Source organism: Heteronotia binoei, chromosome 13 (genome assembly GCF_032191835.1).
Source record: "Heteronotia binoei isolate CCM8104 ecotype False Entrance Well chromosome 13, APGP_CSIRO_Hbin_v1, whole genome shotgun sequence".
Lineage (NCBI taxonomy): Eukaryota > Metazoa > Chordata > Lepidosauria > Squamata > Gekkonidae > Heteronotia > Heteronotia binoei.
The window spans coordinates 16,965-138,860 of record NC_083235.1 but is presented as its reverse complement, the minus strand read 5'-3'; the positions used below and the strand labels follow the sequence as shown (position 1 = coordinate 138,860).

At 49.6% G+C, this 121,896-nt stretch overlaps 3 protein-coding genes across 4 annotated transcripts; 2 read left to right on the top strand and 1 right to left on the bottom strand.

The window, feature by feature from the left end:
• The first annotated feature begins 1,354 nt into the window (after nucleotides 1-1,354).
• On the top strand, nucleotides 1,355-52,752 carry LOC132581239 (ultra-long-chain fatty acid omega-hydroxylase). Of its 2 annotated transcripts, none has more exons than XM_060252400.1 (13): nucleotides 1,355-1,422; nucleotides 21,135-21,357; nucleotides 23,318-23,462; nucleotides 27,520-27,573; nucleotides 29,466-29,593; nucleotides 32,040-32,161; nucleotides 35,650-35,917; nucleotides 38,836-38,902; nucleotides 40,464-40,593; nucleotides 43,874-44,007; nucleotides 51,107-51,171; nucleotides 52,101-52,183; nucleotides 52,458-52,752. In XM_060252400.1, exons 2-13 carry the CDS (start codon nucleotides 21,136-21,138, stop codon nucleotides 52,633-52,635), a joined length of 1,596 nt encoding a protein of 531 aa, XP_060108383.1. In that variant the 5' UTR covers nucleotides 1,355-1,422; nucleotide 21,135; the 3' UTR covers nucleotides 52,636-52,752. The 2 variants fall into 2 exon arrangements, with proteins under 2 accessions (XP_060108383.1, XP_060108382.1); XM_060252399.1 differs by having other exon boundaries at nucleotides 21,067-21,357.
• Nucleotides 52,753-56,925: 4,173 nt separating this feature from the next.
• On the top strand, nucleotides 56,926-82,530 carry MCOLN1 (mucolipin TRP cation channel 1). Its single transcript, XM_060252397.1, has 13 exons — nucleotides 56,926-57,141; nucleotides 61,941-62,108; nucleotides 62,215-62,371; nucleotides 63,939-64,053; nucleotides 69,907-70,003; nucleotides 70,169-70,268; nucleotides 71,339-71,445; nucleotides 78,064-78,213; nucleotides 79,677-79,778; nucleotides 80,082-80,204; nucleotides 81,434-81,640; nucleotides 81,995-82,128; nucleotides 82,469-82,530. Exons 1-13 carry the CDS (start codon nucleotides 57,052-57,054, stop codon nucleotides 82,503-82,505), a joined length of 1,587 nt encoding a protein of 528 aa, XP_060108380.1. The 5' UTR covers nucleotides 56,926-57,051; the 3' UTR covers nucleotides 82,506-82,530.
• A 15,194-nt stretch (nucleotides 82,531-97,724) lies between these two features.
• TEX52 (testis expressed 52) lies at nucleotides 97,725-98,263 on the bottom strand. Its single transcript, XM_060252995.1, has one exon. It carries the CDS (start codon nucleotides 98,244-98,246, stop codon nucleotides 97,725-97,727), a length of 522 nt encoding a protein of 173 aa, XP_060108978.1. The 5' UTR covers nucleotides 98,247-98,263.
• Nucleotides 98,264-121,896: the final 23,633 nt, after the last annotated feature.

The following is a 121,896-nucleotide window of genomic DNA, read 5'->3' as shown; positions in this document are numbered from 1 at the left end:
GTCAGCGTTAATGATGCAACTAACAAGAATTTGAGCAGATTTCGGAGGATGGTGGAAGACAGGAGGGCCTGGCGTGACTTTGTCCATGGGGTCACAGAGAGTCGGACTCGACTGTGTGACTGAACAACAAAAGCTAGGACATTTCCTTTGGTTACTTGTTAGTCTGTAAGAAGGCATTAGCATTCTCTGAGCATATTCAGAGTTCAGGCCCCATTGTTGTAACTGTCACATGACTTTCATGACTCAAAGGCCTCTGACCACGGGAGCTGGGAGGACTCACGAAAACCTACTGTGGAGACACACCTTGGGCTTCACACTCCCCCCCCCCCCATTTAGTTATAAAGGTTTTTCGTCCTCCTAGCAAAAGACAGGTGAGAAGGGAGAAGTCAAATTGCTCCCGGCATCAGCATCAGCCCCAAAAGCTTTGGCCAAGCAAATGGCCATTCTGGCTGGAGAAAATGGAGTGGGCTGGAGGCCCCAGATGGGGGCTTGGGGTTGTGAGGGGGGGCTGGGCTGCCTTTCCCTGGGGGTTTCGGAAGTCATCAGGCAGGGAGGGGGGCATGCCGTCCTGGGGAGGGAGGAGGAGGAGGGGGTGTCCCTTGCTGCCAGCCCTCTCTTTGGGCTGGTGGCCAGGGCAGGGGGAGGGGGCAGGCCATTGGCCCCTAGGACTCTTCCTGGGTCCCTGAATGGCAGACCTACGCTTGATCTTCTGCCAGGAGCCTCACAAAAGAAGGGAGACAAGATTTCAGGTTTCTCATTGGAAGACAAGGACCACCCCCCCCCCTCCCGTGCCAAGGCCATGTACTCTCTTTTATTCTTTTTCACTGAGGCCAGCCACAGAACACAAGATGGCGTGGGAGCCTCCAGCTGCTCTTCAGCGGCTGGGGTTCAGAAAGGGGGGGGGCACATCTTGCAGGCCTGATCCGAAGTCCTGTGGGGCACCAGCAGCCTCCCTCTTGACGGATTGCAGTGGGGGTGGGAGGGGCTGGCAGGAGGCGGGGGGGGGGGGTGAGGGGAGCCCTGCAAGCCCTGGCAACTTCCCCGCTTGTAAACTCCTAGTTTGCCATTCCAAGTAACAGAAATTTGCATCCAATACACACATTAAGAAAAAAGCTAACAGAGTCGAAGGTCTGCAGTGTTGATGAAGCTGTGAGGAAGCCTCAGCGCGCACGAGGCTCCCTGTAGTCCTTCCGAGGTGGCTGCCTGCCTGCCTGCCTGCCGCCCCAGGCGGGGAGAGGGGAGGCGGCCCATTTGCAGCTAGCTCCGCGCCGGGGGGGGGGGGGGGGCGGCCAGCAGGGGGCAGACGCCTGCCACCTTTGCCCGCCAGGGGGCGTCCTCCGGGCCCGGCAGAGGCGCCAGGTGCTTCTGAGCTGGGAGGCAGCAGCCGCCAGCAGCGGAGCGCCAGCGGGCACGTCCGGGCAGGTAAGAAGACGGTGCCTGCCTGCCGGGTCTGGCGAAGGCTGCTGGCTCGGGCTCTGCGGCAGGACCTGAGGCCAGCAGCGCCCCCCACCCAACTCTGGCCTGGGGAGGGGAGGGGAGGGGAGAGAGCCGCTGGGCGGGGGGGGGGGCAGCAGCAGCGCCGGGCAGAAGACGTTGGGGGGCTCCAGCCGCCGCCTCCTCTTGGCGACCAGCCGCGGGGGGGGGGGCTGAGGGGCGCTCCTGGCCAAAGGGGAAATGCTCCCCCCAGCCCCGCGCGCCTTTCCGCAGCGCCACCGAAGTCAGCGAAGACCCCCCCCCCCGCCGCCGCCGCCGCCGCCGCGCCCGGGAAGGCACTTTGGCCCCTGCGCCCTTCATTCCGGGACCTGGGCTCGCCTCCTGGGACAGCTGCCTGCACGTGCCGGAAGCACCCGAAGGCTCGGCCTGGGGAGGGCGGAAATCTTGCGGGCTGCTCAACTCCTCCTGCTGGTTTCTGCTGCCCTCCGGTTCTTCTGGAATCATTTCTGCTCAAAGTCTCATCCTGCCTGAAGACCGAGCAGGCGCTGTTCTCTCTGGCACGAGGTGCGGCGCTCCCTTCCAGACTTCTGCAGGAGGTGTGCCAAGAGCCAGCAGAAAGCAGCTCCGGCCTCATTAGTATGTTCAGTTTGCGCAAGGAAAGAGCAAGACGCGTCATTAATATGCAAGCCGGGCTGTCTAGCAGGAGGGGCCCCAGCGGACTGTCTGTTGCATTTGCTCTATTGCTTTCTACTCCTCTAATTCCATGCTCTGCTTTCTTTGGCTTGTCAGGTCTGATAGGATCTGCACTCTTTCTTCTCAAGGAGTTCCAGGCCAGAACTCCATGGGAAGTACTTCTTCACCCAAAGGGTGATGAACACATGGAATTCACTGCCCCAGGAGGATTGGATAAACATCTGGAGCAGAGGTCCATCAGTGGCTTGGAACTCTGTCTGGGGCAGTGATGCTCTGTCTTCTTGGTGCTGGGGGGGCAACAGTGGGAGGGCTTCTAGCGTCCTGGCCCCACTGATGGACCTCCTGGTTTTTTTGGCCACTGTGCCACACAGAGTGTTGGACTGGAGAGGCCATTGGCCTGATCCAACATGGCTTCTCTTATGTGACACAGAGTGTTGGACTGGATGGGCCACTGGCCTGATCCAACATGGCTTCTCTTATGTTCTTATGTGACACAGAGTGTTGGACTGGATGGGCCACTGGCCTGATCCAACAGGGCTTCTCTTATGTTCTTCTGTGACACAGAGTGTTGGACTGGATGGGCCACTGGCCTGATCCAACAGGGCTTCTCTTATGTTCTTCTGTGACACAGAGTGTTGGACTGGATGGGGCATTGGCCTGACCCAGCATGGCTTCTCTTATGTTCTTATGGGCTGTCAGGGCAGGAGTTGCACACAAGTAACCAGACTATTGTGATTATTTTTTTAAAAAGTTTTATGAATTTTATTTCAGATTCAGTTAAATGATTCTGTGGCCAACACATTACGCAGTAAGAAAACAAGGAAGGCTAGTGAACACTCTTGGGGCTGCCTTTCTAGAGCAGCGTTTCCAGAGTCAAAGGCCCAAGCAGAGGTGTTCTCTGTGCTGCTGACACTTGCAATCCAAGCAAGCCATAGTTGAGGCCTTCAGTCAGCCAGTCAGTCAGTCTCTCTTCTCCTGGGCCTGGGCTGGATCATCATGTTTGGCCAGTCAGAACAGGTTCTCTGGAGAGAACTCCCTCACCATCTCTGGCTGCCTCCCTCCCATCACACAATCAAAGGCTCTCATGAGAAGTTGGCTGCCTTGGCCGGGAAGCTAAGAGCTTGGAGGACCAGGCCCATCAGCCTTCCCACTAACCCTGCAGAGGAGGCCAGGGGTGCTTTGCCTCACATTCCTGACCTGCAGTTCCAGGCCTGTGAGACGGCCGGTTAGACCTCCTCGTGCTCTTTGAAGGCAACGCTTCACCCCCTGCGGCCCCCCTGAGCCTTGGGGAGAGAGGAGCCAGCAGCACCACAGAACCGCAGGAATGCCCTGCCACCCCATCCTGCTGGCGCTTCCTGAAAAATGTAGGGGAATCAAAATGCAGCGATGAGTAATTTGAGCAGGCAGCCTTTCACACACAGGGGCCACCTTGGTGATTCTGGGGCCCAGAACCCCTGCGGGAGTATTGCCACCCCCGCCCCCCACACAAGCACACACACAGCTGTGCTTTGCTGCCTGGCTGAAGCTCTGCCCAAGGGCTGCCCTCTTCCCAGCAGCTGCTTCTTCCTGGCAGAGTTCCGGGCCTCAAAAGGATGTCCTGCAAAGCTTTTAGTTTGGGGCTACAATAGCATCTCCTCAGCACCCAGAGCTCAAGCGGTGCAGCTCTCCTTTGCCTTCTTTAGGAACTTTGTATTTCCTGCTTGGGGGTGGGCTGAAGAAAGGTTGCCCCCTCTGGGCTGGGAAGTACCTGGACGTTCAGCAGGTAGAATGCCCCAAAGCCTACTTTCTCCAGGGGAGCAGATCTCTGTAGTAATTCTTGGAGGCCTCCAGGCTTCACCTGGAGGTTGACAGCCCTCAGATGGAGGCGGCTCTGCTTGGTGGGGTGGTCAGAGACTGAGGGGGGGGGGAGAGGAAGCAGCAGGTCTTTCAGTCTGGAATCAAGCCAACTCTCACTCCTGCTGGAAGCACCAACGATATGGCGGACTGAGAGTTGTTTTGTGTTCAGGCTTGGTGGACTAATTATAAACACAGGATGATGATACAGATTTAGTGAATCACTGAAATGAGGGGGGTACCTGCTTGAAATCTATTCACCCCTCCCCCAAGTGCTCTCTGCTTGAATTGAAAAGCCAAGAAGCCTTCGTTTAAATTGTAAAAAAGGCCCGATGGGGCTCTTGCTTTTATTCCACTGGTAAGCCCCTCAGTTTGGGCCTCGTTTTATATCCAGCTGAATGAAATGGTGGCCTTTTGTATTATGTGCAGTCAATATATGTGAAGGTTTGCAGAACACAGAAGGTAAGTCCCTGCCCCAAAGAGCTTGCAATCTAAAATCTGAAAAAAGGCAGATGGCACACAGAGGCAACACGGGCAAATGCAAAAGAATGGATGCTAGAGCCAAAAATCCTAAATATAAGTATGCGTTGATGGGGTCTGACCAGGAGAGAGGAGTTGTGCTAGAGAACTCCCTGGTGTGACGGTGGTTCTTTAAAAGGCAAGTTCTATTCTGGGGATTCAAAACAAAGCAGCCAGTATCATATTGCCCCTTTATAAACTGATGGTGCGATCTGTGCTATACAACAGGGGTGGCCAACAGTAGCTCTCCAGATGTTTTTGCCTACAACTCCCATCAGCCCCAGCCAGCATGGTCAATGACTAGGGCTGATGGGAGTTGTAGGCAAAAACATCTGGAGAGTTACCGTTGGCCACCCCTGCTATACAATGTCCAAAATCCATATGTAGGGATGACCACAAGGTCTATTAGAACATGCATCTGTGAACATTAAAAGCTTCATTAGACTGCAGAAAAAGCAGACTGTGCTTGAAGCACCCAGATAAGTCCACAATTGTCAGATTTGCAGCTGCACTGTTTACTGAAGAGGAGAGAGACTTTCTGGATGGAGACATTAAGCACCCTGTTGCCATTCAGCCTGAACAAGGAGAAGATAGATGGTCTTGCACTTTCTGAGGTAATAGCTGAGTCATTTCCATTCACTGTAAGATGCTCTTTGCCTCCTATCCTAAGAGGCTGCGGGTGATGCAACTTCAGTCCAGGTATAGTAACCACCTGATGCTGGGGACGGCCTCCTCTTCCCCCGCCTTCTTTGTAGCTGACAGCATAAATAGGGACAAGATTGGTGGCTGCTGGATGCATTTGGCTGCCTGTGTGTGGCTGGACACACCACTGGGTGGAGCCGGACCCTTGCCTGGCTTATAGAGGTAAAAATAATATTCCTTTTGTAAATGTAATTGGCTCATTAATATTTTCAGAATTATGAACAGTAATTTTCTTTTATATGTTAGAAGACCACTAACACCCAACCCTCAGGATAGTTAACTTTGATGGTCCTAATTAACAGTGAAGGGAGATAGTCCTTGTAACAAATTATAAATCTGGATTATCTGAGGAATTTCAATTAGTTTAATTAATAATCTTTTGGGGGGGATTTTTGCATTTTGTGTGTGTGTGTGTGCTCCTGGAAGTCATGGTGAGCTCTGATGCCTGACCCCTCCTGGGAGCCTGGAGGATATTCAGGGAGGTGGCTGAGTAAAGCCTGCCCTGCCCTCCCAACTGCTGGTATTCCCTGGCTGGAGGTCTCCCCTCCAAGTTTTTGCCAGAGTCAGCCCTGCTGAGCTTCCGAGATCTGATGAGATCACTGCCTTGCAGCTGGGCCATCCAGGTCAGGGCAATATTCTTAATAACCAGGCCGGCAGCCACATAAAGAGGGTTTAAAAGGGGACTGCATATTTTTAAAAAGCTATCATGAAGGTAGAATGCCAGCAGAGGGGTGGGGGCTTTCCAGTGTTTTACATTGAGTGTCACATGTATGACTTTCTGCCCACAGGACAGAAGTCTTGGGTGTGTGCTCGATGCAAGGAGCTCCTGGTCCTCAGGGAACGAGTTCGTACCCTTGAGGCCGAGGTGACTGCCCTGGAGAAGCAGAGACAGTCAGTTAGGCACTCGGAGAAGACTCTCAGGGGTGTATTAGATGAGCCCCGCTCTGAACGTGGCAGCCCCGCTGCTGCCAGGGAGCGTGAGGGTCGAGAGGGAACAGGGCACCGAGCTGAGGATAAGGGGAATGCGCCCTCAGAAGGGACCTCTTCTTCGGTTGGTGAGCGGGTATCCTTTCACGCCAAGGAACCATCCCTGGGCGGGGAGAGAGGGAGGGTCTTGGTAGCTGGTGATTCAATCCTTAGGCAAGTAGACAGCTGGGTGGCAAAACCGCGTACTGATCGTATGGTGACTTGCCTGCTTGGTGCGAAGGTAGCGGCCATTATGCGTGTTGTAGATAGGCTGATAGACAGTGCTGGGGAGGAGCTAGTGGTCGTGGTGCATGTTGGCACCAATGATGTGGGGAAATGCAGTCGTGAGGTCCTGGAGAAAAATTTAGGCTGCTAGGCGGGAGACTTAAGGCCAGGACCTCCAAGATAGCCTTCTCAGAAGTGCTACCTGTTCCACGTGCAGGGCTGGAGAGACAGGCACAAATTAGAAGTCTCAATGTGTGGATGAGACGATGGTGCAATGAGGAAGGGTTTAAGTTTGTTAGGCACTGGGATGCTTTCTGGAACAAGCGGGAGCTGTACAAAAAAGATGGTCTCCACTTGTCCCCAGATGAAACCAGGCTGCTGGCACTTAAAATCAAAAAGGTGGCAGAGCAGTTTTTAAGCTAAATCTAGGGGGAAAGCCGGCAGGAGATGAAATGTCTCTGGTTCGGGAAGACTCATCTCAAAGAGATGAAGGGTTACCTGATACTTTTCTACCGGGTAATGGAATAGAGTTGTCCACTGAGATGGTGACGAACAGAATGGACTGCCTGCCAGAGTCTCGAGGCGGCAGGAGGAAGGGGGCGGGCCTAGCTTGCCTGGGAAATTATAGATGTTTGTACGCAAATGCTAGAAGTCTTCGAAGTAAAATTGGTGAGTTGGAATGTTTAGTGTTGGGGGAAAACATAGACATTGTGGGAATTTCAGAAACTTGGTGGAATGAGGAGAATCAGTGGGACACGGTGATTCCTGGATATAAGTTATACCGGAAAGATAGGGAGGGAAGGGTTGGAGGTGGGGTGGCTCTGTATGTCAGAGAGGGCATACGGTCCAGTAAGACTGAGGTCAGAGAATTGGACTCCCTTATAGAAATGCTTTGGGTTGAAGAGGACCCAAAAGGCAATTTAATAATGGGAGTTTGTTATCGCCCACCAAATCAAAAGACAGAGGACGACTATAATATGATGGAAGGCTTAAAGTTGGTGGCTAGATGAAAAAACTGTGTCGTCATAGGTGATTTTAACTACCCGCAGATTGATTGGGTCAATATGTGTTCTGGTCGAGAGAAAGAGACTGAGTTTCTAGATGCTTAGTGCAGAATGCTGCAGCACGGCTGTTAATGAGGCTGCCACGATGGGAGCACATTCAGCCAGTGCTGAGAGAGCTGCACTGGTTGCCTGTTGTGTTCCGAGTTCACTTCAAGGTGTTAGTATTAAACTTTAAAGCCCTTTATGGTCAGGGACCTGTCTATCTGCGGGACCGCCTTTCCCCATATATCCCCCAGAGAGCACTGCAATCAGGGACAAAAATTTGCTGTCCGCCCCTGGGCCAAAAGAAGCCAGGTTGTGTGTAACAAGATCCAGGGCTTTCTCGGTGGCAGCACCAGAACTTTGGAACACCCTCCCAGAAGCCATAAGGGCCCTGCGGGATTTGTCTGTGTTCCGCAGGGCCTGTAAGACCGAATTGTTTCAGCAGGCTTTAATTGAAAAAGGGCTGCCACCGGACATCATATAGAATTCTGGTGATCACAGTCGAGAATTCAATACCGCTTATATTGTGCTGAAGCAGCGCCAGAGAATGGTTTTAAAATTGAAATAAGTAAATTATGGCTTTATATGTTTTACTGGAATTGATTGTATCATATAATGTTGTGAGCCGCCCTGAGTCCGCTTGCGGAGAGGGCAGGATATAAATTGAACGTAATAAATAAATAATACATAAATAGATGCTCTCAATGACTGTGCTATGGAGCAGATGGTCACAGAACCTACCAGGGGTGGGGCGATCCTGGATTTGGTCCTAAGGAATGCCCAAGACCTGGTGAGAGATGTAAAAGTGATCGCACCACTTGGGAGCAGTGACCATAACGTTATTGATTTCACTATTTGTATAAATAGGGAGTTGCCCCAAAAGACCGGCACAACCACGTTTAACTTTAAAAGGGGTAAATTCTCTGAGATGCGGAGGCATATGAAGAGGAAACTGAAAGGAAAGGTAAATACGGTCAAAACCCTTGGGGAAGCTTGGAGGCTATTTAAAACTACAATCTTAGAAGCACAGATAAAATATATACCACAAGTTAGGAAAGGTACAAACAGGTATAAGAGAAGGCCTGCATGGTTAACAAACAAAGTAATGGAAGCTGTAAAAGGTAAGAAGGACTCCTTTAAGCAGTGGAAAGCTAGTCCAAGTGAGATTAATAAAAGGGAACACAGGCAATGGCAAATCAAATGTAAGACTGTGATCAGGCAGGCAAAAAGGGACTACGAGGAGCATATTGCAAAAAACATAAAGACCAACAATAAAAATTTCTTCAAATATATTAGAAGCAGGAAACCAGCCAGGGAGGCAGTGGGGCCCTTGGATGACTAAAGTGTCAAAGGATTACTGAAGGAGGATAGGGAAATGGCTGAGAAGCTAAATGAATTTTTTGCCTCCGTCTTCACTGTGGAAGATGAGAAGTGTTTACCTGCTCTGGAACCACTTCTATTGGAAGGGGTGTTGAAAAACCTGAGCCAGATTGAGGTGACAAGAGAGGAGGTTCTACGATTGATGGATGAATTAAAAACTAATAAGTCACCAGGTCCGGATGGCATACATCCAAGAGTTCTGAAAGAACTCAAAGTTCGATGAAATTGCTGAGCAGAAAGGTTAAAACAGATAAAAGGAAGTACTTCTTCACCCAAAGGGTGATTAACATGTGGAATTCACTGCCACAGGAGGTGGTGGCGGCCACAAGTATAGCCACCTTCAAGAGGGGTTTAGATAAAAATATGGAGCACAGGTCCATCAGTGGCTATTAGCCACAGTGTATGTGTGTATATAAATTTTTTTGCCACTGTGTGACACAGAGTGTTGGACTTGATGGGCCGTTGGCCTGATCCAACATGGCTTCTCTTAAGTTCTTATGTTCTTATGTTTAAAGTTGAACTTGTGGATCTTCTGACAAAAATATGTAATCTTTCATTGACATCTGCCTCTGTTCCTGAGGACTGGAAGGTAGCAAATGTCACCCCCATCTTTGAAAGGGGTTCCAGAGGAGATCCAGATAACTACAGGCCAGTCAGCCTGACTTCAATACCGGGAAAGTTGGTAGAAACCATTATCAAGGACAGAATAAGTAGGCACATCGATGAACACGAGTTATTGAGGAAGACTCAGCTTGGGTACTGTAAGGGAAGATGAGGTTCAATGTGGTCAAGTGCAAAGTAATGCACATTGGGGCCAAGAATCCCAGCAACAAATACAAGTTGATGGGGTGTGAACTGGCAGAGACTGACCAAGAGAGAGATCTTGGGGTTGTGGTAGATAACTAACTGAAAATGTCAAGACAGTGTGCGACTGCAATAAAAAAATGCCAACGCCATGCTGGGTATTATTAGGAAGGGGATTGAAAACAAATCAGCCAGTATCATAATGCCCGTATAAATCGATGGTGCGGTCTCATTTGGAATACTGTGTGCAATTCTGGTCACCGCACCTCAAAAATGATATTATAGCGTTGGAAAAAGTGCAGATGGAACACTTTCCCTATGAAGAAAGGTTAAAACGCTTGGGGCTCTTTAGCTTGGAGAAAAGTTGACTGCGGGTGACATGATAGAGGTTTACAAGATTATGCATGGGATGGAGAAGATAGAGAAAGAAGTACTTTTCTCCCTTTCTCACAATGCAAGAACTCGTGGGCATTCAATGAAATTGCTGAGCAGTCGGGTTAGAATGGATAAAAGGAGGTACTTCTTCACCCAAAGGGTGATTAACATGTGGAATTCACTGCCACAGGAGGTGGTGGCGGCTACAAGCATAGCCAACTTCAAGAGGGGGTTAGATAAAAATATGGAGCAGAGGTCCATCAGTGGCTATTAACCACAGTGTGTGTGTGTGTGTAAATATATATATATACTCTGTATCACACTCTGTATCACACAGTGGCCAATTATATATATATATATATATATATATATATATATATATATATATATATATATATATATATATATATATATATATATATATATTATTGGCCACTGTGTGATACAGAGTGTTGTACAGAATGGGCCGTTGGCCTGATTGAGAGGGCAGTGGCGAGGCAGTTGCAGACTTTCCTGGAGGACGCTTCCATCCTTGACCCACTTCAGTCCGGCTTCCGCCCGGGTCATGGGACGGAGACCGTGTTGGTTGCCCTGGTGGATGACCTTCATAGGCATCTGGATCGGGGTGGCTCGGCGGTACTGATGTTGTTGGACCTATCGGCGGCGTTCGATACGGTCGACCATCGGTTGCTGACTTGCCGCCTCGCCGACGCGGGGATTCAGGGGCTAGCCTTGCAGTGGCTTTCCTCTTTCCTTGAAGGTCGGGGACATAGGGTCGCGGTTGGGGGGGAGCTGTCCCAGAGGCGCTCACTTAATTGTGGGGTGCCCCAGGGAGCGGTTCTCTCCCCGATGTTATTTAACATCTACATGCGACCACTTGCCCAGATTGCCCGGAGGTATGGGCTGGGGTGCCACCAGTATGCTGATGACACCCAGCTCTATCTACTTATGGACGGCCGACCGGTCTGCGCCCCAGAGAACCTAGATCAGGCATTACAGGCCGTGGCTGAGTGGCTCAGACTGAGTGGACTGACACTGAATCCGGCGAAGACTGAGGTCCTTTGTTTGGGCCGTCGGGTGTCAGAACTTGAAGAACTTCAAACGAGGCCCATGACTCTGGTTAAAGTCTAAGCATTTATTGAGAACAGTACAGGTAGAAGGCAAGTTGATTCTGATGACGAGCTCAGCAGCAGTTACATTCTTTAAGTTATTCTAGTTGCAATAACAAACTGGTTCCCACCCCTCAAGAGGCCCTGCTTGGTTTCCAAGGCTTCTTATCGATGAGAGAGGAGAGGGGGAGGCAGCTTCAAAGGTTACTGGCAGATGTTTCCCAAGGACTCCCCGTCACCCTCCAGTTGGCTTGGAATGCGAAGCATTTGTGCACACTACTAGATACAAGGCTAGCTATTTCCTAACAGTTACAATATAGATTCAGCTAAGCTAAGCAGGCATTACAATCATAGAGTTCAATAATTACAAGTTCTGACATACTGCCCCCCCTAGGCTCCCCGCCCGGGGCTTGTGCGGGTATAGTTGGTGGAATCTCTTAAGCAGTTGTGGGGCAGACACGTCACCGGCTTTGACCCACTCATCGCAGCTCGGGGGGAAGTGTTTCCACCGTATCAGATAGTGCAACACTCCACGTTGGACCCTGGAGTCTAGGATTTCCTGCACCTCATGGTGGCTCTGGCCCCTCACGCGAGTAGGGGGCGGTTCGGGGGGGCGCGGGTGCCAGGGCGTGGCCCCCGGGTCTTTACGAAGAAGGCTACAGTGAAACACCGGGTGGATCTTACTAAACATTTTGGGCAATTCTAGTTCCACGGTGACCTTATTGATCACGCGTTTTATTTTGAAGGGACCAAGGTATTTGTAAGTCAGTTTCCGACACTTTTGGGAAAGGGGAAGGTTCTTGGTGGAGAGAAATACTGAGTCCCCTTCCTTGAATTCCCACTGGGGGGAGTGCTTCCGGTCGAAATGCTTTTTATAATCTTCCTTAGCTCTCTCCAGGTTCTCCTGTATCACCTTCCAGCCCTTCTGGATCCCCTCCCACCATTGTTGACAAGAGGTGGGCTCAGTGGCGTTTTCGGTCGGGGAAAGGAGAGGGACGGGCTTTCCTTCGTAGACATTGACGACCTGGAAGGGGGAAGTTTTGGTGGAACTGTGTAAGCTGTTGTTGTACCCGTATTCTGCAAAAGGCAATAGCTCCACCCAATTGGTCTGCTGGTAGTTGATGTAGCACCTAAGGTACTGTTCCAGCAGGCCGTTCACCCTCTCCGTCTGTCCGTCTGTCTGGGGGTGGTAGGCAGAGCTTAGCCCCTGCTCTATGCCTGTGAGTTTGCAAAACTCCCGCCAGAAGTTGGCAACGAACTGCGGCCCGCGGTCGCTAATTACCTTATCTGGGAATGAGTGGAGGCGGACCACGTGATTAAAGAAAAGGTGCGCCAATTTCTTAGCAGTGGGGAGCTGCTTGCATGGGATGAAATGGGCTTGTTTGGAAAAAGTATCTACCACCACCAGTATCACCGTTTTCCCTTGAGAGGGGGGTAGCTCGACTATGAAATCCATCGAGACCACCGCCCATGGTCGCGAGGCGGTCGGTAGGGGAATAAGGTGGCCCGGTGGTTTCCCCCCCCTCCGTTTCGCCATGATGCATGTGGGGCATGAACTCACGAATTCTGACACATCTCTTTTCAATTTGGGCCACCAGAACTGTCTCGTGACTAGGTTCAGGGTTTTCACGTAACCAAAATGCCCTGCTAGCCTGCCTGAGTGGCAGTTTTCCAGTACTTCTTTTCGCAGGGTTCTGGGCACGTAGATCTTCCCATTGTAATACCAAAGCCCCCCTTCTCCCTTTTCTACCCGTTTGGGCCGATCCCCTCCCTCTGCTTCCGTCTCGGCCACGAACCGGTCTTTCCCCTTCAGTTCCGGGACTCCGGTTGTTTTCCCTGATCGAGTGGTGACTCCTCCCGCTACGTGGTCTGGGGGGATCAGGGAATCTATCACCTCCTCTCTTTGACTGTCGTGCTGGGGCATACGCGAGAGCGCGTCGGCCAAAAAGTTTTTGGTGCCGGGAATATGCTTTAGCACGAAGTCGAATTTAGCAAAGAATCCCACCCACCGGATTTGTTTTGCAGTCAGCTTGTGACGGCCGGTGAGGGCCTCTAGGTTTTTGTGATCGGTCCAAATTTCGAAAGGGACTCGGGCTCCCTCCAACCAGGATCTCCATGTTTTCAGAGCAAACATCACTGCAAAAGCCTCCTTGTCCCAGACCGACCAGTTCCTTTGTTCGTTTGAAAATTTGTGAGAGATGTAGGCGCAGGGACGAAGTTCCCCTTCCTCGTTCCTCTGCATCAATATGGCTCCTACGGCGACATCGGAGGCGTCGCATTGCACCACGAAGGGCTTTAATTCATTGGGGTGAGCCAATATTGGTTCAGAGGTGAAGAGTTGTTTGAGCTCTTTGAAAGCTCTGTGGCACTCCGGCGTCCACGTTAGGCGCGCGCCGGGTTTTTTCGCCTCATCCCCTTTTCCCTTAGTTTTGAGGAGTTCCGTGAGGGGGAGCATTACCCGGGCGAACCCCTTAATGAACCCGCGGTAAAAATTTGCGAACCTGAGAAATGATTGTAGCTGCTGTCGGGTTCGGGGTGGTTCCCAATCTAGAACCGCTTGAATTTTGGCGGGGTCCATTGCTAGTCCCTCCCCCGACACTCGGAATCCCAGGTAGTCTAGTTCCGTCTTGTGGAACTCACATTTAGACAGTTTAGCATACAGTTTGTTCTTGCACAAGGTAGACAACACTTTTCTCACCAGGGGTACATGCGATTCAAGATCTTTCGAATAGATAATGATGTCATCAAGGTACACCACCACCCCCTTATACAAGAATTCCCTCAGCACTTCATTTATAAAGTTCATGAAAACCCCTGGCGCCCCTTGAAGCCCGAAGGGCATCACCAAATATTCAAATTGTCCCATGGGTGTATTGAACGCCGTTTTCCACTCGTCTCCTTCTTTAATCCGCACGCGGAAGTACGCGTCTCGGAGATCGAGCTTGGTGAAGATTTTTCCCTCGGCCACAGTGTTCAATAAGTCTCTTATCAGCGGGATCGGATAAGCATTGGACATGGAGATCCCGTTTATCCCGCGAAAATCTGTGCAAAGTCTAAGCCCCCCGTCCTTTTTCTTGCGGAATAGAACAGGGGCTGCATGGGGGGCCGTGGCTGGCCGAATGAAACCCCGCTTCAAATTTTTGTCAATGAATTTTCTCAGTTCCGCTTTTTCTGCCCACCCCATGGAATACAGTTTCGCCTTCGGTAATGTCTGCCCTGGGATTAGTTCGATAGCACAGTCCGTAGGGCGGTGGGGAGGGAGCTCGTCAGCCTCCCGCTCACTGAAGGCTTTCCTTAAGTCCCTGTATTCTTTGGGGATCGACCCTATTTCCTCAAGGGTGAGGCAGAGTCTCTCGTTCTGAGGAGGGGCCTTCGGACCCCACTCGGTGTTCCAATGGTGGTGCTCACACCGCCAGTTCAGGAATCGTACGATTTGTTCGGCCCACCGAATGTCCGGTTGGTGTCTAGCCAGCCACCCTGCTCCCACCACTACATCAAAAGAGGAGGATGGGGCTATGACGAAAGTCTCTATTCCCCAGTGCTCCTCCGTCCCCACGGGGGTAGCTTGGGTTTCTAGGGTGCAAGGTTCCCCTCTCATGGTTGACCCGTCCATCTGTTCGAATTGGATGGGATGGGGGAGGGGGGACGTGGCTAGTCCCAGCGCTTCCACTAGGCGCGGGGTGATAATGTCTCGGGTGCACCCGGAATTGATTAGGGCGCGGGCGTGCATAAACCGCTTGAGGTTGGGGTTCAGGAGGGTGACCGCCATGAACAATAACCCCCCGGTAACTCTCACCGTCAGTAGTGCCGGCGTTTTCTGGACCTGCTTTGCGGCACCGATTAAAGCAGGTCGCTGTCGTTTCCCGCCGGCTCCTGGTCCCAGGACTCCTCTATGGTGGTAACATCCTCGTCAATCGCCAAGGATGTGGCGACGGCGCCCCGGCTGGGCTCCTTGGAGCGGCTGCCATTCTTCTTCTGCACGGTGGGTGCCGGTTTGGGCTGAGTAGGGGTCGGCGTTTGCCTCGCCGGGCAGTTGGCGGCTAGGTGATTCGGGTCCCCACACTTGAAGCACTTGCGAGCCGCGGTGGTGGGGGTCGAGGTCGCGGGGGCCCGCTTCCCTTCGGGCTTGCCGGATGCGGGACTCTGCTTCCCCCCCTTCTTGCCTTGCTGCCGACGCCGCATCTCCACATGTTGGAGGTCGGTTTCCACCTCCCCCGCCAGCTGAATCCAACCCACCAAGGTATCGGGCCTCCCTTGGTGGTAGCACCGATCTAGAATGTCCGCGTTCAGGCCGTTCTTGAACGCGGTATACTTCATCACTTCGTTCCAACCCCTGGCCGCCGCACAGTGGTCCATGAACTCGGTAGCGTACTCACGCGTTGTACGGTTCCCTTGCTCTATTCTTTGTAGAGCCGCGATGGCCTTCTCCTCCCGCAGGGGATCTCCGTACTGTCGGAGCATCGCCTGCAGGAACTCTGCCACGGTGGCCAGTTCGGGCTTCCGTCCCGTGTAAAGCCCCACGTACCATTTCTGAGCCGGTCCCCTCAGTCGGGAGGCGATGTGGGCTACGCGGCTTGCTTCCGTGGGGTAGCCCGCTCCCCAGTGTGTGAAAAACGTGTTGCACTGGATCGTAAAGTATTCCACCGCTTCCCCGTCTCCGTTGAAGGTAATCTTCAGCTCCCGGTGTCCTCCCCTGTCCCCTCCAGCCAGGGCGACCGGCACTACTGGTGGCGGTCCCGCGGGGGCTGGGGCTGCTGGGGCGACCGGCACCGCGGGGGGCCCCGGTGCTGCGGGGCCGGCGGGTGGTGGCGGCGCCGGCGGGGGTAGCGGGGCCGGCGCGCCCCGTGGTCCCTCTCGGGCTCCGGTCTGCCTCCGGATCGCGTCCAGCTGTTCCCGGATTTCTCGGGTGATCTGGACATGGCTGGCCTGGATCTCTTCCATCAGGGCCCAGAGATCCGCCTCCATGGGTCTGTTGGTGGGCTCTCCGTTATCTGGTGCCCTTTTAGCCATCTAGCCAAGGTTCCCAGTTCGGATAAGCTCAAAAATAGGATCAGAATCAAAATGTCAGAACTTGAAGAACTTCAAACGAGGCCCATGACTCTGGTTAAAGTCTAAGCATTTATTGAGAACAGTACAGGTAGAAGGCAAGTTGATTCTGATGACGAGCTCAGCAGCAGTTACATTCTTTAAGTTATTCTAGTTGCAATAACAAACTGGTTCCCACCCCTCAAGAGGCCCTGCTTGGTTTCCAAGGCTTCTTATCGATGAGAGAGGAGAGGGGGAGGCAGCTTCAAAGGTTACTGGCAGATGTTTCCCAAGGACTCCCCGTCACCCTCCAGTTGGCTTGGAATGCGAAGCATTTGTGCACACTACTAGATACAAGGCTAGCTATTTCCTAACAGTTACAATATAGATTCAGCTAAGCTAAGCAGGCATTACAATCATAGAGTTCAATAATTACAAGTTCTGACAGTCGGGGCCCGGAGGGGGAAATCCCCCTGCCAACTTTTGGCGGTGTACCGCTGAGGCCGGCGGACAGGGTCAAAAGTCTGGGGGTGCTATTGGAGCCGTCCTTAAAGATGGAGGCTCAGATAGCGGCCACTGCCAAGTCCGCGTTTTTTCACCTTAGGCGGGCAAGGCAGTTGGCCCCCTTCCTGGACCCCGACGACCTAGCAACAGTGATCCATGCTACGGTCACCTCGAGGTTGGATTACTGCAATGCCCTCTACATGGGGCTGCCCCTGTGCCGGACCCGGAAATTGCAGCTGGTGCAGAATGCCGCGGCCCGGCTGTTATTGGGCCTCCCAAGATGGGGGCACATTCGGCCGGGTCTTCGGGCTCTGCACTGGCTTCCAATAACATACCGGGTCCGGTACAAGGTGCTGGTCATTACCTTTAAAGCCCTATATGGCCTGGGACCTGCCTACCTGAGGGACCGTCTCTCCCCACATGTCCCCCAGAGAGTACTGAGGTCTGGGACCCAAAATCTCCTTAACATCCCCGGGCCCAAGGAAGTGCATCTCAAGACAACTCGAGACAGGGCCTTTTCTACAATGGCCCCTATGTGGTGGAACCAGCTACCGGAGGAGGTGAGGGCCCTGCGGGATCTTACTCAGTTCCGCAGGGCCTGTAAGACGACCCTCTTCCGGTTAGCCTACGCCTGACTGGACAAATGTAGCTCTCTAGATATCTGTGATACTGTATAGTTAATATTAATTTTAGGTTTTTAGGTTTTTAAATGTCGATTTTAAATGTAACTAATTTATTCCGATTTTACTGTTTTATTGTTTGTTGTGAGCCGCCCTGAGCCACCCGTGGGAAGGGCGGGATATAAATCCCGGAATAAATAAATAAATAAATAAATAAATCCAACATGGCTTCTCTTATGTTCTTATGTTTCCTCCCTTCCAGCCTCCCTCCCTCCCTCCCTTCCTCCCTCCCTCCCTGCCTTCCTTCCTTCCTTCCATTTCTTCCTCCCTCCCTCCCTTCCTCCATCCATCCCTCCCTTCCTGCCTTCCTTCCTCCCTCCCTCCCTCCTTCCTTCCTTCCTTCCTTCCTTCCTTCCTTCCTTCCTTCCTTCCTTCCTTCCTTCCTTCCTTCCTTCCTTCCTTCCCTCCCTTCCTCCCTCCCTCCCTCCCTCCCCTCCTCCCTGCCTTCCTCCCTCCTTTCCTCCCTCCCTTCCCCCCACCCTCCCTGCCTTCCTCCCTCCATCCCTCCCTTCCTGTCTTCCTCTCTCCCTCCCTTCCTGCCTTCCACCCTCCCTTCCTCCCTGCCCCCTTCCACCCTCCCTCGTTCCCTTCCTCCCTCTCTTCCTGCCTCCCTCCCTTCCTGCCTTCCTCCTTTCCTCCCTTCCTTCCTGCCTCCCTCCCTCCCTTCTTTCCTCCCTCCCTCCATTCATTCCACCCTCCCTCCCCTCCTTCCTGCCTCCCTCCCTTCCCCCCACCCTCCTTCCCATCCTTCCTCCCTTCCTTCCTCCCTGCCTCCCTCCCTCCCTCCTTCCTTCCCTTCCTCCCTGCCTGCCTTCCTCCTTTCCTCCCTTCCTCCCTCCCTTCCTGTCTTCCTCTCTCCCTCCCTCCCCTCCCTCCCTTCCTGCCTTCCTCCTTTCCTCCCTTCCTTCCTGCCTTCCTCTCTCCCTCCCTCCCTTCCCCCCTCCTTCCCTCCCTCCCTTCCTGCCTCCCTCCCTTCTTTCCTCACTCCCTCCATTCCTCCCACCCTCCCTCACTTCCTTCCTTCCTGCCTCCCTCCCTCCTTCCCTTCCTTCCCCCTCCCTTCCTGCCTTCCACCCTCCCTCCCTGCCTTCCTCCTTTCCTCCGTCCCTTCCTGCCTTCCCCCTTCCTCCCTACTTCCCTCCCTCCCTTCCTTCCTTCTTACCTCCCTCCATCCCATTCTTTCCGCCTCCCTCCCTCCCATCCTTCCTCCCTCCTTCCCTCCCTCCCTTCCTGCTTTCCTCCTTTCCTCCCTCTCTTTCTTCCTGCCTTCCTCTCTCTCTCCCTCCCTTCATCCCTCCCTCCCTGCCTTCCTCCCTCCTTCCCTCCCTCCCTTCCTGCCTTCTTCTCTCTCTCCCTCCCTGCCTTCCTCCCTCCCTCTCTCCCTTCTTTCCTGCCTTCCTTCCTTCCTCCCTCCCTGCCTTCCTCCCTCCCTGCCCTCCTCCCTTCCTTCCTCCTTCCCTCCCTCTCTCCCTTCCTTCCTTCCTTCGGTTGTGTATACGGACTAAGGTGAAGACTATTTGTGGGTGTTCCTGCCTGGTTCATTGGAGCCATATGGACTGAGCTTGGGAACAATGGACCACAGGATCCAAATACCTGTTGCCCTGCTCCAATCATGAGCCTCTGGCTGGTTTGAATGATCCAATGGCATGCTAGCGCAGTGACCCTGGTTCAAGCCATAAAACACATGCTCAAAAGTTTTACTAGCTGGTTCAGATCTTCATTTAGCCTTGCTCAACTTGAAGAACATGCCTGATCCAGGTCTTGAGGATACCCCTGCACAGCTGCTTACGGGAAGGCTTCAATAATAATAATAACAACTTTTTATTTATATCCCGCCCTCCCCGCCAAGGCAGGCTCAGGGCGGCTCACAACACATAAATACAATACACAGTAAAACCATAATACACAATAATTACAATTAGATAAAACCATCATTTAAATCAACTTATATTAAATTAACATTATGGTGCTATAACTCAGTTCTTCTATAAAATTCAGTGGCTAAAAACATCTTCAGCAAATCTATCTTGGCTCAGCATTAAGTGAAGGCCATTTTAAAAAGAAAGGTCTTGCAGGCCCTGCGGAATTGGCCCAAACACCGCAGGGCCCGCACTTCCTCCGGGAGCTGGTTCCACAGTAGTGGAGCTGCAATAGAGAAGGCCTGTTCCCGAGTAGTCTTCAATTTGGCCTCCCTCGGCCCAGGGATATTCAGCTGGTTCTTTCCAGCTGACCTCAGCGCTCTCTGGGGTTCATATGGGGAGAGACGGTCCCTCAAGTAGGCAGGTCCTCGGCCATATAGGGCTTTAAAGGTAATAACCAGCACACAGCACCTGGCCTGCCATCTGCAGTCGAAGGCCCTTCAGTGTGGACAACAGTGTAGACAAACGGGCCATGATCCTTCCACCCTTGCAAGATGGGGAGATGGTGTGGATACGGACACACAGGGGATGGGTACCAGCATTGGTCACAGGCAAGAGGACTGAAACATATTCCTCTACTGTTGAAACACTGAATGGGGAACATCATGCATACGAGGAAGAGGAGGCATTTGAGGAAAGTGGCTTCCTCTGCTGTGCCTGACCAGGCTGTCTCAGAACAGCTGTCCCAGCGGATGTTCTCGGCCTTCCCGGAGAAGAGGATCAGGGCTGTCCAGATGTGCTCCCAGCACCTGATGACCCCCCCCCCTGCAGCTGAAGGGGGCACCTCACATTTTTGTAGTGTTTGTAGTATCTGTACCGACCACACCAAAGTAAAAAAGAGGGGTGAGGTATCTTTATTGTATATAAGTATATACGTAATGGAACAGTCTGCTTCCCATCCCCCTGCCCCAATACCTGTGGGATTTAGTTTGCTTCTATGGGGTGGGGCTCTTGTTTCTGTTTCCAGTTTTGTATGTTACCTGCAGTAGTTGTTGTTGGTGATGGGAGGTAACCCCTTGCAAATAAACGGTTGATATTTTGAGCTAGCTTGTCTTTGCTGAATGGACTTGAAGACAGGTGCCTGGAAAAGCGTTAAATAGTGATTCCAGACAGCTCTCACTGCAACACAACTTGTTCATTAGCAAGAACAGACACAAGCAAAACAGGCAACACAATGAACTACGTATACACATTTTTGGGAGAGGGAAAACCATGTCCCACGGGCAGGCCCTGTCCTATCTTGTGCTGCTTTCCAGGATCCTTCATTTGCACGACTCTGTTACAAGCCTAGCGTCCCAATTGCCTGGTTCTAATAGAGCGTCCAATTGGGATGCAGCCTTCAGGATGCTGGGCTGCAATGAAGGCCCGCCTCAACAGAACAGAACCAGTAACAGCAACACGTAACACTCCGTCCGTACTCTTACCTTGGAACTCCCAGCTGAAGGGTGGCGTTATTGTAACTTCTCTCAAATGAGGGGGTTTGCAAAGAAGAAACTAAAAGGAAAGGAAAGTAATATCAAATCCCTTCAGGCAGCTTGGAGACTATTTAAAACTGCAGTCCTAGAACCTCAGATGAAACGTATACCACAGTTAGGAAAGGGTCAAGTAGGTATTTTAAAAAGGTCTGTATGGTTAATGAACAAAGTAATGGAAGCAGGAAAAGGTAAGAAGGAGCCCTTTAAGTGGTGGAAAGCTAGATTGAGTGAGGCAAATAAAGGGAGCCCAGGCTGTGGGTGGGGGGCGGGTATTCCAACTCAGATAATTTGCGAGGGGGGCCCCAGGATTTCAATAATAATAATAAGCTTTTATTTATATCCCGCCCTCCCCGCCAAAAATTTTGACTGCCTCCTAGGGGCCTCCACGGGGTTTAATCTGACACTGCTCAAGGATCGTGCTTCTCTGCGGGGCCCCTCCTTGCAGGATGAGGCTCCTCACAGACTGGATGCCGGAGATGCTGGTGCTGGACAAGGCGCTCCTGGGGCCCACGGCTTCTTCCCTCCTACTGCTGTCCCTTCTGGGCCTGTCCGTCCACTTCCTCCTGAAAGTCTGGGGCTTCTTCCGCCGCTATCACATCCACTGCCAGAGACTGCGCTGCTTCCCTGAGCCCCCCCGTTACAACTGGCTCCTGGGGCACCTGGGCATGGTAAGCGACACCCCCACAGGGCAGGGCAGGGCTGGGGAGGGCAGGAGGGAGGGGGGAGTCTCTCCCATCTTGCTCAGGGAGGGGAAGGGGACGGAGGCCAGAGGAGCAGCAGCCGTCCTTTCCACAGACCACCTGCCCAGTGCAAGGCAAGAGCTGATAGTACGGATCTGAGCCCTTGCACCTCTGCAGGTCTCAAGTGCATCCTGCTAGAATCAGAGAATCCTAGAGTTGGAAGGGACCTCCAGGGTCATCTACTCCAACCCCTCACAACACCTCCCCCAAAATTCACAGGATCTTCATTGCTGTCAGAGAGAGCCAGTTTGGTGTAGTGGTTAAGTGTGCGGACTCTTATCTGGGAGAACCAAGTTTGATTCCCCACTCCTCCACTTGCACCTGCTAGCATGGCCTTGGGTCAGCCATAGTGGTGAAGTGAGCAGACTCTTATCTGGGAGAACCAGGTTGGATTCCCCACTCCTCCACTTGCACCTGCTAGCATGGCCTTGGGTCAGCCATAGCTCTGGCAGAGGTTGTCCTTGAAAGGGCAGCTGCTGTGAGAGCCCTCTCCAGCCCCACCCACCTCACAGGGTGTCTGTTGTGGGGGAGGAAGGTAAAGGAGATTGTGAGCCGCTCTGAGACTCTTCGGAGTGGAGGGCGGGATAGAAATCCAATATCTTCTTCTTCTGTCAGATGGCCATTTAGCCTCTGTTGAAAAACCTCCAAGGAAGGAGAGCCCACCACCTCCCAAGGAGGAAGCCTGTTCCACTGAGGAACCGCTCTTAACTCACAAACAGCTCCCCCTAAATTCACAGGATCTTCATTGCTGTCAAATGGCCATCCAGCCTCTGTTTAAAAACCTCCAAGGAAGGAGAACCCACCACCTCCCAAGGAGGAAGCCTGTTCCACTGAGAAACCGCTCTAAACTCCCAAATCCCTCCCCCTAAATTCACAGGATCTTCATTGCTGTCAGATGGCCATCTAGCCTCTGTTGAAAAACCTCCAAGGAAGGAGAGCCCACCACCTCCCGAGGAGAAAGCCTGTCCAACTGAGGAACCGCTCTAACGGTCAGGAAGTTCTTCCTGATGTTGAGCCGGAAACTCTTTGGATTTAATTTCAACCCCTTGGTTTTGGTCCTACCTTCTGGGGCCACAGAAAACAATTCCACGCCATCCTCTATACAACAGCCCTTCAAGGCCTTGAAGATGGTGATTCTATCACCTCTCAGCCGCCTCCTCTCCAGGCTAAACCTGCCCAGCTCCTTCAACCTTTCCTCATAGGACTTGGTCTGTGATACCATCACATCACATGATCTGGACACTCTACTTCTGTTGATACAGCCCAAAATTGCATTTGCCTTTTTAGCCACCGCATCATGCTGTTGACTCATGTTCAGTGTATGATCCACTAAGACTCCTAGATCCTTTTCGCACAGACTACTGCTAAGTCAAGTCTCCCCCATGATATAAGCATGCATTGGATTTTTCCTACCTAAATGCAGAACTTTACATTTATCCCTGTTAAAATTCATTTTATTGATTTCAGCCCAGTTTTCCAGCCTGTCAAGGTCATCCTGTATCTTGTTTCTGTCATCTTCTGTGTTTGCAGCCCCTCCCAATTTAGTATCATCTGCAAATTTAATGAGCATGCTGCTGTCTGGAAGGAAGGCTGCCTACAAGCCGTGGCAGAATCTGCCCCTCTGGAGAGTCAAAGAAGTCTCGGGACTAGCTAGTGGCAGACTGAGCCCTGTGCATCTGTTGCTCCGAGACCATTTCCTGAGAGCATCTTCCCTCCCACCCCACCCCCCACTCGGGCCGGACCTCGAGGGGCCTGTAAGCAGAGCCTGCTTCCTCTTTTGCCTGGCCTTGACCCAGCCCCTTGCTTCATCTGCCCCCTGGACAGCCAGCCCCTCGCCACGTCTGCTGCCACTACCTCCTCCTGACTGCCTCTGCTGTGTCTCTTGCAGTTTAAGCCCAGCGAAGAGGACATGGTCCGAATAACCCAGCTGGTCTCCACCTTCTCCCAGGCCATGGTGACCTGGATGGGGCCCTTCTTGCCCATCGTCTCCCTCTTCCACCCCGATTACATCAAGCCCATCGCCACCGCCTCAGGTACTCTGCAACGAAGGGGGCAGGGATCCCCCGAAGCCTCCTTGACCAGCACCACTGGCTTTGGGGCACCACGTGTCGGGCTGGGCCCAGCCATGGTCTCCCAGTGGGAGGGCCTCTTCTCTCCACTGCCCTTCTGCATCCTGGCAAAGTTGATTCCAAGCAGGGAGCAGCACTGAGGAAGGAGGAGGGGGTCTCATGGCCCTTTCCCACAAACAGAAGAGGCAGGAGGCCATGGCTCCCTCTCCTCCTCCTCCTCCACACTGCATCCCCCCCAGCACCAGCCGCCCCGACCATCCGGGTGGGTCCTGCGACCCAGGAAATCAAGTGCCCTGGGATTGGACGGCACCTGCTGCTGGTGGGGGTGGGGGGGTGCTGGGAGAGCTGGCTCCAGCCCAATTCCTCACCTGGAGAACATGGAGCTTTTCCAGGCCTGGAGTCGCAGCGCAGGAGCATAGCTGGCTGGGAGTGGGAGGAAGCGGGCTGGCTGGGGAGAGGCTCATACAGGAAGGGTTCCCTCAGGGACACTCCTGCCGCTGGTAGCAGCAGTATTGGCAGCAGTCGTGGCCAATGGACCTCGCAGTGTAAACAGAAACGCCCCAGGGAAGGAACCCAAAGGAAAGAGCTGGTCCGGTTTATTTTTACAATGAGCAGTTATTGTTGAAAAGAAGTCCTAAGAGTTGTCTGCATTCATCTCGCCATGGCAGCAGTCGTGGTGGTGGTGGTGGGAGATGCAGCGGAGTGTGACACGTTCCAGCACTGGGCTCTTAGGAGGAAGGGTGTCTTTGTGTTCTGGCCTCTTCACGTCAATCAGGGATTTCATTCTGCTGCCTCAGAGGGTGGAGCTGCCGTGGCCCAAAGTGAGAGCGGCTGCTGCATCAGTCCATGGTGGCAAAACTGAACGGGAGTCCCGGAGGTTCATTCCTGCGTGAGCTTTCCCCAGTTGGAATGTGCTTTGTGTGATGCACAGAATGCCACAAAGAGTTAAAGCAATGGGGGGAAGGGAGCCGTGTAAAGCAAGGATTTGGCGGAAGGGGCCACCAGGTTGTGGATGACACCGAGCTGCATTTCTCCTGGATAGCAAAGCCAGGGATTTATTTTATTTTTATTTATTTTATTTATTTTTGCTGATTTCTAGTCCGCCCTTTTCCAGGTCGAGCTCAGGGCAGATTACAACATAATAAAATAGTTAAAATCACATCATAAGACAAATTTAAACAGTTAAAACCATTAAAATGAATAAAATAAGGCAGCGTCCGTGTACAGATATGTACATCCTTCACAGATTGAAACACAGGATGCGGTCCATGCAGGGAGGCCAATAGCTGGTGTGAGGACGCCCACCCACCCGCCTCAGCCAAAAGCCTGGCAGGACAGCTCCGTTTCACAGGCCCTCCGGAATAGCAGTAAATCCGGTAGGGCCCGCATCTCCTTGGGGAACTGATTCCACCAGGTTGGGGCCAGGACCGAAAAGGCCCTGGCCCTGCTCGAGGCAAGGGATGGTCAGGAGATGTTGATGGGCCGGTCGTAGAGGCCTCCGGGGCTCGTATGGGGAGAGACGGTCCCGTAGGTATGTAGGTCCCAGGCCGCATAAGGCTTTAAAAGTTAATACTAAAACCTTGAAACAGATCCAGTGCTCAATTGGTAGCCAGTGCAGACTGCGCAGCAGTGGCTGACCGCCTGCCCGTACAGGCAGTTCAGTCAGCAATCGTGCTGCTGCATTCCGCACTCGCTGGAGTTTCCGGATCAGTCCCAAGGGCAAGCCTGTGTAGAGCGAGTTACAGCAATCCAACCTGGAAGTGACCATTGCATGGATCGCTGTGGCTAGGTCCTGGGGAGCCAGATAGGGTGCTTGTTGTTTGACCTGCCGAAGATGGAAAAAGGCAGACCGTGCAACTGCTGTGACCTGGGCCTCCATAGAGAGGGTGGCATCCAGCATCACTCCCAAACTCCTCACAAGAGGTGCACCATCCAGGGTGGGAAGTTGGATACCCGTTCTTGGCTCCCCACGGCTCAGACACAGGACCTCCGTCTTTGCTGGATTAAGCTTCAGCCACTGCTTCCAACTCTCTAGTCAAATGAATTGGGGTGAAGTCCGTCTGTCTGTCCATCAGCAGATAGAGCAAACCGGTGACAACCCAGCCCAAAACCTCTGGCAATCTGGGTAAGGGGGCACATATAGATGTTGAATATCATTGGCGAGGAACTGCTCTTTGCCTGCTGGGAAAATTTCTATGGACTTCTGGCTACGTTTCCCCAACGGGACAAAGAGAGGCCTTTGTCACGTTCTCAGGGTGCAGGCAGGCCAGAGTCCAAAGCCAGTCCAAGGTCAAAGTCCAGGAAGTCAAGCAGGAGCCAAGTCACCAATGCAGAATCACAAACTGGAATCAGGTCAATGTCCAAAAGCTAAAAGGTCAAGGTGCCAAGGAGATCAAGCAGGTCAGGATCAGGAAGGAGCGTGAATGCAAGTCAGAGAATAGACTTGTTGCTTCCAGAAGGTTACCAGGTCCTGGGTGGGAGCTATAGGGGAGTCTCAATCAGCCTGCTCCCTGGGTGGCAGTGACCCTGCTAGAACTCAGGGCTGAGAGATCTGAAGCCTCGGCATGCCTCATGTCTTTGCTCTGAAAGTTCTTTCCGGAGCCTGCTTCAAATTCTTGAGATGGGAGGAGGAGAGCTTGGAGGAGATTGATCCTCAACAGCTGACACTGGTGCCTGGAGAGTGATTGATGGGCCAGCTGCTGTTTGTTCAGCTGAGGAACTGGCTGGCAACTCTTCCAGGTCTGTTAACCCTTCCAGCTCCTCCTCGTCAGGGCTCATGGCAGCCTTTCTGTCCTGTTCTGTTCTGTTCAGTTTGAGGCCGTTTCAGGTTTGGAGAACAGGATGGGGTGGGGAGGTGTAAACTCTTCTCCTCTGTGCTGAATCAGGCCCCTGTGCACACCTGGGGATTGTCTTCCTGGCCCAGAACTCCAGGTCCACAGGTGGTCAACGGTCGCCAGGTGAGCTTTGTGGGAGTCATCAGCCCTCAGTGGAGAGCAGACCCTTCTGCAGACAGCTGCCCCCTCCTGATGTCTACTGGTCCTCCAAGTCTGTTCGTATCAAACCTGGTCATCACTCCGTGTCAGAAGAACTAGAGCTCAGTCCGGCAGGACTCAACTATCACTGCTCTGCTTCAGACCAGCACAGCTACCCACCCAACACAATCCAGCTCACAGGGTCTCAAAGGGACCTACCTTTGAAATACTTCTGCTGCTGAAGCATCGCAGCCTTTGAGTGGCCGAGTGTCTAGAGGCGGCAGGATGCTTGGAGGGGATCCTCTTCATTTTCAATGCCTGATTTGTGCCCATCTGTTCTCTTGCATGGAGAAAAAATGAGTCACCTTCCACAGGCTCTGTGGGGGAAGGGGAGGAATATTGGAAGGGGAACCAGATCCTCCTTCAGTTTAGCAGAGTGCTCTTGGCTTTAACACAGCAGTGCTTGTCCCAGATCTTTCCTGTGCTTGCAAGACTACAAAGTCACACAGAGCCACATGTCAGGTTGAAACAGAATAAGAAGCACTTTATTGTAGAAATAACATGCTTGATGGTGCAGGGTAAAGAGACGGGGACAGTTCCTGTACTGCCTCGCTAACAGATTGGAGAGGGTGCAAAGAGGCATTGTGCTTCTCTGTCTTGCGTGCTTGGAAGAGGGAGGAGATGGGAGGAAGTGGCTTTTCCCTAAAGTGTTCAAACGCAGCCAGAGAGGGAGACAGGGAGACGCGGAAGGTCTGCCTGTCCGCCTGCCACTCTGTGGTCACTGGCTCGTGGAGGCTGCTGAGGCCATGGGGCATTGCATCTGGTTCTTCCAACAAGGAAGGACAGAACAGCACCATCACAGGGGACCTCTGGCCGGGGGAAGATAACCCTCTTCCCTCCCAGGCTTTCTAATGTAGTTTGCCCGAAGTTCAAGTTCTCCATTAGGATGTTAAAAGGATTTCATTTTGAGGCATTCCAGAACTGTTACTTCTTTTTCCAAAAGAGGCGAGAGCCGGAGTAACAGAGCGCTGTTTCCCTCTTTCCTGCAGCTGACATCGCCCCCAAGGACAAGCTCTTCTATGGCTTCCTGAAGCCCTGGCTCGGTAAGGCATCCCCCCCACCCCGGGGCCATGTTGTTCCCACGTGTGGGCCAGGAGGGAGAGAAGGGCGTCTGGAAGAGTGCCTGCCCACTGCTGCCCTCTTCTCCTGCTCCTCCCCCCCACCCGTTCCAGGGCTTCTCTCCCCTTTGATGTTCAGGGAACATGAACATGTGGAAGCGGCTGAGGTACGTGATAAGGTCTGTCTGACTGTCAGAATACTTTGACAGCTAATCATCAGCTCCTGGGACATGTTTGTCTCCTGAAATAAGCAAGATTGCCGGTAGGGTTGCAGACCTGTTTGAGGCTGAAGAGATTTCCTTCTGCTGGCATTTTCATGCTTCCCTGTTAGACTCTTGTCTTTGGAGGCCCTGTAGAAAGCCGCCCTCAGAGAAGAGGCAGCCAGAGTGTGTCTGGCAGGGAAACAGACTGAGGCCAGCTGCAAACCAGGCGGGTCATTCCAGCTGCAGCAGCAGTGGTCCAGTGGAAGGGAAGGGAAGGGGCAGTGCCCAGATGGCACTCAGCAGTGGCACAGGGACTCACCCTGGAATCTAAAAAGGCAAATGCAATTTTGGGCTGTATCAACAGAAGTAGAGTGTCCAGATCACGTGATGTGATGGTATCGCTTTACTCTGCTCTGGGAAGACCTCACCTGGAGTCTTGTGTTCAGTTTTGGGCACCACATTTTAAGAAGGATATAGACAAGCTAGAAGGGGTCCAGAGGAGGGCAACAAAGATGGTGAGGGGTCTGGAGACCAAGTCCTATGAGGAAAGGTTGAAGGAGCTGGGCATGTTTAGCCTGGAGAGGAGGCGGCTGAGAGGCGATAGGATCACCATCTTCAAGGCCTTGAAGGGCTGTCCTATAGAGGATGGTGTGGAATTGTTTTCTATGGCCCCAGAAGGTAGGACCAGAACCAATGGGTTGAAATTAAATCAAGAGTTTCCAGCTCAACATTAGGAAGAACTTCCTGACAGTTAAGAGCGGTTCCTCAGTGGAACAGGCTTCCTCCTTGGGAGGTGGTGGGCTCTCCTTCCTTGGAGGTTTTCCAACAGAGGCTAGATGGCCATCTGACAGCGATGAAGGGCCTGTGAATTTAGGGGGAGGGGTTTGTGAGTTTCCTGCATTGTGCAGGGGGTTGGACTAGATGACCCTCGAGGTCCCTTCCAGCTCTAGGATTTTCAGATCAAACAGCAACAAAAATACCCACCCTGAGCCTGACTACTGCAGTGGCTGCTGGGGCTGGCGTGGGAGGGATTCTAAGCAAGGTTTGGGAGGCCTGGAGTTTGCAGAGCTACTTCCAGCTCTTTGCATCAAGGGCTGCCTTTGGCCCCTACTGGTGTGGTGTGCCTGAAAGAGAGCAGGTGGTACTTCAACAACCAAATTGCTTGCATAAATTTGTAGGGAACACAACAGTTGCTCCCTTTTGACTGGTCCATCAAAGGTGGCCTCTGACCCTGAGAACGAGGTCATTCTGTATCCACAGTGGCAGCCGATCCTTTCCAGGTAGACTGGCATCTCCATAGAGCCCTAGAAAGGCCAATTGTATTGATGCCCTTTGGGCAGAAACGGCATCAGGTGGGGCCTCTGGTCCATCTGCTGCAGGATTCTTACTGAAAGGGGCAGCCGGGTTCCTCCAGGGGGACTGATTTCATCCCTGCAGCAGTTGCAGTCCAGAGGATCTGACAACTGCAGGTATTTCATGATGACTCCCTTTGGCCAGCGAACCCTGCAGTCATCGGACCCACTCAGCCCCATGAGTCATCGTCCCTCTGGGGGGTTTTCTGGATGTCCTTCACATATAACTCCTGGAGCCTCCTGGCTGACGATTGATGAGCATTTGGCTGGCTGCTGACAATTCCACCTCCCTGATGCTACTGACCTCTTCTTGTCCTCCAAGGGGATGGATTACTGCTGAGTGCTGGGAAGAAGTGGGGACGTCATCGGCGCATGCTGACCCCAGCCTTTCATTTTGACATCCTGAAGCCCTACCTGAAAATCTTCAACCAGAGCACCAACATCATGCACGTGAGTGCCTCGGTCGGGCCAGCGCTCTGCCAAAGGCCCCGTCCTGCCTGGGCTGTTCCGTCACCCAGCGCTCCAGAGTCCAGAGCTCCCTCTGCATTAGGACTGAAGGGATGCAGGAAGAGCTATTCTCCAAATGGTCTTTGGATGTGGTCTTTGCTTTGCAGGATATTCTGCTCAGGCAATGCTTTTATTAAAAAACCAAATGGCACATTCTGAACAAAGAGCTGTACTTTTTCATCTGGGGGAAGACATCTCATTTAGCAGATGGCCTGTTCAAAACCTTTGTAGCTGTAGCCTGCAGTTGTGATCATCAGTGCTCTTTGGTGGTGGTCATGTACTGGCACTGTGTGTGGCAGAGAGCCTCCCCACAATCCTTGCTGCCCATCACAGCCCATGACTTGCCCCAATATTTGTTCAAACCATTAACTGGATGTCCTTCAGAAGCTGTGTGTGCTCGCCATCCAGGCTGCACAATGGGGATCTCAGGATTGTCTGTGGGAGGAGGGGTCTTGAATGCTGGAGCATTTGAGGACCTGGCAGTTACTGATGCCCTGGAAGTCTCTGGAGAAGATGAATGATAGAATCTTAGAGTTGGAAGGTTCCTCCAGGCTCATCTAGTCCAACCCCCTGCATGATGCAGGAACTTCACAAATACCGCTCCTTCCCCACCCACCCCCACCCCATACACAGACATCCATGCCCAGAAGATGGCAAAACCCTCCAGGATCCCTGCCCAAAGTGGCCTGGAGAAAAACTGCTGCCTGACCCCCAAAGTGGCAACCACAATTTCCCCGGGCGTTTAAGAAAGAGCCATGAGAATTAAGCCCTGATGCAGCCCTTCCTGCCCTCCTTCTTATGATCTCTGCCTAAGTTCATAGAATTGCTGTCAGATGGCCATCTAGCCTCCGTGTAAAAACCTCCAAGGAAGGAGAGCCCACCACCTCCCCAGGAGGAAGCCTGTTCCACTGAGGAACCGCTCTAAACTCACAAATCCCTCCCCCTAAATTCACAGGATCCTCATTGGTGTCAGATGGCCATCTAGCCTCTGTTTAAAAACCTCCAAGGAAGGAGAGCCCACCACCTCCCGAGGAGGAAGCCTGTTCCACTGAGGAACCACTCTAAACTCACAAACACCTCCCCCTAAATTCACAGGATCCTCATTGCTGTCAGGTGGCCATCTAGCCTCTGCAGAAAAACCTCCAAGGAAGGAGAGCCCACCACCTCCCAAGGAGGAAGCCTCTTTCACTGAGGAACCGCTCTAAACTCACAAATCCCTCTCCCTAAATTCACAGGATCCACATTGCTATCAGATGGCCATCTAGCCTCCGTGTAAAAACCTCCAAGGAAGGAGAGCCCACCACCTCCCAAGGAGGAAGCCTGTTCCACTGAGGAACCGCTCTAAACTCACAAACACCTCCCCCTAAATTCACAGGATCCTCATTGCTGTCAGATGGCCATCTAGCCTCCGTGTAAAAACCTCCAAGGAAGGAGAGCCCACCACCTCCCAAGGAGGAAGCCTGTTCCACTGAGGAACCGCTCTAAACTCACAAATACCTCCCCCTAAATTCACAGGATCCACATTGCTGTCAGATGGCCATCTAGCCTCCGTGCAAAAACCTCCAAGGAAGGAGAGCCCACCACCTCCCAAGGAGGAAGCCTGTTCCACTGAGGAACCGCTCTAAACTCACAAATACCTCCCCCTAAATTCACAGGATCCACATTGCTGTCAGATGGCCATCTAGCCTCCGTGTAAAAACCTCCAAGGAAGGAGAGCCCACCACCTCCCAAGGAGGAAGCCTGTTCCACTGAGGAACCGCTCTAACGGTCAGGAAGTTCTTCCTAATGTTGAGCCGGAAATTCTTTTGATTTAATTTCCACCCATTGGTTCTGGTCCTACCTTCTGGGGCCACAGAAAACAATTCCACCCCATCCTCTAGAGGGCAGCCCTTCAAGGACTTGAAGATGGTGATCCTATCACCTCTCAGCTGCCTCCTTTCCAGGCTAAACATCCCCAGCTCCTTCAACCTTTCCTCATAGAACTTGGTTTCTGATGGTGTTCCAGCTCAGCTCCCCACCCCGTGATGTTCTTGAACACCAGAGGTTCACAGGTACCACAACAGGCAGGTACCTCATATTTTGAGGCTCTCACCGTCAAGGTGATATAGATTTGCTAGATACAGGAGTTGAAATGGGTTTGGGGGAGAATAATAAGACCAAACTTGTGCCCACACTCAGAGTGAAGTGCATGTACACAAAGCAGTTTCTCCTTGTGCTGGGCTGCCCCTCTGGCCTCTTTGCTCCCAGGGCATCTGCCTTCCCTTTTCCTTGTCTCACAGCCCTACCCAAAACTGGGTGGTCCTTTTACCTATCCCTGTCCCTCCCATGCCGGTTGATTGACAAGGCCCATTTGTTTCCTGACTCTCCCGTCTTCCCATGTCCTTCGTAGGGCAAGTGGCGCAGGCTCACCACCGCCGGTGGGGTCTCCATGGACATGTTTCAGCAGATCAGCCTCATGACCTTGGACAGCCTGCAGAAATGTGTCTTCAGCTATGACAGCAACTGCCAGGAGTGAGTAAAACAGCAGGGGGAGCCACAGGCCGTGTGTCTGGAGTTTCAGCCCCACATTGCAATGATTCTCAAGGCTAGAGGCATATCCCCCCCATCCACCAGGGCTGGATTAACAATGAGGCCAAGTAGGCACTGGCCTATGGGCCCCCATGCTTTTAAGGGCCCCAGGCTGCCCCCCCCCCCACAGTTTCCCCCCTGCCTGCAGCCCTCCCAGCCTGCACGGGCAGCCAGCCACTGAGCCGCTCTTTGCCCCACTTGCCTGGTGCGGCTGCTGCTGGCGTCACCAAGTTTGCCTCTCTCTGCCTCTCCCCCACAGCTTTGTCAAAGGGGCTTTGGAGAAGGGGTCTGCAGGCTGCAGTGGGGGCCATGGGCAGTGGGGTGGGCACTCAGACTCTGAGATAATTTGCAAGCCCTTCCCCCAAGATTTTGACACAGAGTTTAATCCGGCACTCCCAGGACAAAGAGGACTTCCCTGCTGTTTACACACAGGCTTTGCACAAAGAACTGGACTGCCCCTCATGGGAGAGGAAGGAGTGGTACAGAACACCTCCTCAGACTGGGCTGGAGAGAAAGGCCAGGAGGCTCCCATAAACAATATGCTCATCTGTGCTTCACACTCTGTGCAGAGGTCAAGTTTCCATAAAATCCAGTCCTCATGGCTTCCTCTAAAGAAACCTGGGCTTTTATCCTATGACCATCCCATTCCAGAGTCACAGTAGGACCATAGAGTTGGAAAGGGCCTCCAGAGTCCTCTAGTCCAATCCCTTGCACAATGCAGGAACTTCACAGATACCTCCCCCCACACATACATCCCCAGTGACCCGAAGATGGCAAAGGCCTCCAGGATCCCTGGCCAGATTGGCTTGGAGAAAAATTGCAATCAGCATTTCCCTGGCTGTCTAAGAACTAAGCACTGATGCAGCCCTTCTTGCCTTTCTTCTCATGGCCTGCTTAATTCACAGGATCAGCATTGCTGTCAGGCCTCTGCCTAAAGACCTCCAAAAAAGGAGAGCCAGCCACCTCCCACGGAGGAAGCCTGTTCATCACTCTGTCTGGAAGTTCTTCCTAATGTTGAGCCAGAAATTCTTTTTATTTAATTTCAGCCCATTGGTTCTGGTCCGATCTTCCGGGGCCACAGAAAACAATCTATCCTCTATATGACAGCCCTTCAAGTACTTGAGGATGGTGATCCTATCACCTCTCAGCCGCCTCCTCTCCAGGCTAAACATGCCCAGCTCCTTCACCTTTTCCTCATGGGACTTGGTCTCCAGACTCCTCACCATCTTTGTTGCCCCCCTGTGGACACATTCTAGCTTGTCTACATCCTTCGTAAATTGTGGTGCTCCGAACTGAACACCATACCTGAGGTCTAACCAGAGTTCCATTTTGTTTGTGCTTAAGAAGACAACCCTATTTACATGCACCTATACATTGAAATAGTATGTGTGGGGGGGGGGCGGTCCCAGAAAGGTAGCTGTGGAAGTCTATGGCTGAGACATTTCTTAGGAGGCGTGCTTTGACATGATGATCATAGCCAACACTTCACCAGACAATACTTAGACAATACTTAGGTGTCCTGAACCTTTTTGAGCCTGTGGGCACATTTGGAATTTTGGCACAGCATGGTGGGTGCAACAAAAATGGCTGCCACAAAATGGCTGCTGCAAGAGGTGGAGCCAGCCACAAATTGATTGCCGCAGCTCAATTTCAGTGACACAGTGGACATCCTTGTGCTTTGGTGACAGCTGCTGCCAGTGCAACCTATTAAAAAGCCTGCACAGCCAATCAGAGCTCCAGGACTCCTCAGAACCCTTGCTGCCTGGCCCCGCCCGCTTCCCAAGAACACTCGGTGTCCAGGTAGCACCAGGGAAGGTATCAGGGGGCACCACAGCCCCCCCCTCAGGGACACCACATTGTGGGCTCTTGACCTAGGTGACACTTCTCAGTGTAACATCACCTTAAAATAATGGGGAAGGTAGGGTTGCCAGCCTCCAGGTGGGGCTTGGAGATCTCCCACTTTTACAACTGATCTCCAGCTGGCAGAGGCCACCTCCCCTGGAGAAAATGCTGCTTTGAAGGGTGGACTCGATGGCATTGGACCATGCTGAGACCCCTCCCCTTCCCAAACCCCGCCCTCTCCTAGCCCCACCCCCCAAATCTCCAGGTATTTCCCAGCAGGCAAACCTAGGGGTAGAGAGGAGGAGGGGGAGGTCTTGGTTTTGTTAACAGGGCTCTGTGGGACAGTGCTGCTCTTCATACCTTCAGTGGGGTGAGTGGGTAGGGGGAGGTGTTTCCGCTTCCTCGCCATAGGGCGTCACTAAAGAGTGGGAGGGGCATAGGTTGCCATTTCCAGAAGAGACGTGAGGAGGTAGGCACACAGCGGCTGAATGGATAACAAAACCTGATACTGGCACGTGATGTCAATTCCAGTGTCCAGGCTGTGTTCTGCTAGTCAAGGGGTGGCAAACTGTGTGGCTCATATCTGTATGGCTCATATCTGGGAGAACTGGGTTTGATTCCCCACTCCTCCACCTGCAGCTGCTGGAATGGCCTTGGGTGCTGGTTATGGGGTGGGGGAGAGGAAGTTAAAGGAGATTGATCTGAGACTTTGAGATTCAGACTATAGGGTGGGATATAAATACAATATCATCATCTTCTTCTTCTTCTCTTGAAGGCCCTTCCAACCCATCAGCTGGCTTGGAGAAGTGATTTAAAGGGACAAATGCCAGCTGGCAACTTGGAGAATGCATTTAAAATTAAAGTTGCTTTTTTCCACCTCTCCCTCCCCCATCTATGCTTTCCTCCCTCCCTCTCTTCCTTCCTGTCTTGCGACTCTCAAACATCTGACATTTATTCTATGTGGCTCTTATGTTAAGCCCTCTGCTAGCCATTCAGTCACCTGGTGTCTGCACAGTGCCTCCATTGTTGCCTTCTGCCCTCTGCCAGAATGGGCATCTTGCACCCCTTCTTCCCCTCCAGTGGCAGGACTTGGCGAGGGGAGCTCCAGCCTCGTAGTGCCAAGACCCCTTGTAGTTCAGAGAGCGCAAACAAGCCACTTTATAAATGGCTGTTTATTGACCCTTGACAACGGCAGACTAATTAGGTGGGCAGCTTGCCCTCTTATATAGGTTATCTCAAACCGTTATATTTTTTAAAAAGCAAGTGGAAGCGTTTATCCCTCCCCCCAAGACATCTCCTGTCCCCTTCCAGGTGGCACAGCCTTGGTCACCCTTAGCAACTCTGCAGGCCAGTCGGAAAGAATTTGTATAATTGTTACAAGATAAGCAGAGCAGCAAAGCAGCAGCAATTAAGAATGCAGCTTCTCCTTAATACAGAACGGCTCCACGCTTGACACTTAGCAACCCGCCATGACTGCTTGCCTAGGTGAAAGTCTGAACAGGATTGTCTGAGAGAGACCCCCAGTTCCTGGACTCCCAAGCCCAGCTTTCCTGTGTCTGCTGTTGACAAGTGAACTTGCTGCCTTCCAGGAAATCCAGTGACTACATTGCAGCCATCTTGGAGCTCAGTTCCCTTGTCGTGCATCGGCAGCATCAGCTGCTCCACCATTTTGACTGCTTGTACTACCTGACAGCTGAAGGTCGCCGCTTCCGTCAAGCTTGTAACACAGTGCACAGCTTCACAGCTGACGTGATCCAGCGGCGGCAAGAGGCACTGAGCCAAGTGGGCCATGATGCCTGGCTCTGCTCCAAGAAGGGCAAGACCATGGACTTCATTGATGTCCTTCTACTCGCCAAGGTATGGACCCAAGAGGGAGGGAGGAGTCAGCCGGGGAGGGATCTGAATGGGAGACCAGCTCAGTAGTGGTGGGGCCACCAGATGTGTAGAGGCCATAGCAAAGGAAACCTTGCCAAGTGTCAAAATGAGGCCCATAAGGAGAGGCACTGCAGGTGAGAAATGGCTTAGTCGGGGGGCAGGATAGGGAGGGTGGCAACTAAAGGCTGAAGATGGGGGAGTTCCTCACCTATGCAAAAGTTGTTGACTCTCACAGACAGGCTGCTGATAGTCCCACCTGGTAAACTTCTCTTTCTCTGACTAAAGGGAACCTCCACATTCAGAAGCAGTAAACTTTTGAATTCTAGTGCCAGAAGGCAGTATCAAGGGAAGGCCTTGACCTCCCTGCCCTGTTGTTGGCCCTCCAGAGGAACTGGGTGGCCATTGTGTGAGACAGGAGGCTGGGCTACATGGACCCTCCCTGGTCTGATACAGCAGGGCTCTTCTGATGTTCTTCTCAGGGGAAGGCCTCGGCCTCTCTGCCTTGTTGTTGGCCCTCCAGAGGAACTGGCTGGCCACTGTGTGAGACAGGAGGCTGGACTAGATGGACCCTCCCTGGTCTGACCCAGCAGGGCTCTTGTGATGTTCTTCTCAGGGGAAGGCCTCAGCCTCTCTGCCTGTTGTTGGCCCTCCAGAGGAACTGGTTGGCCTCTGTGTGAGACAGGAGGCTGGACTAGATGGACCCTCCCTGGTCTGACCCAGCAGGGCTCTTCTGATGTTCTTCTCAGGGGAAGGCTTCAGCCTCTCTGCCCTGTTGTTGGCCCTCCAGAGGAACTGGTTGGCCTCTGTGTGAGACAGGAGGCTGGGCTACATGGACCCTCCCTGGTCTGATCCAGCAGGGCTCTTCTGAGGCTCCTCTCAGGGGAAGGCTTCAGCCTCTCTGCCCTGTTGTTGCCCTCCAGAGGAACTGGTTGGCCTCTGTGTGAGACAGGAGGCTGGGCTACATGGACCCTCCCTGGTCTGATCCAGCAGGGCTCTTCTGAGGCTCCTCTCAGGGGAATGCCTCAGCCTCTCTGCCCTGTTGTTGGCCCTCCAGAGGAACTGAGTGGCCACTGTGTGAGACAGGAGGCTGGACTAGATGGACCCTCTCTGGTCTGAGCCAGCAGGGCTCTTGTGATGTTCTTCTCAGGGGAAGTCCTCAGCCTCTCTGCCCTGTTGTTGGCCCTCCAGAGGAACTGGCTGGCCACTGTATGAGGCGGGAGGCCGGACAGGATGGACCCTCACTGGTCTGACCCAGCAGGGCTCTTCTGATGTTCTTCTTTGGGGAAGGCCTCGGCCTCACTGCCCTGTGGTTGGCCCTCCAGAGGAACTGGCTGGCCACTGTATGAGGCGGGAGGCCAGACTGGATGGACCCTCACTGGTCTGACCCAGCAGGGCTCTTCTGATGTTCTTCTCAGGGGAAGGCCTTGGCCTCTCTGCCCCGTAGTTGGCCCTCCAGAGGAACTGGTTGGCCTCTGTGTGAGACAGGAGGCTGGACTGGATGGACCCTCACTGGTCTGACCCTGCAGGGCTCTTGTGATGTTCTTCTCAGGGGAAGGCCTCAGCCTCTCTGCCCTGTTGTTGGCCCTCCAGAGGAACTGGCTGGCCACTGTATGAGGCGGGAGGCTGGACTGGATGGACTCTCCCTGGTCTGACCCAGCAGGGCTCTTCTGATGTCCTTCTCAGGGGAAGGCCTCGGCCTCTCTGCCCTGTTGCTGGCCCTCCAGAGGAACTGGTTGGCCCCTGTGTGAGACAGGAGGCTGGACTGGATGGATCCTCCCTGGTCTGACCCAGCAGGGCTCTTCTGATGTTCTTCTCGGGGGAAGGCCTCAGCCTCTCTGCCCTGTTGTTGGCCCTTCAGAGGAACTGGCTGGCCACTGTGTGAGACAGGAGGCTGGACTAGATGGACCCTCGCTGGTCTGATCCAGCAGGGCTCTTCTGATGTTCTTCTCAGGGGAAGGCCTTGGCCTCTCTGCCCTGTTGTTGGCCCTCCAGAGGAACTGAGTGGCCACTGTGTGAGACAGGAGGCTGGACTAGATGGACCCTCCCTGGTCTGACCCAGCAGGGCTGTTTTGATGTTCTTCTCAGGGGAAAGGCCTCGGCCTCTCTGCCCTGTTGTTGGCACTCCAGAGGAACTGGTTGGCCTCTGTGTGAGACAGGAGGCTAGACTAGATGGACCCTCCCTGGTCTGATCCAGCTGGGCTCTTGATGTTCTTCTCAGGGGAAGGCCTCGGCCTCTCTGCCCTGTTGTTGGCCCTCCAGAGGAACTGGCTGGCCCCTGTGTGAAATAGGAGGCTGGACTAGATGGACCCTCCCTGGGCTCTTTTGATGTTCTTCTCAGGGGAAGGCCTCGGCCTCTCTGCCCTGTTGTTGGCCCTCCAGAGGAACTGGCTGGCCCCTGTGTGAAATAGGAGGCTGGACTAGATGGACCCTCCCTGGTCTGACCCAGCCGGGCTCTTCTGATGTTCTTCTCAGGGGAAGGCCTCAGCCTCTCTGCCCTGTTGTTGGCCCTTCAGAGGAACTGGCTGGCCACTGTGTGAGGCAGGAGGCAGGACTAGATGGACCCTCGCTGGGCTGACCCAGCAGGGCTCTTCTGATGTTCTTCTCAGGGGAAGGCCTCGGCCTCTCTGCCCCATTGTTGGCCCTTCATAGGAACTGGTTGGCCCCTGTGTGAGACAGGAGGCTGGACTAGATGGACCCTCCCTGGTTTGACCCAGCAGGGCTCTTCTGATGTTCTTCTCAGGGGAAGGCCTCGGCCTCTCTGCCCTGTTGTTGGCCCTCCAGAGGAACTGGTTGGCCACTATGTAAGGCAGGATGCTGGATTAGAGGGGCCCTCATTGGACTCCTCCAACAGGGCTTTTCTTCACTTTAGTCTTGGCAGTTACCTTGTTTTGCATTTGCAGGATGAAAACGGGCAGCATCTGTCTGATGAAGACATTGCAGCAGAGGCTGACACTTTCATGTTTGAAGGTAAGATGGTCTGGTCTGGGCAGCCATTGACTGTAAAGGAGGAAGAGGGAGGAAAGAAGCTCAGGCCCTCTCGGCAGGCTTTCTGGCAGGGTTGCTGACTGGCGTTGTAAGCCAAGGAGTTGTCAGCAACTGGCCCTCTGACAGCACAATCCTGTGCACGTTTGCTCAGAAGTCAGTCCCAGGTATCACTGTCACAGGAGTGTAGTTGTTGTATGTCTGGATCGCCTTGTGCTGGCCCCCTGCCTGTCAGACGATGGGATCTCAAATTAACCAGACCTTGAATTGTTGCAAAGTTAGGCTTTATTTGATAATCCATAAGCATCAGTACAGGAAAATTGAGATTGATACATTGTAGCAGTAGGAAGCAGGCTATAAGGGAATACATCAAAGGGAACTATACAAAGCCGCAATTCTAAACATTGCTGAGTTGAGGTGCAAAGGTTCACACGGAGAGCCATTTTGGTGTAGTGGTTAAGTGTGCGGACTCTTATCTGGGAGAATCAGGTTTGATTCCCCACTCCTCCACTTGCACCTGCTAGCATGGCCTTGGGTCAGCCAGAGCTCTGGCAGAGGTTGTCCTTGAAAGGGCAGCTGCTGTGAGAGCCCTCTCCAGCCCCACCCACCTCACAGGGTGTCTGTTGTGGGGAGGAAGGGAAAGGAGATTGTGAGCCGCTCTGAGACTCTTTGGAGTGGAGGGCGGGATATAAATCCAATATCATCTTCTCTTATCTTATTGATATGCAAGGCCTTTCTCATGGTTAGTAACAGGTTTTCAAGATGGCAACAGTTCAGCTAAGTCTTTTATTTCAGAAAAGTTACATCGGCTGACACTTGGCTTAGACTCTTGGCCTCAGTTTCAGGCCTCAGACCCCAATGGAGGCCAACCTGTCTGCCCACAGCGGGGGCCTCAGACCTCTCTGGTGCATTCGTCTGCTGGCCCTTGCCCTCAGAGACAGCCATGAACTCTGCTCTCTCCAGCCGCCCTTCTGCAAAGCTCTGCCATTGCCCCATTACCAGAGGGCCCCTCTGCCCCATTGAGCCAAGATGGCTGGGCCAGTGGCCTTCTGTGGTGGATGCCCCCAGAGTCCTTGGATTGTCCTGGTGAGCTGAAGCTGCTTCTGAGCGAGAGCAGTGACAGCTGTCAGCAGGATTGGTGTCCCTGCTGAGGGGGGGTGGGGAGCCCACTGCTGCGAAGGAGGAGGGGAGGGGAAGGTGGTCAGGCTCCCAGGAGGGCCGTTCTCCTCCACTCTGAGAATGAAAAGATGCTAACCAGGTGGCTTATTTAAAGAGTCTGTGCAGTTTTTAAACTGCCTGTTCAACCCAGATTTAATGGGAAGTCCCACTGGTGTATAGCTGTTCACTAGAAACACTGAACTCCACAAGACAAGCCCAGAAGAAGATTCCAATGAGGTATAAAGGCGCAGGTCCATTTGCAGCATCAGAGTGTGAATGCAGTCTTGTAGGTTAGGAGAGACGGAGGAACATTGAGTGCCTTGGCTGCCTGAGCTCTCTGGCTGGATGAACTGTGGGGGGGTCCCTCTCTCTTTTTCTCTCACTGCAGGGCATGACACCACAGCGAGTGGGTTGTCGTGGGTGCTGTACAATCTGGCTCGACACCCCGAGTATCAGGACCAGTGCCGGGAGGAGATTCAGGACCTGCTGCGAGCCCGGGGGATGGAGGAGATCGAATGGTGAGGAGCGACTGGAGGCACTGGGAGGGCGCCCGTGGGAGCTCACCCAGCTCCAGAACCCAAAAGATGGGGGGGGGGGCGTTTTACACTTCACACCTGTACAAGGTTGCACAACTAGTGTATGTGTGCAAGAATTCTGGGTTCTGATTTTATCCTGCAGAAGTCAGCATTGATATTGCCGATGGGTGGAAATGGCCGGGCTTGGAAGAGAAGGGCACTGGACACACATGCAAGTCTTTTGTGATTTAAGAGGCAACTTAAAACAGCCTGTACACTGATTTATAAACATTCCTTAAGATTCTTAAACCCCCCAAATCAAACCCAGGGAAACGCACAAACCCAGGTCAAGCATGAGCAAGCATTTCACAAAGTATTTGAGCTCCATTTCCCCACCCAACTTGGGGGCAGAGATCAGCAGACTGGGAGAGGCTTTGGCCAGGTAGTTCCAGGTTGGTAGTCATGTGAGGAGGAGGAGGAGGAGGAAGAGGAAGAGAACAGTTTCCCAGGGTGTAAGAGCTTTGACAAACAAAAGCTTATCTCCAGGAAAATATTGTTGGTCTTCAAGATGCTACTGGACTCGGATTTTGTTCATTTTGACAGAATTCCTGTGATCTTTCCTCAAATCACATGCCATTAGAACATAGCTGACCTTGTTCCAAATCAAGGACCCTTCGCAGTCCACGGTGGATGAGTGAAGAAGACCCTTCTGCATTCCGCTCATCTGTGTCTTGGACGCTAGCGGGTGGGAGGAAGACAAAGCCTCTGTTTGCTGCAGGATTCCAGTTTTTGCTCGTTTTACACATCTGCACACACACTGCCATGTGACCTGTGGTGCTGGATTGGAGAGCCACTATTGTGGGTGGAGGCATAAAGCCTACCGGCTAAGTCAGCTCACTGATAATGTAGGAGCTCAGGAGGACTGTGCTAGAGCCCCCTCCTGCATGTGCCCGTCTCTCTGTCGGGATTCCAGTCTACTGTTGTTCCTCCAGGATGGCTGTCCTCCTCCTCCTCCTCCACCTCCACCACCCGTTGAAGTGTCCTTACAACCCAGAGCAAGGTCATGAGAGCCAGCTGTGGTGTAGTGATTAAGGTGGCAGACTCTATGCTGGAGAACCTGCCCCTCCACATTATCAGTGCTGTGCCTTTTGTCTCTCAGGAGAAGGGTGGGTTTGGGCCCGCTGCGTTGCCCTTGGAGGACAAGGACAGTGCGGTAGTTGATCCCCAGAGGTTAAAACCCTGGCAGGCAGGACCCATGTTTCCTGGCCCCTCTGGCTCCCAGAAGCCACCAGAGGAAACATGACCAGCAGTGACTGCTGGACCTGAAACCTGGGTGGGCCCACAGGCCATGGCTGGTGACAGAGGCTGGGGGTGTTTCCCTTTGGAGCAGGGAGCTCTTCTCCTGGGGGGGGGGTACTAACACGCCCACTGTTATTTTATGTCACCTTCCATCCTGGGATGAAACAGAGGGTAATTCTAGGCTGTTGACATCCAGCTCTTGAGGGTTTGTTTCCTGAATGAGGCAGCTGATTTTGGATACATAGCCTTATTTATGTATTACATTCAATTTCTATCCCGCCCTCTCCGCAAGCAGACTCAGGTGGCTAACAATCAGTACTATAATACAATTTAAAAACCAATAAAAGACAATTGAGAACATTTTGTGGTGCTATACAACTTCAGTATGGTGGGATCTTTCTTTTTTGTTGTTAGTGCTAATGTTCGTAACCTCAGCGATGTGAGGTGGCAGTTCTCTCCCAGTTAGGTGTTGAAGGCCTGTTGGAACAATTCAGTTTTGCAGGCCCTGCAGAACTGAGAAAGATCCCGCAGGGCCCTTATGGCCTCTGGGCGGGCATTCCACATTTCTGGAGCTGCCATCGAGAAGGCCCTGGCCCGTGTGGAACACAGCCTGGCTTCCTTTGGTCTGGGGATGGACAATAAGTTTTGTGTCCCTGAACGCAGTGCTCTCTGGGGAACATGCGGAGAAAGGCGGTCCTGCAGGTAGGCAAGCCCCCAACCATAAAGGGCTTTAAAGGTCAAAACCAACACCTTGAAATGGACTCATCAGCCCCCCCCACCATGTTGCCACAGAACACAGACTAGAGTAAAATCCAAACACACAGATGTTGTGGGATGCCTTTTATGAAGGCCAACCAAAGCAACACAGCACCAAGTGTGACCAGCTCACCAGCTGCCTTTGGTCCAAAATCAGGTGTCACACTTTCAAGCACGCACAACTGTTGCCTCAGATTAGGGTTGCCAGCTCTGGGTCCAGGAGTAGCTGGAGATTTTGGGGGTGGGGTCTGGGGAGAGGTGGGGCTTCAGGGGGGTATGATGTCATCACATCCACCCTCCAGAGCAGCCATTTTCTCCAGGGGGACTGATTTTTTGGGGGGAGGGGGGACAAAAAACTATTGAAATAAATAGGTTACAACAAGGGGATTACACAATAGGGTACTAAAACCCATATGCTACAGGTACCATTATTCTGATTACATACAAAGTGGTAAAGCCAAGGTTATCAAAAGATATACAGAAATATACATTAATCCATAAAAAATAGGAAATATAAAAAAAGGATGCAGTTTTGGAATGACATTTTGCTTTGCCAAATAGTCCACCACAGTGTACCAGAGAGCTTCAAATTTTTGCTGATAGTTTGCTAAATCTGGCATTAAGGGGAACTGATCCTGATTGTCTGGAGGTCATCTGTAATAGCAGGAGGTTGAGAACTCTGCCTCAAATTGTGGGTCATTGACGCATCTGGTCTCTTGCAGTGGCTTTGCATGACTGCTTAGACCGCACCTAGAATATTGTGTTCAGTTCTCCATCACTGCCCTTAAATCAGGGAATGTAACCCTCAGTTCCCCAGGATTTAAGGGCAGTGATGATTCTCCTGCTCTAGCGGATGTTAAGCCTGAACTTGCCCAAGAAGCCAAAGTGACCAAACAGAAACTATCATACTTTGGTTACATCATGCGAAGACCAGGCTTGCTGGCAAAGAGGAGAATGCTGGGAAAGCAGAAGGAAGCAGGAAAAGAGGGACCCCCAGAGCCATATAGTCCAACCCCTTGCGCAACACAGGAACTTCACAAAAAACTCCCCTCCACACACATCCCCTCTCTACTGTGGGCCATGGGCTGTGCAGACCAGTAAGTCCCTTGGAACTGGGGAAAGAGGAGAGCAAAAAGACTGCCAACTAAGGGAATGCACAGCAAGGATGCTGAACCAGCCAGTCAGATACGACCTCTAGTGTAATGTGTGGAATCCTTCCTCCTTTCAGGGAAGACTTATCCCAGATGCCGTTCACCACCATGTGCATTAAGGAAAGCTTGCGCCTCCACCCACCTGTCACCGTCGTGTCTCGTCGCTGCACTGAGGATGTGAGGCTGCCTGATGGACGAGTTATCCCCAAAGGTACCTCTCTCATTCTCGTGTTTTAACTATTAATAACACATGGTTACAATATTTAATTATCTTTTTTTTCTTATACTAAACCATATGATATTTCACCACCCCTCCCTCCAATATTGACTTCCCCGAAGTTATAAATTTGCATTTAATTCTAAAGGTACCACTAATCTATCAAAATATAATACTTTTGATTAATACTAAAAAATTGTCCAATGTCTTTTTACGTTCCACTCTTTCTCCATATATCCTTTGAATTTCTTCCACTCCTTTTTGAATAAGTCTAAGTCATAGTCTCTTAAAGTTTTAGTTAGTTTGTCCATCTCACACCACGATAAAACTTTCACAATCCAATCCCATTTCTCTGGTATTGTTCCTTGTTTCCAAAGCTGCGCATACAATGTCCTAGCAGCTGAGAGCAAATACCAAATTAAAGTCCTATCTTCCTTTGGAAAATTTTCTAGTTGTAATCCAAGTAAAAAAGTCTCTGCAGTTTTCTTGAAGTCATAACCCAAAATTTTGGAGATTTCTTGTTGTATCATCTTCCAATACTCCTTCGCTTTTTCACAAGTCCACCACATGTGAAAGAAAGAACCTTCGTGTTTTCTACATTTCCAACATCTATCCGACATTTTCTTACTCATCCTAGCCAGTTTTTTTGGAGTCATATACCACCTGTACATCATCTTAAAACAGTTCTCTTTGATACTCTGACGAGTTGAGATCTTCAGCGAGTTCTTCCAAAGGTGCTCCCACGTATCCATTTGTATTTCTGTATTCACATTGATTGCCCATTTGACCATTTGAGACTTTACTACTTCTTCTTCCGTAGACCATTTCAGTAATAATTTGTATACTTTCGATATTAATTTTTCATTATCTCCAAGCAGGACCCTTTCCAGTTCTGTTTGCTCGCGTCTAATTCCATCCATTTTAATATCATTTTCCACCAAGCTTTTAATTTGTTGAATTTGAAACCAGTCATATTTATTATTTAACTCTTCTGCAGATTTTAATTCAATTTTGTCTCCTTGAATCTTGAGCAGTTGATTATATGACAGCGCTCTTTCTTCATCAGATTCAGCTGTTATTTTTATTACTTCCGCTGGCACTATCCAAAGCAGTTTTCTCTCGTCGCCATATTTCGTATATTTTATCCAAATGTTTAATAAACTATTTCTGATATAGTGGTGAGAGAAAAAACCGTCCATCTTATTCTTCCCATAACACAGATATGCGTGCCAGCCGAATTTATTCCCATGAGCTTCTAACCATAAAGGTTTTTTATCTAACAGCATTATCCAATCTTTGATCCATGTCAAACAAACCGCATCATGATACAATCTTAAATCCGGTAGCTGAAAACCACCTCTCTCTTTAGCATCTATTAAAATCTTCATCTTAATCCTTGGTTTTTTGTGACATCTTTATCTTCTTTGGGAATCAAAGAAATTACAGCTTCTTTCCTGGTATTTGGAATTTTGGAATTTTTCCATTTTGGAATTTTTCCATTTTTCTCTTATCGTGTTTAACAATTTTCTCTTATCGTGTTTAACAATTTCATCAGTTTGGGTGTTATCTTGTCTTTAAGGATTGTATAAAATTTAGACGTAAATCCATCTGGCCCAGGAGCCTTACCTTCTTTCATTGCTTTTATTGCTGCTACGATTTCGATTTTCTCTATTGGGTCGTTTAAAGTATTTTTCATGTACTCAGTCAAAGGTGCCACTTGAAAATTCCGTAGATACTCTTCCATTTTTCTTCTTTATTTTCACACCCTTAAATAAATTTGCATAATATTTAAAAAATTATCTTTTAATTCCATCTTGATCTACTATTGTTTTTCCATCGGCCATAATTTTATTAATGGTTTTATTTTCTTTCTTTTTCTTCAGTTGCCAAGCCAAATACTTTCCCGGTTTGTTCGCACTTTCAAACGATTTCTGTTTCAGACTTTTTAAATTCCATTCTAATTCTTTATTCATCAAATGTCTTACTTGTGGTTGTAATATTGTAATTTCTTTTATTAATTTCTTTTCCCCAGGCCTTTTTTTCAATTCCGTTTCTTTTTTAATTTATTTCATTTTGTAACGCTAACAACCGTTCTTCTTTGGCCCTCTTATCTTTATTGTTCAATATGATTATTATTCTTCTCATTACTGCTTTATAAGTGTCCCATACTGTTTGAAATTCCATGTCATCAGTTTCATTTATTTGGAAGAAACCCGCAGTTTCCTTTTCTAAAAATGTCACAATATCTTTATCTTATAGCAAGTCCTCATTAATTCTCCATCTTCTTGTTTTCGTTTGCAATTTTGTAAGCCAACGTATTGGATTATGGTCTGCACAAACCTTTGGTAGAATCTCTACTTTTTTAGTTATAAGGCCCAAACTCTTGGAACCCCATAACATATCTATTCTAGAAAAAGAATTATGTCTAGCTGAGAAGAAAGTATAGTCTCTTACTTCAGGGTTGAATTTTCTCCATATATCTTCCAAATTTTCTTGTTTAACCAGCTCAAAGAAGGAGTTTGGTAGTTTTCCCTCTTTATCATTTTTCTTTTGACTTGATCTATCAATATTATTTTGTATTGTCCCATTGAAATCGCCCATCATTAAAATCTGGTCATATGTCTTTTCATCTAATTGTCGATTAATTTCTTTAAAAAACTTATCTTTCTCTCCGTTGGGCGCAAATAGTCCTAATAACAACTTTTTTTCGCCTCAATTATCACTTCTACTGCAATATATCTTCCTTCTTTGTCTTTAAATATTAGTTTTGGTTGTAGTTGTTCTTTAATATAGAAGACTACCCCTCTTTTCTTTTGTTCCGCCAATGAAAAAAATTCCAGTCCCAGATTTTTATTCCACAAAAATTTACGATCTTTTTGCTGTATATGAACTTTCTGTAAACAAATTATGTTACATTTTTGCTTTTTAATCCAATGAAATGTTGTTGTTCTTTTTTGTGGTGAATTTAGTCCATTTATGTTCCAAGATAGTAACTTGTACTCCATTATGATGTAGACTTTTTATTCTCTTCAAAAAAGCTATGCATCTCTTGTTCACTCTTTATTGTAATCTTTATTCCATCTTGTTCAAAGCCAAGACCTTCAGGTAATATCCATCGGAATCTTGTGCCCTCTGTATGTAGTCTGTCTGTTAACTTCTTGTATTTCTTCCTGTCATTAATCACTTGTCTTGGTAGCTCTTTCATTATTTTGACTTTGCTCCCTTCTATGATCCAATCTTTTTGAAAACCTTTGTTTAAGATTTTTCCTGCTATATCTTTAGATCTTAGCCTTATAACAATATCTCTTGGTAGGCCTTTATTCTTTGCATATGTTGAGTTAACTCTGTAAGCTCCATCCAACATACTTCTAAATTTTTCAGGGTCTTCTCCTAAGTATTCAGCAATGATATTCACCATGTGATCCATTAAGTCTGCCTCCTCCCCTTCAGGTACTCCTCTCAAACGAACTTGTGTTTCCATCAACTTGCAATCATGTATAGTAACCTTCTCTTGGAGTTTTAACAAAGTAGAAGCATGTATATCCACTTTCTCGGCTACCTCCTTAACTCTATCTTTAATCTCATCTTTAAAGTCCTCAATATCTTTCCTAAAATCTCCAACTTCCTTTTTTAAGTCTTTTCTCATTGCCAATTGCATTTTGTCCATAGCTTTTAACATTTTAGCCTCAAGGGCATCAAACTGAGATTGCATTTTATCAAATGAGTGGGCCCTTGCACGAGTTACCCTTCCTTCTGACATAAAAAAATAACCACCAAAACTTAAAAGTTTTTCCAATCAAAGTTCAACACCAAGTCCAGTAGCTTAGGGCCTGCTGTATCAAACAAAGCTAATTCTGTTTTTCTCTTAGCTTCCTAAGCTGAGATATTGATTTTTAACCAATTTGACAGTTTTATTTCCCTTTAAAATGGCACTCATTCTTTCTCTATGGTTAGAGAGGTCCTTCTTGATCCTTGTCTTAATTCCTTCCTGGTTTAAATGTCACAGCTTTTGTAATCCTTATAGACTTTGTTTAATTGGTCAAAACCTTTTACTTCCTAGGTCAAATTGCTCTGTTCGTGTGTCAAGTATCGCAGCCTTTGGAATTTGTAGGGATGTAAAAAAATAGCCTGCGTCACCAGTCCCAAGCTGCAAACATTCAAAAAGTCTTTCTCTTTTTTCTCCAAGCTCTTTCAAAGCTATTAAATTCAGTTTTGGCAGGCCGTTGTCTTATTTTATTCAGTTATGTTTCAACTCAGTTCATTTATAAATTCCAGCAATGTTTAAAACTTGTAGGAGTGTATAACATCCACAGAAAAAACACCTGCGTCATCAACCGCAATTATTCAAAACATCTTCCTCTTTTCCCGAGTTTTGCTAAAGCCTTTAATTATACAAAGTTCAAAAAGTTCAAAGCTGACAGGCAATTATCTTCCTTCAGTATTCCATCTGTTTATAAACTTCCGCAACTTTTAGATAAGCTTAGAAAGTCTCAAGAGTAGAAATATAAAACAGAGTACCTTAAATAGATATTCTTGGCACTTCAGCTTTCCCTTATCTTGCAATTATAAGTCCTTTCTTAAGTGTCCGACAGGCTTAAGTCAAATTAATGACTTTTTAATCCTCTGCAGATGTTGTTTAGACGTCCCTCTGATAGCGCCGGACATCAAGATTTAAAAAAGGTAGCTCCCCACCTTTCTAAAATCGATATCAACAGCTCAAGGGTTTTGACGTCATCTTGGATTAATCTTTAACTAAGATTAATGGGCATAGACCCCCCCCCCCCCCCGGAGAGGTCTTTTATACCCTGAACAGAAGAAAAAATATTCCCCTTACTAGGGAGCTGCAGTCTGCCTTCCAAGCCAAACAGGAAGCCCTCTGGTACCTCTCTCATTCTCTTGCAGCCATGACTCAGTGACAACAATCCATCTGCTCTGACGGATTCAGTCCCCAGACAGTATCTCCAGGTTAAAGGGTCAGGAAATAGGGAGCGGCAGAGACTTCCGCCTGAGGCAAATGGAGGCCTGTTGCTGGCCAAAGGAGACAGCAGGGACCCTGACAGGACAAAAACTTGTTAATAATGAATATAATACCAACACTTATTTACCCATTTCAACAACAGCACTAATAGCAAGACACAATCTGCAAATAAATGTACACATTCTAACCAATACATTTACACAGAGTCAAAGTGTCTTCCAAGGGGTTCACCTCAACGCTCCGGAGCCCGATGGAATGACGGGCTGCTGTGTGTGGATGATGAGAAGGCTTATTGTTTGGTTGTGAACTTTTCTGCTAGGGAGACTCTGCATGCTGGACCAGAGCTCTTGAGAAAGAAATAATCCAAAACGATCATCAGGCTTGTGGTCCTGGCTCTGGCTTTTTTGGATGCAGTCTCCTGGTCTTTAAGTCTTGGGCCACTTACAAAGGAGCACACGCCTATGATTGTTACTCGGACCGAGGACACGATTTATGAAGATCTGTCTCCGAGGCTTGGCGTAGACTCTGGTGCTACTAATTTATGTGTCTTACTATTGGTGCTATTGTTGAAATTTTCTAATATTGTGTAAATTGCTAAATATATTCATCATCAACTATTTTTGGCTCCCATGGTCTTGGCTATCTTGCTTGTGCTATTTCAGACAACGGTTTCTTGTTGCTTATCTCTTGGTTTGTGCTGCATTCCCTGCATCGGGAGTTTGGCAGGTGTGTTTTCTTTTGTTCTCCCATCCCATCCCCTGCAACAGTAAAGGTGCTCTCTGTTTTAGCATTCTGGGAACGCAGGCGGGTTAAGCCCCCACAAGCACATGCACTCTTGAGTGTATGGTAATAAAGATTTCAGCGCTTGTATTGCAAAAATACCTTTGATGGTCTCCACCTCAAACCCAGGGAAGTGGGTCGTTTAATTGACTTGCTCATTTTTACCCTAAGAATCTCCAGTTTACACAACTGAAGCCTATAGCTTAGTGAAGAATGCACAGTTCACTCCCTGGGGTGGTGACATCACAGCTGCTGGGCAAGACCGCCGCTCTCCCTCAGTGCCAGGAGGGTGCTGCTGCTCTGAGTGGGCATGGCCAGGGTTCTGACAGGAGAAATGAGCTGCATTCACTTCATGCAAAGACTTAATGGGGGGACATGATCGTTCTCTGCAAGGCTTTGAAGGGCTTAGAGGAGGAGGGCAGGGAGCTGCTCCTGTTGGCAGCAGAGGAGAGCACTCATAATCATGGGTTTAAATTAAGGGTGGGAAGGTACCGACTGCATATTAGGAAAAACTTTTCAAAGGCCGAGTTGTCCCACAGTGGAATCTACTACTGCGGACCCCCCCCTCCCTAGCAGCCTCCAAGCAGCGGCTGGACAAACCCTGGTGAGAAATGCTGTAGATTGACTGAACTAGATGGCCTGTAGGGCCCCTTCCAGCTCTGGGATTCTATGAAAGACAAGCATGTCTTTTTCTTGGGCAAATGTTTCAGGGTAATGCAACGGGAGCAGAGCGATCCGTATTCGCATGCAGTGACACTTCACACAAAACGTTACAGAACAGTGAAAAGAACTCACCTCTGCCGTATTCTTCCACAACCACTAATGAGTTTAGAGTTGTTGCTGTGGAGCATTAAAGAGAAGCCGGTCTCCACTGATGCCCAAGGGACACATGGGTGGGGTGGGGAGGGGGCATTGTGTGTGCTGCCCACTTGTGCCTTTCCTCTCTAATGTGTACTTAAGAAAGGCAGGGTGACATTTTGCCTTCCTCTTGCCCACCCTCTCAGCTCCATGGCAGGCAAGAGAAAATGCTAGTGCAGGAGTAGGTCAGCAGCCTCCATAGAGTTGGCAAGGAATGAGGGCCAGGGCAGCCCCATGATCCGTGCTGGAGGAGGCCCTTGCAGCCAGGAGGTGGAGCCCATGCCCCTGGGGCTAGAGCGGAGGGATCCAAATCCAAGAGGGAAGCAGCCACTGTTTGCCGTTGCCCTCAAGCGTCCCTCCCCTTCCCAGTCTCTGGGACATTCTTGCCTTTGTGGTCCCCCCTCTGGCCCTCCCCCTTTTTGTCCCCCCCCTCTTCTGTGCAGCATCGCGTTCAGCACATGCTTTTCTCTCCCACAGGGACTATCTGCCTCGTCAGCATTTATGGGACCCATCACAATCCTGCTGTCTGGCCTGAGCCGGAGGTACTCTTCTGAGTTCACAGCCTCGTCGTTGGGGATTTGGGGGGGGGGGTGTGCTCCTGTAGGGTATCCTCTCCTTTTTAAAGCCACGCTGAACTCTGTTTCTTTAATTTCCAAATTCATATCCTGCCTTTTGTTCACTTGGATGCTCAGTCCCCTCCCAAATAAGTTTATTGTTCTAGATGTCTGTAAAAGACTTCAGCCTTGGCACCCGTTGCAACACGATAAAGCACCTTCCATAAAATAGCAAAACAGACAACAAACAGCAAATAATTAAACAATGAGCCATAGAATGATGCTTCAATGGACACCTTTTCTGTTTCTTCAAAGGAAATGCTTACAACGGCTTTCATTGTCCTCCCTGTTTGGCTGAAGAGAATTTATTTATTTAATTCAATTTGTATCCTGCCCTCCCCGCAAATGTGTCTCTGGCCACATGCAGAGGGCCCTTTCATGTGTAACAACAGCCAGACCTCTGAGATTCAGAAAACACAACGAGTGGGTGAAACAATGACCTTGTCTCCTCTCTCTCTCCCTGCCCCCATCACTTGAGATGGAGGAACTCTTTCCAAGCTGCTGGCACCTGAGATTTTTCAGGCCCCCAAGCAGCATAGACTGTTGTGTTCCAGCAGCCAAACAAGCAGAATTTTCCAGCACTAAAATGGGGTGGGGGTGGGGTGGAGCATCAGCAGACCTACAAGGGCCCATGTTGTCTGGGGTGGTGGGGAGAGAGCATCAGCAGACCTACAAAGGCCCATTTTGTATGGGGGGGAGAGCATCAGCAGACCTACAAAGGCCCATTTTGTATGGGGTGGGGAGAGCATCAGCAGACCTACAAGGGCCCATTTTGTGTCCAGAAATGGACTGCCTAATCGCTGCACTCCCTGTGCCCTCCCAGTTTCCTCCTTTGCCAATTGCTTTTCTTCTTGCAGGTCTATAACCCCTACCGCTTTGACCCAGGAACCTGCCAGCAGCAGCCCCCTCTGGCCTTTATGCCGTTTTCGGCAGGACCCAGGTATGCAGCAGGCGGTGGTCGTGGCTTCCCAGGCCTGGGGGTGGGGGGTGGAGTCTCACCTGCTAGGCTCTAAGGCTGCTGTGAGCACTGGGCAGGAGGTGGGTTGGAGGTCATGCATTGGTTGTTCCTAAGGGTGGGGGCAATGCACCTTCCTTTGGGAGCAGTGAACAGCACATACCTCTCCTCCCAGTGGAGCAACAAGAGTGATGGGAGAAGAAGTAGCAGCCAGCTGGCTATCGGCCTCCCACTGAGCTGACCTCTCTTGCCTTTGCAGGAACTGCATTGGGCAGAACTTTGCCATGTCAGAGCTGAAAGTGGCCCTGGCTCTGACCCTCCTGCGGTTCAGAGTGCACCCGGACGAGAGCCAGACAGTGCGGCGGAAGCCGGAATTAATCCTGCGGGCAGAGAATGGCCTGTGGCTGAGAGTGGAGCCCCTGCAAGGAACATCCTGATCAGGAGAGAAAAGAAAGACCGGAGGAGAATGTTGCAGTCTCTGATCCTGGCATTAAGGCTACGTTGTAATGCTGGAAGTGGAGCTGTAGTGCCAGAATAAATTTAACAATATACTTGCCAGTCTTTGAGGCCTCTTTTTTTAATTTTTCGAATTTTTTATTGAAAATACGCAAAGGTAACAAAGACTCAGAATGCAAGAAAGTCGCCCTAGCAGTTGAAAAGCCACTCCGTTTTCTGTAGTACGATGTCATTCCCCCCCAATGAGCAACTAAAGGGAGGCCAGCTGTTCACACTGGTTTAAGAGCAACGCTGATGTGTTTGGCCCGCAGCCTGCTCCGTGGAAGGGGTGGGCGGGGGGGGGGGTCCTTGGAGCAGGAGAGACCCCCTCCCTCCCCCCCGCAGGATGACGTCACTCCGCGGGCGGGGGGAGCCGGCCTCCTCCTAGAGCGGCCTCCTGCGCCGGGCCCGCCTCTTCCGCTCGGCCAGCCGGAAGTGAGGGGCCGCCCTCCTCCGTGGTTTCTTCCCGGCTGCCGCCGAGGCGCCTCCGCCCTCCTCTGGTGAGCGCGGCCGGGGTGGGGGCAGAAGAGGCCGGGGGGCGGACTGACTGAGGGGGGCTCCTGCCTGCCCTCCCTCGGGACGCCACGTGCCTGCGGGTCTGAGCGGGAGGGGGAGTGAGGGGCCCCCTCAGGTGCCCAAGCCGGGCGGGGCCTCCCTCCCTCCCTCCCTCAGCGCCGCCTGCCTGCCTGGCCCCCCGGAGGCCGCGGGGGGGGAGGGGAGGGGGGACTCAGAGGGCCAGCCCCCCCCGATCCGCGCCTCCCGGCTGCCCCTCCCCCCAAGAAGCCGCCCCCCTCCTCCGTGGCTGCCCCCCGCCCGCCCCGCCCTCAGTGCTGCCCGGGGGGGGGGGGGGGAGGCCGGCCTCCTCCAACGCAGCGCAAGAGCCGGGGGAGGGAAGGGGGGGGGGGCTGGTTTTGAAACGCAAAGAAATGCGTGGGGGGTGTCCAGACACCCTGCTGGTGACCAGGGAAACGTGACCAGACCTTTGGGGGGAGCACAGCCCGTCTACATGAAGAACCATCGCGAGTGCTCTTTGGCGCAATGTGTCCTCCAGTTGCAGCATCCCCAGGAGTCCAGAATCAGGCTGCAATAGGCCAGTTAACAGCTTCATTTGCCCTCATTTTACTAGCAGCCAAAGCGAAAACTGCTACCTTGTCAGAAACCGTGGAGTTAATATTTGATAATAGAAATATCAGCTTATCCATATCAGAGGCCAAATTTCAGTCAGAAACTTGCGTCTAGGCTCTGAGTACAGTGGCCAAACCATAACATAATGGAAGAGATCTTCCAAAGAAGTTTTGCATATACAAACACACTGTTCCTGAGGTGTATCATCCCGGGAGGTATTCTGTTGGCATAATCTGAAACCGCAGAGCTGGAAATGCTGATCTAAGTTTATACACAGTAATATTTGCCAGATAGGCGGCTCTTAGGTGGTCCTTTATATTTTTATACCATGGGATATCTCTGGATCACCTAGTCCAGATCCTGTTAGCATGTAAATAAAGTTGGGACTTTTTGTGTTCGGATGCTGTGCATCACCGCTTGTCTGCATGGAACTTCCCTTGCCATGTTGTTGCTCACTCACACAGTCAACAGAGATCCTTCTGAAGCTCTTTGCAATGCTAAGGAGTTTTTACAATCATGAATATTTTTTTATAGTCTGCCTTTCTTGTTGAGACCCTTTTAGTATCCTGTGTAGATCTGGCCACCACACTGCTCACCCCCCAATTCCAGACAATGTATAAACAAATTCAATACAACCAATCCTTGTGGGACCCCCCTGCTCAGTTCCCTCCTCTGTAAGAACTGTCCATTTAGTCTTACTCTCTCCATCTTGTCATTTGGCCAATTTCCCATCCATCTCAGGGCCTCTCCTCTTGTCCCAGACTGCTAAGCTTGCCAAGAAGCATTTGGTTTTTGTCAAAACCTTTTGAATGTCCAAGAGTCAAACTAAATGTGATGGCAGCTGTAGGTTCATCTTGGGCCTGCTTACATCATTTTAGGAGCAGATGTGACTCTTAAAAAATTGCCTTGTGGACCCCATCTGAGGGGGGTCTGTGGTGGCTGGAGGAGTCTCCCCCCCCCTCCCTGGTGCTGAAACACCCCCTTGACCTGCTCAAGGAATTCTGAAAGGCTGGTGAGTCAGGACTTCCCTTGGTAGTCCTACTACTTCAAACCAACACGGCTGCCTATTTGGATCTACCATTTTTAAAGAAAGCATTTTTGCCTTCTGTGGTTTCTTTGACTTGGGTTTTTAACCACGTCGGCATCCTTTTAGACTTGGCAGTGCCTTTGCTGACTTGAAGTATGACTTTTATCTGTGTCTCAGGGTGGTTTTAAATAGTTCCCAAGCATTGTGGAGAGATTGGATTATTTTACTTCTTCCATATAATTTCCTTCTGATTAGTCCTCTTTTTTTTTTTTGCAAAGTTTCCTGTTTTGAAGTCATAATTTTGGACTTTGGGGGCAGCTTTCCATTGATGAGGTTTTTGAGCGCGAGATCTTGAGCCTTGCGCAGAATTAAGTTCTGGTTGTGGTTCTTTGACCAGCTGTTCCAATGTACAGTTGTTTATGATATCTGTAGTGTGACCTGAACAAGTGTTGGGTCAGGCAGTGTGAAGGTTGTAGCCTTGAGGACGGCCCTTTGTAACTGGCTCTACCTGGGTCTCCTCTTGATAACAGTTTGGAAATTCCAGCCAGTCCAGAAGCTCACGGCTCCTCTATTAGCAGGATCTTCCCACTGTGTCCCTTTCTGCAGTTGCTCCAGTGTTTACAGGTTAATTTCTGGGTTCAGTTCAAAGTGCTGGTTATTATTTACAGAGCCGTTGCTGGCCTCTGACCCCGAGAGCTACAGGGCTGGGTCTCTCAGTAGGCTCTCAGGATGAGCCAAGCTTTCGGAAGGTGCCACCGTCATGCACGGGGGGGGGGGGGGGGGGAAGCAACTGCCGCTGTCTGTCATGGCTCCCATCTGGTGGGACACCCGGCCTGGCAGACTCAGGAAGGGTCTCCTTTTCTGTCACTTCAGAGGGCATTTTTGTGCAGGAAACAGCAGTGTTGCAGAGACAAGTTGTGTACGCGGGCCTCTCTTGTGAGGGTAATAGGATGGTAAATGTGTGAAATAGCTGGGTGGTTTTCTTTTTTCATTCTCCAATGTGCTGCAGTTTCATTGGGTATATCACACTGTTTTGTCATTGTTTTTTAATTGTGTAATCTGGTTTTATGCATTACACTCTTTTTTACATTATTTTATGATCTTGTGTTGAGTTTTGCTAAGAAAAACAAAGAATAAATGAAGTAAGTAAAGTGAACTTTTAATGGCTGCTAGCATGGACTTTGGTGGATTCTGTTATCCACAAGCAGGTGGTATTTTGATCGTGGTTGGGTTGTGTGTGAGCCTTCAAGGCAATATTTTTATTTCTTTTGATTATCATACCAGGTCTTGTGAGGCTCTTGAAAGTGGAGATGCGATTCCCAAATTTTTCCATGGGCCCTTCTTCCTGCAGAAACTCGGAGGGTTTTGTTTGAGCTGGCGTGGGAGTCTGCTGGTTTGGGGATCTCTCTGGTCTCTGGGCAGAACTTTGATAATTCAATGTAGGCCTTGTTGGGAGTTTCCTCCTTCGTTTGGCAACTAGACAGGTAGGGCTCCCACACTGGAAACTGTTCTCATCCCTCTCTGTAGCCCTCCCCCAAGGGGTTGGGCAGCTTCAGTTTTGACTTGAACAGTGAAACAGATCTTTATGTGGCAGAGTCTGCTTCACCTGGTCACAGTTTGGTCACAGACAGAGCAATTCCGATTCCTGTGGCTCCCTGTTCAGTACAGTCATAGTTTGGCATGAACTCAAGTTTTGTATGCATGTCCTTAGGTGTTCCCTGACCACAACCGCATGCCTCAGTGGAGCCGGCGAAGCACAGATTGTGGGCTGGCCTTCCTGGCAGCAGCTGAATCCAGAACAGCAGGATGGGTGAGGAGGAAACAAGATGCTCTGAACACTTTGCAGAACTGCGAAGCTTTTCATTGTTGGCCTGATGGTGGGAAAGGGGACAGAATGATCAGGCCTCTTGTGCTAAGAGTCGTTGCAGCCTGCTCCTCAGGAGTTGTTGAGGGTGTTGAAAAAATGGCAGATTCAGGAGGCCTCTGAATTGGGCCACTTAGTACAGAAAATTGCATTGGGGAGGGAATTCCGTTCTTACAGCTGTTGTGATGCTCTTTGTTCTGTTATGTCTTTACAGAGACCCAGAAGCTGCTTGCCCCTGTGAACAGCTATGGGTCCCAGGATGGGGAAGACAAGATTAGCCTCAGGGCTGCTTCACTGCAGCCAGAAGAGGAGGACCTCCGCAGGCGCCTCAAATATTACTTCATGAGCCCCTGCGACAAGTTCCATGCCAAAGGCCGCAAGCCCTTTAAGCTGGTGCTCCAGCTGGTCAAGATACTGATTGTGACCATCCAGGTATGCGCACCTGCCGAGAGGGGGGCAGGGCTTGCTCAAGGGGTAACTTGTCTTTTAGAACTCTGAACTTAGTGGTCCCCTTCTGCTGCCAGCCAAAGATGGACTGTTCTCCTTGGGTTTTGCCAACCCCTTTAGGGATTTGTCTCAGGTAGTGGCTGTCAGAACTTTTTGTTGCGGGGAGTTCCACCAGTCAGTTGCTCCTTGTACTTAAGGAGGGTCCATTGAATTCCTCATCTTGTCTCATGGAGTGGCCATCCAACGGCATAGAGGCCAAGGTCTCTACGGGTTTCAGAGGGTTCAGCCTCTGGTATGTCCTTTCTGGTGAGATGACCCAACCACTTGGGTTTCAGAGGGTTCCTGCCTCTGAAGGTGGAGGTTTCCTTTAGTCACCATGGCTAGAATCTATCTCATCCCCCTTTTTAAAGCCATCTATTCCTGTGGCAATCTCTGCACCCCCTGGAAGTGAGTTTGGAAATTTAAGTCCTCATTTTGGAGAAGTATTCTCTTTTGTCTGCCTTAAACTATTGTCCACCAACTTCATGGGGTGCCCCAATTTCTAGTATAATGGGAGAGACAGAAAAAGTTCTCTGTATCATCTTTCTGCAACTCACGCATAATTTAATGTCTGTCATATTGCCCGAAGTCATCTTTTTCCCAAACTGAAATTTCCAAGACTTTACAGCCTTTTTTCCCTACAGGAAAGGCCCAGCTCCTTTAAACATCTTGTCTTCCGCCTTTTGTACTTTTTGCAGTGATCAGAACTGCACAGTATTGCAGATGAGAACACAGCACAGCTAAGGGCATCATTGTATGGCCTGTTTTAGTCTCTGTTTCCTAATAACCCCAGCGTGGGATTTGCCCTTTTCACCACTGCTGCGTCCTGAGGCAGCATTTCTGAGCTATCCACTGAAACCCTAAGATCCCATTCAATGTCTGTCTGAGCCGGTTCAGGACCTGTTGGTATATATTTAATTCTGGCATTTTTTGTTCTAAAGTATGTCAGCTTTTAATTACTAGTAAGTATATGTTGTCTGCCTGTGTGCTTATTGACACTTGGAAAGATTTCTCAGAGGCAGGCAAGGCAAATCTTTAATTAGTTCTGTCTCCTCCAGGGGGACCCAGAGTCCCTCCCATCCTTTCCGTCTCCATTTTATCCTCCCAGCCATCCTGGATTAGGCTGAGATTGTGGGACCAGCCAAGGTCATCCAGCCAACTTCCCTAATGGCAGAGGGGGGATTTGAACCTGGGTCTCCCAGATCCTGGCCCAGTTGCAAGTCTTCCTGGATGAAACATCTGCCCTGGACCCATTCCTGCCCGGTTTCCGCCTGGGCCATGGGATGGAGACGGTATTAGTTGCCCTCACAGACGACCTAAGAAGGCAACTGGACCAAGGCGGGTCAGGGCTCTGATTCTTCTTGATCTGTCGGCAGCATTTGACATGGTTGATTACGATCTTTTGACGCACCACCTCGCTGTCGCTGGAGTACAGGGGGTAACCTTACAATGGTTTTCATCCTTTCTCCAGGGACAGGGACAAAGGGTGATGCTTGGTGAGCAGATTTCCTTGCAGCACCCATTTATATGTGGAGAGCCGCAGGGAGCTATCCTCTCGCCAGTATTATTTAATATCTATATGCGCCCCCTTGCCCAGATTGCCCCAGGTTTTGTATGCTGATGACACCCAGCTCTGCCTGTTGATGGGTGGTAGACCGTCCTCCACCCCTGATCATCTGTCCGAGGCATTAGGAGCTGTGGCTGGATAGCTACAGCTACAGCAGAGCCGACTGAAGTTAAATCTAGCTAAGATGGCGGTCCTGAGCCGGGGGGGGTGTGTGGCTTTCATGCATCCAGCTCCCAGCCTTGGACAGTGTTGTTTTAGTTACCAACAGGTGAAGAACTTGGGAGTGATTCTGGATGCCTCCCTTTCTATGGAGGCTCAGGTCACGACAGTTGCCAGGTCTGCCCTTTTCTATATATGGCAGATCAGGCAACTGGCACCATATCTATCCCCCCAAGACTTAGCTACAGTGATCCATGCAATGGTCACTTCCAGACTGGACTACTGTAACTTGCTCTACACTGGCTTGCCCTTGAGGCTGATCTGGAAACTGCAGTGGGTGCAGAGTGTGGCAGCTCACCTGCTGACTGCATCACCTGTACAGGTGAGCACACAGCCGACGCTCCGCAGTCTGCACAGGCTGTCTATTGAGTACCGGGTCCATTTCAAGGTCTTGGTTTTGACTTTTAAAGCCCTGTGTACCTGCGGGCCTGTCTCTCGCCATATATGCCCCAGAGGTCGCTTTGTTCGACCTCCCAAGATCTTTTGACCCAGCCTCAGCCCAAGAGGTGCCTGTTTTGCCTCTACCAAGTCCAGGCCTGTTTAGGTCCTGGCCGCAACCCGGGGGAATCAGCTCCTTATCCAGGCCCTGCCTGGCTTGTTAGCCTTTCGTAGGGCCTGTAAAGCGGAGCCGTTCCGCCAGGCTTTTGGATGAGGCAGCGGGCATCCACTTGTTAGATCGGTTGGCCTCCCCTGCTGTACTATCGTGTCATACCATCATCAGTGCCGAAAAAGTTATGCTATTAAAACAGCATTGCTATTTCATCATTATTCAGACTGTTTGTTACTAACATCATAATATATGGTTCTGAGCTTAATGCTGTAACTGGTTTTATTATGATTTTAGCTGCTTGTTTGTTTTATTACTCCGCCCTGAGCCCCCATGGGGGAATGGGTGGAATATAAATAAACTAATAATAATACTTTAACTACTGCACTGCACTGCCTCTCCATACATGGCTGATATCTTCTTTGTCCAAATCACTTGGTGATTCTGCTGGCCCTGAACCTGTGCCTGAGTGAGCGGTCATTGAAGCAGACAAATCCAAACGGAACCATGTCGGTCAGGGAAGCCGAGTTCTGGAGGGAGGAGCAGGGATTGTGCTCCCTCCCCCGCACACTTTGCTAGGTTCTGCTGAGAGTGATGCGGCTGAGAGCTTAGAACATAAGAACATAAGAGAAGCCATGTTGGATCAGGCCAACGGCCCATCAAGTCCAACACTCTGTGTCACACAGTGGCAAAAAATGTTATATACACACATACACTGTGGCTAATAGCCACTGATGGACCTGTGCTCCATACACTGTGGCTAATAGCCACTGATGGACCTGTGCTCCATATTTTTATCTAAACCCCTCTTGAAGGTGGCTATACTTGTGGCCGCCACCACCTCCTGTGGCAGTGAATTCCACATGTTAATCACCCTTTGGGTGAAGAAGTACTTCCTTTTATCCGTCTTAACCTGTCTGCTCAGCAATTTCATCGAATGCCCACGAGTTCTTGTATTGTGAGAAAGGGAGAAAAGTACTTCTTTCTCTACTTTCTCCATTCCATGCATTATCTTGTAAACCTCTATCATGTCACCCCGCAGTCGACGTTTCTCCAAGCTAAAGAGTCCCAAGCGTTTCAACCTTTCTTCATAGGGAAAGTGCTCCAGCCCTTTAATCATTCTAGTTGCCCTTCTCTGCACCTTCTCTAAAGCTATAATATCCTTTTTGAGGTGCGGCGACCAGAACTGCACACAGTACTCCAAATGAGACCGCACCATCGATTTATACAGGGGCATTATGATACTGGCTGATTTATCCTCAATCCAGGAGGCGTTGTTGCTGGCACAGCTAGGCTCATGATCCTGCCAAAAGGTGTTCTTTTGGCTTCATTCAGGCTGGGAGATGACCCCATGCCTTGCTTAGCAGTGTCAGGTTCCCGGAAGTTCAAGAAATCACACAGTCCATTATTTAGGCAGGTTTTATTCCTTAAGCAACATGGAGGCAAAATATGGTTTTGCTAAGACTAAGGTCCCTTATTTAGCTCTATCCAACCGTTATACATTTAAACAAAGCAGGAAGGATTTTGGCGGGTCCCGTGCCCCATAATCCTGGAAACCCAGGTGCAGGTTAATCACATTCTACTTCAGTGTCTTACCTTGGGCCTCAGCTCAGGCCGATGGAAACATCATGAATAACAAGTTTCATAGATAAGAAGAGCTGGTGCACAAAGGGAGTAATTGCAATAGGAATGCATGCAAAATGCTCATGGTAAAAGTTACTGTGGGCAAGCAGACACTTGACAAGCAGGGCCCATGGATCCCTGCTGTGGTTAGCTCACAGCTAGACTGTTGTACTGCAGGCTGCGTGGGCCTGCCCTTACAGTGAACTCAAGATATTCCAGTTGGTGCAGCCTGTCTGCCACTGTGCATGATGTGGAGCAGGCATTTCGCACCCACCCTGCAGTCCCTTCGTTGGCTGCCGGTCAGTTACCAGGCTCAGCTGCAGGTTCTGCTTCTCAGCTGCTGGGTCCTTCCTGGCCTGTGGCAAAGCCCTTGGAGAGCAAAGCCACCCTGCAGACCCCTAAGATTGGCAGCTGCCTGTTGATCACGTTCCCTGTGGAGAGGCCAGGCAGTGGGGACCAGCAAGGCAGTCGTGCTTTTGTTCTTGTGCAGGAAGTGCAAGATGGAAGTGTTCAGGAGGGAATTTTTATAAAGGGATTAGAATTTGACAGAACAGCTCAAGAGGTTGTTTCCTTCACGAGGGGACGGAATTGTAGCAGCCTACGACTGCAGGCTGTTGCAGTGTTTGTGTGTGTGCCTTCAGCTGGAGTTAGGAAGAAGCTGCATTCTCTGACTGTGTCCCTGGAGAGGCCAGATGAGGAAGGAGGGAAGGAGGCTGTTTGAGAGATCAGCTGGGGCAAAGGCTGAGATGGGCAAAGCTGCCTTCTTGCTGACTGATTTGCTTCCTGCAGCTCATCCTCTTTGGACTTAGCAACCAGATGGTGGTGACCTTCAAGGAGGAGAACACCATCACTTTCAAGCATCTCTTCCTGAAGGACTATGCAGAGGGGTCAGAGGACACCTACGCTGTCTACACCCAGGCAGACGTCTATGATCGCATCTTTTACGCAGTGGACAAGGTGAGAAGGGATGGCAGGTAGGTGTGTGGCTGCAGGAGTGGGGGAGCCATGGCCATGTGGCTGGGAATAAGCACTAGTGGCATGCTGATGGCAGCTCTCCCCTCAGTACTTGGCCATTCCCAATGAGACGATCGGACGCTATGCCTACGTGCGTGCAGCCAGTGCAAACCAGTCAGCACTCATGCTCTGCCAGCAATACTACCGCAAAGGGAGGATTGACCCAGCCAATGACACCTTCAACATCGATCCCAAGATTGTCACTGGTGAGGGGAATGCTTGTTAAATTTGCAGGTGATACTAAACTAGGAGGGTTGCAAATACAGAAGACAACAGAGTCAGGATACAGGATGATCTTGACAGGCTGGAAGACTGGGCTGAAACCAATAAAATGAATTTTAACTGAGAAATGCAAAGTTCTGCATTCAGGTAGGAAAAAGCCAATGCATGCTTATAGGATGGGGGAGACTTCTCTTGAAAGTAGTATGTGCAAAAAGGATCTAGGGGTCTTAGTGGACCATACATGTACTGAACATGAGTCAACAGTGTGATATGGTAGCTAAAAAGGCAAAAGTGATTTTGGGCTGCATCAACAGAAGTATAGTGTACAGATCATGTGAAGTGATGGTATAAGACCACACCTAGAGTATTGTGTTCAGTTTTGGACACACAATTTAAGAAGGACATAAACAAGCTGGAATGTGTCCAGAGGAGGGCAACAAAGATGGTGAGGGGTCTAGAGAACAAATACTATGAGGAAAGGCTAAAGGAACTGGGTATGTTGAGCCTGGAGAAGAGACGACTGAGAGGTGATATGATCACCATTTTCAAGTACTTGAAGGGTTGTCATCTAAAGGACGGTAGAGAATTTTTTCTGCTCCCCCAGATGACCAACGAGTTGAAATTAAATCAGAAAAGTTTCTGACTAAACGTTAGGAAGATCTTCCGGACAGTTTGAGCAGTTCCTCAGTGGAAGAGGCTTCCTCCTGGGGAGGTGGTGGGCTGTCCTTCTTTGAATGTTTTTAAACAGAGGCTAGATGGCCACCTGACAGCAATGCTGACTTTGTGAATTGGACAGATCTTGAGACGGAGGGCAGGAAGGGTTGCATCAGTGCTTAGTTCTCGTGACCCTTTCTTACATGCCCAGGGAAAGGCTGATTGCTACTTTAGGTCAGTCAGCAATTTTTCTCCAGGCCAGTTTGGCAAGAGATCTGGAGGTTTTTTCCAAATTTCTGGGCACTGAGCAGGGGTCACTGGGTGTGTGTGTGGTGGGGGGAGGTATTTGTGAATTTTCTGCACTGTGCAGGGGGTTGGACTAGATGAATCTGGAGGTCCCTTCCAACTCTGATTTTATGAGTCAGATACTTCCATGTGGTCTTGGGTATTTCGCCTGCCCTGCACACACAGCGTGTGTGTTTGTGGGGTGCTTTCCTTTCACCCAGTCCAGCAATCTGGGGGACTATAGTTATGTTTTAGAAGAAAGGCAGCCCTGATATAGATTATGGTATGGTGTTGTATTGTCCTCTTTAGGGTCTGGAGGCTGCTGTATCTACCTCTGCCTTTCTACATTGCACTCCTATCTCAGAGCAATTTTATGTTGATTTGCAACATGAACTCGGGGAAGATGAGGCTTTCATTCAGCACTGTTCCCTGCGGGGTGGGTTCTGCTTTGGGAATGCTGTTCTCTTTGTGTTGCATTGTAGGAGAAAGGATGGAGAAAATGAAGCTTATTGGGACAGATACCATAAAGTTTCTTTTGACACACAACCCAGCATGTGTCTACGTGAGAGGGTCTTGGAGTTTGTTCTGAAGCTGTGTCTCCTTCCCTTGTAGAATGCCTGGGTGTGGATCCCCCAGAAAAGATAGTTTCACCGGACCCTGTGAGGAATTTTCCAGTCAACCGAGAGCCAAGCTACAGCTACAGGAATTTTACGCTCAAGTTTTACAAGTAAACTGCTGTATTTCCTTGATATTTCTTGATCGGCAGAGTGCAGCATAAATCAGAATAGGAGAGAGCCAACCTTGAGCAAGATAGGCAGCAATAATCCTGGTGGGATTGTTTTTCTGCCCCTAACAGAAGAGGTCTGCTTGGAAACCACTGGGAGGTCTTCTTCCAGTTACTCTTTTAGAGAAGGTCATTTCAGAGTTAGTTAGCACCTTGTGCATTTAGGCCTCAGTCCCTTTTAGTCCATGTTAGCCTGACATCTGGGAGAAATCTTGGCTGCCCTTGGCTAAACACTTGTTTGCCCCCTGGATTAGGAGAGCTTCGGTCAGGGGGTGTGCTTGCAAAACAAAAAGAGGCTCGATTGGCAAGGAGAAAAACCAGAGTGGGCCACATCCTCATGACTCAGTGTCAGTTGTGAAGTATAATGACCAAAAAGGTTGGTCACAGCTCCTCTCCAGCCCCCCCCCCCTTTTAGCACAACAGGACAAACTGCAGAGAGGAATCAGTCAAGGGCTCTTGGCTCTGGGGTTACTGTTTTAAATTTGACTGTTTTGAAAATTGATTTGCCCTCTATCCAGAGATAAGAGGCCTCACAGAGTGAAATTACTGCACCAAAGTCTTAAAGACAACATAAATAACATTAATCAATATTTTAAAAGCCAAAGGCCTAAAAACAGCATAGACGTTGTTCAGCAGCCTAAAATTATATCCAGAAAACAGCCCGGAGAGTAAAAGCAGAGTACAGAAGAAGTTTAAAATAATGGAATCCATCAGGTGAATACCTAGGTAAAAAGAAACGTTTTGTCCTGATACCACCTAAGAGACAGGAAAAGAAGCACGAGACGAGCATTCCAGTGCTACCTACCACTGCAGTCGCAGGCCCTGTTGTCCTGTCTTAATAGAAGAAACTTGGGATTGCTGACTCAAAAAAGCTGTTGCAATCACAACCAGACTCTTTCTTGTTCTGACTGTCCCTGTTTGGAAAGCTTTTCACTTTAAGACCTCTTCCCAAACACACTTCCTCTCCCCCCTCATAGTCACTCTAGATGCTTGCTCTGGACACCTCCTTTTCCCTCCAGCCACCCACAGAGGTGAAATCACTGTACAATAAAATCCACCCCCCCACCTCCCATTGTTCCTAACCCCTTCCTCATTCCAGCTGGTGTTCAGCCTTGGAATTTGCACCTTTGTGTGCTGAGGAGGGTCTGAGCTCACTCCCTTGCTCCGTGTGCTCCAGCCTCGCTTGCAGCATTGTCCAGATCCTCTGCTGGACTCCCTCCCCAAGTGCCCCTTGTGGAACCCCTAACCCTTGGGGTGGCTTAAGGTCTCTGCTGTGCTCCTCCCCCCAGCGTTCCAGTCCCAAGCAGAAGAGGTAATATTCCTCACGGATACTCCTTTGCTTTTCATCCCTCCCCCCCGCCCAGCCTCACGTGTGGCAGAATGTGCATAAACATGGCGTGAGGACTGTGGACAATTCTCTATGAGCTCCCTGCAGTATGTTTGAAGAGAAGCTGGTGCTTTGCTTCCCTCCCTTCGTCTTCATTCAGCCATGCATGGAGCTTTTTTGCTTTTCAAGAAGACCGTCAGACTCTGTTTGAGGGGTCTAAGCCCAGGGTTGTTGGGCAGTGGGGGTGGGGGCGTACACGCCATATTCTTTCTAGCTAGCTGTTAATAAAACCAGGTGTTGCGTTGGGCTCTGCCCCGGGATTTGCTGGGTGGTCTTGTTAGGCCGGTCCCAAGCCCTCTCAGCCTCACCTGCCTCACGGGTGTTGAGAGGAGAAAGGGGGAGGTGGGGGTGAGGATGCCAGCTGCTTTGGGTCCCCCCCCCCCACAGGGTAGAAAGGCAGGATAGAAATGTATAAATAAATGTGATTTTGTAATCAGTTTTGGTTTTGCATTTATATAATTAAAAGTAGGTTTACCACACAGAGAGAAGTAGTTTAGCAGTATTTTGTATTATGAGTATAGTAGAAAGTGGAGGAATTACATTTACTAATATGTATACTAATATACTAATGATACAGTGCTTATTTATTTAAGGATTTATTATATTTCTTTCTCTATCATTTCTTCTCCAGAGGTTTATTATCAGGAAGATTTAATAGAGTATGTCTCCCTCTCTTTACCCTGGAATGCAAAGATGGTAGTTGGTAGGGCGTCCCCTCCCCCGGCCCCTTCCCCATGAGTGGCTTTCCCACTGATCTTCATCGTGGTCTCTGTGCAGTCCCACACATGGGTCTTGCCACAGTCTCCAATAGCTCACCTAGAGCATTTTTTGGCGCGCTCTCCCACTCGCCCTGGGGAGCAGGCATCGACTGCGCATGCCTGGAGCGAGCAGGAGGCGCCCCTCCCACTCAGTTTCTTCCTTTTCGCCACCCGGACAACACCTACCTTGCTGCGTTCCTCTCTCCTCAGTTCGCCTTTCCTGCTTGGGGTAACGTATTCTTCTTTTCTCTTTATCTCCATTTCTGCTTTTTTCGTCCTTATAAAATCTAAAAAAAAAAAAAAAGCCCTTGTTTCTGCGCTTTCCTTTCCCTTTATTTTCTTCCCTCCCTTCCCCTCCCTTGTCCGGAGTGTATGGAAGGGAAAATTACATTTTAAAAGTGTTGGAGGTGTGGAGCTAAAATCCCTACCTCAGACGGACACTCTTATTGTCTTTTTTGCTTGGGTGAGGCTCATTGGGTTGATACCTGCCCCCACTGCACCAGCTTCGGAAAACAGGCGCAAAAAAATTGAGCAGTGAGACTCCAAAGTTTTCTGCTCGAAAAATCTCTCCAAGTCATGCCCCGTTCTGATTCGCCGCCTCCCCCACAACGAGCGGGAGATTGGCTGTGTCAGCTGCTGTTCAACCCCCTAAGAAGCATAAGTCCGACAAGAGAGCGTCCAAGCACTTCCGGCCATAAGTCTTCGAAGAAGTCTCACCACTCCGATTCGTCGGCCACGGTTCCAAAGAAGCCTCGCGACCCGACACAGTTGGCTCCAACAACTTCTCCAACAGCTACCACCTCGACAGCCATGGCTTCGGTTCCCACCTATTCGGTATCATCTCCACCTCTAATTCCTCCAGAGCTCTCGGTGCCTTCCGACGTCATCTCTGATATCCCTCAACTCACTCCTCATGCTCCAGTCGAGGTCATTCTGATCCGGTCCCGATCACCTTCAGTCCACTCCATAGTGCCTTTCGACATTCTCGAATCCGACCCTCATTCGGATCCTCTGACCCTCAGGAACATGTCCGGTCTCTACTTCAAGCTGGATCTTTTCGGGACATTGGAGTTTCCCCTCTCTACAGGGAGTCTTCGACACAAGTGTCCCCCCAACATGTCCGCTCTCGCTCGCCGGCTTGCTGCCATGACTTCCGTTCCCGCGCACCAGTCTACTGTGACTACTGTGATTACTACCAGATGGGTCGATACGAGTACTCCTCGGTCTCTAGATCTCCATCTCCTCGACACTGTAGAGTCTACCACCACTATTCCCATTCCCCCTCGGAGGAGGTTTTCCGGTGCTTTCGGTACTGTGAACTGGGTGTCGCGTCCCACAGAGACCATGACGTTTCAATGCCTCGACTCCGTGATTTTGAGCCTTCATGCCCTTCGCCTCGGTACCGTGAGCCTTCTTGAACCCAAGACATTGAGACCATGAACCTCCTCGAGACCATGAGTCTTGTATGCCTCGAGTCCATGATGCTCCAGTTTGCGCCACTATGTCCTATCAAACCAATTGTGCCAGTTTGGAGTTTGTCGTTAGTTGTTGCACAACTCATGAAACCTCCGTTTGAACCCTTGGCTACTGTGGATCTCAATCTTCTCTCTTGGAAGACTGCCCTGTTGGTTGCACTCACTTCTGGAAAGCGGGCCAGTGGCTTGTGTGCGTTCTGCTCTGATCCACCTTACACAGTTTTTCATAGGAACAAGGTGGTCCTGAGAGCGGATCCTGCTTTCTTACCCAAGGTTGTATCGAAATTTCATCTTTCAACTTCTACTTCATTGCCCACGTTTTCCCCTAATCCTAAGGACTCTGGACAGAGAGCTCTACATACCCTCAACGTCAGAAGAGCTTTTGTCTTTTTACCTCTCTCGTACACAACCGTTCCATAAGGACCCTAATCTGTTTGTGGCCTACGGCAGTCCTCAAAGAGGATGCAAAATTTCTACCCAGAGACTCCCTAAGTGGGTATCCATTGCAATCCGGTTGTGCTACGAAGTTGCTAAGCAACCTTTACCCGAGGGTTTTAAAGCTCACTTGACTAGAGCAGTCTTGACCTCCTCGGCCTTCCTGGAGGGCGTCTCCTTAGAGGACGTTTGCTTTGCTGCATCATGGTCCTTGCCATCCACGTTCGTCTCCCACTATGCTTTGGACGTTCGTGCCAGATGGGACGCCTTCTTCGGCCAAGCGGTTCTCAGGTCCATCTTTCATTGAAATCACCCCAGGTGAGTGCATGCAAACATTATAAGTATGAAAATATTTTTTTCTTGCCAGCACCCACCTTCCTTTTTGACTTTCAGCTTGCTGGGACTGCACAGAGACCACGATAAAGATAAACAGGTTACTTACCTGTAACTGATTATCTTCGAGCGGTCGTCTGTGCAGTCACACACGCCCACCCAGCCTTCCCCTCTGCTGGCTTTTTCTGCTCTGGTTTTTTAACCTTTGTAGACTGTCAGTAGTAGCTGGAAAAAACTGAGTGGGAGGGGCGCCTCCTGCTCGCTCCAGGCATGCACAGTCGATGCCTGCTCCCCAGGGCGAGTGGGAGAGCACGCCAAAAAACGCTCTAGGCGATCTATTGGAGCCTGAGGTATGGATTTGTTGCTTGTGGCAAGACCCATGTGTGGGACTGCACAGATGACCACTCGAAGATCATCAGTTACAGGTAAGCAACTTGGGTTTTTTCTACTTTGTCCTTTTTTCTTGCCCCTTATTATTCAGGAGGAGGTGGGCTCTCCTTCCTTGAAGGTTTTAAACAGAGGCTAGATGGCCATCTGACAGCAATGAAGATCCTGTGAATTTAGGGGGAGGTGTTTGTGAACATTGTGCAGGGAGTTGGACTAGATGATCCTGGAGGTCCCTTCCAACTCTAGGATTCTATGATTAACTGCAGCTGACCCCAAGCCCTCTTGCTGCATCATAGCAGTATAAGAGGACAGTTAGTGATGTCACTGGAGTATTTGCTGTTTGTTCTTTTTGGCATCTTTCCCACCCTTTTCCTTTTGAGCTTCCTCTGGTTGGTGGGAAGATCTCTGCTTTTGATATCTATGTCAAATACTAATTTATCGGTAGCAGCACCCTAACAGACTTAGCTGATCCTATAAAAAGGGCCAGAATTGGAGCTTACATTAAAGAGAGAGACAGAGAAGTACCGGTAATAGCATCTTATTTGTTTTCTTGTACTCCCTCTACCTAGAATCCCTGAGGGGAAGATGCCCACCTCTTGTACATAAAACATTCTTGAGTATTACACAGTACATCTATAGACCGTTAGGCACATGCAAACCCATATAAATCCAAAATCTTATTTGGACAGAAGCATTCACAATATTAGCAGCATATTAGCATATCTTTGCAAATTTGTTATATATGTCTACAGGAATTGTTATCTAATACTGTAGAGTGACTTACGTAAAAATCTCCAAACAAAATATTGAGAGAGTAAATCCTTGTTTGAAAAAGCATTTCATTCATTTCAAAAGATAAAATATTTCCCAGGAATTTTTTTCAGTGCTTCCCAAAATGTCCTATGTTCCTGGTGGGGAAATGTGTGTGTTTCTTCTGAATTCTTCTGGTTTTCTTCTAATATTTTTTTCTCCGGGCCTTCACATCTTTAGAGTTGATTTGCAAATTATTTTTCTCTGGCAGGTTGATTAATGTCACCCTCCAGTTCAAGCTGAAAGCCATCAACATCCAGACCATCATCAACAATGAGATCCCAGACTGCTACACCTTTTCTATAACTGTGAGCAGCTGCAGCCACTCACCCTTTTGGCTTTGTCTGAAGGCGTTTCCCTTCATGTGGGGAGCTGGAAGAGCCCAGGCCCTCACAAAAGGCTTTTCTTGTGCTCCCCAGTGGAAAGTTTTCCCAGACATTGCAGTTTGTTCCTTTTCTTCTCTCTGTCCCCAGATTGTATTTGACAATAAAGCACACAGTGGCCGAGTGAAGATCCATTTGGACAACAAAGTGGATATCCGGGAGTGCAAAGACCCCAGCGTGTATGGCAAAGGTACTTCCTGGAAAGGACTGGTGCTGCGTTGGTGCTGGAAGCATGCAAATCTGGTTGTTAATAAGCATGAAAGGGCATTCAAAACTCCTTTGTGAAGTTGTAGTGTTTCAAGGTGCTGCAGACATTGGTAAAGCTGTGTGTTCTACACCAGCATTTCCTGTGTTTTGTTGTACTCCCTGCGGAGAAAATACCCATCTCTTGCACATAAAACATTCTTGAGTATTACACAGTACATCTATAGACCGTTAGCCACATGATTGCTAAATCTGTGGGCCGGGGCCACATGGAGGCTGAACAGATTTTTCAGCAAACTTGAATTGGTTTAAATCCTCTGAAAACAGGGGAGAAGGGAGCCCCGCTGGGTTCAGCAACAGTGATGCAGCCAAGGAAATCTCACAGGCCTGGAGCCTGACTGGAAGCTGCTCTGAGCCAGCTGTGGCGGCAGAGGATTCTGGCTGCTGCTCTGGGCCCAGCAGCAATGGTGGAGTGTGTCAGCAGCTTCCCCAGCCTGGCTGGGGTAGGCGCAGTGGCGGCAGAGGACATTGGCTGCTGCTCTGGGCAAGCTGTAGCACTCCATTGGTGGTGGTGGAGCCTGAAGCTGTTTGGCAATGGGGGGTGGGGAAGGAGTCAGAGTCTTCTGCTGCCCCAGTGAGCCATAAAGAGGGAATCAGCAGCAGTAGGAGAGAGATTTCCTCCACTTGTGGGACTCCGTTTTGCAGCTTCTCTTTGGTGGCAAGGGCTAGCAGACCCGTGTCAGGATTTCTTGGAGCATGTGCTTGAACTTAGGGTGTGCTTTGCTCTCGGTTTCTAGGGCAGGCCCCAATTTTGAGAGAGAATATTGTTGGCAATGTTGTGAGCAAACACACTTGGCTCCCAACAACCCTTTCTGTTTCACCGGCCTCCGTCATGGAGTGTGTTCCTCTGGCAGGGGTGCTTCCTGCTGATGCAAGGCCTTCGGATTGCTTGGATCTGAAGCTTTGGGGTTTGCTCTTGGGCACCCTGCATACTGAACAAGTGCTAAATGGTTTGGGGGGTTTTGGATACTGAAAGGCTGCTCTCCTTCCTTGCAGGAGACAATCGTCTGCGGATGTTCTTTGACGTGGTCGTGCTCCTCATCTGTGTGTTTTCCTTCATCTTGTGCACCCGCTCGATCGTCAGAGGTCTTCGGCTGCAGCATGTAAGCACTGCCTGTTCCACAGAGAATCCACGGGGCTGCAGGGTGATGCTGGGTCTCCTTCCAACCCTCGTTCCATCCCAAGACATGGTGGAAAGGGGGAAGGGGCTAGGAGAGTAAGCCCTTTTGCGAGCGACTCTGATGCTGTATAATGCCAGGTCCTTTAATAACAAGACCTTGGCAAAAAATTGTTTTGTAGCACAAGCAGTGGACCTGGTGGGTGTGACTGAGACCTGGACAAGGGAGGGCAAGACGATCACCTTGAAAGGTCTCCCCCGCGCCCCCCCCCCCCCGTCTTCTCGGACCTCCATCAGTCCTGAACTGGGGGGCATAAATCAAGAATTGTTTTCCTTCAGGATGCTCCCCGTACCAAAGATGCAGATGCGGTTCAATGTGGCCAAGTGCAAAGTAATGCACATTGGGGCCAAGAATCCCAGCTACAAATACAAGTTGATGGGGTGTGAACTGGCAGAGACTGACCAAGAGAGATCTTGGGGTCATGGTAGATAACTCACTGAAAATATCATGACAGTGTGCGATTGCAATAAAAAAGGCCAACGGCATGCTGGGAATTATTAGGAAGGGAATTGAAAACAAATCAGCCAGTATCATAATGCCCCTGTATAAATCGATGGTGCGGTCTCATTTGGAGTACTGTGTGCAGTTCTGGTCACCGCACCTCAAAAAGGATATTATAGCATTGGAGAAGGTCCAGAAAAGGGCAACTAGAATGATTAAAGGGCTGGAACACTTTCTCTATGAAGAAAGGTTGAAACGCTTGGGACTCTTTAGCTTGGAGAAACGTCGACTGCAGGGTGACATGATAGAGGTTTACAAGATAATGCATGGTATGGAGAAAGTAGAGAAAGAAGTACTTTTCTCCCTTTCTCACAATACAAGAACTCGTGGGCATTCGATGAAATTGCTGAGCAGACAGGTTAAAACGGAAAAAAAGGAAGTACTTCTTCACCCAAAGGGTGATTAATATGTGGAATTCACTGCCACAGGAGGTGGTGGCGGCCACAAGCATAGCCACCTTCAAGAGGGGTTTAGATAAAAATATGGAGCAGAGGTCCATCAGTGGCTATTAGCCAGAGTGTGTGTGTGTGTGTATAATATATATATATAAATTTTTTGCCACTGTGTGACACAGAGTGTTGGACTGGATGGGCCATTGGCCTGATCTAACATGGCTTCTCTTATGTTCTTAAAGACCCCTGGTTTTGATTGTGTGGATCTGGTTTGGGATACTGGCTGGTGTGCCGACCGCTTAGTGCACCCAGCTGATGGCTTACTGAACCTTCTGCTGGTCATTCTGGGGGACTTCAACATCCTTGCTGATGGCTGCTGCCTCCTCGGACCTGGTGTCGTCCATGGCAGCACTGGGACTCTCCCAGATTGTAGCAGCTCCCACACATCGGGCAGGCCACGCGCTGGATTTGACCTTTGGCAGGGAGATAAATGTAGATCTGGTGGCCATTGATGAAGCGCCATGATTCGATCACTTTGCCCTGAAGGCCGAGCTCGGTGGCAAGTGGATTTATAATAGTTTGCAGAGACGAATGGACCCAGTTGGGTTCCAGAATGCTCTGTGGGATCCCATGCCCCCTGGGATTGCCTCTCCTAACATGCCCCCCCCCCCAGAACCTTCTGGGGGTCCCTGGCCCGAAAGAGATCAGCTGTCCTTGACCAGAGCCACATCTTTTTTGTGCCTAGCGCTGACCTGGTGGAACTCTGCCGAATGATAGCCAAGCCCTGTGGGACCTGCTGCAGTTCCACAGGGCATGTAAGGCAGATGAGGCCAGCAACAGTTTTCCACCTAGCCTGACTCTCTTCTCCTTCCCTCTCCCCCCACAGAGTAAGGATATAAATTGGTTTCTTAGTGCCACCTGTAGCGTATTGGGATTGTATCAAACTGTTTTAATCTGGATGAGATCAGAAGCTGCTCCTATCTAGAGTAGTTCTCTCTGAGCTCTCTCAGCCTCACCTCCCTCACAGGGTGTCTGTTGTGGGGAGAGGAAGGGAAAGAGAGTGTAAGCTGCTCAGATTCTTTCAGGCAGTGAAGGGCGGGGTATAAGTCCTAGCTCCTCCTCCTCCTTCCTTGACTTGTAAGTTTATTTACTAAAATGTTGTTCATCCCCTGAGCCCGGCTTGCAGGGAATGGCGGTCAGCCAGCCAAATATAGAAATGGAAATAAATAAGGTTGGGACATTAGCTCTGCTGGATCCCTCATGATCCCTGTCTGGACCCCTCGAGCCCCAGGGCCTTGCGGGGCCTACCGTGGGGCCTGCCAGCCCCCCTTCCTGGTGCCCACGGGCCTGTGTGGGGCTGTTGCACAGCAAGGTTTCTGACTGGATTGGGGTTCAGATGGAACTGCCTCCATGGTGTGGGTCTTATTCTCTTTCACTCTTCTTTCCCAGTGTATGTTTTAAATTACCCCTTTTCTCCTCTGAATTTGGGCTCCCTATGTGGGCTCCAATCAGAGTTGGAAGGGACCTTCAGGGTCATCTAGTCCAACTCCCCCGCCACAATGCAGGAAATTTACAAGTACCCCCCCCCCCACACACACACACACCCAGTGACCCCTGCTCCATGCCCAGAAGATGGCAAAAACAAAAACAAAACCTCTCCAGGATCCCTGGTCAGACTGGCCTGGAGAAAAACCACTGCCTGACCCCAAGGTGGCCATCAGCATTTCCCTGGGTGTGCAAGAAAGGGGCACAAGAACTAAGCCCTGATGCAGCCTTCCTGCCCTCCCTCTCAGGATCTGTCTAAGTTACAGAATCAAAACACACCGTGCAAAACAAAACAAACCACTATAACAATACGGTTGTGTCCATTTTGGAGGAACTCCAGGGCTTGTTAATAATTCTTCAGTGTACTCCTGGACAGCCACCCATATATCTTTATAGCAGGTGGCGCTGTTTCTTCACGCCATCAGAGCCTGTATTACTAACCAAGCACAGCTAAATAATATATACAACTCAACATACCCGTATGGAAAAAATAAAGTACCGAGAATTATTACTTACAAGTCATGATTAGCAGTGACCTTCAAGACTCATGACTTGAGAGTCATGTGGTAAAAGGACAAGTCCTCTTGTGGATCAGAAACTGGCTAATTAATAGGAAACAGAGAGTGAGTATAAATGGGCAATTTTTGCAGTGGGGGGTGGTAAGCAGTGGGGTGCCACAGGGCTCAATACTGGGTCCAATGCTTTTTAACTTGTTCATTAATGATTTGGAGTTGGGAATAAGCAGTGAAGGGGCTAAGTTTGCAGATGACACTAAATTGTTCAGGGTGGTGAGAACCAGAGAGGATCGCTTTACTCTGCTCTGGTAAGCCTCATCTGGAGTGCTGTATTCAGTTTTGGGCACCACACTTTAAGAAGGATATAGACAAGCTGGAACGGGTCCAGAGGAGGGCGACGAAGATGGTGAGGGGTCTGGAGACCAAGTCCTATGAGGAAAGGTTGAAGGAGCTGGGCATGTTTAGCCTGGAGAGGAGGCAGCTGAGAGGTGATAGGATCACCATCTTCAAGTACTTGAAGGGCTGTCATATAGAGGATAGTGTGGAATTGTTTTCTGTGGACCCAAAAGGTAAGACCAGAACCAGTTGGTTGAAATTAAATCAAAAGAGTTTCCAGCTCAACATTAGGAAGAACTTCCTGACCGTTAGAGCGATTCCTCAGTGGAACAGGCTTCCTCCTTGGGAGGTGGTGGGCTCTCCTTCCTTGGAGGTTTTTCAACAGAAGCTAGATGGCCATCTGACAGCAATGAAGAGCCTGTGAATTTACGGGGAGGTGTTTGTGAGTTCCCTGCATTGTGCAGGGGGTTAGGTCCTTTCCAGCTCTATGATTCCATGATCTGTCGAGGCTGGGCAAGTGGGTGTCAACATGGCAAATAAGGTTTGTGGAGAAACACCATTTTAGGCTAGGATTATCTGTGAGTTGGCTGTCAGACTCAAAGAAGGGCTTGGATATAGTCTCTTCCTCCTTCCCCCTCCCCTCCTGTCTGGAAGCAGCAATTCTGAGGAGGCCTCCCAGAGAGACAAGAAGTCTTTCAGGCTGGTCTCCCAGAAGGCTGCAGGTAGGTAGACCAGTTCCTGGGCGGGAACTGGATTTTATTTTGGAGATTTTGGGCGGGAAGCCTTCAGTTTGAGTTTGAATTCAGTCTTGGAGATCAGTTAGTTGAGAAGGTATGGTCAGGCTTGCAGCAGTCCAAGTAAGGTGCCTGCCTTGTAGGTTATCTAGTGAGGGCAAGTAGCATAATAGGGAGAAAAGGAGCTTTTTTTCTTCCTACTATGATTTGTTGCTTCTGTTCACTTTTAAAAAATGCCTGTAAGTAGTTGTATGTTGTAAATAAATGTTTAAAGTGGAGTCCCTCTGTCCCACCTAGTTTCCCCAATCACCTTAGACCACGCTACTGTAAGAGGAGTCCAGGGAAGGGGGAAGGCATGCAGTTGGCAAAGGTGCCAATCCTTCAGGGGACTCCCAAAGAAGGACTTTGGTCTCTGTGATAACCAGGTGCTGGGTTGGCAGAGGACCTTGAGGCCTGGCCTCAGAACTGGCAAGGGGGATTGGGAGTCCTGTTCCTCTCAGTCAGGAACCCCTAAATTGAGCAGGTGGTGGCAGCGTGTCCTAGTGGTGGGAAGAAGATAAGCTTCCTACAGGTGTTGGCAACCCAAAAGGGAGTTGATGGGACTAGGTCTGAAGATCGAATCGGGCTGGTTCTGTTAGAAGGTTCAATGAGGCCAAGTGCAAAGTAATGCACATTGGGGCCAAAAATCCTAACTATAAATACAAGTTGATGGGGTGTGAAGATCTTGGGGTCGTGGTAGATAACTCACTGAAAATGTCAAGACAGTGTGCGACTGCAATAAAAAAGGCCAACGCCATGCTGGGAATTATTAGGAAGGGAATTGAAAACAATTCAGCCAGTATCATAATGCCCCTGTATAAATCGATGGTGTGGTCTCATTTGAAGTACTGTGTACAATTCTGGTCACCACACCTCAAAAAGGATATTATAGCTTTGGAAAAAGTCCAGAAAAGGGCAACTAGATTGATTAAAGGGTTGGAATACTTTCCCTATGAAGGTTGAAACGCTTGGGGCTCTTTAGCTTGGAGAAATGTCGACTGAGGGGTGACATGACAGAGGTTTACAAGATTCTGCATGGGATAGAGAAGGTAGAGAAAGAAGTCCTTTCTCCCTTTCTCACAATATGAGAACTCGTGGGCATTCAATGAAATTGCTGAACAGTCAGGTTAGAACGGATAAAAGGAAGTACTTCTTCGACCAAAGGGTGATTGACACATGGAATTCGCTGCCACAGGAGGTGGTGGCGGCTGCAAGCATAGAGGGCTTCAAGAAGGGATTGGATAAACATCTGAAGCAGTGGTCCATCAGTGGCTCTTAGCTGCAGCGTATTCTTGGAGCTCTCTGTCTGGGGCAGGGATGCTCTGTATTCTTGGTGCTTGGGTGGGGGCTCAGTGGGAGGGCTTCTGGTGTCCTGATGGACCTCCTGATGGCACCTGGGTTGGGGTTTTTTTGCCACTGTGTGACAAAGAGACCAATTTCCCACTCAGCTTATGTCGCTCTCATGCTCCTAAGTGGAACTTTCGTCCGCTTTCATACTACCTTCCTGGGGCTGCAACTAGCGTAGACTTTTTCACGCAGCAAACAGAAATTGGTTTTCAGAAGTTTCTATTTGCTGCTTAGAAAAGCTGCCGCCAGTTGCAGCCCTGGGGCAGAGAGTGTGAAATCAGACGAAAGCCCCGCTGAGAACAGGAGCGTGAGAGCCGCTAAGGTGAGTGGGAAATGGGTCAGAGTGTTGGACTGGAGGGGCCATTGGCCTGATCCAACAGGGCTTCTCTTATGTTCTTATGTGACACAGAGTGATGGACTGGAGGGGCCATTGGTCTGATCCAACAGAGCTTTTCTTATGTTCTTATGTGACCCAGAGTGTTGGACTGGATGGGCCACTGGCCTGATCCAACAGGGCTTCTCTTATGTTCTTATGTGACACGGAGTGTTGGACTGGAGGGGCCATTGGCCTGATCGAACATGGCTTCTCTTATGTTCTTATGTGACACAGAGTGTTGGACAGGATGGGCCATTGGCCTGATCCAACATGGCTGCTCTTACGTTACTTACAAGTCTTAAGAACATAATTCTTGGTACTTTAGTGCCTCCAGTCTGGAATGCTGAGTTGTGTATAGTATACTACAGGGATACTCATACTCCAACGACTCATACTATACTCATACAGGGATCTCATACTCCAGCGACGTGAAGAAACAGTGGCAGCACCTGCTATGAAGATATATTCTGATACGTATGGCTCCGCCTCCCACGGCAGCCGTTTTTGTCGTTGCACCCACCACCTTGTGTCCGACCCTCCAAAAGACTGGGGTCTAGAAGCAAATGGATCATCCGGCCAAGTCTGCAGCTGTACAGCCCAGTTTTTCAAAGGCATGCTGAGCTTGATAGAAGTTGCCCCGTCCTTCCCTTACGGAGCGAGAGGAGAGGCGGGACAGCAGTGAAGACTTGAGACTGAAGTGGGGGGAGCAGCAGCTTTGGTGAGGACGCAGCTCAACAGGGCACCCTTTTTGTTTTCAGGAGTTCAGCCAGTTCTTCCAGCAGCATTACAACCAGGGTGTCTGCCTGTCAGACCGCATGGAGTTTGTGAACGGCTGGTACATCCTACTCGTCGTGAGTGACGTCCTCACTGTGTCTGGGACCATCATGAAGATTGGGATTGAGTCCAAGGTGAGCAGCCGGCCTGGCAGACTTGTGTCTTGGCAGCCCCGGGGAGAAGGCTTAGAATTCTGGGCTGCAGTCCCAGCTGCCAAAGTCCCAATCCCACCTGCGCTTGTGGGGCAAAAAAGGCTAGCCCCGTTGCTTTAAAACATTTCTGTCTATTGTGCTCATCTCCTCAGATGGAAGGCAGCCAGCAAGGCGTGGGGTTAAGAAAGGCCAGGACTAGAACAGCCATGTCCATAGCAGCTGGAAACCATTTCCCCCTCTCTCAGAGGCTCTGGGGAATGAGCCTTCCTTCCTCCACCCCGCCCCCCCCCAGCAGAGGCTGTGTGGAATGAGCCTGGGGATGTTTAGCCTAAGAGGTGATAGGATCACCATCTATGGGTACTTGAAGGGCTGTCATAGAGAGGATGGGGTGGAATTGTTTTCTTTTGCCCCAGAAGGTCAGGCCAGAACCAGCGGGTTGAAATTAAAAGAGTTTCCAGCTCAACATTAGGAAGAACTTCCTGACCGTTAGAGCGGTTCCTCAGTGGAACAGGCTTCCTCCTTGGGAGGTGGTGGGCTCTCCCTCCTTGGAGGTTTTTCAACAGAGGCTGGATGGCCCTCTGACAGCAATGAGGATCCTGTGAATTTAGGGGGAGGGGTTTGTGAGTTTAGAGCAGTTCCTCAGTGGAACAGGCTTCCTCCTTCGGAGGTGGTGGGCTCTCCCTCCTTGGAGATTTTTCAGCAGAGGCTAGATGGCCATCTGACAGCAATGAAGATCCTGTGAATTTAGGGGGAGGGGTTTAGAGCGGTTTCTCAGTGGAAGAGGCTTCCTCCTTGGGAGGTGGTGGGCTCTCCTTCCTTGGAGGTTTTTCAGCAGAGGCTAGATAGCCCTCTGACAGCAGTGAAGATCCTGTGAATTTAGAGGGAGGTGTTTGTGAATTTTCTGTATTGTGCAGGGGGTCGGACTAGGTGACCCTAGAGGTCCCTTCCAACTCTGTTTCTTTGTGGGGGCAGAAATTAGCATCTGTAGTGAGACAAGATCCCTCTCTGAAGAAGGGTGCATGCACAGAAGGGCTCATCCCCAGTGTGTAACTTCATGGGTCTTTAAGGTGCCACCGGACTCAAACCTTGTTCTGCTGCTTCAGACCAACATGGCTGCTGCCCACCTGAATATAAGCATCCTGTCTACCTGTTTAGCCTTGAGGGTTTACTGTTGTGAACTTGTGAATGAACTCCAGTTCAGCAGTGTCCCGTTGTGCTCTCCCCTTGAAGCTTCTCCATTTGAGGACTGCCACTCTTAGGTCAGCAGTAGTGGAATGAGCTGGAATCCAGCTGTTCTGTCTAAATCTAATAGTTTAGCACCAGCCAAGCCTTCTTCCTTCTCCACCGGCATCCCCTCTCCCGTGGTTGGTTTGAGCCTCGGTGTGTCCGCCCACTTGGCCCCTCGGCCACTGCCTCAAGCAACTGGTGTTGATTGTTGTTGACAGAACTTGGCGAGCTATGACGTGTGCAGCATCCTTCTGGGCACTTCCACACTCTTGGTTTGGGTGGGCGTCATGCGCTACCTCAGCTTCTTCCAGAAATACAATGTGAGTTTTTAACAGCTGCTTCCTCCCACCCCTCACCCCCCGCGGGAGGCAGCTCTGTAGGCCTCCCAGATCCTGCCTCTGGAACTTTGGCTGGTTCTGAATGAAAACTCAGAGGTTCAAAGTGATACATTCTGCACCTGGTCCCTAAGTTCAGTGCTGGCCAGGTTCATTTCTGCCTGTACCTGCGTGTTCAGCTGCCTAAGTCTCCCTCAGTCCAGGGCTGATCTGGAACTGGAGCTTGGCCCCTCTTCCCGATCCCCCCTCCCCCAAACTGCCTTTCCCTCTCACTTGGTTCCTCCCCAGATCCTCATCGTCACCATGCAGGTGGCCCTCCCCAACGTCATCCGCTTCTGCTGCTGTGTGGCCGTCATTTATCTGGGCTACTGCTTCTGCGGCTGGATCGTGCTGGGACCCTACCATGTCAAGGTATCCTGTCTAGAAGAGCTGGGTGTGGGGCTGAGCAGCAAGGGGCCAAATCACTCCAAAATACCTTCTCAGGAGGTGGTCCTGGGTGCTCCTGTCTGGGGGAGGAGGTGACTAGGGCTTTGTGCCCATGCGGAGGAGGCCTCTCAAAGGAGGCAACACGGGGCAGGCAGGCTTCTCTCGTGGGCCACTGCACAAGCCAAATCCATCGGCACCCCCGTGATGACGGTGCCAGCCTCCCGCATCTCAAAGAGGAACAGCAGGGGTTCCCTGCTCTGTTCCTAAACAAGAGCTCTATAGCCTCTCACATTTCAGGAGAATGCCAGAATTAGCACTCTGGAGGGTGGATGGTTTGCCGTGGGCCACATCCACAGATTGTCAGCTTCTCAGTATTGGTTGTGCATAGATGGTCAGCCTGTCTGCAAGATCTGCATAGTGCAGTTGGTTGGTTTGAAGACAGACAAGCTGCCTGGAAGAGGCACCTAGCCAACCTCACCTACTTTGCTCCAGTAAACTCACACAGAGAGATATAAAAATAAAAGTTTATTAAAACAAAAATCCCAATAGGTGGTCAAAAGACCAAAGTGTACAGTTCAGCAGAGAAAATGCTCATAAAACAAATACGCTAAAATCACTAACTCCTCTCAGCTCTGTTGCTGAGGCTTGACGTCTTCGGTGCGTAGCACAAGTATAGTCTCGGGCAGCATAGAAGCAGTCCAAGAGCTGAGAGCTAACTGCACATCTGGATAGGCATTCTCTTGGGAAACCTTCTTCAGCCTGTCACTGGGCTATCTCGGGGGACCCTTCCAAAGTATGGGCTGCGGGACTGGTGGCAGCTGTGGAAACAAGCAAACAAGACTAATGCTCAGCGAGAGAGCTGTCCAACAAGATGGATGCTTTCTTGACAGTTGCCTTTGGCTGGTGCTCAGCTGAGCTGCGGGAGTGATCCTGCAACTCAGGGTGCTGACCATGTGAGGTCTGTGCTGGATGGTTTTGCCACCAACCGTTCTGGTTTGCGGTATGTCTCTTGCCTCCGGGTCCTTGCGACAGTATCTGAGCTGGAGCAACATCCGGTTAGGTTAGGCATTGTGACTTGCCTTCTCTTGTGCTGAGCTTACTGCAGAGAACTGGCCTGTGGGACTGAGGTAGCCCCCCGCCCTCCCCGTTGCAAGCAGCAGCAGCAGCTCTGCCCCCCTGGCCCCTGATTTCTGTGCCCGCTCTTCTGGTTTCAGTTCCGCTCCTTGTCGATGGTGTCCGAATGCCTTTTCTCCCTCATCAACGGGGATGACATGTTTGTGACTTTTGCTGAGATGCAGCAGAACAGCTATCTGGTGTGGCTCTTCAGCCAGCTCTACCTGTACACCTTCATCAGCCTCTTCATCTACATGGTGCTCAGCCTCTTCATTGCTTTGATCACCGGCTCCTACGAGACCATCAAGGTGAGCCGAGGCAGAGGCGGGGCTGAGTGGCGTTGCTTGGCGGAGAGCTGAATGGTGGGAACTCCAGTGAGGTTCCTTATCTCAGGACTGCGTGGGGTGCATCAGAGGGGTCTGGGGGGCAGGCGTTAATAAAGGTCAAGAGAGTTTTTTGAACTTTGTTTGCTGGGGCGGAAGGGTTTCTCCTTTTATCCTAAGTTCCAGATGGGCATTGGCCCTCCAAGGTCTCAGGCAGAGATCTTTCTCATCGTCGCCCTGACTTCATGCGACTTGCCCCTTAGCCCAGTAGTCCTACAAAAGGCTAATTAGCGGGCAGAGTGGGCCCTGTTAAACACCTCCCGTCTCCCATCCTTGCAGCATCAGTGCGAGGACGAGATGGCTGCCACGCAGCTCCACGCCTATATTGCTGAGTGCAAGGACAGCCCGAAGTCTGGCAAATTTCGCCGGGAAAACAGTTCCTCTTGCTCTGTCTTCTGCTGCTGCTGTGAACCGTAAGTCTGCAGGGTTAGTGAGCGACTGCATCTCTTCTTGTTCTCTTTGGGGTTAAGCAGCTGGGGTTGGGAAAGCAGTCTCAGTGTCTTCTTCCTACAGTGGCAACAGGAAAGACTCACCTCTCCCCCACCTGCACACTGCTGCTGCCGTCAGAGGAGAGGTGCTGAGGGTTTGCAGTGAATGCTGGGGTGAGGGGGGAGCACTTGGGGTGGAAGGTGAGGCTGCTGCTGCCGCTTGTGGTCTGGGGCACATCGAGCTGCTCTCTCGTTTGCAAGGGGGTGTCGGGGTATCCAGCCTGATGGTTTCCTCCTCCTCTTTTTTCTTCTCTGCAACCCCCAGGACTCGACTGGAGGAGAACGTCCTGGTCGTCAACTGAGGCCTGCAACGTGGCCAGAGAAGGGCCAGCTCCGCTGCTTGAAGGTGGTGGACTTTGGAGCAAGAGAAGGCGGCTTCCGCCAGGAAGGCAAGAGAGGGCTGCTCCTGGTGTGGATCCCCACAGGGGAGGGGGCTGCGCCACAAGGGGGAGACGTGCCCTGGTGTGGCGGCTGTGTGTGACATTCTGAACAGTACCTCTAGGCTCCCGATAAGGCCGTGTGCCCCATGTTGCCCGTGCTGTGGAGAGCGAAGAAGCTGCCAAGTACCGGGGGGGGGGGGTGAACACCTGGATTGGTCTCTGCTGGCACGAGGGGGGGGGGCAGAGTGTTGGGCTCTCCTTTTCTCAAAAGGCCAGTCTGGCATAGTGATGATTAAGAGTGTGCCTGTGAGACAAATGTTCAGAGCCCCCTTCTGCCCTTGAAGCTGGCTGGTGGCCCCTTGGGGACATGCATGCTCTTTCGGCCTAACAGGTTTGTTGTGGAGGAGGAGACGAAAATGACAGCAGCCCCCCTGGGGAGAAAGGTTAGTGGGGTACGGCTGAACAAGAGAGCCTCTGGAGTGGGGGTTTGCCTCTGCCCTGTGCCCTCTCTGGCCCTGCAGGGCACCACAGACTGCCCTGGTCTCTGGAGGGAGAGTGGCTGGCCTAAGAAAGGATTCCCAGGGGGAGGACTGACACCCGCCCCCCCCCATGGGCCATCGTGTGGGGAGGTTGATTGACAGGCCTCCAGGGCTGGGCCCTCTCTACTGGAGGCCCCGGGGGCTGTAGCCTCTTCCTCCCCTCTGGCCTGTTCCCGGGGGCTGTCTGCTGCCCGAGCCCCACCTCCCTCCTGAGGCCTGCCAGGGGGCTGCTGGTGCTTTTTTTGGGCAGGGCTTGCCCTTGCTTCCTTCACCACAACCTCTGGCTGGGCTACCTGCCTCAGCAATGCCTGGGAATGGCTGTCCCCTTTGCGTGCGCGCGCGCACACACACACACACACCCCGTGCCTCCTATCCAACTCATTGGCTTCCTACCTGGCTGGCAAGGTTGAGATGCAATGGAAGGAGATCAGCTACTTTGACGTTTCTGGTGAAGATGCAGGGCCGGCCAGTGTTTCAAAAATACCATTGTGAAGAGGGTGGCGCAGTGGATTTCCTCTGGAGATGAGCTGCAGTCACCCAGGCTCCTCTCTTGCTCCACTGTGCTATGGGGCAAATCTTACTGTGGAGCAAATCTTACCCGGGGCCTGGCAGATGGGCTGCGGCTCAGAGCCTCTGCTTGGCATGCCAAAGGTCCCCAGTTCAATCCCTGGACTCTCCCCTTAAAGGACCAGGCAGTAGACGATGGGAAAGACCTCCCTCTGCCTGAGACCCTGGGGAGCCAACGCTAATCTGAGCAGACGCTACTGATGTTGGTGGACCAAGGGCTGGTTCAGGATATGGCAGCTTCAGGTGTGTCACAGCCCAAGGAGGGTACTTGGAGGCCTGTTCTGCTTGCTGAATGCAGCTTTATACTAGAAAATGGTAACTTAGCGAATATTTCTGGAGGCGGCAGAGGGAGACGTTGGGAGCAGTCCTCTCCCCTCACTAGAAATAGAGATTCAATTGAATTACATTGCCCCATAACCATGTACTTTTTATTCCTTTGCTCCTAGCATTTCAGTTATTTTGTCTACATTATGTTCATTCATTTCTTCACCTTTCATGTTAGGTCCTTTATCCTTTCCCATCATTATGTCAAATTTATTTATTGGTTTGTTTCCTTCATTGTCCCCCGTCGTTCTCCCTGCTGGGGACCAAAAGCCGCTTACGTTCTCCTCTCCTCAGTTTTCCCCCCTCTCAACAACTTTGTAAGGTAGGTTGGGCTGAGGGTGTGTAGCTGGCACAAGGCCACCTAGCAGATTTCCATGACAGAGTGGGAATTCGAACCTGGGTCTCCCAGGTCCCAGGCCAACACTCTTAATGACATCATACAGCTTAATCTGTCACTCTTACTGGGTTCGCCAGCGTTTGCCTACTGAGCCAATAGCAAGGCCTCGTTTCCACACCTGACTTGGAAGACATCGAGGTCAGCCTGGGCCTGTTCTAGTGACCTGGGCTCCCCCCGCGCTTCCCAAGGTGATTCATAACCTGTGCTGGCAAGATGGAGCTTAGAACTGATGCTCTACAGAAGCAGCACAACAAAAAATACTGACCCGTACTCTCAGCATCTTCCATATGCCAAAAAACTAACATGATAGGAATTGGTGCTTTCTTCAGTACAAGGATTAGGGTAAAGCCTTTAAAATACAGTTCCAACTCAAAAGATGTAGAGTCAGATTGTACTACAGGTTTTTTTACAGCAGGACCAACACGCTGGGCTCCTCCATCTGGGGAGGAGTCTTTGGAAGAATACTACTGCTCCAAAACAAACTCAGCTTAATTCTGTTATTTCGACCAAATCGGAGCACATCTCTGTCAAGATTTTTTTCCACTTTGCTATATCATCATCAATCATAGCCAGTGGCTTTTCTGTAGTTTTACATCTTGAAGGCACCTCACACATTTTCTTTCTGTACGACCACCCCATAAGACATCCTGCATTATTCAGCACTAGGAGTAAGGATCCCATTGCAAGGAGAAATCCAGCGGGGTCCGTGAATGTTTAGCTGGCAAGCAGGGTGAACACACTGATGTAGTGCAGAGAAAAGAACTCATGCGGAAGTGAAGGACAGGGCTCTTCTTATGTTCTTAGGCTGTTGGGTGGCCTTCAGCCAGTTTCATATTAACAAGCCTGGCCTACCTTACAGGGCTGTGTGGGTAAAATGGAGCTGATAATGCTGCAAGCCACCTTGAGCCCCCATTGGGGAGAAAAGGAGGCTATAAATTACATAAATAAGTCTGTGTTTCAAATAAAGGCCTTGCTAAGTTCTGTTCAAGAGGATGTGGTTTGCTGGTGAACTGTAGGAACTTCCTGGGACAAGATCCGTAGACGGCCAGTTACCTCAGTGGTTCCAGCCAGGTGCATTGAGGGCACCAGCTGTGCAGGCTGAAGCAAGGCCCACTCAGTCTCTTAGCACACCGCTTTCGTTTTGGACAGGGAAACTATTCTCTATATAAAGCTTTAAACCATAAAATCCAAACTAAACTCAGCCCAGATCTGTATTGTGACATGAGGAGGAAGATGGAGATGATGTTGGATTTATACCCCACCCTTCACTCAGAGTGGCTACGCTCTCCTTTACCTCCCCCCCACAACAGACACCCTGTGAGGTGGGTGGGGCAGAGCGACCTCTCCCAGAAGCTGCCCCCTTTCAAGGACAGAGTCTCAGAGTGGCTACACAATCCTTTACCTTCCTCCCCCCCAACAGACACCCCGTGAGGTGGGTGGGGCAGAGCAACCTCTCCCAGAAGCTGCCCCCCTTTCAATGACAGAGTCTCAGAGTGGCTACACAATCCTTTACCTTCCTCCCCCCCAACAGACACCCCGTGCGGTGGGTGGGGCAGAGCGACCTCTCCCAGAAGCTGCCCCCCTTTCAAGGACAGAGTCTCAGAGTGGCTACACAATCCTTTACCTTCCTCCCCCCCAACAGACACCCTGTGAGGTGGGTGGGGCAGAGCGACCTCTCCCAGAAGCTGCCCCCCTTTCAAGGACAGAGTCTCAGAGTGGCTACACAATCCTTTACCTTCCTCCCCCCCAACAGACACCCTGTGAGGTGGGTGGGGCAGAGCGACCTCTCCCAGAAGCTGCCCCCCTTTCAAGGACAGAGTCTCAGAGTGGCTACACAATCCTTTACCTTCCTCCCCCCCAACAGACACCCTGTGAGGTGGGTGGGGCAGAAGCTGCCCTTTCAAGGATAGAGTCTCAGAGTGGCTACGCTCTCCTTTACCTTCCTCCCCCCCCCCAACAGACAACCTGCGAGGTGGGTGGGGCAGAGCGACCTCTCCCAGAAGCTGCCCCCCTTTCAAGACAAAACCCCACAAGAGGAGTTTACTGTGGCATATAATGGAGAAAGCCCAAGAAGGGAGATTTCTTCTGCCTGTTTGCCTCAGTCAGATTCCTCTGTCAGATTCCTGGTCCTCTCCCTGTGATCAGCTTGCTTTTTCTCCCACCCACGGCCCTGCTCAAGCTAGCAAGCAGCCTGATAGGAGAGAAGGGCTTCTCTTTCCTCCCAGGTAGGGATGCCTGCAGCCTCCAGGCGGGGCTGGGGATCCCCTGGAATTACAGCTCCCCTCCAGACCTCATAGATCCATTCCCCTGGAGAAAATGGGTGCTTTGGAGGGTCTGGCAGCCCTGCCCCCCAGATTCTCTAGTGTTTCAGTAGAAGATTTGTTTGATTAGCTTGCCAGTGTCAGGTGCACACATTCTGAAGGTGTTTCTTCTTCTGTACACACATGAACACACCAAGTGGAAAATCCAAATTAAATCTGAGTGGTTCCTGGGAGTTTCACCAGAGGGGTTGCTGCTGCTGTCGCTCCCCCTCCCCAGCGTGGCACCCTGGCATGTAGCATGGCCCCCGCCTGACATGCACCAGGGCACCCCCACCTTCCTTTAAAGCTCTGCCCCTTTGGGAGGTTGCTGGAGAGTGGCAGTGGGCGGGGGGCAGTGGAGTCAGCCAGTGCGAGGCATGAGGGGTTGACTGATGCTTGATAGGCCAATGGGAGAGCTGGAAAGACCAGAACTATTATGCTGCTGGAAATTAGCATAGGTTGGCAGAGAAACATGGTGTCCGGCTGCCATGCCATTGAACATAAGAACATACTCGATCCGGCCATTGCCCACCCAGTCCAGCACTGTGTCACACAGTGGCCAAAAAACCCAGGCATCCTCAGGAGGTCCATCAGTAAACCCAGGACACTAGAAGCCCTCCCACTGTGCTCCCCCCAGCCACCAATACAGAACCTCGCTTCCCCAGACAGAGCCACTGATGGACCTCTGCTCAAGATGTTGATCCAGTCTCCTCTTGAAGCTGTCTGTGCTTGCAGCTGCCACCACCTCCTGTGGCAGTGAATTTGGTGCAGGCATGCCTGGGCCTCGCTGGCTTAGAGCTCTCCATCGCTCTCCAGGGGAGGGGCCTTGATGCCCCCAGCATGGCCCCCCTGAGATGCCCCCCAGGAAAGATGAGGGGACAGTTAATGAGCTGTCTGGCTCTCCTGTGACATGCTATAAAAACAAAGAAGTCCCCCCCTCCCCCCCCCCCGCCTGGCAGCCTCTGGAGCTGCTGCAGTCAAGGCCCCACCACCTGCCTCTCCCTCCCAGTGTTTGGGTTTTTTTTTAAAAAAAATACTTTATTAAAAAAAATCTGTATTTCCCCCCAAATCCACCATGTATCACTGGCACATAAGCAATACTACAAACAACGTATATACTGATTGGAATCGGTACAAGGACAGAAATGCCTATACTTTAATAAATGACCCTGTGGCTATTCAATTATCAGTCCATTTCAGAAACCACTGTCCTTTCCCAAGGGTCCAGATGTCTTCAGCTCTTCTGGTCTGGCAACTTCAGCAAGGCTTCCGATTCCCTGAAGGTCTGCCGTTAGTCTGAAGCATTTCCAAGGAGAAACAAAGCAGTTAACTTCTAGCATATGTAGAAAATGGCATGCTTGTGCCAGTTGTCTGTACCAGTCGCCTACACAGACGCTTTACTCAATTGAATATTGTGTTCCAGTTCAGGTCGTTTATTGACATACAGGTATTTGGGTCATTGTACGGCTTCCAATCCGTATATAGGCTGTTCGTAGCATCATTTGTTTGACAGTGATTTGTGGTGGATTTTTGATAAAATATTTTTAAAAAACATACCACTATATTGAACGTTCGTATAACTCTATTGAAATGTTTATCATGCTTTTGTAAGCGGTGTTTGCAGCACATTTCATGGTGAAGTTATATGTTTAGTACTGTTCTGTGTCCACCATGGCCTCGTTAATTATTCCAGCCCATTGCTAGGTAGGCAAGGGAAGATGCTGGTTTACCACTTTTAGTTTCTATTTCTATTCCACTTTTATTCTATTTTTCATCATTCTATTTCCTCCTCTTTTGGGGGTGGGGGGAAAATTTACCAGGAAAATGAGAAGGTTTTGTTACCCCTGATTTTGGTTTTGGTTTAGTTAGTTCCTGGTTTGTTTCCTCTACCTGAGTTCTGCTGTTCGGTAGCACTGCTTGTTTATCTAATCTGAGTTACTAACTTCTTGAATTTAGTAGCCTCATTTTAGCTCCATTATTTGTTAACTTATGACTAGGAAAAGAGGTTGTCTTCTCAAGGACCACCCCCAGTCATCTTCTCAGCAGAGGAAGTTTGATGACTTTTAAAAACTAAATGCTCAGACAAACTCCGAAGCTCTCTAGGCGATTCCAGGGAGTAGGGAGGACTTTCCCTTCATTTATGGGACTAGAGGGCAATGGACCAGCAGATGGCAATCCTTCAGCACCTTGCTCTTTTTCAAAGGCTTCCCCACCCTCTCTAGAAGGACCTCCCAAACCTGGTCAGGTTTTCCAGCATGCTGGTGGGGACACTTATTCATTGGCATCTCCGGCATACTAAGTACTGAGGCACTGCAGAAGATTTATGATACCCTGACCACTAAAGCATAAGCCAGAACTCTGAATTCTCCACAAGGGGCAAGGCAGGAGGGGCTCTGTCGAGCTTCGATTACTGCCCAGGAGCAACACAAGGTGAAGGTGTTTTTGACCTGTGCAGGATTGTCTTGAATACTTATCCTTTTTGAGCCCGTATACCTTTACCTTTTTAACATAAACTGGGGGAACGTGGCAGGTTAGAGAGCATCTAGCCATCCTGTTAAATCAAAGGTTCGAAATCATAGATCTAAAACATTATGAAAGACTGACGCTTCTCTTTTTTTTGCCCAGAGTTCCATCGACTAAGTGTGCCAGGCTGCGTTTACCTGGCATCATTCCTCAGCGGTCTTTTAAAGCACTATCTAGAGAAGAGTAAGAGTCCAGTAGAAACCTCCCTGATTTCCCTGTGCCCAGCACCCCTCTGCATAGCGCATCTACTCCAATCACACCTGCTGTGGTCTTTTACCTGCTCTTGTCATTTGGCATCTGAAATCAGTCCAGTTTTGTTAACCTTTGAAAAAAATTAGACTAAACAGTAAAATTAAATAACGATGGGGATTGCAGCAAGGAACATGCAAGATTAGGCTAGAAACAACTAGGGGGGGAAATCTAACAGACGGGGAAAATTTTGTTAGCATTTCAGGTGCTCCTCGGCTCTGGCTCTTTTCCCTTGCTACAGACAGGCTAGCACATGACTACCCACCGGGATCTGCCTGAAGAAGTGACACCGGTGACTCCCGCAAGCGCCTCCCCTGAGGCCACCAATGCTGTGAGTCTTTCTGGTGCTCCTGGGCTCTGGCTCTTTTCTCTTGCTACAGACAGGCAGACTAGCATGGCCACCCATCTCTCCCTCTGATTCCAGCTAAATGAGCTCAGTCAAATAGACCAGAAGATTTGCTCCATCCCACACACACACACCCCAATCAAGGTCAAACAGGAAAGAGCACCTGTTGATTGACCTTCTATCCCTTGCCAAACATCAGCAGCCCCAGTTCACGGGGAGGGGAAGTAGTGCCCTCCCACCGAAGTAACAGTTACAAGCCCCTGCCTCAGTGAAGGATAAAGAGTTAAATGCAGTTGATCACTCCCCTGGCCCGCCCCACCTGCCCACTCTGACAGGTGCCCCCTGGCAGGCAAGGAAAGGGCAGCTCTTCATTCATAGCCTGCAGGGCTTTCTGATAACACCACACCTGTCTGTCTGTGCAAAGCCATCACACTAGAATTCACATTCCTGTGGAGCAACATCCTCTAAGGCTGAGCTCTGCAGAGAAAGTAGCATGTGCCATTCATAAGGGAGACAGAAGCCAGTTTGGCAGCAAAGCTGCGGAGAAGTGGAAATCCTCAAGAAAAAGTCAATTACGTGTATTACTGTTCCCTTCTTCGTAATGTAATGGAAACTGAACATGGTAGGGAACTCTCTTCTGGGGACAAAGTGTCTGTTATGCAAAGAGCCAGTGTGGATCAACTGGATGTACAAAGAACAGGCAGTTTGGAAATCTCGCCCATCGTCGCCCTCTCTGCTCCTAGCCAGAGTCAGCAAAGCCACATCCAAGCAAGGCTCACAGTCCAAAGCTCTGAGTGGAAAGTAGGTATTTCAAAACAGTTTCTTCTCACCTGTTTAAAACGCGGTAGCTCTGCCAAGCCCCCGTCTTCCTCTGGGCCTGATTGTGGGTTACAACAAAGCAGATGATTCAATGGGAGCTTCTCTTCAATGACCACCAGTTGGGGGGTGCTGAGAAGTTGGCCAGGACTGAAGTTTGTGCTGCTGCTGGAGTATTTGGGGGCGGGGGGGGGGGGCGCTGATTATTCATTCACATTCACATTTTATTTATATCCCGCCCTCCCCGCCGGAGCAGGCTCTTATCTTGCAATGACGTGATCTTCATTCTGAATTACCAAGATAATGTTGAAACTCTCAATTGAAGCCACAAATGTTTGTCTCATCCTCTTGCATGCATTTAGCTGTTGGACGTACAGGGCCGGATCTTGCTTCCAGAAAGAGCCAGTTGCTGATATTTCTCCACCACCTCCTGGTAAATCAGACTGCTGTTCTTCAGGGCAAACTTGACAGCTGCCTCCTGGTAATGAGGCTCCACACTTGGGCATGGATGGTCCCAGCAGTCCCTAGAAGGAGGCACGACTGACTCTGGTGGGACCCAGTGTGACACTGGGCTTTTCCCTTGAAGCGGGCACTTGTGTCTGTTCAAAAGAAAGGTCATAACAGCAACCAGAACAAGAACGCTAACAGCAGTTGGCATCTGTGTCGTGCATGTCAAGCACGCCACATGTTTTACTTTAGTAATCTTTATATTAGCACTGTAAGGTAAAATTACAATGTTGTCATCATATTACAGACGGGGACAGAATTTAAAAGAATTATATGTCCTGCCTCAAGTAATGTACCATATTGTGATATTAGAGCTAGGGACCTGTCAGGTAACATGCCAGACTATAAAGCACACTCCATTTGCTGACATAACTAATTTATCTAAGAATTAATGGACTATACCAGGTTGCTACTGGGAACCCAACTACATGAGAGAGAGAGAGAGAGACTCTACAGCCAGGCAGTTCTTGAATGGTATCAAGATGTAGTGGGATCTAAAAACAAACCAACCCTTACATCATTTCCTCAATTTAAATTGCTGCTATTTGCCTTAGTAGTAGATGGTACCTTGAGGTGGAGGAATGAGAAAAGAGAATGCCTAGAGGCCCACTGCCTCACTGTCTCTGTCCAGCACCCCTGCCCCGCACCTGGGCACAGCAATCATATCTTCTTGACCCTTGCTCATGACTGGGCCAAGGTCCCTTTTGGACAGGCAGACTTCCAGTAGTGCAGAAGCAAGAGTGATTTCCCACTGCCAGTTCTGTAAGTACTTTCCATTAGCAGAATTTCGTTGGTATCCAAATTGTCCATGGTAACATAGCAGCTGTATGCAACTTCTGGAAGACTTCCTAAGGTAGCACCTATGGACTTCCTCCAAGATACCACAGACTTAAGACAGAAGCAGCACCAGAACTTTTCTCTGGGAAATACAGAACTCTGAAGATGCGGATGAATTTATACACTTCACTGGGAGTCTCAGAGAGGCTTACAATCGCCTTTCCCTTCAACAGACAACCTGTGAGGTAGGTGAGGCTGAGAGAGCTCTGAGAGAACTGTTCTTGAACGGAACAGTTCTGAAGGGTTATGACTTAACTACTACACCAAACTGGTTGTCAACACCAAATGCCTCATATAGACATCAGCAAGCACAGGTGAGAATATGGAAACTTGAGGTTCATAGACCATGTTAAATCCAATGAAAACATCCCATTGGGAGTCCTTTGCAACCTGTATGAAATAAAAGGTCCAAACCAGAAGAGAGCTAATACAGGCAACCACCAGATGGTCTCATGATGCCATTTCTTCGGCGGGGAGGGCAGGATGTAAGTCGAATAAATATTTTTTGACCATATCGAAGGCTGCAGAAATATCTGATAAAACCATCAGATAAAACATTCTTGGTAATCCGAGATCATGCATCAAAGATATAAAATTCATCCCTGTTTCCATAACAGAAGTATGAACGATCCTGCCTAGGTGATACTTGCATGAGCTCACCCCCTGAGAGGGACGAGGGTCAAGTCTGTAAGGGGTGGCCTTTGAAACTTCTGGGAGAGCCAGTGTGGTGTAGTGGTTAAGTGTGTGGACTCTTATCTGGAAAACAGGGTTTGATTCCCTACTCTACATCACCTGCTTGATGTGACCTTGAGTCAGTCACAAGTTCTCTCAGAGTTGTTCCTCTCGAGCAGTTTCTGTCAGAGCTCTCTCAGCTCCACTGACTTCACAGGGTATTTGTTGTGGGGAGAGGAGGGAAAGGGAAAGAAGATTGTAAGCCACTCCCTTGGGTAGTGAAGGGTGGGGCATAAATCCAATTTCTTCTTCAGTCACTCTATCCACATCAGTCGGAGAGTAATCAGAAAATTGAACTTGGACAGTCTGAAATACAGCTTGGGCAAGTGGGCACTTTAGATACCTTCCACAGTGATGCTGGCTTCCAGGTCATGGGAGGAGAGAATCCTGCAAAAGAATCCTGCAAAAATTTCAGCATTTAGGCAACCCCACCCCCCCAAAAAAACATAGACTGAGATACCTGGTTGAGTTGTAGTATACGTCAGAAACATGATCACTAGATGTGTAAAAGTAACTAATTTCATCAGGAGAAGCTTTGGAACCAAGTTAGGAGAAGCAAGTACGCCTCTTTGTTCTGCATTGATCAGACTCATCGAGAGTGCAGCATCTAATTCTGGCACCATACTTCAAGGCTGTATAGGATCAATCTCATCAGATCTTGAAAGCTAAGCAGGGCCAACTCTGGCAAGTACTTGGATGGGAGACCTCCTTGGAATACCAGAAGTTGGGAGGATGGACAGGCTCTATTCATCCCCCTCCCTGAATATCCTCTAAGCCCCAAGTAGGGGTCAGTCACCAGAAGTTGACATGACTTCCAGTTTCACACACACACAAAACCAAAGGAAGGAAGAATGTATAAGAAGAGGTTCAGTAGCAGATGATGATGATGACCAGGGGTTGGTGAAACAAGTCCTAGGAGGCGAGGCTGGATGCAGTCCAAGTCTTTCACCTGGAAAAAGACTGGAGGGAGGGGGAGGATTGCAGTCCTCAAATAGCTGGAGGAGGCCTGCAATGCAAAAACCTCCTCTTCCAGCAGTAAGATTTCGTTGGGAATGATCTTACAGAGTTCTGGGTGGAGATGAGCGGATTGATGCCTCACAAGGTATATTAGAAGCAGGAAACCAGCCAGGGAGGCAGTGGATAACCAAGGGATAAAAGGATTACTGAAGGAGGCTAGGGAAATGGCTGAGAAGCTGAATGCATTTTTATCCTCCGTCTTCACTGTGGAAGACGAGAAGTGTTTGCCTGCTCCAGAACCACTTATTTTGGAAGGGATGTTGAAAGACCTGAGTCAGATTGAGGTGACAAGAGAGGCAATCCTACAACCGATAGACAAATTAAAAACTAGTAAGTCACCAGGTCTGGATGGCAAACATCCAAGAATTCTGAAAGAACTCTAAGTTGAACTTGTGGATCTCCTGACAAAAATATGTAATCTTTCATTGAAATCTGCCTCCATTCCTGAGGACTGGAAGGTAGCAAATGTCACCCCCATCTTTAAAAAGGGTTCCAGAGGAGATCCGCGAAATTACAGGCCAATCAGTCTGACTTCAATACCAGGAAAGTTGGTATAAACCCATTATCAAGCACAGAATGAGTAGGCACATTGATGAGCACAAGTTGTTGAGGAAGACTCAGCATGGGTTCTGAAAGGGAAGATCTTGCCTCACCTGTTACATTTCTTGGGGGGGGGGGTGAACAAACGTGGACAAAGGAGACCCAATAGATGTTGTTTACCTTGACTTCCAGAAAGCTTTTGATAAAGTTCCTCATCAAAGGCTCCTTAGTAAGCTCAAGAGTCATGGAGTAAAAGGACAGCTCCTCTTGTGGATCAAAAACTGGCTAATTAACAGGAAGCAGAGAGTGAGTATAAATGGGCAGTCTTCTCAGTGGAGGACGGTAAGCAGTGGGGTGCCGCAGGGCTCAGTACTGGGACCCATGCTCTTGTTCATAAATGATTTGGAGTTGGGAGTAAGCAGTGAAGTGGCCACGTTTGCAAATGACATTAAATTGTTCAGGGTGGTGAGAACCAGAGAGGATTGTGAGGCACTCCAAAGGGATCTGTTGAGGCTGGGTGAGTGGGCGTCAACATGGCAGATAACGTTCAATGTGGCCAAGTGCAAAGTAATGCACATTGGGGCCAAGAATCCCAGCTATAAATACAAGTTGATGGGGTGTGAACTGGCAGAGACTGACCAAGAGAGAGCTTGGGGTCATGGTAGATAACTCACTGAAAATGTCAAGACAGAGTGCAATTTCAATAAAAAAGTCCAACGCCATGCTGGGAATTATTAGGAAGGAAATTGAAAACAAATCAGCCAGTATCATAATGCCCCTGTATAAATGGATGGTGCAGTCTCATTTGGAGTACTGTGTACAATTCTGGTCACCACACCTCAAAAAGGATATTATAGCATTGGAAAAAGTCCAGAAAAGGGTAACTAGAATGATTAAAGGGTTGGAACACTTTCCCTATGAAGAAAGGTTAAAACGCTTGGGGCTCTTTAGCTTGGAGAAATGTCGACTGCGGGGTGACATGATAAAGATTTACAAGATTATGCATGGGATGGAGAAAGTAGAGAAAGAAGTACTTTTCTCCCTTTCTCACAATACAAGAACTCGTGGGCATTCAATGAAATTGTTGAGCAGTCAGGTTAAAACGGATAGAGGGTGATTAATATGTGGAATTCACTGCCACAGGAGGTGGTGGTGGCTACAAGCATAGCCAGCTTCAAGAGGGGGTTAGATAAAAATATGGAGCAGAGGTCCATCAGTGGCTATTAGCCACAGTGTGTGTGTATGCCACTGTGTGACACAGTGTTGGACTGGATGGGCCATTGGCCTGATCCAACATGGCTTCTCTTATGTTCTTAAGGTAGAAGGCATTTAGGGTGGAGGTGATTAGAGTAGGAAGTAGATGGAAAATAAGGTTGCCATGTCCTAAGTCCCCAAAAATCAGACAGTCAAATTTGAAGGCTCACTTGTGCCAAAAAGTCAAATTGCTCCCTCTATAGTGGTAGAAATAAACCTAAGAAGTGACCAATTCCACCAGTTAGGACATGCGTGCATCCTGGTAATTTATGTGTATTTATAGTTAGGATTTTTGTCTCCAATCCATATTGATGCCCTTTGTGATGGACTGTGCTTTGAAAGCTCATAAGAGCTGTATACACATGTGACAGACTGTGAAGGGTTAATGCCTCCAGAGCCAGAGAAGCTTGGAGGGACTGGGCTGTTCCAACAGATTTCATTGAGTAGAGCTTCTAGTTTATGGTAGTAATTCCCTTCCCAGTTGAAAAGAGAGATAACTCAAAGAGAAGAATGATCCCTGGCTTGTTCAGATTGAAGGATTTTGGGGTGCTGTAATACTCCCACAAGCACACTGTGCTGGAGGGATTGAAGTTCTATTGAAACAAAAGCAGAGCCAACAACCAGCAGAGGAAGTGAAACCAAACTATAGCACAGGCTAAATGAGCATCGCCAAATTCACACCTTACCATGATATAACAGGTGTTTGCCACCTGAAACCTGAAGAGTCAGTTAAATGCAAGCATGCATAGGGGAGTGTGTGGCAGACACTGAAAAGAAAGCCTTCATCTCGAAGATTCAAAGACCTTGTGCAAGGCTTAAAGCTCTTACTTACTGGACATATATGAACTAGAGTTTGTAAAAATCAATTCATTATTGATTTACCCAGGACTTTTTCCCTAGGGGAATGTGATGGAATGGAGTTCCAGAAGCTCTACATCAGGGGTGTCAAACATGTGCCCGGGGGCCAAATCAGGCTCTCAGAGGGCTCCTATCAGACCCCAGAGCAACTGGGTGTCGTCTGCGTCCTTCTCCCTATCTCTTGCTTCGTTCTGCATAACGGCTTGCTTTGCAAGGCTTGCTCAATCGCACAGGAGCTACTGAGCAAAACCTCTATTTTCTCCACTGGTTGAGGCTCCTCCCTTGGGGAGGAAGGGGGGGGAGAGGGAGAGCTTGTTTTTCCAGGCTCTCAATCACACAGCAGAGCTACTGAGCCAAGCCTCTCTTCCTTCTATTGGCTGAGGCTCCTCCCCTGTCCCCAGGGGGAAGGAAGAAAAGAGCCAGAACTTTTGCCCAGTTTCCTGGATCCCTTGGGAGAAATACAAAAAAAGCACCTTTAAGACCAACAAGTGCTAACGTTTTAAGCATGTTTTAAGTCTTTTTTTCAAACATTTGTGTTTGTGTCCTTCATAATGTTTATATTTCTGCCACCTCATCTTAAATACTTGCACACCTGGCCTGGCCCAACTTGGCTCAGCCCAACATGAGCTGGCCCAACAAGGTCTCATTTATGTCAGATATGGCCCTCATAGCGAATGAGTTTGACACCCCTGCTCTACCTGGAAATAAAATTCTCAAAAAATGTTCAAACGTTTATGAGGGGCACCCCTGTGTTTCTCTTCATCTCCCTCTTGGGAGTTCCAGCACCTCTTTTTTCCAGGAAAAAAGCTCTGAATTCACTGCAGATATTTCACTCCTGATTCTACCTGACCTTTCCCTCTCTACATTGAAGAAAACATTTTATTTTGGAACTTTCCAAAACTTCTCGTGTGCCATTTTCAGAAATTTAAGAAGGGAATCTAGTCTCTTCCCTCATTTGTGGGCTGAGCCGGCATAACAATATCATAAGGTGACAGGATGGGACAGCCATAAACTTTCACATAAGAAAAACATAATGGAGCTTCTCGGCCAGAAACGAGGAAAAACTGGAGGCAAAACCATGCATGTGAGGGAGTTGGAAGCTCCACATCTACAGTGTGGGTTTCGATGCCTCCACCTGTGTAACAACTTGGACCAGAGCTGCCTCCCACAGCAGGTGAAGGCAATAGGAAACATTTGTCTCCTTGGCTGAAGGCAGCTGCTTCTGTGGGGAATCCCCTGTGGCCATTCAGGAGCCGCCCTCAGCCACACAGCTCCCACAAGACTGAGGCACCATCTCACTCGCTCCCTCATCACCCATCATGGAAGAAAGGCATCTTACCGCTTGAACTGTCTGGGAGGCAGGATGTTTCCCTTTGAGTCTAGAGGAGGGGCGCGGCACTCACTCCTCAGCTTGAGCTGCTCACAGTGCTTCATTGCTTGCTTTGTTTGGGTCAGAACTCTTTCTTTCTGCCGCTGATTCACAAACAAGGCTTCCCCCTGGATGAATTTGATGTAGGTGTTGCCATCCAAGAAGGAGGGAGGCGGAACTGGCGGCTCGGCCATGGCGTCTCCCCTGGGAGCAGTGATCCATCGCCATGTATGGCTGTCAAAAGGCTTGTCAGGTCTTGTGCGATAGATTGGCGGCAGTCTCCCAACATCTAGCCATGTGTGGTATCCCCAGACATGCCAGCGGGCACTCTCTTCCACTGGACAGCGCACTTTCTGGCTAACCTTGATTTTTGCATCTGTGCATGGTGGTCTTTCAGTGGCTAGTTTATGGTAGGGTCTTGGAGAAAATCCAGGCCATGAAATAGGTTTATCCTGACTCAAGAAGTGCCTCTCCTTCCATGTGGCCATGTTCAAAAGGAAATCAGAGGATCCTAGATGGGGAAGAAATAAGGTTGGTGTGGGGTGTCCTTTATTCTATTGTCAGTTTGTTGAGTAACATTGGCTTGACAAGTTCTGACTTCCACGTGTCCTGTTCTTATGCCCTTCTCACAAATGTTCAAATGACCTTTAATGTTGCTCTAAAGGTAAAGGTAGTCCCCTGTGCAAGCATCAGTCGTTTTCGGTTCTGGGGTAACGTTACTTTCACGTTTTCACGGCAGACTTTTTACGGGGTGGTTTGCCGTTGCCTTCCCCAGTCATCTACACTTTCCCCCAGCAAGCTGGATACTCATTTTACCGACCTCAGAAGGTTGGAAGGCTGAGTCAACCTGAGCCGGCTACCTGAACCAGCTTCCACTGGGATCGAACTCAGGTCGTGAGCAGAGGGCTCCGATTGCAGTACTGCAGCTTTACCACTAGTTTTCAGCTTCATGCACGTTGAGCCTCAAAGTATGTGCAAAGTTTATTTTAATCATCATTATGTGAATACAATGGAGAGGCTCGAGTTTGATGACCTTGCTGATCAGCACTCAAGTCACAACAGTCTAAGAGCAGTCCCAGTTTTTAAATTGGCCATGTCCTATTTATTTATTTTAGTAGGCTTATATTCCACCCTTTCCCATAACGGACACAGGGCAGGTGGCATCACAAATTTCCTCCTTAGTTTTACAGGACAGCTTCAGAAAAGCACATTCTTTTTTGCCACCTGTTTGTTTTTCTACTACGACACATAGTTTGGATAAACCTGCTCCTTGGCTGCACCCACACAGAACTGTCTTCCACTTTCGGTGTGCCTTCCACTAACAATGTACTAACAATCATTTCCAACTGGACTGACTTGTCCACACAGTTGTGAATCTCATCCTTCCATCCTGCTGAGGTCAGTAAAATGAGTACCCAGCTTGCGGGGGGGGGGGGCGGCGGGGAGTGTAGATGACCGAGGAAGGCAAGGGCAAACCACCCCATAAAAAGTCTGCCAAGGAAATGTCATGATGCGACGTCACCCCATGGGTCAGCAACAACTCGCTGCTTGCACAGGGGACTACCTTTACCTTTTTTAGCACAATTCCAGTGATGTGTGGATGAAATTACCAGGAAAAGCTATTTACCAGGAAAACCAACTATTTAATGCATCGTTATAAGCAGGAACGCAGTTCCGGCTGGCTTGGTGTTGGGGGTGCAGCCTAATATGCAAATGAGTTCCTGCTAGGCTTTTTTGTAGAAAAAGCCCTGTGAGAAACAGTGGCACTATCAGGGGGTGTAGTTTAATATGCCAATGAGTTCCTGCTGGGCTTTTTCTACCCAAAAGCCCTGGTTATAAGTCTCTATAATGTCCTGCAACAGGGTTATTTTACAGTGATTCCCCTCCCCCACCCCCAGGAATGTGGCAGCCTCCCAGTACTCACAGCGTAGCAGGTAGTGTGTGTGTAGAGCTCTTCCTCTCTTGCAGCTGATGACTGCCGTCTTCATTCTCTTTGAAAGAGTGGACCTGGGTCTGCTTTGGGCAGCTGGTCTCACAAGCCCATCATCTCATGTCCCCCTGAAGCATAGCCTGGACACATGCACACAACCTGCCATTTTGTAACAGCTGGAACTTCACCACCACACGACTCTCCTAATACAGGGACAATTTCCACAAGGCCAAGAAAAGCATGAGTTACGTAATAAGTCTGAATTTTTGACAAAGATCAAATTAACAACAGGAAGGAAGGAAGCAACATATAGCTGGATCTGGTTAGATCTTAGAACAGGTTCTCCCTTTCTTTTTGGCAAAGCCATTGCTGCTTGTTAGTTGTTAGTGAAATGTTGAGAAAGACACCATTTCATATTCTTTTTCCTTTATTTTCACTACCTTTAATAATTTATTAATTCATTTCATGCCTGCCCTTTTTGATGATATTGGATTTATATTCCTCCCTCCACTCCAAATCTCAGAGTTTCAGAGCAACTCACAATCTTCCTCCCCCACAACAGACACCCTGTGAGGTGGGTGGGGCTGAGAAGGCTCTTATAGCAGCTGCCCTTTCAAGGACAACCTCTGCCAGAGCTATGACTGACTCAAGGCCACTTCAGCAAGTGCAAGTGGAGGAGTGGGGAATCAAACCCAATTCTCCCAGATAAGGGTCTGCACACTTAATCACTACACCAAACTGGCTCCTTTTACGTAGGGATGATTGTGTTTTTAAATCATTTTTTGTAACTCAGTGGGTGATAACAGATGGGCATTTTAAGCTGCCCTGGGGCCAAGAGCCAGGACGATCAAAAAAGTGTGTTCATATGCGCACATCTGCTGAAGGCTCGGCAGGTCCCATTCACACTAAACCCTAAAATTTAAGCCAAACTGGAATGCCTCATAGCTCAGGGAGTCTTACAGCCCATCTCCCTTGTGGCATGGGAGAGCCCCATCGTCATACCTGTGAAGCCTAACGGGGACAAATGCAACCGTGCAGACTATACGCGTACAATAAAGCCCTCCAAGACCATGTGTACTCTGTCCCGGTGGTTAGTCACATCCTCTCATCATTAGCCAGTTCTAAAATTTTTGGGAAGCTGGACTTGGCCTACCAAAAGCTTCTGGTGGATGCACAGACTGCAGAGCCACAGACAATAGTTATGCACTCGGGGGCTTTCAAGGTGCGGCAGCTACAATTCGGTGTCAGCATTGCTCCAAGGATTTTTCAAAATCTAATGGACTCTCTCCTGAAAGGAATTCCTGGAGTTCAACCATTCTTCGATGACGTTTTAATTGCAGCCCCAGACATTGAAAAATTTAGTAGCCACCTATGTGAGGTGCTTTGCTGCTTCCAGACTGCGAGACTTAAGGTGTAGCGGGAGAAATGCTAGTTCGGGGTTCCAAGTGTGGAATTCTGAATTAATGGAAAACAAACTTGCCATCTTAGATTTTAATATATATGGAAATGTTTTTATAGATCTAATTTTAATATGTTTGCTAATGTTTTTAAACTGTTGTTAACCATTCTGAGCCTGTTGGAGGGCGGGATATAAATCTGATAAATTCTTGAGGTTCACACTTGATGCAGCTGGCATCCACCCTACAGCAGACAAGACCAGGGTGATAGTCCAGGTTCCAGCCCCCACTTTTAAAGTGGAACTTCAAAGCTTTTTGGGACTTCTGAACTTCTATCATTCATTCTTTCCCCACAAAGCCACTCTTGCTGAACTCATATGCATGCTCCTCGATAAAAAAGCCCCATGGATCTGGGGTAAAAAGCAGGCCACTGCCTTCCAGGCGGTCAAAGATATTCCAAATAATGAGATCTTTATTTCAAATAGATGCATTTATTAGAACTCAGGAGATGCTTCACTGATATGGTCAGTGAAAAGACTGAGGAAACACCAGTTACATAACCATTATATAGTAGGGGTGGCCAACGGTAGCTCTGCAGATGTTTTTTGCCTACAACTCCCATCAGCCCCAGCCATTGGCCATGCTGACTGGGGCTGATGGGAGTTGTAGGCAAAAAACATCTGAAGAGCTACCGTTGGCCACCCCTGCTATATAGGATAACATGAACTGTTACTAAATGGCAGCAGTACTCAAATCTAAAGGTTACCAGGTTAACATAACAATAATTCTACACTACAAAGCATTCTACCAAGGTCCTGTGAATAGATCAGAACTCTGAGGACCAGGGAGGGTGTCATCTCACATTCCACAGCAGACACAACAAGAACCATTCTGGGTAATAAACAATAGCATGCCAGATTGCCAGGCCAGCTAAGTGATAAATAACAGAAGGCTTTGGGCAGGATGCAGAAAGAAAATGGAGGGGCTTGACATTAAGCCAGCTTCCATAATAAAATGGTGTGTTTTATATCCACATAACAGGCAAAGCAGGAACTGAGGAGTTTCTACTTTGCATGCTTGCAGAACAATTAAGTAGACATCACTTTCCAGGGATGGAAAGTGAAAGGAAAACCTCACCTCCTTGATTTTGATTTGACAGGTGGCTGCCAACAAAGATACTAGAATCAGCCCAGAAAAAAGTGGCAACCACATCTTAAAAGACATGCCAGCTGTTGCTTCTTATGCAAGTTCTTAACTCAGGTTTTCCACTGGCCTTTCCACTCAATGGAAGTTTTGCTTTCTGATCAGTGAAAAGCATTTGCATATATCTGCATTACAAACTCATATTGCAGAAGAACAAATTATGTTGCTCCGGAAGGAACCGCTTGCCTGTATTCGATGGGCTTCTGTTTCTCCTGCCTTTATTCTGCTCTTACGTGCCTTGATGTTTGAAAACTGATTTCCCTGTTTGAACAAAATGATAACTCTTCCACAGCAACTAGTTGTGATGTCATATGCCAGGAACTATGACTTCAGCCAAGGTCTGAAAAGTGACATCCAGGAATTTTCATAAGGAGCTGAGCATATGCACAGGTATATGTGTCTGTTGGGGGAGGGGTATAGAGAAACCTCAACTTCTGAAGCACTCTGTGGAGCTGACTGAGAAATGTTAAGAAGCTATAGCTGGTACAGAATGTTGGCAATCGACTCTTCTAATTGTGATATCAACATGTCTTCCAATGTACAGTTTGGTGTAGTGGTTAAGTGTGCAGACTCTTATCTGGGAGAACCGGGTTTGATTCCCCACTCCTCCACTTGCACCTGCTAGAATGGCCTTGGGTCAGCCATAGCTCTGGCAGAGGTTGTCCTTGAAAGGGCAGCTGCTGTGAGAGCCCTCTCCAGCCCCACCCACCTCACAGGGTGTCTGTTGTGGGGGAGGAAGGTAAAGGAGATTGTGAGCCGCTCTGAGACTCTTTGGAGTGGAGGGCGGGATAGAAATCCAATATCTTCTTCTTCTACAGTAAAATTTGCTCTTAGCCTGTGTGGCCTTACTCTCTGCATTGGTGTCTTTATGAAGGTTCCCTTGATCATTGCCAACTTTCCCTCCCTTCCCTCTTCTTTTCCCCATCTGCTCTTCTTGATCAGAATTCAAACGTGCCCTTCCTGTATCTACCATCTCCATGGACTCATTGGATGATATATCATTACACTGCAATACCTAAAACATGTTTTTGATATCAGTTCTGTTAATATTCATGTTCCCTTGCCAATTGTCTGGGAGACCTAGACTGAGCCCTCCAGCTGGCAACTCACATCTAACCCTCCACCTGGGAGATCTCTGAATTCACTGCAGCCTCTCTGTGTCTGGTTGGAGCCATCAATATCTCCAAGTTTACCTTTGAATGCACCCCATTTCCACTTCAATTTTCTGTTGTGTCCTCAGCTAATTTATTTTTTGATTTGGTCCCTTTGGACTTCATCATCAAGGTAACTTACCTCCCAGGAGTTTTCCACTGTGAATGTGTTTTCTTTAAGTATTCAAAGGCTTCAGGAAAGGCTTAATTATAAAAAACAGAAGGGCGTAACAAACGGGTGCCTCTGAGTCTGACACAAATTACACCAAACTCCCTTTTTAAATAAATCAAAAGAATGTCCTATTTCCCCACAATTAGAAGACAAGGTCAACAAGCAGTCTACTCTTACATGCCCATAACTTCCGTAGTAAAAACATGCAGGGGGTTGCCCACTGCAACAAGACACTCCTCTATCAGAACCTAGAAAACAAATACTTGCCTGATATGGTTTCTTTGATCCCTCTGTAACAAGATGATCACTTTGTACTCACGCCCCTCCATTTATTTTTTCCCCATGAGAACCATAAGCACCATACACTGCTGCTGTAACCAGAATTTGATGTCTCAGGAATATTTGTAGTGCTGAAAAAATAAATAGTCCAAAGTCTAACATTGCCCCTAAAGAGAGGTATAACATCGAATTCTGAGATCGGTCTCATACTCAGTACCATGGAAGAACAAAGGCCTGTCCAGAAGTGTTGATAGGTGACCTTTGAGACCATGGACACATCAGTTTCTGACAATCCAGGGGGCATAATTACAGAAGAAGGTTCTCTCTGGGGATTTCCAAAAATCCAAACAATATCTCTTCAATCATGTAAGCCTCAGTCAATTTAGCAGAGTCGGTTCCACTGTAAGACAAATGACAAAGTTTTCACATGGATCAGTATACCCTCTGTCCCCCCACTACACTGTAGAAAAATCTTCAGATATTACTCATCCAACATCTTTTCTGCAACACAGTCAACCATCCTTGTAGGGTTAGGGGTTAGGGTTTGGGAAATAATGATTTTTAAGAACATAATTTTTAAAAATTAAAATAAACCATTTCACATAAAAACAATGAAAAATCATTGTTACAATTACAGCCAAATCCTAACATACATGGTGTCTGGCCGTGGTGTAAATCTGGTGCCACTTGTCGAGTCCCTAAGGGGATTGGCACACTCAGACATGGGGTGGGGGGAGAGAAGAGGCTTAAGGTTGGCTGCAGGTTGGGCAGTCACCATGGCAGCCCCACTGGAGCATGTGGGTGAGGCAGACGCAGGAGGAGGGGAAGGCTACCCCAGGACCCCTGGATTGGCAAGACACTGTGGCAGATGACAGTTGAGGATGGGAAGAGGCAGCCCCAGAGAGGCTGCTCACTTACCCCACCCCACCAGAGACTTGAGCCAATCATGGCCAGACAGTCAAAAACAAGGGAGAGAAGTCCCACCAATGTGGCGAGGGGAAAGGAGTGGCGCTGGGCATGTATGCAAGAGACACAGAGAAGCCTGGTGCATTGCCATGGTGGGGGAAGGGAAGGGGAAGTGAGGAGCTGTGGAATTGGCCAGTCCCGCAGCCTCGCCCACCGTCAGAGATTCATGCCAATGCCAAGCAAGTGAGAGAAGTCATGACACCCCTCCTCAGCTATACACAGACAGGGAAAACATAGGGCAGGAGTCTGCAATCAGGGAAACCAGGCAAAATGTGTGTCCAGGAAAGAGGAGACAAAGCCACGACATTTCCAAGTCCAACAGGACAGCTCTGCCCCTGTTGGCAGCAGGACACAGAGTGCAAGGTGCCAGCCAGGTGATCAGCATGTGCCCTCCCCCTGCACTCTCCTCTGTGCCATGGGATGAGGGGGGAAAGAACCTCTGGGCTCCCCTGTCCACTCTTTCATAGAGGTGGCTCATAGACTCAGTCCCTCCACATGAAGCATGTGACCCTACTCTCCTAGACATTCCCTTGGGAAACCCATTGACAGAGGTGTCAGAACTTGTATCTTTGCTGCTGGTCCCCTATAATGTGACCAATGCTGTATGGTAGTTTTACTGTGCCTTAAAGCTGTATTGTAACTGAACCAAACTGACTCCATGTTGTAACCTCTGCTTAACCCAGAGTGCCTGAATAGTAATTAACCTTGCCCCACTGGTATCCAAAATATTTGGGGCTGTAGAATGAATTATGTCTTGTCTCTGCACATTCTCACACTGGGACCCTTTGAAGCCGAACAGCATGGCCTTCGAAGTAGGGAGGCATCCTCTCTACTGATAGTGATGGTGAGAAGACAGCTGCGCCCTGAGATGTGAATTGTGGCTTTGTGAGATGTTTGCTTTACGTGTATAAAATCAAGCTGATGCTGGCTCTCGCCATTACTGTTATCTTGCCTTTTCCAGCACCTAGTTCTCTTCAATAAAATCCTAGCTTTGTAACTAAGTATGGGATCCGTTTGACGTTCTTGAGTTCTGACATTATAACAGTAATCCCATTGTTCGTGGCTTATCTGTACTGGAGGCTTGGCCCGATGGCGGCAAAAGTACCAGACGACGGAGAGCCCACCACCCCATCGGAGGACCCGCCGCTCGACCCAAACGTGACGGGGGTCCGACGCAAAATTAAGGTTCCAGCGCCCTTCTCGGTCGACGCCGCTTTCCCGGCTCCGCGAACCTGGAGCCCACGGAAGTCCACGGCAGCCATCGACGCCGCGGAGCAGCGGTACCGAAGCATGTTGGGCGAAGGAGGGGCAGGAGACGACGACGAGGGCCAGGCGGAGGGCGCGGAGCCCCGAGGGGGGGAGGACCCGATCCGGACCCTCCGCAACGAATTATTCGATTGGGTGCGGGAGATCCACGGCGACGTGCACCGCTCCCGCGTGACGATGGCCGAGGAGATGCAGCAGAACCTGGGCGCTATCCACGACCAGCTCCGCACCTTGCAAACCGCGGTCCTGGGGATACCGTATGGAGTGTTGCCACTGGGGCAGCCGCCCGTCGCCCCACCGGCCCCCGCCCCGCAAGCTCCGGCCGCCCCGGCGCCGCCGGCCCCGCCGGCTCCGGCACCGCCAGCGCCACCTGCACCAGGGGCCCCGGCCGCCCCGGCGCCGCCTGCGCCACCCGTCCCGATCCCGCCGGCCATACCGGGCCCAGCGCCGCCGCCTGGGGCGCCGCGAGTGCCAGGTGGGGCCGAGGGACGGGGAAGAGAGTTGAAGATTACGTTCGATGGGAATCCGGAGGACGTGGAATACTTTACTATCCAGTGCGACACGTTCTTCACCCACTGGGGTGCCGATTACCCGACCGAAGCCAGCCGAGTATACCACATTGCGTCTCGACTGAGAGGGGCGGCCCGCAAGTGGTACGTGGGGCTCTTCATGGGAAGAAAGCCCGAATTAGCTACCGTGGCAGGGTTCCTGCACGCGATGCTCCGCCAGTATGGAGATCCCTTACGGGAGGAGAAGGCGGTCGCTGCCCTCCAACGCATCGAACAGGGCAACCGCTCCACCCGCGAGTACGCCACCGAATTCCTGGGGTACTGCGCGGCAGCAAGGGGATGGAACGAGGTCATGAAATACACCGCGTTCATCAACGGGTTGAATCCGAGCATCCTCGACCGCTGTTACAGTCAGGGAAGGCCCGATACGCTGGTCGGCTGGATCCAACTGGCCGGGGAGGTGGAGACCAACCTCCAACACGTGGGGATGAGGAGACAGCAACTAGCGAGAAAGGGAGCCAAACACACCCCAACTAAATCTGAAGGGAAGAAGGCCCCGACGACCTCCACCCCGTCTCCCGCCCGCAAATGCTTCCAATGCGGGGACCCAAATCATCTTGCTGCTAACTGCCCTGGGAAAGCGGGATCCACGCCACCCACGGCGCGGCCAACCACCCCGGGCCCGAAGAAGAAGAAGAGCAGCCGGTCGAAGGAGCCCAGTCGGGGCTCCGTCGCCACTTCCTTGGCGACTGACGAGGATTTTACCACCAGCCTGGCGGCAGTCGAGGAGTCGACCGAGGAGTCGGATGACACCGAGTCGGCGGGAAACGACAGCGACCTGCTTTAATGGGTGCCGCAAAGCAGGTCCAGCAACAGCCGGCACTCCTCACGGTGAGAGCAACTGGGGGTTTACTTTTTATGGCCGTTACCCTCCTAAACCCGAACCTAAAGAGATTCATGCACGCCCGAGCCCTAATCGACTCAGGGTGTAACAGGGACTTGATCACCCCCCGCCTAGTTGAGGCGCTGGGATTAGCCACTTCGCCCCTGCCACAACCGATGCAGTTTCAGCAAATGGACGGGGGGCCCATGAGGGGGGAACCATGTGTTTTAGAAACTCAGGCGGTCCCGGTAGGGACCGAGGAGCATTGGGGAATTGAAACTTTCGTAATTGCTCCCTCCTGCTCTTTCGACGTGGTAGTTGGCTCAGCTTGGCTCGCCCGCCACCAACCCGACATAAGGTGGGAGGAACAGATCGTCCGGTTCCCAGATTGGAGGTGCGAGCATCACCACTGGCGCCCCGAGTGGGGGCCGCACGCCCCCCCCCCAAAACATGCGGGCGTGCCTCACACTTGAGGAAGTCGCCTCCATCCCCAAGGAGTACCGAGACTTAAAACTGGCATTTAGCGAGAAGGAAGCGGATGAACTACCGCCCCACCGCCCTACAGACTGCGCCATTGAGCTAATCCCCGGGCAGCAGCTTCCCAAAGCGAAACTGTACTCCATGGGTTGGGCGGAGAAGGCGGAACTCCGAAAGTTTTTGGACAAAAATCTAAAGCGTGGTTTTATTCGACCGGCCACAGCCCCCCATGCCGCCCCCGTCCTATTCCGAAAGAAAAAGGACGGGTCGCTTAGACTTTGCACAGATTTTCGTGCGATAAACGGGATTTCCATGTCCAACGCCTACCCGATCCCGTTGATAAAGGACTTGTTAAACACTGTAGCAAAGGGGAAAATATTTACCAAACTCGACCTCCGGGACGCGTACTTCCGCGTCCGCATCAAAGAGGGGGACGAATGGAAAACAGCCTTCAACACCCCACTGGGACAATTTGAGTACCTTGTCATGCCGTTTGGGCTACAGGGAGCCCCGGGCGTTTTTATGAACTTTATCAATGAAGTGCTGCGGGACTTCCTGTTCAAGGGGGTGGTGGTGTACCTTGATGACATCATTATCTATTCACAAGATCTAAAGTCTCATGTGCCTTTGGTCAGAAAAGTGTTAAGCACCCTTTGTAAACACAAACTGTATGCCAAACTGTCGAAATGTGAATTCCACAAGACCGAACTTGATTATTTGGGCTTCCGGGTGTCGGGGGAGGGATTGTCCATGGACCCCGCAAAGGTCCAAGCGGTGTTAGACTGGGAACCCCCTCGAACCCGCAAGCAGTTACAAAGTTTTATCGGGTTCGCTAACTTTTACCGCGACTTCATAAAGGGGTTCGCCACGGTCATGCTCCCCCTTACAGAACTCCTCAAGACCAAAGGGAAAGGTGACGAGGCTAAAAAACCCGGCGCACGCCTAACGTGGACGCCGGACTGTCAAAAAGCTTTCACTGAGCTAAAACGCCTCTTCACCTCCGAACCCGTGCTAGCGCACCCTGACGAATTAAAGCCCTTCGTGGTCCAATGCGACGCCTCCGACGCCGCTGTAGGAGCCATATTAATGCAGAGGGGGGAGGATGGGGCGCTCCGACCATGTGCCTATATTTCCAGGAAATTTTCCAATGAACAAAGAAACTGGTCAGTCTGGGACAAAGAAGCGTTTGCAGTCATGTTTGCCTTAAAGACCTGGCGCTCCTGGCTTGAAGGAGCAAGAGTCCCCTTCGAAATTTGGACCGATCACAAAAACCTGGAAGCCCTCACTGGGCGTCGCAAAATGACTGCAAAACAGATCCGGTGGGCAGGCTTCTTTGCAAAGTTTGACTTTGTGCTGAAACACATCCCAGGCTCAAAGAACTTTTTAGCGGACGCCCTTTCCCGCCTGCCCCAACATGACAGTCTTAGGGAGGAGGTGGTGGACTCGCTAATTTCCCCCTCAGCCATCGCGGGGGGGGTCACCACCCGCTCCGGCAAACAGACCGACCCTCCGGACTTAGAATTACTTTCTCGATTCCTCTCGGAGTACAAACAAGAGGCTGACCGCCCCCCCAACTTGGTCAAAGCCGAGAACGGGCTCTGGTTACATAATGAAAAAATCTATGTGCCCGATCCGCTCAGGAAAGAGGTTTTGGACCGCTGCCACTCAAGTCGCTTGGCCGGCCACTTTGGCTATGTTAAAACGCTCAACTTGCTCACCCGCCAATTTTGGTGGCCAAAAATGAAAAAAGATGTTTCAGAGTTTGTACTCTCATGTCCCACGTGCCTCATGGCAAAACGGAGGGGGGGCAAACCTCCGGGCCACCTAGTCCCCCTCCCTACGGCCACCCGACCTTGGTCGGTAGTCTCCATGGACTTCATTGTGGAGCTCCCGCCTTCGCAGGGCAAAACAGTCATCTTGGTCGTAGTCGATACCTTTTCAAAGCAGGCTCACTTCATTCCTTGCAAACAATTACCTACCGCTAAAAAACTCGCCCAGCTCTTTTTCACTCACATTGTACGCCTACACTCATTCCCAGACAAGGTCATTAGTGACCGCGGAACACAGTTCGTTGCCAACTTCTGGCGGGAGTTCTGCAAACTGGCTGGTATTGAGCAGGGATTGAGTTCTGCCTACCACCCCCAGTCGGACGGACAGACGGAGAGGGTTAATGGCCTTCTTGAGCAATACCTCCGCTGCTTCATTAATTTCCAACAGTCCAACTGGGTAGACCTCCTCCCCTTTGCAGAATACGGCTACAACAATAGCCTCCATAGCTCAACCAAAACCTCCCCTTTTCAAATCATCAATGGTTACGAGGGCAAGCCGTTCCCCACGCTCGCCCTCCCAGCTAGCCCGTCCCAACCCACATCGTGCCAACAGTGGTGGGAGGGACTTCGTGAAGGCTGGAAGGGAATTCAGGAAAACCTGGAAGAAGCGAAAAAAGCATACAAAAAACAATTTGACAAAAAACACTCTCCGGAGTGGGACCTAAAGGTGGGGGATACAGTTTTCCTGTCAACAAAAAACCTCCCCCTTCCTCAGTCCTGTCGCAAACTGGCCCTGAAGTTCCTCGGACCTTTCAAGATCAAAAGGGTAATAAATAAAGTAACGGTAGAACTCGAACTACCCAAGTCTCTAAGTAAGATCCATCCTGTTTTTCATTGCAGCTTGCTTCGGAAAGACCCTGGTGCTACGTCCTTCCATCCCAGGGCCCCACCGCCCCCTCCGACGACAGTGAGGGGTCAGAGTCACCATGAAGTCCAGGAGATCCTGGACTCCAGAGTCAAACGGGGGAAACTGTATTATTTGATCAGGTGGAAACACTTCCCCCCGAGCTGTGACGAGTGGGTCGAATCTCAGAACGTAGTGGCTCCGCAACTGCTGAAAAAGTTTCACCTACTGTACCCGCACAAGCCCAAAGTCGGTCCCGCGGGAGGGGGCGCTTAGGGGGGGCAGTATGTCAGAACTTGTATCTTTGCTGCTGGTCCCCTATAATGTGACCAATGCTGTATGGTAGTTTTACTGTGCCTTAAAGCTGTATTGTAACTGAACCAAACTGACTCCATGTTGTAACCTCTGCTTAACCCAGAGTGCCTGAATAGTAATTAACCTTGCCCCACTGGTATCCAAAATATTTGGGGCTGTAGAATGAATTATGTCTTGTCTCTGCACATTCTCACACTGGGACCCTTTGAAGCCGAACAGCATGGCCTTCGAAGTAGGGAGGCATCCTCTCTACTGATAGTGATGGTGAGAAGACAGCTGCGCCCTGAGATGTGAATTGTGGCTTTGTGAGATGTTTGCTTTACGTGTATAAAATCAAGCTGATGCTGGCTCTCGCCATTACTGTTATCTTGCCTTTTCCAGCACCTAGTTCTCTTCAATAAAATCCTAGCTTTGTAACTAAGTATGGGATCCGTTTGACGTTCTTGAGTTCTGACAAGAGGGAACATTTCACACAGCACAGTAGGGAGGGGGTGGGGCAAAGGGAATGTGCACTCAAGACAAAGAGCAGCACATCTCAAGACTTTATTGGCCAGGAATTAGGTGCAACAGTTTCCTAGAAACACCTGGGAAATTCTTGCTGGGCATGAGGGGCATGAGGCTTCACTCAGAGAGGAGGATGGGAACAGCTGATGGAGAAGGGCGGGGGGGGGGGAGTAAGCATTCCACATGGAAGCCTCTCTTTGCATTCCCATCTGCAAAACAGAAACAGATCAAGACGAGCACCCAAAGGGGAGGCAGCTGCAGCGTGCACACGTGTAGTGCTGAGGGAATCTCTTAAAGGGACAGTTCCTGATCCACTTCCCCACAGGCATCAAAGGAGCTGCCAGACCCCCCCCCCTCCCCTGCCAGGGGTGGGAACAAGGCAGAGGACAGACTGAAGGAGACCCTCCAGCAACATGTGGAGGCTGCGGCAAGCATCCTTGCCTTGGCTTGCAACCTGGGTCCAATGCTAAATTTCCTGCAACAAAAACTGTGAAAAGGGGAGGTGAGTTTGGAGCATGCACTCACACCCATCGGTGCATGACTGGCTCTGCACGCCAAGCTTCGGGCACCTGTTTGGACTTGGAAATAGGTTAGCCACAGAGGAGAGACCCTGCTCCTCTGCTCGCAAGCCAAAGTGCCCACCCTATATTGACTAAGCAAATTTGCTATGTAGTTTCCATCACCAAAGTGTCTCCCTCGCTCTAAGTCTGTGAGGCAGAGAGCTCCCCGGCAGACTAAAGGGTGTGTGGGGCAGGACCGGCAGCCCTTGTAGGAGAGGGGGGGCTGTGGTTGCGTCAGGAGCATCAGGAACCTTTGTTTTCAGGACACATGGGTGTTAATGGGATCTGTCATGATTTACCTCACTGTACTTAATGCCTCTCACAGGGGGCATGCCCGGGCTATGAGGTCTTAGGAAGCCACCTAATGCCAGCCACGCCCCTAGTCCTTTCCCCTCATGCACAGGCATACGTTCCTATGCCCCAGTTGCACCACCGGCTGAGCGGGGCAGCGCTCTGTCTGTGGCCTGGGACGGATGCATGCTATGGCTTGCACAGATTGGAGTATGTCAGGGAAGTATTTAGATCCCATTCCCACTGTTATAGCAGTAAGTCTGCTTCCAAAGCTCTTTCTGCACCCCTCCCCCCTTAGGATTGTTTTCTTAGTAACTAAAATTACAGAAATAATTCAAAACAGCAAAAAATGTTGAAAGTCAATGTTGGGGTTAGGGTTAGGATTAGGAAAATATTTTTTGGGGAAAATAATTTTTTATTTTATACTTTTCCGCATACAAATTACCAAGCTTAACAAACTACATATTGACTAAATCTTTAAAATCAATACAGAAATATGAAGGAACTAATCTCAAGTTCAGTAAATAATACATATGGCTTTTGTAGAAAATTAGCATATACACTGAATGCAAATTAAAGCTATTCACTTAGTGCAAAATATAACTATATATACATATGTACACATTGGTATAAGGTCAGTAGAATTAATAAAATCCTAAAGATATATTAAAGTAGTACAAGGCAATCCTTGAATATAAGCAGAACACGAAGTATGATATTATACAACTTAATGAAAGATTGATTGAACTGTCTCAAAGCACTGTTATACCTCTGTTACCTTGTTATTAATCTATTAATAAACCATTAATAACATGTTAACATGTCAGTTATATATCTGCAACAGCACCAAAAGAAAGGTTAAATAAAAGTTAATTTTTTATGGGACTGGAGGGTTAGGGTTACCACCATAGTTTCCACCACGTATCTTTACAGGTGTTCTGTTCCCATATTCTCACACTAATTAAAATTACAAAAACCTGTGTAATTTTCTTTTTAACAAGAGTTGGGGGTTTTGAATGAGATGCTGTAAAGCAGTTTTTGAAAATAACTAGTAATACAATCAGATTTAACAATTTCACTACAGACCATAGGACTAACACTGTTGGTTTCTTTTTGAAAGCAAAAAGGCCTCTCCATGGGTTAGGGTTAAGGGTTAGGGGTTAGGGTTAAAGGTTAGGGTTAGGAGTTAGGGTGAGGAGTTAGTTAGGGTTAGGGTTAAAAAAATAAAAAAATTTTAGGAAAATAATTTTTTTATTAAAATAAACCATTCTACATGCTTAACTACTGAACTCTGTAAGTATCAAAACTTTAGATTACAAAATAAAATTAAAATTGAATTTATATACATTGCAATTATATTCATTGCAAATTATATACATTACAAATTATACACATTGAAATTAAATATATTCAAATTATATTCATTGAAAGTACATGCATTGAAATCATATACATTGAATCATGTATATTATACATATTAATACAGATTTACAAAACAATAAAATGCACTTTCAAACATTATTATTTTTATAAACCTTGTATACATTATATACATGAGAAACAACAAAAAGAGAGTAAACCATACTTATAAATATTTTTACTATTTTAACTCAACTCAGCTCAACTATAATCTATGAACTATGTATTTAGTCAAAGGTTCCATAAGTCCATAATCCCAAAATAAATGATAATTTCTATCATGACGACAGTCCCTATGATGCAGCAAATTAGGAGCCTCCGTAGCTGTTTGTGTTCATTGTGTTCTAAAAAGTCTATACTTCTACAGGCAATCTGAGAAAAAGGAAAAAGGAAAGGAGAAAGGAAAAGGTAAAAAAAAAAAAAAACTTCTTAAGGAACGGGAGGGTTGACTTCCCTATACCACCTCCACCTGTTCAACCAGACCCTAGGCTTCAGTATCCTCTCCTCCCACTGTCTCACATTACCTAGGTAGGTGATGACATACCAAACAGTGTCTTTTAGAGCCACCCCTTGCTTCGAGCATGGCCAGTCAGTCTGACTTCAATACCGGGAAAGTTGGTAGAAACCATTATCAAGGACAGAATGAGTAGGCACATTGATGAACACGGGTTATTGAGGAAGACTCAGCATGGGTTCTGCAAGGGAAGATCTTGCCTCACTAACCTGTTACATTTCTTTGAGGGGGTGAACAAACATGTGGACAAAGGAGACCCAATAGATGTTGTTTACCTTGACTTCCAGAAAGCTTTTGATAAAGTTCCTCATCAAAGGCTCCTTAGAAAGCTTGAGAGTCATGGAGTAAAAGGACAGGTCCTCTTGTGGATCAAAAACTGGCTGAGTAATAGGAAGCAGAGAGTGAGTATAAATGGGCAGTCTTCGCAGTGGAGGACGGTAAGCAGTGGGGTGCCGCAGGGCTCGGTACTGGGTCCCATCCTCTTTAACTTGTTCATAAATGATTTAGAGTTGGGAGTGAGCAGTGAAGTGGCCAAATTTGCGGATGACACTAAATTGTTCAGGGTGGTGAGAACCAGAGAGGATTGTGAGGAACTCCGAAGGGATCTGTTGAGGCTGGGTGAGTGGGCGTCAACGTGGCAGATGCGGTTCAATGTGGCCAAGTGCAAAGTAATGCACATTGGGGCCAAGAATCCCAGCTACAAATACAAGTTGATGGGGTGTGAACTGGCAGAGACAGACCAAGAGAGAGATCTTGGGGTCATGGTAGATAATTCACTGAAAATGTCAAGACAGTGTGCGTTTGCAATAAAAAAGGCCAATGCCATGCTGGGAATTATTAGGAAGGGAATTGAAAACAAATCAGCCAGTATCATAATGCCTCTGTATAAATCGATGGTGCGGTCTCATTTGGAGTACTGTGTGCAGTTCTGGTCGCCACACCTCAAAAAGGATATTATAGCATTGGAGAAAGTTCAGAAAAGGGCAACTAAAATGATTAAAGGGCTGGAACACCTTCCCTATGAAGAAAGGTTGAAACGCTTAGGGCTCTTTAGCTTGGAGAAACGTCGACTGAGGGGTGACATGATAGAGGTTTACAAGATAATGCATGGGATGGAGAAAGTAGAGAAAGAAGTACTTTTCTCCCTTTCTCACAATACAAGAACTCGTGGGCATTCGATGAAATTGCTGAGCAGACAGGTAAAAACGGATAAAAGGAAGTACTTCTTCACCCAAAGGGTGATTAACATGTGGAATTCACTGCCACAGGAGGTAGTGGCGTCCACAAGCATAGCCACCTTCAAGAAGGGGTTAGATGAAAATATGGAGCAGAGGTCCATCAGTGGCTATTAGCCACAGTGTGTGTGTGTGTGTGTGTGTGTGTATATATATATATATTTGGCCGCTGTGTGACACAGAATGTTGGACTGGATGGGCCATTGGCCTGATCTAACATGGCTTCTCTTATGTTCTTATGTTCATACCTCCTGTCTCCTGTTCCTCATCACACTACTGATAAAAATCAGATTCAAGAGGCGAACTACTGACCAAGGGGTTTTCGTTATGTTCCATTCCGGGGGTCCCCGTTCCCTTCCATGTGGTCACCATTGCTCCCCCCGGGCTCCCGTATCCTCCCGCCGTTTCCAACCCGGAAACTATGGTCTCCCACATCTGGAAAATCAAAAAGGGCCATCTTAACTCTCTTGCTACCCCCGCTCATTCTTTCTTGACTGCTATGCATTCCTTCACGGTGTGGGGGATGGTTTCAGAGGCATTCTGATTGAGACTCTGACAAATTACTCCGGGACACCGTCGTTGATCCTTGTTCATGCCGAATCCAGTGGCCCCTACGTGGAGAATCTGGTGGTAAGCCCTCCAGCGCAGATCCCTAAGTGCGTATGGTACGGTGTTGTCAGCGAAAGTTGGAATGGGCACTGTCTGTTCTTTGAGGCAGGGCGATAAAGTGGTTTTGAGGTACCTCCCCTCATCGTAAGGAGTCAGTTCGCTACGATGCAGGGCATTCCAATATAACTTTCCAGTGGATCTTTGTACTCCCAGGTCCGCCTCTGCCACTTCCGAAGCCTTAATGCGATGTTCTTGGACCCCTCTAGCCACCTCCACCATAAAATCTGACAGCCCTCTTTTGGCAGATGCCATGAGATGGTAAGGAAAAGAATCCTCTTTCCACCAGTCCTGCGCCCACTTTGTTGTCTTCCAACTGCTAAAGAAAAACATCCTGGCGTAGGCCTCCTGAGTCACGGTTGCAGATGGATTAGGTTTCCAAGTGCCACAATTAAAAAGAAGAAAAATAGAAAGAAACCACAAACCAATATCTAAAAGTCCCAAGCCACCCTCCTTATGTTTTTTAAAAATCACTACCCTGGCAAGGGGGAAATTAACGGTCCCAAAGATCCATTTAAAAACTGCCCTGGTGACTACTTTCATAATAGATGCTGGAGGGGGGTAAATCGCAGCCAGATAATTTCCCGCTGGGATACAATAGGTTGTAAAGTATTGTATCTTCTGACCAGTAGTCAGCTTCCAGTGCCTCCATTTTTCCAGCTGTTTGAAAACCCGCTGCTGCCATAGCATCCAATTCTCTTCCCAGCCATTGGGCTGCAAAGTAAACAGGACGCCCAGGATCTTTACCGACTCAACATCCATCGTCATTTCCATTCATAGTTGTGTCTGTCCCAGAATGCTCTTTCCTTCCTGAGACTCTTCCTCTGACACCATCAGGGTAACGTTGATGTTGCCAGTCACTCCATCCAGGTTATAGATCTTACTTTTGAGGTGGTTGATTTTGGTGCCGGACACTGCTTCGTAATTATGCAAGTGGATTCTCACATGAAACGAGTCCTGCCTTCCTCGGAGCAAAACATAACAATCGTCTGCTTGCGCCAGGCTTGTGATCCGATACACCGGGCACTCGGGAGGTGACATCCCCCTGATGTTTGGTCTTTCTGAATGGCTCTGAGTAAAGGGTCTAATGTAAGCATGAAGAGCAGAGGGCTCAGAGGGCATCCTTGCCGAACGCCAGTGAAGACTGGGAAGGAAGGGGTTAGGGAGCCTTTGATACTTGGCATCACTTGAGCACCTGTGTACAAAGCCTGGAGGAGATCAGTCAGAAGCTCAGGTACCCCATGATGACATAATATCGACCACAGATAACTATGGGCCACCTGATCGAAGGCCTTACTTTGGTCCAGTTGCAATAGGCATAGATGTTTTTTCTGCCGATGCAGCTGTTCGAATATCTGCCAGAACAGACAGGTGGTATGTGCCATTCTTCTTCCGGGTACCGAACTCATCTGGCCGACCTGCACCCATCTATCCGCCACACGTTTTAGCCTGTTGTTAATGCCTCGTGTCAAAATCCTATAATCCATGTTCACCGTGATGGGTCTCCAATTGGTAATTAAGGTGGAGTCTTCGTTCTTGTACAATAGGATCATAGTTCCTTCTAAAAAGCTGCGTCCTACCTTTGTGCGTTGCAGCATGGTGTTAAAAACTTCTGTCGGGATGGGAACGAAGTACTCCCTTAGGTTCCTGTAGAGCCCATAAGGAAGGCCATTGGGTCCCGATGCAGAGTTTCCCACCTCTTAGCGCTTCATTGACTTCCTCTTGCATAAAAGGCTGGGAAAGGCTATCGAGCTCTTCCTGTTGTACTACTTGACCTTTACCTAGTGTCACTTCGAGATACGCGCCGATACGAGTCTCATCCGAGAAATCTCCTGGTGCAGCATAAAGTTTACGATAGAACCGAGAAATGACCTCTGCCATTCCAGTCACGTCCCGTTTCGGTTCTTCAGTTACCATCTTCCGTAAAGCCAATGGGTTGGCACGAGTGAGGTGATCGGTCTTTCTGCCATTCGCCCTTTTGGATCAACGGTCCTGAGGCTCTGGCCACCTGGCATAGGTTTCACCGCTGTCGCTGGGTGAGCTGGTAACTTTTAATGATTTCCTGATTGTGCCGTAATTTGTCGTCTGTCCGCCAACCTTTATCCATCTTCCATCTTGCCGCAAGGACGCGTTGTATGGCTCGATGGTACCAGTTTAGCTCGTAGCTGGCGTGGACGTGTTTGGCTCTGATCGAGGCATGTTTGATAGCAACTTTCAACCTTTCCCATCACTCCAGAATGTCCATCCCTGGTCGGAGCTGTTTGAAATGTTCAATAGTCAAAATAATTTCTGGCTCCATGAGGAAAATCCGAAGGTCCACCTCCCTCAAACGCCACCGTGACCTCAGTTTACTGTTTTTGGGTTGGCCTGCGAGGGAGAGAGACAGAGACAACATGGCGTGGTCCCACCAAGGAGTAACTAGGATTCAGCATGTGGTGGGAGTAAGCCCCGGTGGTGCCCAAACACGGTCCAAATGGCTTGCCACCAATGGATGGAAGTAAGTCATTTTACATCCCATCTTCACTTGAAACCGTTTCTGAAAAGTCCCCCTGTGATGGGTAGGAAGGTAATCCAGTTCTCCCTCAATTCTAAACCCCATATCAGCCAAGTTAAGCCTATCCTTCAACAGGTTCTTGAGTTTCCTCTTTTCTACCATAAGCGGTTTTGGCGTGGTTGTAGCAGGAGTTCGGAAACTAATTCTATCTCCTTCCTCCGATCTGATGTCAAAGTCTCCCGCTATGAGAAGAGTCCTTCCTGAATTAACATAGTCCTCTAGAGTCTGCCACATGGTGCCGCCTGTGCGCGCCAAAAACAGGAGCATACAAGGCTCAAAGTCTAAATTTAGTCTCTGGGTTTCCTGAAGATGCTTGCAAATTAAAATCTATAATTAACAAATGGCCCGGGAGAGCTTCTATCGTCCGGATTACGTGCAGGTCCCATCTTTGCGCAAATAAAATGGCCACCACCCCCCCACTCCGTCCTCTGTTTTCAGACTCCAGCAAGAAGGACCCCAGGTCCAAGCTCTCTGAGCTGCGCTCCTTTCTCGAGGGGATCGGATATTTGTTTCCTGAAGTATGAAGATATCTGCCCTTACTTTACTACAATGGTAGTAGGTATTCTCTCTCCTGGGCGCCTGACGCAGCCCTCTGAAGTTCCATGTGGTAAGTGTTAAATCCATAATTGTTATTATTAAAAAGTAGAGACAATGAGGAAAAAGCCTTAAAAGGAACGAAAAAATAGCTCTGTATGAGTTTAAAAGGAAAATGGTGGAATACATAATACACAAAAACAACTAATAAGTTCAAAGTCAAAAGTCACGTCCAGTTATTTATTTACTTATGATTCACATATTTATCTGTAAAGTCAACACATGTTTAACTTATGAATTTCTCCTTGAGTTATTGCTTTTTACTTTTAACTATTCTCTATTTCCACCCCCTCCTGTAGAGCTGGAGGTGTGGCCTTACTGCGTGGCAGTGTGGAGCCTGTCGCGGTGGCATCCTCAGGTTCCTGAAGTTTAAATGGAGGATGGTATCTGTGTCATTGCTGCAGTTGACAGAGAAGTTCTTGGTTAGGAGGAAGAAGAACCGAAGATGCGCCCAACGGAGGGTCTCCTTGTTCTGTACTCAGAGTTCCCTTTGCCCATTCCATCTCCTCGACTTGTTCCTTCTCTTCATCCACCTCCCTCGTTTTGCTTTGTTTGGGAGGTTGCTGTTCTCGATTCTTTTCCTCCACTTCTATTTGTGGTTACTGTTCCTGTCTCCCCTCCTCTGTCTCCATTCCTGCTTCCAGAATGTGGGTGTCTGGTTCCACCTGCACCTGTACCTCACCCGACATCCGTGATCCTTCTCCCTCGTCATCGATGGTTGGCTTTGCTGGTCTCGCCTTTTGTCTAGTTCGCAACTTATAATTGCAATCCTATCTCTCAAGTATAATTATTTTCTCTTTAGGCGTGTCTCGATGTCTCCAGAAGCGTCCATCACAGCCGAACAGTCATCTGTCACCACTTGGTAGTTCTGCTTCGTATTCTGAAGTAAGCGTTGTAATTCGTCTTCCATCATATCCTCCATAGTGTGGTGATTCCTTTTTGGTGGACCACTCTTGGATTTTTGTTTCTTTTTTTCTTCCACTTCTGTTCTTCCCCCTTTCTACTTTGTGTCTGGCCTAGAAAGTCTCCCTGCTTGGTTGGGGAAACGGGAACGGACTATTTCTCTATGTTTACCCCTTCTACTTTTGTTCCCAACACCTCTTCTACTCGACCCAATAGATCAAAGCGGTTGCTGCTCTGCACTGCAGTTATTATAGGACTATATATCCCCTGTTTCACAATACCTCTGGCTTGTCTATGGTTCAGCCTGACTACTTCTTGCCATCCTTTGGCAGTAGGATCAGGTTGTTTGGTGCCACCATCCCCCTCAGTCAAAAAGGATGAGGGTGTGACCGTGGTAACCTCAGAGGGGTTGACAGATATGTCCTGAGTGGTTGTATACAGGTGAGGATGAGTGCGAATGAGTTTTTGATACACACTGGGATAGATCCTGTTATAATACGATGAAGGACAGAGAAGGTAGGTATGTCCTGGCTGGTTACAGAAGTTACATACGATGCCAACTGGACAGCAAATGGAGTCGTGACCCCTCTTGCCACAGGCAGCACATAAAGGTGTGGTACAGAGTTGACTGATGTGGCCAAACCCCCCGCATTGAAAACAAGCTGGGGGTTGGCCACTGTATCTCGTGACTCCCCTATCGCTTCCTAAAAAGAAGTATTTGGGAAGATGCTCCAGGTTACTCCTATGGTCTCTACCACTGCCTTATACTCCCCCATCCAAACCCCCCACGTGTTAAGGGATTTTCTCAGGGACATCAACACTTTACGTTTCTGTAACCAGTCCTCTACATCTGCCTCAGGAATATTTGTTGTCCTAAAAGCTATGGTCAAAACCCTTGATTCGCCTCGGAAAAGAGGGATAATGTCATAGTCCTGTAAGGGGCCTGCGGACAAACGTGTAAGTTCCCGAAGCCTCCCCCAAAATTTTTGATATGCCCTTTCTGAGGTAAAGCAGACATCTGTCTCATGGAACCCAAGTGGCAAAATCAGGGCCAAAATATTAGGGTTAGGTTTAGGGGTTAGGGGTTAGGGTTAGGGTTGGGGTGCGTACTCCCTGGAAGGTGGAAGACAGGATGATTGCCTCATCCAGAAAGTTGTCTGTCCCACAGGGGAAGGGAATGGGGGGGGGGGGGGTTAGTAAGAAGTAAAGTAAAATACCCTCAGTCAGTAGGGCCCAAGTTTGTTACAAATAAAGAGAATGGATAGATCTTTAAGAGTGCTTTCACTGAATGTGAACGGCCTAACATCAAATCTTAAGAGATTCAGAGTAATTAAAATGGCTAAAGAACAAAGAATTGATCTGTTGTGCCTACAGGAAACTCACAAAAAATAAATGATAGAAAACCATTGATAAAAGATTTGAGGTGGCAGGTTTTAGCAGAAGCAAGAGGGTCTTCCAAAGCCAGAGGCATAGCTACATTGATTCGTAAGGATAGTAAGGTGGAGGACATTGAAAAATTAGTAGATAAGGAAGGTAGATACCTGTTACTTAAGTTTAAGCTGGAAGCCATAAAAATCACTATAGTAAATGTTTATGCACCAAATAAAAGACAAAGGAAATTCTTAAACTTGGTTTTTAAGAAGATACAAACGTTTTCAGAGGGCGAACTAATTGTAG

Bases quoted from the DNA above. Each gene is read 5' to 3' on its own strand.
- LOC132581239 (XM_060252400.1), top strand. From the start codon at position 21,136: ATGAGGCTCCTCACAGACTGGATGCCGGAGATGCTGGTGCTGGACAAG. The intron at 27,574-29,465 runs GTAAGGCATCCC...TTGTCCTCCAAG, and splicing joins CTTCCTGAAGCCCTGGCTCG to GGGATGGATTACTGCTGAGT. The intron at 32,162-35,649 runs GTGAGTAAAACA...GCTGCCTTCCAG, and splicing joins TATGACAGCAACTGCCAGGA to GAAATCCAGTGACTACATTG.
- MCOLN1 (XM_060252397.1), top strand. From the start codon at position 57,052: ATGAGCCCCTGCGACAAGTTCCATGCCAAAGGCCGCAAGCCCTTTAAG. The intron at 62,372-63,938 runs GTGAGGGGAATG...CTTCCCTTGTAG, and splicing joins CGATCCCAAGATTGTCACTG to AATGCCTGGGTGTGGATCCC. The intron at 82,129-82,468 runs GTAAGTCTGCAG...TGCAACCCCCAG, and splicing joins TTCTGCTGCTGCTGTGAACC to GACTCGACTGGAGGAGAACG.
- TEX52 (XM_060252995.1), bottom strand. From the start codon at position 98,246: ATGGCCACATGGAAGGAGAGGCACTTCTTGAGTCAGGATAAACCTATT.